This window comes from Cornus florida, unplaced genomic scaffold, assembly GCF_030987335.1.
Source record: "Cornus florida cultivar Cherokee Brave unplaced genomic scaffold, ASM3098733v1 CherokeeBrave_3.0.0_Hap2_Chr01, whole genome shotgun sequence".
NCBI lineage: Eukaryota > Viridiplantae > Streptophyta > Magnoliopsida > Cornales > Cornaceae > Cornus > Cornus florida.
Window position 1 is genome coordinate 29,353,113 of NW_026775571.1, and position 133,462 is coordinate 29,486,574.

The following is a 133,462-nucleotide window of genomic DNA, read 5'->3' on the forward strand; positions in this document are numbered from 1 at the left end:
ATTGCATTGTAGATGGTTTTGAGGAGACGGTTGGGTGTTAAACATTCTGTGTTTTATGCTTATTTTTGTTTTGAGGAATCTGTCGGAATGGTATTGCCATATAGAGATTCTTTTCTAATGGCAAGTAGTGGCTATTGTGGGAGGTATCGAGAGTAATGTTTATTCTTTTGTTATAATGGTGTCACAGGAGGAATTTCTTGGTAGTGACTTGGTGATCTGGTGAGATAAGTGGTTTGAGTTGTCATTCAAGGATGATGGTAGTAGAGGCGTTAGGCGTGATGTTTAGTGTTGATGAGCAAAATGGTTTGGGGTATAGTCAGAGGGTGGATTGGAGAGTATGAGTTGTTGTTGTGTGTTATCGGGTAGGTGATGGGATTGTGCGCCAGTTGAGGCGATTGTAGTCAGCTTAGTCTTTAGAGCCAGAGAGGATGATGTTACCTGATAGACACCTTTTTCTTTTGACAAATCAGTTGGTTGTTATGACTGAGGTCATGAGTCGGGTGTACACGGTGATCGAGGCAGTATCGTCCGGGATGGTAGTGATGGAACGGGTGGTAAAGTGTCATTTTATGGCATAGGGGTTGTCATTTGGGAGTGATGGGATGCGGTGTCCGATGGGTTGTAATCGTTTCTAGTGTTGGTATGTTGTAAGCATTGGTGCTCTTATTCGATGGTTGTGTGTTGAGCTATACCCTAGTACTCAAATGGGTAGTATGGATCTGACTTGATTTGGTTAGCATGAGTATCACGGTGTATCGTATTCGAGGTTTCCGTGTTGATAGTATATGACGGTCCGCTGGTGGTGAAATCGCCTAGGTTTGAGTTCGTAGTTCTGTACTGGTGTCCGGTTGGTTCTTTTCCTTACGTTTGGGGAGTTCAGTTCATCTCGGGTGAGATTGGGTCTCCACGGTTAGACAATTGTTGTATAGCGTGTGACAATGTGTCGGGTGCATTCAGGTGTGAATCGTCAGTCTCATGTGAGAGCGGGGTTCGTTACCCTTTCTGTTTGTTCTAGTCCTAGCAAGGACGTCGTTTGTCGTAAGTCTTGTTCTCCATTTAGGAGTTGTGCGCGTCCGTAGGTGGACGAACATGTATGTGGTTAGTTATGTTATTAGAGTTCATCGGAAAAAGGTTTGGTTGATTTGGTCGACTCACTCCCACGAAGAAAGATAAAGTCAGGAGATAAAGTCATTGTTTTTTTTTAATGCTGTTTGTTTTGATAGTGGTTTTCACGGCACGAGCTGCCGAGTAAGGGTTGTGTTTCCGGTATCTGGTACTATTGGTGATGGCTAGGAGTGTATTGTGAGTTGTAAGCTTGAAGATGGTTAGGTGTTATGATAGGAGTCACGTACTCAGATGTTTTTATTGATGTTTGATTTGAGCAGTGTCTTGAATACAAATGTTAGTATTGTATGAGTGTTAAGTAACTAAAAAGTGATTATGGGATTCCGTTGAAGAATAGTAGGAATGATTGACTTTAGTTTTGTGGTTTCAGGCATAAGATAGTCGTATTGTATGTTTTAAAGAAGTAAGAATTGAACCGAATGATGTTATGGAGTTATCTACCTAGTATGGGTGTTATGAAATTATTAGAGAGTTTTTTACGTCGGTTGATGATTGTGACGTTTAGTGCTGTGTTATTTCTAGCTTGTTAGGGGTTGTGTGATTAAAGTATGATTGGGATTTTTAGAGTAAGTGTGTGACTGTATAGCCGTTGTGGTTACGTAGAACAATGGATTGATAGTGAGTGAATCTCATGATTGTTTTGTGGACTGTGTTAGATTGTATTTGAGGTTTAGACCTGAGAACAGGAACAACGTCTGTGCTGAGATCGGATCAATGATGAGAATGGCCTGGCCAACCATTTCTCTTGAATCAATCCCTCTTTAGCACGATGTCGAGTCAAATGTCAATGATTGTTTTGACTTATTAGTGACAGTGAGAGCACGGTATTGCACGTTCTGTCGGTGTGGCAGTGTGGATTCAGGTGGCTTGTTTCGGGTGATGAGGCGTGTTAGGTAGGACCAAGTGTCCGATAAATGGTTGTGGTACGATTATTGATTATTGAATATCTTATTTTGAGGATTTGTGTCCTGTGTATAGGATGGTACGCTTTACTGATTAAGTGACTCATGATTATGTAGTTGTTGGGAGATCTATTGTTTAGTCATCTTAAAGTTGTTTAGTATAATGATTGCTGAATAGTGCAGTTGGTAGTCGTTTGTACGGATATATGATGGTGTAGCTATGCGGTAGATAACGAGGGTTTGGTCTATCAGAGATATATAGATTAGAGTTGAGCTTGATTATGAGATGGACTGGGTTCTTTGTCTGGAGTTTTGTGTGTCCTTTTAGGGAGGAGTTGAGATTGGATATTGTCATGTTCAGTGGTCTACTGACCGTTTTTCTTTCTGGCTTCGGAGTCTTGCGTAGCAGTGTAGAGTTGACCGATGTCCGTTGAAAGTTGGATGTAGGGCCTAATTGGTCTCGTGTTCTGATGTCGTGAGTAATGAGTACCCTCATAGGGTGGTGAGCATTGCATTTTTGTAGCAGTGGTGTGTGATTGCCTATTGACGTCCAGTGTCAAAAGTAATAAGGTTGTTGAGCTCTTAGTTTTGCGGTTTTGTGAGGTGTTTCTCAGAAAGGTGTGTGGTTGTTGGCCCCCTTCCTTAAGGAGGGTAGATTTCGAGGACAAAATCTCTTTAAGGAGGGTAGAATATAATGATCTCGATTTTTTTTTCTATTTTTTTCATTTTCCATTTTCTAGGATTTTTTTTTATTATTATTTTTCGGAGTGATTTCCATCTTGTCTCGTTTTACGTATCGAACATCGTGGGGTGTGCCGGGTGTGTTTAAGAGTTGGTTGGGGCATTTTCTTGAATTCAGGACTCTTGAAAATGCATTGGTTACCATTTTGGCTTTTTTCCATTTTTTCGGGCCAGAAGGTCATAGGTGGGACCCATTACCAGAGTCATTGAGCATGGAGATTTTAATACGGGTTCATTGCATTTCATCCATTATTAATTGATACATTTTTATGTGGTAGCATGTTTAATTTAGTGGCTGTAATGTGATTAATTCTTATATATATATATAAGTTATAATACTAAAAGATATTTTTATAAAGTGAGGGGGGTCAACCATTATTACATAAATTATCAAATGACTTTAAGTCATTACAGAATCACAATCTCTTCTCTCAGCTCGTCACTTTTGATGTGTCTCTCGTAATCGTACGATATCGTGTAGGATATAGCTCTACGCAAAGAGGATGTCGAACCCACAGAGAGATGTGATTTGTATTAGCCTTTAAATTAGTTTCATGGTTTACAGAAAACTTGGTTGTAGAGTTTGTTGGTTGTCACTATCTAACAGACTTGCATTAAGCAAAATATTAAATTAAAACAAATTAAACTAAAGTGAATAATCAGAGAGAGAAAGATCTTAGGGCTTTGACTTCACCACAATCGTTGTACTATGGTCAATTGAATCAACTCTGGGATTTTAACCAATTCTATTTTCAAATGAACTGAACTCAATAACATTCGTTCAGTTCAGAGTTTAAATAAAGATGTTTTACGAATTTAGCTAACTATAACCTATCTGCAGTTAGCGTAGACTATCCACCTACCTACTCTACCTACTTTAACTACTGTATGAATGAACTACCTTTCCTAAGCATAGATTATGAAAACATTCTTTTGCAAAATACATTAGAACACCATTATATGACCTCTATCCTTGTGTCCGGCAGGGCTCCGCCAGATACCGTACAACAAGATAGGTTGAGAATAAAATATAAATTATTATATCTAAGACAAGGTTATAACAATTTATAGTCTACTAATGCATGAAAAACCACTTGAGTTATCTCAAGTGCTCATAGTCATATAATCAAGAAAACATTGTATATTAAAATAAACCCAGAGTCAAAACAATCAAACTATAATATAACGTTGGGTTACATCAATGCCCTAAGAAAGGGATTAGCTACTTATGACAAAGTTGGATAGCATCTATGTTGAGTTCATCTCATTCGTTACAGACGACACCTCTCTTCTCAGGATCTGCACTTTCAAGGTTGTAAAAACCCTAAAAGCCACCACACCTTCAGCCTTTTGAATAACAGCGTAAAAGAGATTGAAATTTTGGACCTCTTCTATCAAGGCTTACGCCTTCTTTTATAGAAGACAATATGTATTTGGTGGGCTTTCAGGTCTTCTGGCCCAACTGGGATGAGATACGGCGGCTAAAGAAAGGAATCCGCATTTTTTAGTTTGACATGTCATGCATTGCTCGAGCTTCAGGAATGGATGCTCGAGCTTTAGGACTTATGCTCGAGCTTCGGGAACAAATGCTCGAGCATTACTAGATGGATGCTCGAGCTTCAGTGAATGGTGATCGATCACTACATTAACACTTAGCCAATTTTGTTGGACTATTTTTTCGAAGCGTCTCTTTCCTTTAACATTACTCGATCTAAGCTTCTTGGGCTCGAGCACTAGGTACTGATGCTCGAGCATCTGGGGCTCATTGCTCGAGCTTCAAGGGATGATGTTTGATCCTTTGTTGATAGTTCTCAATCATAGAAGTGATGCACGAGACCTGGAGCATAGCCTTCTCATTTAAAATCAACCCATTAATTTCCGACGCCACATGCTCGAGCTTCAAGGTCAAGGCTCAAGCACCTTTGGTTAAATCTCGAGCACCCTTGCAGTATTGCTCGAGCAACTTTGCAGTAAGGCTCGAGCATCAAGGTACTGATGCTCGAGCATTTGGCCTTGTTGACTTTACTTCTTTTCTTTGTTATAATACTCGATCCTCAACACTTGGACTCGAGCTTTAAGGCTTCAATTGCTTCAAACTTCACCAATCTAACTCTCAGCTTGCTCTGAATGATCGGCAATGACTCGGTAAGCTTCGATATCAGCATAAAATCCCAGTTTTGACCATTTATCTGGGAAAATACCTGAAACACACATTAAGCATAAATTAGTCTAACAATGGATAGAAGTATCACTTTAGGCCCTAACATATACGTACTTAGGAGCTCGAATATGCATATATTTAGCGCTCATCAACTTTCCATTCTCTCCCACTGGTTTTTTTTTTTTTTTTTCTCCACTATTATAAGCTTTGATCTACATTAAATCATTGAGATTTTGGATTTGCCACTTAAGGCAAAGTTGACGAGTGTGTCGAGGCCGACGATTTGATCGTAGCCAATCTCCATGTGGCCACTAATTGGGAATTCAAAAATTGGGCATTCAAAAATTGGGCATTTTTAGGGCTTTTTCACCAATTTGAGGAATAGGTGTTCTAATTTGCAATCTCTTATATTTTTTGTGAATTAATTCCCTATAATTGAAGTATAGCATGCTAGATTGTAAATTTTTCCTGAGAAATTACCATAATGCTAGATATATGATGTGTATCTCTATGTGTGTTATGTGTAAATAATATATGTGTGTATGATTTGTTGATTGGATATGGAAAGCATGCCTTTGTGATTTTGTCCTTATTTAATATGTGTAATTGTCGAAATTTTATTGATTTAAAGCATGCTATAAATTCACGAGAAAATTCTTATTTAGTATGAAATGTCGTTACGGTTTGATGATGTGAAAATTATGGTAAATTGTGAAGCATGAAGCAATTATGCATCCATTGGGAAAGAAAAAGGGAAAAATGTTTTTTTTAATAACCAATGAAATTGTTTTAGGGAAACGTTTTCGAAAGTGTTTGTGAAAAATCGGATACCTAGGAGGCGTCTAGTGGTCCGTGGTGTTAGTGTGGTCTAGAGGGGAGTTAGAGAGAGACTCTAGTGTGGTTGAGCTATCTAGGTCCAGACGACGTCATGGAGGTGCCATGTGGTCGGGAAAAGCTAGCCAACCCTCCCTTCATGATGCCTTGGAGATACCTTGGGTCGGATCGCACTAATGGTTTGGAAGTTAAAATGGTATTGTTTCGGAAGTGGGGAGCGACATTGCATAGCATGGCATTGCATTGACATACATTGTATATTTGGTGGTTATACGACTTGCGTATGTATTTGTTGATTATTATCGTTACTTTACTTGTTTTTCCCGAAGCATGATCCCATCTACTTCTACTCTATTCCTTATGTGGATTCATGGAGTCATAAGACACTTCCTATTGAGTTTATGCTCACCCCATCATTTTAACATTTCTTAGGTCACGGGAAAAAGTGGCGGACAATATTCCTCTACAGGTTTTGATGGGTTAATGGACTGTTTTGACATATTTTGTAGCTATGATCTCATTTTATTTTAATTATTATTATTATTATTTATAAACCCTGCGATGACACATATATTATGTATTGACATAGGAAAGGACGGTAACGTCTTTAGTTGACCTCAGGTTCGACTAAGGACCAGGTTAGCGATTCGGACCCTCGGGTTCGGGTCGTTACAACCAACAACGTAGACCAAAGCCGTGAAAAGATGCAAGAAATCTAAGCAATACCCATTTGACAACAACACATGAGTAGCAAAACCCATCAATGAGAAGGACCTACCATGCGAAAACTCACCAATAGAATTGGAATTACTGAGCTATGAAAGAAGCGAAAAATAAGGATGAAAAGGGTTGATTCTGACCCACAAAAATTTCACTGTAAAGGAGAACAAGGTGAAATAGAAAATAGGGCAATTACGTCTTTTTATTATATTTGGTATTTTATAATAAATATGATTTTAATATTTAGGAGTAATTTTTTCTTTTCAGAAGATTTTAGGCCTTGTTTGGATAGACTTTCATACCGGGGTGTCTTTGTCGCAAAATAGGCTAAGTTTCATCTGTGTATCCTTTTGACAAACCTTAGGGGGTGTTGCTGTACTTTACCCAAAACAAAAACAAAAACAAAAACTTTTTGCTTTTGTGCTTTCTAACAACTGTTGCATGCAGTTTGTTGACCTAAATCAAAAGTAAAAATTAACTTAGGTGTGATCATGCCACCTAACGTCTACGTTCCAAATGAATCTATAGGATCATTCCTAATTTACATTTGAACAGTACAACATGAATGTACTTGACAACATCAAAAGCTTATAATGATTCATTAAAATCATAAAACAAGAATGTACTTAACAACATTAAAAGCTCACAATGATTTATTAAAAATCATAAACATGAATGTACTTAACAACATTAAAATGATTTATTAAAATTATAAAACATGGATGTACTTAACAACATCAAAATGATTTATTAAAATCATAAAATATGGATGCACTTATCAACATCAAAATTGCCAATAGCCAAAACCACAAGTCACAATATAAACATGATTGCTAACTTGGAATTAAATGCGAAAACAAATAATGGAAGACTTGGACATCTAAACTCGGAATTCTGCTGAGACCCAATGGTTATTCCGGGCATTAACCCGTGGTCATACCACCCCTAGTGCGCACTATCTCGATTAGGGAGAACTCATACCTCCCGCACTAGAGCCAAACTCTAGCCATGTCACAACAACAATGTCCCAAGAGATTCCAACATATATATATATATATATATCAAGTTCAAAACTTATATATATAGATAATATGGCATAACAACCACCTTCCATGCACAAGTATTTTGAAACCACACAAACCATGTCTTAGAGTTTCAATTCTAAAATGGCATATATAATGTCAATTACAAGTGCGCAATTCATTACACAAGGAAACAATATATTCCATAAAGAAAGCATGTTCTCATGAATATAAATATAACAACAATGTTATACAATGCTCAAAACACAACTATGTGAATACACAAGAAGTCCAAATCCATGATTTATATATAGAAACAACTTCTAAAACGCAAATAGAACCATGGAGCCAATAGATAGAATTTTATTAAACAAGATAATTAAATTCTTTAGATTTCAAATATATTCCAAATAACCTCAATTTAATCTATGTTAAACAACATAGCATGCTCATTACATATATCAAGTCAAAAGTACAAAAAGAGCAAGATACCCTCATATAGAATTTAATTAATTCAATTTTAATTAAATCTCTAGATTTCATAAGTTATTCAAATGATCCCAAATTAATATATAACAAGCACCAAACCATGGTCATACCATATATCAAGTCCAAAATGGAATACAAGCAAAACACATTTACTAGAATTTAAATCAAATTAAATTTATTTAATCTCTAGATTTGAAAACTCATCTAAATCATTCCAAATTAATATATATCAAAGATCAACTCATTCCCATGCCATTTACCAAGTTTAAAATGATTTACATGCAAGCTATGATAAATCATAATTTCTCAAATTAACAAAAGTCATGCATACAACTTATATAAGCATCAATAACATGCAAGAAACAAGAATATAACCCTATGACATCCCCTACCTCACTAGAGAAGTGTCTCTCTAGAATCCAAGGCAAGATCAACACAAAATGACAAACCCTTCAAAGGTTATGAAGAGGAAGATGAGAGGAAACTTTTGCCTCCCAAGGTTAATGGTCTAAGGTGAGTGGAAGACCCTTAAAAATCAAGGTCAAGGCTTAAGGCTTCAAGCTCCATCCATGGAGGCTAGGGTTTTTGGTGAGGAATGAAATGAAATAATGAAATGAAATGTGAGTGGAGAAATTAGAAATCCTCTACTCCCCATGTGATCTTACACCATGGTCAATACACACAAGTCTTGGTCAATTGCACAAAAACCCTTCCTTAAAACCATAAACTCAAAGTGGCCCAAAAATAATTGCAAGACTAAATTTGGTGCCTACACTTGTCACACATCCAAGGCTCCATCCTAGGCTTAATCTCAAACCTACACTTGTCAACCATCCAAGCCAACAAGTGCACCAATCCTAGGCCAACAAGTGGGTGAATCTCCACCCTCCACATGTCCTCATCCAAGGCCTCAAAGTGTTTCCACACAAATGTCAACAAGTGGACCAATGAGAGAGTGACACTTGTCACACTTTTCGGAAATTGCAAAAAGGTCCTTTTTGAAAATATCTTCCAAATTAAATTGCAAAATGGTCCCTAAGACGAAAAATAATTACTTTACAGTAATTACACAAAAACCCCAAAAGTTTAGAATATTACAAAAAGGTTATGCATCCATACCCTTTACAAGAAAAGTAAATACTTAGCATGCTTTTCTACAAAAGTAAAAATACACATAGCAAGGAATTTAAATATCATAGATGCATGCGAAACCGAAATCAAATCCAAACACGAAAGGTGAGGTTATGCCAACAAAGTGACAACCGAGAAAAAGACGAAAAGTGTCACAAAAGTGAAAATGTGAAAATGACTCGGTCCTTAAAGAAAGTCGTCAATCCAAGGAAAAGAGTCTCAGAAACCATTCTCGAGTACTCAAGATGACACTAAGAGACGAGAAACCGAACTCAGAAAGAAAAAGATCAACGAAAAAATATATATATATATATCCGTAAAAATCCGGGTCATTACAACCTTCCCACCTTAAAGGGATTTCGTCCCCGAAATCCAGCCCAAACAAAACAAAAGGCGAAACCAGGATAACTACGGAGTACATCTCCGAGTACCCCACACAACACGCCGCACCAGCGACCTCAAAGCTGAAAGGAACACACAAACCAGTGTCATTTGCACCCACATGCTCATGACAAGACAATTTCTCGAAGGAAAAGTGACCACATGGCCACACGACGAATCGGAACTCATACACAGAACCCAAGGTGAGACAAAGGAATGGAAAACAACAAATGTGACCATCCCTCCTGCTGAACCATCAAACCGATCCAAAAACAGCCACCAAAAGAACTCTAAAGTAACCACGCATCCAATCGGGGTACAGAACAAACACAACGTGGCAGTACGAATAGTGACCAAAACCCACCCACGACGTACTCAAATGTATGGTAGCAATGACAGTACCTAATGCCCGCCCACGTTTACTCGTCAGTAAGGTAGCATCGACAGTAACTAGCACTCGCCCACAACACACAACTTTGTACGGTAGCATGACAGTATAAGGCACTAGTTCATAACCTGCCCCCTACTAGATCTACCCATGAAACCTCTCGATACAAATGACATCAATGTCAAAATGATCATTGCCAAAGGCACTACGGAGACCAACATTTTGTGAGAGTTGAGATATGGTCCAAATACGTCTGGCCAGACCATCCTGGCCAATCCCAAAACTCTGACAACAATGCCATAGGTACCGCTATGCTTAAGGCCTTAAATCCTCAACACAACAAAACCAACAACTCTAATGTCTCAAAATGCTACTACCAACAACATCAATCGAGAATCTAAAGCCTGAGAAACAAATCAAAACTTCCAGAGATCAAAACGAACCTCACCATAAGGCATTTCATCAAAAAGCCTACATTTCTCCCTGAAATAGATCAACTACATGACCGATCACCATGATCAAACATCAGATCCACATCCCTATCATGGATAACTAAATCCTCAAAATACAAGTCCACCAAGTGGCACACACATCAAAATGCCAACAACCAAGGTCACAAAATGAATCTCTCAAAACCGTGCTTGGCAACACCAAGCTAAATCAAAATTCCTCAATTTCAATCCAAGAACAATCACTCGAACTACGATTCCTCAAAACTACGCCTAGTCATAATTAGGACGAGAAAACTCCACAAACAACCCATATCAGACTACGATCCTCCAAAACACCTCCTAAGAGTCAACCACATCCAGGTCTCCAAAACCAAAACAAGTCTGCAAAAGACATTCTCAAAAGAGCATCGAGCTCACCTCACGAATCAAACAAATCCTCAATGATATGGACACAAGTCCCCGTAAAATGATCTCACATCAATCAACTCACTCTGAGCACCCCAACTCCGTCAACAACCACGGCAAAAACTCCCCAAGGGAAGATACGAAAGAAAGGGAGCCACTGGTCCCCAAAAAGGACAACACCATGACTCCATCTCTGAAATGGAAGACAACAAGGTCAAAGACTTCACCCCCTATATGGAAGTAAGTCGACCAAAATCCCATCAAATCCTCACCAAGGACTCAAAACAATGTTAGTGGTCCTCACCGGCCAACCAACCCCAAAACAGTGCACAATGCAACGAAGAGAAGAGACTCACTCCTTGTGAAGTCCCTTACTCGAACCAAGAAGAGAGAAGAAACCCTATCCTCCCACAAGTGTCGATATGACAACCACGAAAATAAAGCATCCTTCCCACCTTAGGGAAGTGGACAGCTCAAAACAAAACAAATGTGACAACTCATCTGCAAGGAATTTCACAGCGAAACCCTTACGGAAACCCACATACACTCCACGTGCAACCGAGGGAAAACAAAAGGGAAAACTAACCCTGAAAATCATGCATATGACAAGGAATGCAACTACTAGAAGGAAAATCTACTCACATAGATAAAAATCAAAGGTACATGCAACACGTCTCCACATAAGCACAAAAGCATATCACTAAAGCACAATAACAATATGGCGTCTCTAATCATATAAAAAAGGCATGCTAATACCACACGACAAGAAGACAAATGTGGATAGACCTCCACCTACTCATGCATCACAATATCATAGTCAAACTACTAACATGGTAGTAAATGAAACTGTAGAAGATAAAAATGATGCAACAATGAACCCTATAGACATCATGTCCTAGAGTGTCTAGGTAAAAGGAAGGACAAATCCTAGCCATAAACTGACCCCAAAACCAGTGCGATAACATCCTGTCTCAAAACAAATGTGAGCCCTTACCACAATGGTAAGACTCTAACAATCCATCTCTGAATCTAAAGGTGACACTATAAGTGACACTAATAATGCAATGCTCTCTCTCTCTCTACCTGAAACATCCATCAATCGACTTGATCCCAAAAGCGTCATCACGCAAGGAGAACTCAAAGAAAATGGCAACTATAGCCATACCAGCAACAACCAAATCAATCACTACGACTGATCCCCAAGACAACCGTCATCATCATCGATCAAAAGGACAACGCCTATCAAAATAAAACCAACACTGATTCCATCTGAACTGCACTTGTAGCAAGCCAGTACGGTAGCATGACAGTGCCATGCACCCGCCCATAACGTACCCGCCCACGAAAAACGCAAGTTCCAGAGGAATCTTCCAAGAGGTCCATAACCTCATAATGGCCCAAAACTAACAAATCCAGCACTACGGCAATGCCAAATGACTCACCTCACAAGAGCCTAAAACAAAAGGTGACCATCCACCTACCTCAAAACCAATACTAGGTCGACAACAATATACACTACCATGAGACTGTGACTACAATCACCATCAACCTCAACTCGTGCCTCAATGACCAATCTCGTGTCATGCCAAATATGCAGCACAGTTATGCATATACAATTCTAATCTAGCATACGTCACATGTCATGCCCTTTACATTAGAATTTAAAACAAGCTAAACAAATAGCATACCACATATAGCACGTAAGCACATAAACATGTTATCAAACCAAAACATGTTATCATGAAGCATACAACACATAGAGCCTGGCAACAAAAGCATGATATGCACCCAAAACCCGTCGTCCAAGGTATTCAAACCAAGGAGCTCTGATACCACTTGTGACGGCCCAAGTTTTGTAAACCCAGTGCGTCAGTGATGACCAAAAGATGACCCGATAATGGATTCGAAATGCGGAAGCGAAAGGTAAAACAACGGTCTCTAGAGATACAATGCGTCTCTAAGACACCAATGTGATCCTCAATGAGGTCACGGAACCCAAAGGAAACAAATGCAGAAGTGTCATTTCAAAAACGGACAAAAAGAACCTAGGGGCAAAATGTCATTTTGCAAAAAAGTGGATTCAAGTGCTATCGAGCACACCGCTGGAAAGACAATAAAAAATTAATCATAATGGACTCAAGAATTTCATCATTTAGAGTCCGGACGAAGGAGAAAGATCAAAAACAAAAATGATGTCGTGGCGGCCTGACGAGTACAACCCACCACTGCTGCAACTGAGAGTAAAAACGGGCATCAAAACGGACTTTTTTGGAACCCCGCATGAGGACAGAAACAAAAAAAATGCATTGTAGAATGCCCAGAATGCCCCCAAGAAAATCAGGTCAAGAGGAAAAAAAATAATCCGAGCTACTGCCCAAGTTTTGGAAATAGGGCTTCGGGAGGTTTTTAAATTTCCTAAATTGAAAATGCAATCTTAAAATACACCCACAAGACCTCCGGAAGTTTCGGATCGATCGTGACGATTTTCAAAAAAAAGTCGATGAATAGTACCAACTACATTTGTACTAAAAATTTGCAAAACCTGGCAGCAAGGATTTTCTGAAAAAATATGGATTTTTGAGGGCCAAGATGATGTTTTATGAAAAAACACAAAAAAAAAAAACCCCCTCAAAATCAAGTTTTCTACGTGACTCGTGAGAAAAAATGAAAAAAACTCATTTTGAAGTGCCCAAAATGCCCCTGTAACAGAATAGGGTCAAACAAACAAAAAAAATATGCAACTTTAGGTTTTTGTTTCATCAAGGAAGGTATTGTTTGCCAAAGTGAGCATGCAAGTGTATGTAATATGATAAAGTAGATGTGCTACAATGGCCTATGGCCTCATTACAATACATTTACAACATTTGACATGTCAAACCTCCAAGTTAGAAAAATTACATTTCATCGACAAATCATGAACATGCTAACACTTGCATGTGAACAAGAATGCTTCTAAAGAAGCTCAACTCAGCAAATCACCCAAGCAATTGCAATCTCCAATCTTGTATCCTGTACCTGAAATATGCCCCAGTATTGTAGGGGTGAGTAACATAAAGCTACTCGTAGGAAATGACCATGCATCGACCTACGTTTGCATGATTTAATTATTGTAATTCATTCCACCTAGTGTCTATGTCAATGTGAGACTCAGGGAGCATCCTAAGCTACCTAAGATCATTTCTAGCATAAATCACATTATTCATGCAATTCAAACAACATACAAGCATGTTATTCAAAACAACAAACATAGATTCTCAAAGTCATCAATTTGAAATCTAAAGAACGAAAACGACATAAGTGATCATGCCACCTAACGTCTATGTTCCAAATGAATCTATAGGATCATTCCTAATTTACATTTGAACAATACAACATGAATGTACTTGACAACATCAAAAGCTTATAATGATTCATTAAAATCATAAAACAAGAATGTACTTAACAACATTAAAAGCTCACAATGATTTATTAAAAATCATAAACATGAATGTACTTAACAACATTAAAATGATTTATTAAAATTATAAAACATGGATGTATTTAACAACATCAAAATGATTTATTAAAATCATAAAACATGGATGTACTTATCAACATCAAAATCGCCAATAGCCAAAACCACAAGTCACAATATAAACATGATTGCTAACTTGGAATTGAATGCGAAAACAAATAATGGAAGACTTGGACATCTAAACTCGAAATTCTGCCGAGACTCAATGGTTATTCCGGGCATTAACCCGTGGTCATACCACCCCTAGTGCCCACTATCTCAATTGGGGAGAACTCATACCTCCCGCACTAGAGCCAAAATCTAGCCATACCCCAACAACAATGTCCCAAGAGATTCCAAAATATATATATATCAAGTTCAAAACTTATATATATAGATAATATGGTATAACAACCACCTTCCATGCACAAGTACTTTGAAACCACACAAACCATGTCTTAGAGTTTCAATTCTAAAATGGCATATATAATGTCAATTACAAGTGCGCAATTCATTACACAAGGAAACAATATATTCCATAAAGAAAGCATGTTCTCATGAATATAAATATAACAACAATGTTATCCAATGCTCAAAACACAACTATGTGAATACATAAGAAGTCCAAATCTATGATTTATATATAGAAACAACTTCTAAAACGTAAATAGATCCATAGAGCCAATAGATAGAATTTAATTAAACAAGATAATTAAATTCTCTAGATTTCAAATCTATTCCAAATAACCTCAATTTAATCTATGTTAAACAATATAGCATGCTCATTACATATATCAAGTCAAAAGTACAAAAAGAGCAAGATACCCTCATATAGAATTTAATTAATTCAATTTTAATTAAATCTCTAGATTTCATAAGTTATTCAAATGATCCCAAATTAATATATAACAAGCACAAAACCATGGTCATACCATATATCAAGTCCAAAATGGAATACAAGCAAAACACATTTACTAGAATTTAAATCAAATTAAATTCATTTAATCTCTAGATTTGAAAACTCATCTAAATCATTCCAAATTAATATATATCAAAGATTAACTCATTCCCATGCCATTTACCAAGTTTAAAATGATTTACATGCAAGCTATGATAAATCATAATTTCTCAAATTAACAAAAGTCATGCATACAACTTATATAAGCATCAATAGCATGCAAGAAACAAGAATATAACCCTATGACATCCCCTACCTCACTAGAGAAGTGTCTCTCTAGAATCCAAGGCAAGATCAACACAAAATGGCAAACCCTAAAAAGGTTATGAAGAGGAAGATGAAAGGAAACTTTTGTCTCCCAAGGTTAATGGTCTAAGGTGAGTAAAAGACCTTTAAAAATCAAGGTCAAGGCTTAAGGCTTCAAGCTCCATCCATGGAGGCTAGGGTTTTTGGTAAGGAAGGAAATGAAATAATGAAATGAAATGTGAGTGGAGAAATTAGAAATTCTCCACTCACCATGTGATCTTACGCTATGGTCAACACACACAAGTCTTGGTCAATTACACAAAAACCCTTCCTTAAAACCATAATCCCAAAGTGGCCCAAAAATAATTGCAAGACTAAATTTGGTGCCTACACTTGTCACACATCCAAGGCTCCATCCTAGGCTTAATCTCAAACCTACACTTGTCAACCATCCAAGCCAACAAGTGCACCAATCCTAGGCCAACAAGTGGGTGAATCTCCACCCTCCACATGTCCTCATCCAAGGCCTCAAAGTGTTTCCACACAAATGTCAACAAGTGGACCAATGAGAGAGTGACACTTGTCACACTTTCCGGAAATTGCAAAAAGGTCCTTTTTGAAAATATCTTCCAAATTAAATTGCAAAATGATCCCTAAGACGAAAAATAATTACTTTACAGTAATTACATAAAAACTCCAAAAGTTTAGAATATTACAAAAAGGTTATGCATCCATACCCTTTACAAGAAAAGTAAACACTTAGCATGCTTTTCTACAAAAGTAAAAATACACATAGCAAGGAATTTAAATATCATGGATGCATGCGAAACCAAAATCAAATCCGAACATGAAAGGTGAGGTTATGCCAACAAAGTGACAACCGAGAAAAAGACGAAAAGTGAAAAGTGTCACAAAAGTGAAAAATTGAAAATGACTCGGTCCTTAAAGGAAGTCGTAAATCCAAGGAAAAGAGTCTCAGAAACCATTCCCGAGTACTCAAGATGACACTAAGTGACGAGAAACCGAACTCAGAAAGGAAAAGATCAACGGAAAAAAAAATATCCGTAAAAATCCGGATCATTACAGGTGAACTGGTGACGGCTTCTTTTAACATAATGATTTTTTTTTTTTTGTTACAAATCTAGTTACGGTTAAAAAATAATAATAATAAAGTTAAAAAATAAAATTCGGGTTGGGATCGGGTTAAAATAGTTCTAACCCGTGGCCAACCCGAATTGGGCCCCGGTTGAGAATTTCCAACCAAAGCTTCTAAAATTGTGAGCCTAACCCAACCCAACCCAGGTTGAGAATTTTTGGGGTGGGCTCGGGTTGGGCTGGGCTAACCCGCCCAACTTGCACCCCTAGTCATTTCTAGCAACATTTTGTATAGGGTAAATTACACGGACCTCCTAAAGTTTGTCATAATTATAGAGACTTCCTTTATAGTTTTGGAATTATTCGGACTTTTTCTGAAAATGAGACTAATTTATACGAACCTTTCTTCTATAATGGTGAACACAAGTCAACGATGAATTTTCTCATAATACCCTTCATTGTAGTTAGAGACGTTTTGATCCTTAAAAAACAAGAAAATTACAAAAATATATCATACTACCTAGGGGTGCACAAAAATTTAGTCAAACCAAAAATCCAAACCGGACCAAACCATACTGGGTAGTTTGGTTAGGTTTGCTAATGGTTTGGTTAAGTCATGGTTTTAAATTTGTGAAACCGTAAAGATACGATTTGGTCACGGTTTGAGATTCTTTACAACTGAACTAGACTGAACCGATCCTTTAAATTTCTTGAACCGATCCTTAGGTGATCTGTTCAAGAAATTTGAAATTTTAACTGGTCTACAAGTTAGTCCACAGAAGAGTAGTATTACCTTCTCTAGAGTGGTGAGGAGAAAGCAGTCTATATTGAGAATTTTGAATTGCTCTGAAGATCACTTCCCCATTAAATACTTGGGGCTACCTCTGTGTTCATCTGGTCTAAAGAGAGCAAACTGTCAAGGTTTAATTGATAAGGTTTCTAACAGGATCAATTGCTGGTGCACTAAATTGTTGTCAGTTGCTGGTAAGGTGGAGCTCATTCGATCAACTGTGACCCCTATTTTCTTGTATTGGTGTAGCATCTATAATATTCCAGTTTCAATGATTAATCAGTTGCAGAAAATGTGCAGAAATTTCATGTGGGGCAACACTGAACATTCAAAGAAATTACATCTTATGAGTTGGGATTTGATTACTAGGGAAAAAACTGAAGGAGGCTTTGGTTTGAGAAAACTTATGGATATTTAGGATGCTTCTAAAGTTGTTTTAGCCTGGGATTTTTTTACTAGCAAAGATAGGTTGTGGGTGGCATGGTTTAAGAATAAATACATTCCTCACTCAACTTATTGGACTGCCATTCCTAAAGTCACACATTCTGTTATTTGGAAATCTTGTTGGAGAAGAGAGATATCATGTTGAACCATATTAGTTTCTGTATTGGAACTAGCTCAGTTTTTTTCTTTTCAAGACCGCTGGTCTAATGGTTTAACAGTTGCTCAGAGATTTTTTCATAGAGTGCTAAGGTCCCTAAATGTTTCTCGAACAGCTGTTTTGAACAGCTTAATGAGGAATGGTGTTTAGGATTTGAACAGATTGCAAGGCCAAGATTTATATCAGTTTAGAGAATTTCTTGGATTTGTGGTAATACATACTGATATGGATAAAATTCTATGGGATAAAGGCAAGTTTTCTTTTAAGAAAGTTTGGTTGGCTATAAAGATTCAATCAGCTAAAGTGGACTGGTATCAATTTTGCTGGGGAAAAGCTAGACCTCAATGGTCCATTATTACAATTTTTGTTTTACTTAATAAAGTACCATCTATAGTGAATCTTCAAAAAAGGAAACTCTGTTTGGTGGCTAGATGTACTCTCTGTCATAGTGCCTTGGATACTACGGATCACTTGTTTATTGGATGTTGTTTCTCACAGAAATTCTGGAGATGGTTAGGTGAGTTGTTGTAGTGGAATATGCAACAGTTTGATTCTATTGTGTCACTGGAGGACTTATTCCACTGGTATAAAGATCTCAATACTGCGGGCTATCATAAAACTTTATTTGTTGCTGCTTTGTGGGGTATCTGGCATGAAATAAATGCAAGATTGCTTGGATCTTCTACAAATCTTGAAGTTGTTGCAAGAGTCTTTTGCTGGTGGATATACACAATATCTCAATTTTAGATTTTATGCTTTAGATTCTTTTTGATTTAATGTGCTTGGGTAGTAGAGAATTATTCATTACTTTCCTAGTTTTACTTTACATACATAGTTGGGTTTTGCAGTAACTACTGTTAAAGGACAGCTCCATGAAGGAGTTGCAAGGACAGGACGATGCACACAAGGGGAACTTCTTTGTGGTGGCTGGTGAGAAACGCTGAATGTTGTACATGCGAGCCCTTAGAATTGTATATTTTAATACCTTATTAATGTTTATTTCATGTTACTTATGTTATTTTCTTAATTTTTAGTATTTTCAGTTAATCTCCAGAAATTCAGTCAATTCCGTTGTTTGTAGGGTATTTGAGTTCAATCAATGGATAGAGATGGAGACCACGAGAGCTAGAGTATTCAAGGTGACCCAATGGTCAAGATCATTCAAGGAAAATTTTAGAATACTTTTCAAGGAGTTTCCAGCAAGCTAAATTCGCTTTTTGGTCATTATATGCAGAAAAGATGATTTCCTAGTCCAATAAGGAAACAACTTGAGCAAAAAATTCTGAACTTTCTTTAGTGTTTTGGGCATAACTTTTTACCCGAAACTCCAAATTGGTCAAACTAAGTGGCTCTAGAAAGAAGACTTGAAGCCCATTGTTTTTGTGTTTAATAATAGTTTCCAGATTCGTACCCTAAATAGGTCAAAATAAAGGTTCAAACTGACAAAAATATAGAAGCCTGTTTGGGTTTCTTTCCTTTGCTGGACCTTTTCTATTTCCTTTCTTTAGAAGGAAAGCCTACAACATATGGATATAAAAGGTAGATTACAGAGGATACAAAAGAGACCTTGTGGCTGCTTTTAGGGTATTGAAGATTGAAGAAGAAGACCTTAAGGAGTTTTTGGTGGTTCATGGAAATGGTTTCTACAACATCAATGAAGACATCCTCCCTCTCCATGAGTAGTTAAACTTCATCTTAGGATTGATGTAACCCGAATCCGAATAATATGGTTTGATTGTTCTTTAACTTTGGGGATTTTTATTAGTTATGTATTTTGATTGCATGATTAAAAGCAATTGACTTAAGATTTCTAAGTAATTGGAGTTTTAATTAATAAACTTGGTTTTTGATGAAATTAATGTCTTGTTTTAGAATTGATTTTTCCTTAATCAAATCCAAACTATTCTTATTGCTTGAGATTAGCGGCTAAAGGCTTCTCATAAAAATTTGAATAGTGATCATGCAATGGTGCTTAAATTGTTTTATGAATGAATGTTTTGATGATCTATGTCTAGGGAAGACGAGTTGTACTACACCTAAGATTAGAGTAGTTAGGTAGACAATTCATGCCAACCAAAGATAGGTTATGGTTTAACATGAATTCATGATTTATCTTCTTAAAATTGGATTAAATAGAATGTTAATTCATTTAATTCTTGATCATTCATGAATATTGAAATCCCTTTATGTTGCGTTTGGTGTGCAGGAATTGAATGAAATGCAAGTGGGAATAGAATGAAATGCAAGTGGGAATAGAATGAGATGCTAGTGGGAATTTTACTGTTTGGTTGTAAATATTAAATGTCTAAGAATGGAATGATAATAACCATTCTAGTATTTGGTTGGACCAATTCTAGATTTAAAATGGAATAAATTTCAAATTAAGTTCTCCAAAATATCCCTGATGTAAAAAATAAATTAAATTAACAAAATGACATTCTTTTATAATTTTTTGAAAATAAATGGTGGTAGCGGCGGTGGTGGAGGTGGAAAGCGGTAATGGTGTAGGTGGTGGTGTTGGAAGGTGGCGGTAGTGGCAATGGTGGAAGGTAGCAGTGTTGGTGAAAGGCAGTGGCAAGAGTATTGGTGGTGGTGGTGGAAGGAGATAGTGGTGTAGGTGGCGGTGGTGGAAGCCAATGGAGGTGACTGTGGTGGTGGTGGAAGGCAATGGCGGTGGTAGTGGTGGAAGACGGTAGTGGTGGTGGAAGGCGGTGGCGATGGTGATGGCGGCGGTGGTGGTAGAAGGTGGTGGAAGGCGATGGTGGTGGTGATGGTAGCTGCGGTGGTGGAAGGTGGTGACGATGGTGAAAGGCGGTGGCGGCAATGGTGGTGGAAGGTGGTGGCTGTGGTGAAAGATGGTGGCGGTGGTGGTGGAAGGCGGTAACGGTGGTGAAAAGCGGTGATGGTGGTGGTGGTGGAAGAAGGTGGTGGAAGGCGAAGGCGAAGGCAATGGCGATGGCGGTGGTGAAAGGTGGTGGCGGAAGGCGATGGTGGCGGTGGCGGTGGCGATGGTGGTGGAAGACATCGGTGTTGAAAGGCGGTGGCGCTAGCGGTGGTGGAAGGCGGTGGCTGTGGTCAAAGGCGGTGGCGAAAGGTGGTGAAAGGTGATGGCGATGGTGGTAGCGGTGGTGAAAGGCAGTGGCGGCGGTGATGGTTGGGGCAAAGGAAGGCGGTATCAATGGTGAAATATGGTGGTAATAGTGGAAAGCGATGGGGTGGTGGTGAAAGTCGGTGGCGGTGGTGGAAGGGGTGGTGAAAAGTGGAGGTAGTTGTGGTGGAAAATGGCGGTGATTTTTGGACTTTTAACATAAAGGTTTTTTGGGAACTTGATTTTTTTAAAAAAAATTTACTTAGGAATGAAATGGTGATTCCATTACTATGAATAGATTTTCATTCCAATGGAATGGTCATTCCCACTTTAAATTGCATACCAAACAAAGGAATGGTTGGAATGGACATTCCATTCCTGCACACCTAACACAGCAATTGAATCAATTGACCATATTATGAGTTTCATGGTGAAGTCAAGCCATAAGTTTTTTTTCTCTTGATCTCAATCCTTATTTTCATTGCTTATTTTTATTTTTATGTTATTTAGATATAAACAAACAAACAAATCTTCTCGCTAAATTAAACTAGTAAATACTTGACAATCCAACACAGTCCTTAAGGTTCGACACCCTCAACATCGCCCTATCTTACAAAGATTCGTTCTATTGCGAGTGGTTTTATCATTGATAATACACACATCAGCTAGTGAGGATTGTTCATTATATAGAGAGAGAGACTCTTCGAAACTCATCTATATCCTTTTCTTTTGGAAAAAAAATATAGTTGACGATAATTTTTACCAGACTTCAAAACCAACCTTAAGTGGAAACGTGGACATATCGGGCGGTTTGGCACGTGTTATGTTTTTGTCATTTTATTTTTAGCCTAAACGAAAACAACCATTTTTGTTGTAGGAGTGTTTTGGGTAAAAATCGAAAACACAACATGTTTGGTAACATCTTAGGTTTTCAGTAAGTTCGAAAACAAAATATGTTTGGCAAGTTTGCTTCTTTTTTAAAAATTAAATATATAATCATACAATTATTAGTCTATATCTAATAGTCCATTTTTATATGGTTTCAGATATTTATTTCACAACAATTTTTTTGTATCCATTGAACTGAAATAAAATTAGAATTTTTTTTTTATCCCTCGACACTTGGAATAAAATTAAATGTTCTTATGATTCAAATGTTAAAAACTCTCTGATCATTGGTTTTATATGTTGAGTGTACAAATCCTCAACCAATACTGGAACTTTGAGAACCCTTGAGGTAACAAGTATGAGGCTCGTGATTAGAGTAACTTTTATTTCACTTACCTAAACCATCTCCATTATACATGATTCTTGTAGAGATTTGATAATATTTCCTTTTTGTATTAGTATTATTATGGTGTAAAAAGCCCAATATTTCTTTCGTTTTCTTTGTACTAAAAAATCTTGGCGGGAACGTGGAAGTTAGTGGTTTGACTTCATTGCTTTGAATATTTTAAAACAAAAATAAACCTAATTCATTTCAACTTAATTCAACCACTCATTCAAAAGCCAATTAATTTAATACTAACCTGTCTATAATGAACAATCTAACGAAAGTTACACAACACAGTTTACACATTGTACTATTATTTCAACTGCAATCTATAATAACAAAGCACTGGGCAGCAACATGGTCATGATGGGAAGCACGAGTCACAAGTCCAGTCCACTCCGCTCCAAACAGCAACAATGAACCCATTATAGCATCAAACACATAGAATGCCTCTAAAATAAAAACATAAAATTCAAATTATCAGCCTGCAGAAACTAAACATATGTCGGTAAGCATGCAGAAAATACATTTAGAAAAGAAAAAAAAAAAAGAAAAAAAAGCATGCAGAAAATAAATTTTGCTAACCTTTTTTCAAGCTCAGTTGTAAATTCCAGAAAATGAACCCAAACTCAATCCAATATCACAGTTGTCAGTTGCAGTACACAAACAGCAAGCAAACACATGCACAGAGTATAATGAACAAGGATTGCCAAAATGTCCATAACAGATGATAGTGAGCAATGCAGAACTGTAAAGAATGAAATTTTGGTAACCCTTTCTCATGCTAAGTTGTAAATTTTAGAAAATGACCACAAACTCAATCCAATATCATAGTTGCAGTACACAACAGCAACCAAGCACATGTGCAGAGTATAATGAACATTTGGGTTAAAAGCAATTACAATTGGGTTAATAGCAATTTATACATTTAGACAAATTATCAATCCAAATCTGATTTAATATCTGAAGCATGATTAATCATTCATTATATGTTAACAAATTATGATAAGAATGCATTACCCTAAACCAATAACAAGTTATATGAACTAAATAGCTACACGTATTGCAAGGGTGCATAGAAATCAAATGAGATCAAATTGACATCTACCTCATAAATCAGTGCTGTTAATTATGAGAATGAGACAATCAAATAGAAAAGAGAGAATGTCATTTTACTTCAGAAAAATGTAGATAATAAAGCAGACATAATTCCAAGATCACACATTGTGTTTTTGTAAGTTCAGTTCTACCTTCTAGATTTAAAGTTCACATTCCTCTATAAGAGAGAGAGGAGCATACCATCTATTCTCTCTCACCACCACCCACCAAATGAATAGAAATCAACCGTTGAATAATAAAAGAAGCTAGAAGTAGTTGAAATAAATAGTTGCACGTATCACATGTGTAAGGGTGCACGGAAATCACATGAGATCAAATTGACATCTAATTCATAAGTCAGTGCTGTTAATTATGAGAGAGAGGCAATCAAACAGAAAAGAGAGAGAATGTCATTTTACTTCAGAAAAATGGAGAATAAAGCAGACATTATTCCAAGATCACACTCTGATGTTTTTGCATCTTCAGTGCTACCTTCAAGATTTAAAGTTCACATTCCTCTGTATATTACACTTTCAGAGATAGGAGCATACCATTTATTCTCTCTTTTCCCCTTCATCCACAAACAAAGAGCAAATGGCCAATCATTTAATTGAAGAAATCTGCCAAAGCACTTACAATGTTCTACCTAATAATATCCCACATCAGGTTTTGCAGAAGTATTTCACTATCCCAACTTAGACAGAGGAGTCAAGAGTGACTAAGTGAGACAAAGGCGATAGAGGAAGTGATATAGAGGGTTTGAATCCATTAAACAAATGGGCTAGACCAGTTTTATGATACTTTTACTTTCAATTAATAACACCTGGCATATTAATATCAGCTATAAGAAGAGTACGGTGTCAACAATAACATGTTGGAAAATAACAACTAAACATTCTTCCAATAAAAGAACCTAATTATATGAAAATAATACAACAGTTGCTACAGGATGTCATTTACAACTTGAGATTGTCTTCTATAATTTAGAGTACACTTAACTAATTATTTCATTTTAACAAAATTTGATAAAAATGCATTTCCTCAAACCAATAACATGTTAGAATGGAACAAATACAGCTGCTGAATATTGCGATGAGATCCTCCTTCAAATTGACATCTACCTAAGAACCAGTGCAATTAATTATGCAACGATTAAACAGATAAGAATCAATAAGTCATCATTTAACTTTAGGAACAATCAACATAATAAAGTGGTCATGATGCCAAGATCACACTTTCCTCCACGGTTCCTTCCTCTATAATTACACATTAAAAGAGCAGGAGGAATAAAATAGAGAGCAATACATTGTACTAATCTAATCCAAGCAGGTAAATATAAAGTACCTCACAGGAGCATCCTTCGTAATATAACAAGAATAAGTATACAGCTAGGTGACTCTGGCTCATCTTGCTTTTAGATAGAGTTTCAAATTTAAATCCATGTCAACACTAGCACCTCCTAAATCCATCCAGGTTCCATTGCAATGGATATTCTGGAATTCGGGCAAAAGAATTCAGAAGAATATAGTATAGCTGTACTTTTGGCTGTTGTTACGCAAAAATATGGGCAAAAGAACATGAAATATTACTAGTTTATTATTCATTTAACCATTAAAGGTACAAAGATAATTCAAATTTCATACAAACCCACCCACCCCCCCCCCCCCCCCCCCAAAAAAAAAAAAAATGAAACAAAATCATTTGATACTCATTAATTCGATATATTTGGATGTCAAAGACATCAACTAAAAATTTGAAGATGATGTCTGCTAAAAAGTCCTATTTGGGCTTAGTCAAAAGGTCTATTTTTTGAGTTCTTGGCAACTGTTTTGTCAAGAACTCAAAAAATAGACCTTTTGACTAAGCCCAAATATCAGAAAACAGAACCAAGCAAGCCTGTAGCTGTTAATACCAAAAAGAAAGAAAAAAATGGAAATCTTTTTGACTATATAACTTGTCTTTACGAAAAAAGCACATAATATATATTTTTTTACAAGTGAAAAAGCACATAATATATTATGAAAAACATCCTTAAATCTTCTTTCTTTCCTTCCACCTGCAAACTTTAAAACATTCCCAACTACTGCCCTGGTCCAGCATCAATCCTAATTAGTAACACGATTTTGCATATTAGATATTTAAAACGAGCAGCATGGTCAATTAGGTTTTATAAGTAAAATTGTTCTTCTCATACGCCCATCCCTATAGCATTAATTACTCAATCCCATCATTGTTCCCATACTTAGTAGAATATCTCCTATAAGACAACACCGTTAGACTTCAAGTAGCCAATATACACAAATTTAAAGACAAAGATACCAGGGACTAATTGCCCAGGAAAAAATAATGATAAAGATACCAAGTACTAATTATAAAATGCTGCCAAAATCTAATGACCCACCTTCCCACCTTTTCTCTCCTAAGTTTTTTCTTCAAGTTTCTTAAATCGCCAATTCGAACCCCCTTGACAGGAAGTCATCTTTAAGGGAATCAAATATAACACGTAACAAAGATATAAGGTGACATTATTATACAAAAACAAAGGCAATATAATTCTAGGCTCCAGATTAATTTACTACTAGAGGATGAGGATGAGAATTCAATACCAGCTTTAGCAGTTGCAATGTAATTAGATTAATAATATTTCCACAATCCACAGATAGTACAGCTAACAATTCTAACGGCCAGCAATATGCCTGATCATGTCATTTAAAGGATCAAAAATTACAGTGAGATAATACAGGCAGAGCAAAAAGAACACAAAAGGATTAATTTGGGATTACCTCTCCTTTCTATTCTTCTTGCTCTCACCTTCTCTTGTGCTTGCTGGTTTTTCCATCTCATCCACCATTACTGTGGAGTGGAACTAGACTTCCCACACAAATTAGATCTCCATAGAAAGTCGGCAAACAAGGAATCCTAACATTCTTGATTGCTTTCGTTCTCAAGTCAAACCAGAAAAGCTTTGCATTGTCCCGGTCCAGAAGTACTTCCCCAGCACAAACCCCAACACACACACACTGTAACGAACCTAAACCGAAACCATTTATAAAAAAAAAAAATCAGCATGACCTCTGCTAAAAAAGGTCCTACGCCAATCTGCTTAAATGTATAAAAATGCAATGGCCTCTCTTAAACCTTCAAAATTTATCTAACATGTCCCAGCACACAACGCAAATAATATAAAACATTCTCAAAACAACATCAACAACCTCCTCAAAATAACCCATCATCATTATCATCTCATTCATCCAGAATAAAGGAGCACTTGTCTTATACGTAGTCCCATGCTCACATACTAGAATTTTACTCCAATTACATCTACTTACAGTCCATGAATATAATTACAATAACAAGAGTCCATAAGTCTCCGTACAGAATACAATATACTAAGTTTTACAAAGATAGTGAAACTTAGATACAAAAATAGCAAAATGATCTTCTAATCCAAATTAGGCATGTGGTGGAACGTCATCTGCCACTTCTTTCCCATGTCCTAAAAAAATGTTAAAATACTAGGGTGAGCATAAAGCTCAGTAGGTGGTGCCTAAGACACACCTCTTGTGACCCCGTGAATCCAAATAATGAATAGGGCAATAGCAAGCGGGATCATACCAAGCCGGGGAATACACAAAATTAATTTTCAAATTCAAAGCAAGCAAATGCCGTGCCATGGATGCAATGCCATGTATGTCACTCCCCATTTTCAAAATCATCCATCACTTTTCAAACTGTTAATATAACCCGTCCGTTGGTGACTCCGCAGCGACACGAGAGAAGGATTGGCTACTGTCCCTGACCCTTAGTACCTCCGCGGCGTCATTTGGGGTCCAGCTAGCTCAACCACGCTGGGGTAATTTCCCCAGTTCTCTCTAGGTTATATTAACACCACGGCCCTTTGGTAACTCCGTGGGGACCGGGTTTTCTCAAAAACCATTTTATCAAAATTTCTTCCCAAAAATCCCTTTCACTTTCATTGTAAAACACTTTCCCCTTTTCTTTCATGCCCAATGTTATGGACACATGCCATGTATTTTTCCAATAGTATGAAAATAGAGGAAATTTACACTTCATAATTTAACATGCTTTTTCATAGAAATTTTTAGGAAAATAATAAACACCATGGCACGGAAATTAACATTTAGGCATGCTTCTCACATAATACCGTCAACACATATAAGCATAAACTTTCTATTACAACAATTATATCATTTTCAAGGCAAACAATTTAAATAAGACATGCTTTTCATACTATTTAACAAATACACATATTTACATGCTTCATATACACAATTAAGTCATTCAAGGGACAATCTACTCAAATTAATCATACTTGACAACAATTAAAATAGGAAAAATTCACGAAAGTACAAGAATATGAGAATTAGAGACCCCTACCTCAATCCAAGCAAAAACCCCCAAATTAAATGCCCTAGGTCTCGAAATTCCCAAGTGCACCAAACAAGAAATTGTTCCGATCAGCTTGTAGATCTCGCCGTGAGCTTCAATTTGTCGTAAACGGCACTCAAAAATACCAAGTATTGAAGGAGTAATCAAGAATTGAAGATTGGAAGCCAAAAGAAAAAAGAAAAGTCTAGAATGAGGGGACAGAGAGAGAACAGCGGGAGGGGAAGAAAAGAAGAAAAAAAAATGGAGACCAAGTTGTGGTCTCATGACCACTTAAAAAGGGGCTGTGGGCCCCACCAATTTTCTTTTATTTTTTCTTTTTCTTTTGTTTTCATTTTACACCACATATATGTATACACATTTAACAATTCCACAACCTTATATAACACATTAAATAAAATGTATGTGATGCTAATGGACCCAAATAAAATCCCCGTATGCAACAATTCCGGCAACGGGTCCCACAAGGGACCGTCCGACCCCAAAAACTGAAAAATGCAAAAATGATCACCTTTGCATTTCAAAGAGTTCTGAACTCAATGAAATACTCCAAACAACTCTCGGACATAACTGGCAGGTCCGGCACACTCCGTAGTGTCCAATATGAAAATTTTGAAAAGACGAAAATGCCCTTGCAACAACAAAAATTTTCATAAAAAAATGAAAAATAATGAAAAATGGAAAAATTACACACACCCCAATATTCCTCTTTTACTTGTAAGAGAGATGTTTCGACTTCTATTGATTCTTTTCTTTGGATATAGTCCTTTCTGCACTTCGTGAAAAACAATGGCCCTACTGTTTGTGCCAATTCATCCAGATTCCCAAACTTGAATCTTAATTGCATATTTTAAATTGATTTTATCATTGGCCAAGGCATATCAGAACGCTGCATGGACAAGCGAGAGTTGCTGACAAGTAGGGATAGTCTCCGTCACCTTCAGCAACTCCCGCTAGCTGATGCATCAGCCTCTGGAGGTTTTTGTTTAAAGATGTTCCTTTTGACACCAGTTGAGCCCTCAGCCAAAAGACTCGGAGTTTCTAAAATCTGCAGATCAAAAGTAATACAACATTAACTTAATGCTTACCGTCATGTTAATTAGATATCATAGGAATTGAATTATGATCACAAGAAATGTTGTCACCGAATCAATTTTAGTTGATGGGACATGCACACGTACAAACAGCACACACACGCGCGGGCTACATGCATGCAAGCGCACTTGTCACACGTGCGCGCACACATGCACAGAGAGAGAGAGAGAGAGAGAGAGAGAGAGAGAGAGAGAGAGAGAGAGAGAGGTACTCTTTTCTCATGAGATAAATGATCATGAAATTGCATAAACGAGAAAGATCTTTTATGCCACTACCATTGGCTACATACTTCAAAGCATCTAAAAAAATATCATGCAACAGATAACAACCTTAGTTGCAATAAGTAGGTAAGAATAAATGCTACTGGAAATGCCAGGTAAGACAACAGAGTAGCAGTGATACCAACCCAACAGGGCGAAAGAGGGAATAATGGGAGGTAGCAACTTGTCCAAAACACAATTAAAAAAAATAAAAGAAAAGAAAAGGTACAATGTATTTTCTCTTAAAGAAAATATATAATCAATAACTGATAACATAAAGTTACAAGAAATCTCGTTTCTTTGACAGGAGAAGCTGGCTCACACCCAACATCTCTATATGAGTATATGTCTTAAAGGTCATCCCAATTTACAGTTTTTTCCCCTTATTTTTTTATTTTTGGTAAAATTTATAGAGGATGAAAACATGGAAAGATGTTAAATTACTAAAACAACTTATCGTAATGTTTATTATATATAGCTAAATGGATCACTTCATGTTATTTGATAGAGAAAAAGAGTGCTCCAAGTATACCTAGAAACAGAAAGGTTACACTCATCATATTGTCCATGCCGGCAATCAAATAATGCATGCCAAGATACTCCTATAGGACTCTCACAGACCTCATGGTAAATATCGTCAACATCACCCATGCCTTTCTCGCAAATGAATGGAGTCAGCCACATGAATTCTCTTTTTACATTCTTTCCAATTATAATCATTTCTCCTCTAATATTTATTTTTTAAAAAATTATTTTTAATTACTTCATCCCATGCCTCTTTGTCACTTCCATTCTGGACATTTCCACTACTTGAATGCATTGTTCTTGTTTCATTTTCAGCGTCCAACACTAGGGTCTATACAATATAGCTGACCTAATAACCATCCTCCTGGGTAAATGTAACTTCACTAATATGCAGACATTTTCCACATACATGAATTTCATAGGTCTTTAACACAATTTTACTTATTTCAGCATAATTATATTGAATAAATGAGTACTTTATAATTCAATATGGCACCACCATCCCCCCTACCATGACCTTTTTTAATCCATGTCTTGGAAACATGGAAATTGGCCCCAGTTATATACTGAGGTAACACTGTAACAAATATTTGTGAAACCATTTTTGTTCCGAATACTACATTACAAATTTCAGGTCTCTTATAAATTCGTGTGGCATTTGCCAAAATTTTCATGTTTACCTTAAAGGCCTAGTGACAAAAAAAAAAAAAAGAATATAAATCCCACAAAGTAAGTTGACAGGACATCACATGCGTATCAATATGGATCCAATGAATCCAAACAACAAATAATTTAGTGAGTGATTAATAATAAAATGCTTTAAACCCATTCTTTTTCTTTTTCCTTTTTAAAGGATAAAAGAAATGATTAGACCGAGGCTTGCGTGGCGAGGGCATAGTGACCATGGGGTAGAAGCCTTCTTCCGTTAGCACCTAATAGTAATATAATGACCTCTGCTTGTAATCCTTAACTAACAATACGTGGGTCATTTGGTCAATTCCTTGTTCTCTCTCATACTCCAACTTACATCAATTCGCCATTTTGGTGAATGCAAGTGGACCCAACATTTCACTTAACGAAAAAGAAAAATGTTTGGGGCTATTTGAAATAAAGTTACTATCCTTGGAGTTTAACCCACTTACATGGATCCAAACCCGTACCTCAAGTCATGGCCAAAACAAGGCAACATGAACAGAGGGACACTTGATGATCATATAATAAACAAACCTGGGAAAAGATGCTAGCATATTTGCATACCTTCAGAACAAGTTCCTCAAAGCATTGCTCCACATTGGCCCGAGTTTTTGCACTACATTCAATGAAAAGGCATCCACATTCCCTAGCAAAGTCAACACCCTCTCTTTTGGTGACGACCCTTTCACTCTCCTGAGAAAGACAAATTAAGATGTAGGCATTAACCTTAATATGGCACAAGCATCATCATATTATCCAACAATGTCGCATTTTATAATTTGCTTAAATTTACAAAAAGAAAATGTCACATTTAATAAATTTATAACACAGAAAACTCTGAACCCAATCTCTAGCACATGAGTAATTCAACTGTGCAAAAACTGTTGGAAAAAACTTCTTGTAGCACCCAAGGGGTAAAGATAAAAGAGCTCTAGATGCAAATTTCTAAAAGCCATACCTTATCAACTTTGTTGCCAACAAGCATCCTGATGCAATCCTGATTTGTTGAGTACAAGTCAATTTCTTTAGCCCATACATCAGATAGATTCGTAAATGTTTCTCGTCGTGTTACATCATAAACTGTACCAATTTCCAAAAGTAATTGGTTAGGTTTACACAATAACTTGGGATTTAAAACTTTGAGAGGAAGTGGAAGCTTCTAATAAGAGGAATTAGGACAAACCACAGGCAGAAACCAGCTGAAATAAATATTATTTAGTTAAGAAAAATGTTTGAGGATTATACCAATAAAATGTAGAAATAAAAGTGCACAGTACAAATAAAATTGCAAGAGCACAACATCAAACTTCAACAAAAATACAGGAATTCTAAGAAATGGAAGTCATCTAATACCAAGAATTTGCCAGAAAGGAGATTGGTGCCAATTAAAACCTACACCAATGATTTTTTTCTTTTTCTTTTTCCCACTACAATAAGTATCACATAACTCACATTCCATGGATTAGAATCAACAAACTGCCAGAACAAGTTTTATTCTGAGAAATTATCTCCTGTGTTGCAATAGAATACACTCCTTGTTCTAAATGCTACCACAGTAGTCATTATATTCATTCTTAAATCATTTAATTATACCGAAGCAAAAGTACGATTTACCTATCTGATAGATCCATTCACATCCTAGTATTATAAAAAGTAAAATGAAAATCAGACGTAAATACAAAAAATCATGGCCACACAAGGTACCAGGAAAATTGCACCTTACTAATTGCTCGTAATAAGGATAAACTGATGAATAGACAAACTTAAAATATGTTACCATTGTCTCTTTCTCAAAATGGATTCTGTAAACAAATAGAAAAGTTTAAGCAGCAATACACTTTCGAGTTCCGTAAGGCAGAAAATAAATCATCAGGATGAAGTTGGCAAGCAGAAAGGGTTCAGGTTATATATGATAAACTATGGAGGGTTACATATCACACCATATAATTAAGACCTGAAGCGACAAATGCATATTTCTATATTCTGATGGACTGAATTGAAAACGTGAACAAATGCCCTAACTCTTCAGACACAATCACTGTCCTGTAAACTACCTAAAAATTCACAGAAAGGACAATTTAGTTCATTTTGGTCATAGCTTCCTGAATCTTGTACAGAGATGATTTATTAAATGAGAGCATCCTCCATTTTCAGAATTAAGAAGGCAATGACCGAATACCTAGTATATGAAATGGGTATTAAAAGGAAAATAAATCCATGTATGATGCGATTCTTTCAACCAATCATGACAGATCAAGGTTTATGATCAAACAACTTGAGGAATTTCATATATCAATACAACATTGAAGGCACAAATATTAAATCAAATTGCCAGAGAAAATAAATCAACCGGGACAAATGCAGAAGAAAGAAAATAAATTGCCATTATTATTCCTAGAGCTCATCTGTAATATGAACTAGTTAATGTCCTGAATCTTTCCTGTCCAGCTGCACAATAAAAAGTGAGAACAACATTGTCATATGTCAAGCAAATTTAACTATGGAGAGTTCTGGACACTGCCAGATTCAACTCTTTCATGGGGATTCATGTTAAATGTAACCTAAAGAAAAAGTGGTGGTAATATTCCGTCCTAAACAAACATAAACCCTTTTGCCCTTACTTATGCTTTGAATTCACCAATATTCCCTTGGACGAGTACTCAACTTAACTTACCTAACTTTAAAAACATAAACAAAAACTAAACTCAAACATTCCGAACATCCTTAAGGATGGTACTCAGAGCTTTTGGCGCTTCTAAATTAGTAATCCAACCATCTGATATCTTTCTCATATTTGCATCTTCTACTGTAATCCATAGGATTTACTCCCTACAATGATAATAAATTAGACGATTTAAGGATCTTTAGGATCTTTACTTATATTCCCTTATGCTTCACTGTCTTCCTACTACCAGTCAAACCAAGGGTCTATATGTGCAATAGCAGCGGAAACCATTTAATGAGTTATGAGTTATGACCCACAAGCATGTATGTGTACTTGGAAAAGATCATAATATCAATCGTAAAAAAAGGAAAATTTTGCAAGGAATTAGAATATAAAAATACCAGGATTTGCAAAGAAACAGAACTGCCAAACCATAATATCACATTTTTATGCAAATCCATTAAACTTTTGACAAAGCAGTAAGCAATTAAAGATCTTGTGTTTCGCAGAAATAGATTTCTGAAATCAATATTACTCATGGGATGAATGTCTTGGGGATCAACCTTATAGCATAAATCAAGAAAGAAAGAAGATTTTGCAGGGAATATAACTTCTAGATTCTCTAAGGTAAAGAAGGATTAAGAGCTTGAAAATTTACTCAAACACAGTTCAAAAAGATATGACCAAATTCAGGAAAAAAAAAAAAAAAAGAAAAGAAAAGAAAGAAAGATATGTCCACACATGCAGCTGGTTGAAGTGCCCAGACCATATACAATCACATAATGCAATTATAGATTTTGTGTTTCTTTAACCTCAAAATAGATTTCTGAATTCAGTAATTTTACATTAGAGGAATGACTTGGGAACAAACTTTTAAGTATTAATTATAAAAAGGGCTGGGCATAAAAAAAATTCTAATTTCTGGAAGGAAAAGAATGATTAAGAACATAAAAACTCGAAAATAAAAATCAGAAAGATTTTTAAAACTTAAACTGCACAAATAAAATTGACAAAGATAATGTCCACACATGCAGCTGGTGAAAGAATGCCAGCTTGAATGGTTTTCTACAAGAAAACAGGTGGCAGAAGATTGAAGAATGAAGGAGATCAAAGTCCCTTAACCTATCTTTGTTTGAAAGGAAAAATAAAACCTTGTAAAGCTTGTTGAGGAACAAAAAGAGAGAGATACTGTTTAAGGTTCCATTTATCTTGATCAAAACTCTAAGAAGTTTTACTTATCAAAAAAAAAAAAAAAACTCTAAGAAGTTTGGGGGAAATTAAATACACCTCAATTGGCTTCGAAAGTATACTTGTTAGACTAAAGCCTAATTTGTTTGAAAAGGAAGAATCTCTGAAGAAATATTTTCCATCAAACAAACACAGCGCAAGTTGGGATGTATACAGTGGATAAGACTGTCACCAGGTTTCTCTGGGAAAGTAACAAATGATGGGGTGAAAAAATAAAAGAGAAGTAAGAATAAGATGAGAAAAAGAAAAAAAATTATATCCCATATGGCAAAATGTGCTTGGAATTGTTATCAGTTTAAAAGATCAACTCTTCCTATATATAGGCTTCTTGACTGCTGAAATCTACCTACGTAAGGGTTCCTAATAGTCAAACAATGTATACTGTGATTACAAGTGCCTTGGAGGATCAAGAACTCAGCCACCAGCTCCAGGAATCTGTATGCACACAAGTTCCCAGAAAATCCAGTGGAAATAATTTTCACAAGTCAGCCTAACAGTGACTAATTCACTGAAGATGCAACTTCCATTACAAGCAGTATTATCATTTTTATAAGTAAGTTTTCTTTAAAGACACTCAAAAAGGGGAGCGCGTCCGGAGAACAAAACATTTTAAATCACTTTTGCTAATTCTATTCATGTCCTATTTGCCCCTCCTCTCCCTCTTCTGCACCTTCGACTTGTGTGAACTCACACATCCTCAAACAAATTGCCAAGACATCTAACTGCTAGATTTACTAAACATATACTAAAACAAAACAAACTATAATGAGACCAAGAATGCATGGTCCTCAATTATTACCATTCCCACAGGTCATATCCTATATGTTATTATAGTTCTTTAATTCTTTTTTTAGATAATTTTAATGACAGTTAATTATCATTATATTCACGTGTACTGGGTGAACTCAGATGCACGTGGTTTTGACATTTCATTATCTGAGCAGATGACAGTATGTAGTAACCTCAATTACTTTAGCATGAACACTAACTTTTAATATCATTTGATCGCTCATAAATGCATGAACAGTCTCAAATGGTTGATATCATTATCAAAGACTGAATTTGGATAATATCAATGCAGACATCCCTAGCTACACTAAACGGATCCTGCCACTGGTGCAGAAAGTATAGAAAATCAAAATAAATGCCTAAAAACTGTGGAAGAAATCCTGAACAAAGAATAAACATATGATTCTCCATTTTTAAGTATTTTTCTTTCATTTTTTATTATTATGGAGATAGAGTAGATCACAAACACAAGGAGCATTACTTAATTGTATCCCAAATTGCAAGCTTCAACTTTTACCCCCCAATAGTAACATGTTTTACCTTAAAATCCACACCTGCAGAAAGTCAGAGAAAATAATCAGTCCAATCATGACATCAAAGAAACCGCTATAACGGACATGAGAAACAACGGTCACATATCAGCTGCATATATCAGTTTTATTGTATAAACTGTAAGAAAAAGTGATATTCTATCCACATGATCTTAAATGAAGTCTATAATGGGATCACACAAAAAAAAAAATTCATGTCTCTTTTTTGACATGCACACCTGATCTGGACTAGCTTAGGGCAAGTCTACTCACACAAACTTACAGGTAACATTTATAAATTTCAAACAAATTATTGTGGAAACGGCATAAGGAGAACATATATCTTGAGAAATAAACATGCTAATAGGAACAATGTTGTAATTTCAATCATTTCAAAAAATAATAGCTATAGTTCACAGTTCTCTCACAGCTCTCAGTTGTCTTTGATATCAACACCCAGGTCATGGCATCAGAGCCATGATCCAACCAGACACTATATTGCTACCAGGTGATTATTCTTCCTCATTTTACCTTTGTTCTTCTTCCCCTCAATCCTTTTCCTTCAATGTTATTGAAAGACCAGAAGAATGACTTGAGAAAGGTGGCAGCCCGTGCGAGTGTAAGGATGCCTGTACACCTGTCCATACAGTGCAGGGACATCAATGCTTATGGCCTGGTTGGCTTCAATTTACCGTGGGGTGTACTAGTTTGTTGTGGTTGTGTAGTTTTAATGCAACTTCTATGCTAAAACCCTAGTTTGAGCATTCACTTTTCTGATTATTGAAGCTTCTGGTTGCTGTTTATTTTGTGTGTCCAAAATGGCATTTTGCTGCTGAAGTGAGTTTTTTCATGGTTAGATAGTGCTACTTCATTATTGTGATTATTGAGAGTTGATTTTCAAAAAAATTGAGTCTTATTCCATGTCAAAATTAATATCGCTTAGATGGTACTTTTCGATGTTCTTCGTCTGAGTTTTGATGTTCATTACAGATGGTTGTTTGCCAGATGGTCATAATTTTGTTAGCTGTTAGGTAGCATTTTAGAGTATAAATAAGTTGTTTTAGCATTTTAATGCGACTTTCCATTGAGAATAGTTGGCCGTAACATATTAAAATGTTTTCCATGAAGAACGTGTCTATGGTTTATGATGATATGTTTCTTCTTTTTTAGTAACGTGACAAGCCTCTGGGTGATGCTTTCAAGTGATCTGCATGTGCAGTTGCTTCAAATTCTAGTAGATACTTTATCTTCTTCAGACTGTTCAGGGAGAAAAACTCAGCCTTGGTAATCCAGAGAGTCGGTAAGGTTCCTTCAAAGGCCATGATAATTGCAATCAGGGTTAATATGGGTCATAAAACTTTTCATTTCGGGATAACGATTTTGATCGTGGTGGAGATCATAGTCCAGGCTTCAAACAGACACATAATCACAAGTGAAATAGATATACTTGTTATGAAGTAGAGTTGTACATCGACTAAGTGCTATTGAAATTATTAGCATGTCATGGGCTTGAAATGAGATAGATCATGTTATATACTCCTTGAGGCTAGTACATTTCAAAAGCAGGATGTGAGGTCATAGGATTGTAAATCAATTCATGCTGAGAACATCGGGGAACTGTTTTCATTTTGAAGCTTGTGAATGGTGGAACCTGGGAAAGGTCTTGTGTTTAAGCTTCTAGTTATGTGAAAGAATAAGAAGCAGCGTGGTCACTGGGTCTACTGCTGAAACTGAATATAAACATGGCTCGTATTGTTTGCAAAATGATGTTGATGGAGTCTTCATTTTACAACACGGGATTTACAATTCATAAACTTATGAAATGTGATACTCAAGCTAGTTCATTCATCACTAATCATGCATTTCGTGAAACGACAAAGCATATAAAGGTTCTGTAGAGATATGGTGATGAAGAAACAAGTTACATTATGCATGTCAAGCATGAGAGATAGATAGTTAGCTGATGTATTTACTAAGGCTTTAGATCAATTCTCTACAATACGCCACAAGATGGATATGAGTGGATATCTATACTCGAGCTTGAAGGAGAACCTGGAAATATAATAATATTATAGATATAATATTGTATTTTCATTCATTTTAAGTAAAAATGTAAATATAGAAGCTAATCCAATCTAGGGTGGGGTCCAAATTTTGTTTTTTCTCCTAGCTGTCTATTATTCTACAATATATCAATATTTAGACCAATATTCATAAATAAATAGTTATGCAATATCCAAAAAGGGCGCAATAATATTGTGAATATGCTCAATATTCATCAGGGCACTAATTTTGCAAATTCCAGATTTTTCAAGAATGTGACCCTTAAGGTGCCATGAACCAACCAACTCTCTTTTCTTATGAAATAAACAACTTTTCCCATTCCCATAGCCCATCGGAGGAAAAATATGACAAAATAAGTTTTGCCTGCAATTAAATTAGATAAGATGTAAGTGATATATAGTTAAGATCGCAGCAGTGGCAGAGTGTGGGTTGCACAAACTGTTCATAACCAATACTCATGCCAATGTTGCGGACACAACAACGAAAATATGATGTGTGTGAGAACATTTAATTCCACTGGAGTTATTAGGGAGCACTGTATTTCAACTATCAATAAGGAAAGAAAACCCTAAAGACAACCAGCTGAAGCACTACTAAATGCATTAATTCATTGTCAACATAGGCATGATTCTTGCTTATCAAAAAAGAAACATAGGCATGATTCTCAGCAAGGGAAACAATTTTGAACACAAGAAATGGTGTACCGCGCAGATATAGGAAATGATTGGTTATACAAGCCAATTGCTTCAATATGAAACTGCTTCAACCAAACCACAGTGCATATTAATACAATCGACAAATCCCATTTAACTACATCAACATTGGTTTGTAATTTGCATAGAAATATGTCAGAATGCATGGCTATTACCACAAAGCTTCCGAGCTGCAGCAGATCGTCATGAATGGTAGACACCGCGACATCGAATGAGATCAGACAAGTCCGTGAGATGTTCCAAGATCAAGTTCAGCAATTCTTCTGGGAAGTGGGAGGGCCAAAAAAAACTGTGCTTCAGATTTTACTGAACACTTCACCTTTAGGTGACTGATCAATTTTTTAAAAATTAAAGAAGATATTTTAGGCATTATCTTCTTGGGTGAGATCGAGAGACTACAATGCCTACGAAGTTGGAGGCAGCAGCGGTTATTAGGGTTAGGGTTTGAGAGGGGGAAGAGACAGATGAAGAATATGTACCCTTTTATAAAGAGATGATATAAGAATTAGATTCGTGATTCACGCGGTAACTTACACTGCTTGGAATGGTGGGGGGATTTGATGAGATTTTAAAGTTGGAATTATTATTCTTCATTATTCTTAGAAAATAGTTATTCCGTTAAAATCATTTCACATTCCAACAAAAGGAATAATCACACCAAACCAAACTAGTCCTTAGGTCATGTGTTGAAATGAGTTAATAGAATCAAATGAAGTGATAATGGAATGTTTTGTTTCCATCTTTTAATTTGGTAACTTAGTTTAAAGTTAGAGCGATGATTATTGTTCATTCTCCGATAATGATAATTCCTACTAATTTATTTCACTTCCCAACCGAAGGAATGACCATTCTATTTTCACTTTAAAAGAATAATAATAATAAATAAATAAAATATTTAATGAAATGTCGACTACATATATATATATATATATATATATTTATATACATATTTATATATATTTTACAAAAATATGATGTTTTTCTGTGCAACCAAACATTCCATTCTTATTCCATTCCTATTCCATTCTTTGATTTATTCCATTCCCACTTTATTTCATTCAACCACACCAAACTAGCTCTAAGAGAATATATTTGGGTAAAGTTCAAAAAAATTCCCTCAATTATGTCTCAATTTGTAAATATTCTCCCTGAACTATGTTTTGTATATAAAACCTCATAAACTATCACATTTAGTTGCAAAATGCCCCATTGTCTTACCTATTTTTCATTAAATGATCATAATACCATTTCTTATTAAATTACACATGATACATTTTTCTTGTTAAAATAAATTATGGAAAAAATTCATACTAATTTGATGAAATATTCTCCATTAAATTTACATAAGTTTGCCTTTAATTTGTTAAATTAATTATTTAAATAAAAATCATAAATAGAAAAATTTGAAACAATTTAAGTAATTTATTGATTTTCATGAATATATTGCATTAAAAAGAAGATATTTTTTTTATTTACTTAATTTATTAATTTTTTAAAGTGAGTGTAATAAGCTTTATTATAATAAATTAATCATTTTATAAAATGATCGCTACAAATTTATTTATTTTTTTCCATTTTTATAATTAATTGATACTAATTATAAAATTAAGGTAAATGGTATAATTAATATTTTTTTCCATTTATTTATTCATCAGGGCCATCACTACTTTTGCAAATTCCATATTTTTCAAGAATGTGACCCTTAAGGTGCCATGAACTAACTCTCTTTTCTTATGAAGTAAACTACTTTTCCCATTCCCATAGCCCATCGGAGGAAAAATATGACAAAATAAGTTTTATCTGCAATTAAATTAGATAAGATGTAAGTGATAAATAGTTAAGATCGCAGCAGTGGCAGAGTGTGGGTTGCACAAACTGTTCATAACCAATACTCATGCCAATGTTGCGGACACAACAACGAAAATATGATGTGTGTGAGAACATTTAATTCCACTGGAGTTATTAGGGAGCACTGTATTTCAACTATCAATAAGGAAAGAAAACCCTAAAGACAACCAGCTGAAGCACTACTAAATGCATTAATTCATTGTCAACATAGGCATGATTCTTGCTTATCAAAAAAGAAACATAGGCATGATTCTCAGCAAGGGAAACAATTTTGAACACAAGAAATGGTGTACCGCGCAGATATAGGAAATGATTGGTTATACAAGCCAATTGCTTCAATATGAAACTGCTTCAACCAAACCACAGTGCATATTAATACAATCGACAAATCCCATTTAACTACATCAACATTGGTTTGTAATTTGCATAGAAATATGTCAGAATGCATGGCTATTACCACAAAGCTTCCGAGCTGCAGCAGATCGTCATGAATGGTAGACACCGCGACATCGAATGAGATCAGACAAGTCCGTGAGATGTTCCAAGATCAAGTTCAGCAATTCTTCTGGGAAGTGGGAGGGCCAAAAAAAACTGTGCTTCAGATTTTACTGAACACTTCACCTTTAGGTGACTGATCAATTTTTTTAAAAACTAAAGAAGATATTTTAGGCATTATCTTCTTGGGTGAGATCGAGAGACTACAATGCCTACAAAGTTGGAGGCAGCAGCGGTTATTAGGGTTAGGGTTTGAGAGGGGGAAGAGACAGATGAAGAATATGTACCCTTTTATAAAGAGATGATATAAGAATTAGATTCGTGATTCACGCGGTAACTTACACTGCTTGGAATGGTGGGGGGAATTTGATGAGATTTGGAATTCAAACAAAAGTGGAATGAGAATGGTTTTTTTATTATTATTGTGTTTGGTGTTAATTTTAAAGTTGGAATTACCATTCTTCATTATTTTTGGAAAATAGTTATTCCATTAAAATCATTTCACATTCCAACAAAAGGAATAACCACACCAAACCAAACTAGTCCTTAGGTCATGTTTGAAATGAGTGAATAGAATCAAATGAAGTGATAATGGAATGTTTTGTTTCCATCCTTTAATTTGGTAACTTAGTTTAAAGTTAGAGCGATGATTCTTGTTCATTCTCCGATAATGATAATTCCTAGTAATTTATTTCACTTCCCAACCGAAGGAATGACCATTCTATTTTCACTTTAAAAGAATAATAATAATAAATAAATAAATAAATAAAATATTTAATGAAATGTCGACTACATATATATATATACATAGTTATATATATTTTACAAAAATATGATGCTTTTCTGTGCAACCAAACATTCCATTCTTATTCCATTCCTATTCCATTCTTTGATTTATTCCATTTCCATTTTATTTCATTCAACCACACCAAACTAGCTCTAAGAGAATATATTTGGGTAAAGTGCAAAAAATTCCCTCAATTATGTCTCAATTTGTAAATATTCTCCCTCAACTATGTTTTGTACATAAAACCTCATAAACTATCACATTTAGTTGCAAAATGCCCCATTGTCTTACCTATTTTTCATTAAATGATCATAATACCCTTTCTTATTAAATTACACATGATACATTTTTCTTGTTAAAATAAATTATGGAAAAAATTCATACTAATTTGATGAAATATTCTCCATTAAATTTACATAAGTTTGCCTTTAATTTGTTAAATTAATTATTTAAATAAAAATCATAAATAGAAAATTTTGAAACAATTTAAGTAATTTATTGATTTTCATGAATATATTGCATTAAAAAGAAGATATTTTTTTATTTACTTAATTTATTAATTTTTTAAAGTGAGTGTAATAAGCTTTATTATAATAAATTAATCATTTTATAAAATGATCGCTACAAATTTATTTATTTTTTTCCATTTTTATAATTAATTGATACAAATTATAAAATTAAGGTAAATGGTATAATTAATATTTAAATAAGGGAAAATGTAATAAAAAAACAATTTAATAAGAAATGATAAATTTAATAACAAAGGGTAAAATAGTCTTTTGTGATTGGTTTATCCTTAATTGCAACAAATCAATAGTTTAAGGGGCAATCTTTAGTTCAGAGGGGTTAATTGCAAAAAACCAATAATTTAGAGATTTTTTTGCACTTTACCCAATATATTTTTAAAATGGAAATGAATTTTTAATGGGATTTGAAATCTCATAATTAAATTCCTTGTTTTATAGTAGTTCCTTAATATGTGATTGCAACCAGGGACGGATGCATGTTCAAGGGTGTGGGGACAATTGCCCCCATTGAATTTTTTTTTTTTTAATATTTTACCCTTATAATTTAATCATTTTCAATAATATACATATAAAATATTACATTTGCCCCCACTAAAATTACTAGAAAAATGCACTATTGCCCCCACAAAATTCATTTTTGCCCCCACTTACCTTACATCCTGCCTCTGTCCCTGATTGCAACTGGTTTATAACTATAGACTATAGTTCATTCATTTCTTAGGATAATTTTAAATTTTAACAAAAAATTTTTTATTATAATTATTAAATATTTTACTATTTTTAATTTTTTTTTTACAAATTTTATTCTAGATTTGTTCAAAAAGTTTTGCATATATTATTTTTCTTAAAAGAATATATATCAGGACAAATTTGACTCTAATGCACGAGGAGTTTGGAAAAACATTTATATTTATTGAAATGGGTTAGGAAAAAGAATGTGTTTAGCCGGCCGAACCCGCCCCAATGACATTCAGTTAGCGATTGAGTAAATCCTATGTTTGTGCTGGAAAAATTGGCATACTCTGTTTGAGTAGGAGCAATTAAAGAAAATGTGGTCATGCTCTTCATCTTCGATCTCTAAAGCATAACGAAAATTCATGCCTGAAATACTATATTTTTGGTCTTTAGATTATTAGTGCATGCTAAAGTGATGCTTGTTCGTGTCTCCAACGAATTCCTCTTTGTTCTTCTGCTTCGCAAATTGTTTGGGAGATAATTGTACATTACCATTATGCAAGCCAAGTGCAAATACAGAATATAAAAAGCTTATATATTCACCAAAAATATATTATGGGTGCTTTAAGAGCTCGACAGACTCTGATACAATTCTAAAAATAAAAAAACTTTTTCATACATCCACTCCTTTCCGTTCTTAGTGTCTCTTTCATCAAGATTTATAACTTCCTCCTCGTCACTTGCCAAGCTTTAATTCTTGAAGCATATCAGGATCTGCAGAAACAAACGTACTAATCAATTATGATATAAAGCATGAATGAGAAAGAGATTTTAGAGCGAAAAGGTAAGACAAATAACTTCCTCCTCCGCAATAGTCCAGCTAGTACAAGCCCTTCGAATTTTACTAGATAAAACAAAACTAGTTTTTGGGGTTGTTTGAAAAATTATGGTAGTTTGGACTTTAGAGTTGGAAGCTTTTTGCATTTTGTGTATATTTGTAATGTTCTACCCATTTTATATTATTCATTTTTCCATACTTTTGGCGAGCTTAATGTAGTTTGTTTCTCCTTAATCATGTATACTTTTAGTAATAGTCTAATAAAAATAAATAAGATAAATTGTATTAAATTAAATATAAGATAATACTTGGGTAGTGTTTTGCTTTAACCAAAAATTATTTCAAAATCCAAGCCAAGCCCATTGGAAGAGACACACTCCATCATGCCAGGCCAGCTAGACATTAGGCAACTTAGACGGTCATCAATAGAAAGGTCCTAAAAATATTTATTTCTTTATATTACAAACTTCCAAAAACAATTTTATTTTCGTCTATTATTAGACTCAATCCAATAAAAATGGCCACAAAATTTTATATTTTCTTACATTATTACCTCTCTAAAAATTTAATAGTGAGCCAAAAAACAAAAAGTTTACATTCTTATCTCTAACTATATATATATATCTATATATATATATATATATATATATATATATATATATATATATATTTTTTCACTCTATTGTTTTTTTATTTTATTTTTATATTGCATTTAATTGTTGTTGTGAGAATTGGTGAACCTTCTCATATTCTCTTTAATATATGAATCTTTTTTATTTTTATTTTTGCCCCCTTATTTTTTACATAGAGAAAAATAAAGTAATGAGAATGTAGATAATATAAGGCAATTCAATCAACCTAAAAATCTTGTAAAATTAATTTATTCTTATAAATAGTTTACCAAGCTATTTCTTTAATTCATTGTATAGGTTTGAGCAATTTAAAACATATGATTTATTTTTATAATTAAAAGAACAAAAATACCTAAAATGAAAGGAGTTTTTCAAAATTAAAGTTGATAAAATCATATCCAACTTAACTATGCCACAAGAAAGATTAAATGAATTGACTATATTATCTATTAAGAAAGATACTTAAACTTGAATATAAAAATCTAATTAGTAAATATTATTAAATATTTTTTATATTAGGCATGCTAAGATATCTGAGTTGAATTTCTTTAATATCTTTGATACAATGATTGCTTATTTTATCCTCAAATATTTCTAATATAATCTGTCCTAATAAATATGTTAATGTGATCAGAAGAACTAAAACAAAAATTGAAATTGAGAATTTACCTTTGAAAAAAACAACACACAAAAAATTATAAGATAAAGGTGCACAATACCTATGGTGCCGGTTGAAACCATCCACAATATGGACTATCCGTGTACAGGCTATATATATTTAGTGGACGAACCATCCGATCTCCCAAGTCATACAACCCAAAATCACAGCTACCTGAGTTCCAATGTGCAAAGAGATCATCAACGAAAAAGATAGTGTTCTTCCTGAAATAGAAGGAGTTAAGGCTATATCCAGGATAGTGGGAGACAAGTTTAGAGTCGTGATGGGACAAGAAGAGGGCTTGATCACCCAAGCTATTCACCTCTTCCCATTTACCATTCCTCCAATCCAACTTGAAAATCTCGAACGACTTGGTTTTCATTTCCCCTGTTTGAAGGTGAAACCTCCTCACAACCATCATCAGAGACGAAGAAGACGGGGACTCAACCAGGTATCTATGTGGTGTCGTACCACCAATATCAACCGACACCACTTCCTCCTCGTAAGAATTATCTTCAATGTCGAACAATAGCCGTCGAACCACACCATGATTATCAGCTGCATAGAAGTGACCCTGGTAGAAAATGGCTTCAACCGGTCTTCTTGTGTTGTTTGAATTATTAAAAGTAAAGAGAGGCGACCACTTTTTGTGTCGTAGTACGTAAAAAGCCACCGAGTTTGAGCAAAGATTGTAGGCAAAAATGATACAATTGGGATCCGCAGCAGTGCATGAAGTGACGAATCTAAGCTGTCCATTCATACACAGTCGCCGTGGAGGTTCCCGAAGCTTGACTAGCATTCTTGAATGCGGATTGAAAAGATACAGTGGTGTTGTTTCAACAAGATCTGGTTCCGGATAAGAAAATTGGGAGACTGTAATTTGAGTACCGGTTGTTATATCAGTACCTGATAATATCAGGTGTCCCTTATATATAGTATCAATACGGGTTCGGAGTATAAGCACTAGTAGCCAACCACGGTAAGACGAGATGCATGGGGTTGAACCAAAACAAAGCGAAGGATTTTTGGGATATCAACCTCAAATCTCTTGGATTTTCTTTTAGGTAAGCAAAAAACTCTATTCCAATCTCTATCCCAATCTCTTGATAAGATGAGAGTTTGAAAAGCAAATATGAGTAGGAATGGAGGGAGAGCATGATTATTATTACCACAAATCATCCGAGCTGCAGCAGATCGCCACCAACGGCAGACGCCGCGACATCGGTTGAGATCGGACAAGTCCCGGAGATGGTCCAAGATCAAATCCAGCAATTCTTCCGGGAGGTCGGAGGGCCAACAAAACGGTGGTTGGGTTACCGAACAAGCCATTTGGTCTCTGAGCAATCCAAAGTACGCTTCTTTAGCCGTTGGATACCTAGCAATTACGTTAGATGAATAACCGATCGCCGTTAGCCTTCTTGGGCTTTGGGATTTTGGTGGTCGGGTTTGAGGAAGAGGCCGTGGAATGAAGATATATCGGAGGAGTGGTGGGTTATTATATATATATATAGGGTTAGGTTTCCTTTTCAAATTAGGGTTAGGGTTCGAGAGAAGTCATATTTCTAAAAGGGAAATTCACCAATCCAATCCAGGATATAAGTGTCTAACGACCGTTAACAGTTTACAACACAAAATTTGACGCCCCTCTCTCTCTCTCTCTCTCGCTCTCTAAAGTCCGATTTAGAAGCAAGACACTCTCTCTCTAACTTTGGCAAAGTGCTTACCTCAAGCCGATAGAGATAATTGCTGAGAAAAACAGATTTGATTAATTAATTAATATTGAACAAAAGCAACACCAACAGCTCCGTTCCATTGAACCTTCCTCTTCATTTTCTTCGACTCTAAGATCCCTTTTCCTGATCTTCAATTCTTGTATTGGGTTTTCTTTTTTCGTTTCTAAATTTTGGTTTTTTTTTTTTTTGCTTCATATCGATGCTTTTACGCAGATATATGTTGTTCCTGTTTATTTGCAATTTCGTTTTGGTAGGGACAATTGTCTGGATAATGTGATGATGATGTTTGATTTTTTTGGATTTTGTGTTGGACGGAGGTGGATTGTGGTGGCTGATCCGTCAGTTAAAATGCCCCCTCAATATAGGGGAGGGGGGTTTTCCTTGCTATCTCACAAGGAAAATTTCTTGCAAGTGAGTAATAGGCAAGGGTTTTTTTTTTTTTTCAATTCGCCTTAAAAAATAATGTACTGAAGACACAATACATATATATCCTTTTCTGCATTCTCTATATATTTTAATTATTATTAGATATTTCTTTCAAATTTAACCTTAATAAAAAAAAGATATCAAATCAAAATACAATTATAAATTATTGATGTTTAATCAAACACATTCAGATAAGCCTAGTAATACCAATAGTAGTGAGTGGACATAGTCTGAAACCATTGATCAAATGGAATAAAAGTTTCTGCTCACTTCAAAAAAATATAGATCACTCCTCATACTTACTTCTGTTCTTCTTTGTTTTCCTTGAGTCGTTCTGAATAAAACTTCTCAATGCCCTGGCAGTAGGGTAAAGATACTTGAATTCCCAAAACCAGCGGCAATCTCAATAGGAACACTGTATTCCATGAACAAAAAATAAATTAAAAATAGCAAAACAAAGAGAGAATAACCTTATATCAAGCTTGGTCCGTAACAATATTTTTGTTAAATCTATAGAATTTTATTACTCTCTGTGGTCCAATTATTAATATAATATGTGCATATAATTTGTAGTCATATATAGCATTACCTTCAAGATGATTTTCTAATTGCAAAAAAGGTTAATCATTTCCTTTGAATGTTAATTAAAGAAAAGTTGTGTGGTTCAAGCACCATATACCTAAGCAGAGTCTCATACTTTGGCTTGCTGTGAGGGGAAGACTATACACATTGGATGCCAAACCAGTTCTCCACAAGCACTACACAAACAGCTGCGACCTATGTAATTCAGATTGGGAATCCATGGATCACTTATTCTTCAAATGTGAGTACACTTCACACATCTGGAGATTTGTTCAAGAGGTGGCAGGGTTCTACATTGGGCCAGACAACTGGACTGACTTGGTACAATGGTGTGCTTCTCATTCGAGCTCACCAGACTTCTTAATCCATAAGCTACTTTGGGCTGCTGCTGTGTATTTTATTTGGACGGAAAGAAATGCAAGACCTTTTAAGAACCAATCAACCTCTTCCCACAATATTATAGCTCAAGTCAAAAGCTGTGTTAGAGCAAGACTAGCAACAACCAAGCTAAAGAAACAGCTCTGACTTGAAGAAGATTTCATCTCTCTCACAACTGCAATTACTTTTTCAGTAGGGCTGTTCCACAGTTTGTGGGCAAACTTTGCTAATATCCTGAAACATGATAGGTGAGACTAAAGTCTGAAGTTTACAGGGATGGAGTGGCCTCAAACAAAAGTTGGAGGCTTATATTGGTTGATGGGTAGTGAAATTGGAGGCCTACCTTAGATCCTGTGCACAAAAATGGCTACTGGTTTGACATTCTCAGACTAACACCATTGGTGTAATCCACAAAGTGGAATTTGGAGTCAGGATTGGAGGTCCTGTTTGGTGCTTGGGTGCAACCTGGTGTCCAATGATCACTGTGAAGACATCGTTGTGTCCTTTTAGAGTTATTCAGAAGGTGGAATTTGGAGTCCAAGATTAGAAGTTTTGTTTGGTGCTTCTTTGCAAGCTGGTGTCCAATGATCATTGTGATCAATGTGAAGACATTGTTGTGTCCTTTTGAGTTATATTGTCCTTAAGTTAAGGACTTATGTTTGTATGGTTGTATTTTGTTTATCCCCTTAATAGGCTCCATGTACATTCTTCCTATTCTATACACAAGCTTACCTTTTAAGAAAAGAAAAAAAGGTGATCAGAATATTCGATATATACATTAAAAGGAAAGAAACAAAACAAGAACATGCTAAAGAAAGCCAGACAAAGTGTAAAGTTGCACCACAATGAACACATCATCAAGTAAAACCAGCACTAACATGGCAATGAATTATAGAACCAGAGTAGTCCTTGGAATTTAACCACAAACTCTTACAATTCTTTAGTTACCGGCAAGTTAATTATGTGCATGGACATGGCATGACCAACACAAGTATGAACTTTCCTACTCAATTTCAACATATAGTCCCACAGTCCACAACCATTTATGGTACTCTTGATGCGTGGACGTGGCATGACCAACATCTATCAAGTTTAGAGAATGTGAATGTGATCATATATAATAACTAACAATGTGATCATAATAACTGTTAGAATGTTTCATATATATATATATATATATATATAGATAGATGTTGGGCCATTATGTAATTACATATAGTTGATAGGCCCTATTGTTATTACGTTAATCTTGTATACTTATATAAGCCAACATAGGCTTATTAGGTTAGTAGTATGATATATGTGATACAACTTTCTCTCTCTCTCTCTCTCTAAATCATGGTATCAGAGTAGTACGAACCAAAGGGAACTTAAGATTATAGTTGTGATTGCATCTACAAATCGAGATCGAAGGGTTTGACAGTCGTTCAGTTCAGAGCCCCCGGAGGATCGAAGCTGTGGTTGAGTTCAGCGTCCGTCATTTTCAGATCTGAAGCCTTTCGTTTTGTCAGCCGAGGCTTCCTTGGCTGTCGCAAGTTGCAGAGGTTCCATCATCGCGATCCATCTCCGCTCGGTTATTAGATCGCTACTTGTGTTGGGTTGCCGTCACCGCTGCAAGGGCTAGGGTGTGTACTAGCCTTTGATTTTCTATTGCGAATCTCGGGTGCGGAAATTTCTTATCGGTGGCAGTGTTCTGGTTCTCGCCGGCGCTGATTGTGAAGGAGAAGGGAGGTGTTTGGCTGCAGGAGTGAAGCTATTCCAACCCTGGTTTACTAAACTGGGGATAGCTATTCCAACCCTGGTTTACTAAACCTGAGATAGCTAAGATCCGGCCCGTTTTCCAAATCTGACCTGTTTTCCTAGGTTCGGCCAGAATACAGATTCTGCATTTTTTTTTCTCTCTTCTTCTCTATTTTTGCTGGGTTCACCATGGCATCCAGTTCAGATTTACTTTCTTTCACCTCCAATCTTCATTCTCCCATGACTTCAGTTAAACTCAATGGGAAGAATTACATACTGTGGGCTAAATCAGTTGCAATTTTTCTCAAAGGTAGAGGTCTTAGTACTCATCTGACTAAAGATAAACCCAAGGCCACTAATGCTTCTTTTGATACATGGGAAAAGGAAGATGCTCAGATCATCTCAGTGATGTTAAACAATATTGAATCCCAAATCAGTTCAACCTTACTTTATTTAGACACTGCCAAGGAGATATGGGACAGATTGCAGCAATTGTATTCTGGGACAGGTAATATCACTCGTGTTTATGAGCTCTGTAAGCAGTATTTCAGTCTTGAACAAGGTAATCACAGTCTAGAAGAGTATTATTCCAAAGTTATGGGAGTCTGTGAGGAACTGAATATGTATCAGCCCATTACTGCTGATGTTCGTAGTATGCAACAACAACGTGCGGACTTTAATGTTGTCCGTTTTCTTACTGGTTTGTCATCTGTCTATGAGTCTTTTCGTGCACAGATTATGGGCAGTCCCACACTTCCATCTCTTGCTGAAGTGTTTTCTCGACTTCAGCGTGCTACACTTGCCAGTGACACCTCAACTTTGAATACTGGACAGAATGGTGAGCGTTCAGCATTGGTAGTTTTAAAGGGTGACCATAGTGCTTACCGTGGCGGTCGTAGGGGACGCTCCACACGTGGTGGTCGTGATTCACGAGGAGGACGTGGCCTTGGCAGGGAATTTCAAAAATTCACTCATTGTGGCCTTTCTAATCATATTGTGAATTTTTGTTGGGATCTTCATGGCAAACCATCTAGTTATGCAAATCAAGTTTCCTCTTCTCCAACTGATGTTACTTCTGGATCTCACAATGTAGCTGAATCGGATACAGTCCCAGTTCCACGTGATGAGTATACTCAGTTTTTGTCTTATAAGCAAGCATCTAATTCATCTTCCACGGCTACATTTGCCCAGTCAGGTACTGCACACACTTCTATTGTCTTCCACTCGCAGTCCTTGGATCATAGACACTGGGGCATCCGATCATATGACTGGATGTTCTTCTCTTCTATCTGATTTTAATTTTGTACCTTCCTCTCAAAGTGTCACTCTTGCTAATCGTTCGTCCACTACGGTTTCAGGTTTGGGGACAACTCAACTTAATGATTACTTGTCTCTTTCGTCTGTTTTATATGTTCCTCAGTTTCCCTTTAATTTAATGTCTATCAATAAGCTTACTAAATCTTTCCAGTGCTCTATTACATTTTATCCTACTTCTTGTGTGTTTCAGGATCTCAAGACGAAGAAGACGATTGGTACGGGACATGAAGCTGGTGGCTTATATTACTTTGATTCGGAACCTTATCCTGTGGCTCTTCAGTCTTCTCTGTCTCCATTTCAGTGGCACTGTCGTCTTGGTCATCCGTCACTTCAAGTCTTGAAGCGTCAAGTTCCTAGTCTTAGTCATTTGAAATTCTTGTCATGTGAAGTTTGTCAATTTAGTAAGCACCATCGTGGGTCTTTCAAGTCTAGGGTTAATAATCGTGTCTCTAATCCTTTTCATTTGGTTCATTCAGATGTATGGGGTCCAATAAAACATTCTTCAATCAATAAATTTCATTATTTTGTGACATTTGTGGATGATTATTCTCGCCTGACTTGGTTGTTTCTAATGAAAGATCCGAGTTATTTTTAGTTTTTCAAAAATTTAGAAAAGAAATCAAAACTCAGTTTGGATGGCCAATTCGTATTCTCCGTTCTGATAATACTAAGGAATATTCTTCAACCCCTTTTGATACATATCTTAGTGATAAAAGCATTATTCATCAAAATTCATGTGTTTATACTTCTCAACAAAATGGGGTCGCAGAACGTAAGAATCGACATCTTTTAAAGGTAACCCGTGCTCTTTTGTTTTATATGCGTCTGCCTAAACGGTTTTGGGGTGATGCTGTTCTTACTGCCTGTCATCTTATTAACCGTATGCCATCATCTATATTATATGGCAAATCTCCATATTCTATTTTATTTCCTGACTCTCCCTTGTTTTCTCTTACTCCTAGAGTTTTTGGATGTGTATGTTATGTCCACAATCTTGGTCCTGGTTTTGATAAACTAGACCCCCGTGCCACAAAGTGTGTATTTCTTGGCTACTCTCGTTCTCATAAAGGTTATCGATGCTATAGTCCTGTTTCCCAATAGTACTTTATTAGCGTGGATGTAACCTTTTCTGAGACCATCCCATATTTTTCAGATCCTGATTCACTTCTTGATATCACTCCTGAGTCGCCTCTTCCTGTGGTTTCTCTTCCCTCACAATCTCTTCAACCTAGATCTCCTTCGCCTGCCCCGTTACAGGTATACAGCTTTGTCTTTCTCTCCCTCTCTCTCTCTCTCTCTACCATGATTTAGAACAACAACTAACACAAAAGTCATAAGATTAAATCTTAAATAGATGAGATACGCAATACATCAAATTGTACCTATACTGTGTGTTGAAACCATCGACAATGTGGAAGACTCATGTGCTCAGTTGAAAGATTTAGTGGTTGAATCTTCATATTTCCCAAGTCATACAAACCAAAATCCTTTTGATCTGCCGAGACAAGCTTAGAATCATCCAAGTCAAACACCTTTTCCCATGTACCATTGCTCCAGTCCAACTTGAAAATATCAAAGAAGCTGGTTTTATTTGTTAAAAGGTGAAACCTCCTCACAACCATCATCACATCATCACCAGAAGAAGAGGACGACTCAACCAAGTATCTATCTGGAGTACTACCACCAACATCCTCCAATACCACCTCCTCCTCAAAAGAATTACAGTCAATATCGAAACATCGAAGCACGCCAAGATCATCAACTATGGTAGAAGATGGCTTCAATAGGTATGTTTTCCGACGTAAAGAGAGGCGACCACTTTCTGTCCAGTAGTCCATAAAAGGCCACCAAGCATGTGCGAAGCTTGTATGTAAAGATGATGCAATTGGGATCAGAAGCAGTGCATGATGTGATGAATCTAAGTTGTCCACTTAAACACAGTGGACTTGGAGGTTCTCGAAGCTTGACTAGGGTTCTTGAAAAGATACAGTGGACTTGTTTTAGCAATATTAGTTTGATACAGAAAGCCACGAGTCCATGACCACTTTTTCTTCCGCAGCCAATTCTACTCTCCAATTTGGAGCTTTATACAGGGAAGAGGCGGATTTCACATTCGGCCTTCTAATTGGGCTGAACTTGTAAATTGGACTTCTCGCCATTGGCGCCAGAAGAGCTTGTCAAATCAAGTCACAATCTTAGCCTTTGCAGCAACCATCTATCACTTATGGCAAGAGAGAAAATTGGATCGTCTCAGAACATTGTCCTGCATCGAATCTCCACGTCAATTCAGGGACGACTTCAATCTCGGAGTGTGCCAGAAGCTGTTCTTGCCTTGAGAGTATGGGAGGAAGATAACTCCTGTCACTACAGACCTCCGCCGAGACCACCTGACTGAACCATCAATGATCGCCGCTGACTTCTATCCTCTCAGCTTTGTGGTGGAGGATTGATAGTTCTCCTCGGCCTCACAATAGATGTATAGGCTTAGGGTTTATGGTTCATAGTTAACCCGATTTTGTATGGCTTTGGCTGCACTTCGGCCTAAGCTAAAGTTTGTAAATATTGTTATCATATATATAGAATTTGCTTAACATTCCAATATATATATATATATATATCAGTTTAAGAAGAAAATGGGGACAATGTAATTTTACTACTGGCTTTATGATCACCTTCTATCAATGACGTAACAAATTGCTTATACGCAGTACTGGGAAGGGCTTCCAGATCCAGTTGAAGCAATAGTAGCCATCCACGGTAAGACGAGATGCAAGGGCTTGAACCAAAATGAAACATTTTTGGGAGATCAAAATGAAACTCCTTCTTGGTGGTTTTGGTATCTACGACTAGTACTCTTTTCGCATAATATTTCGATAAGATGAAGTGTAGGTGCAAAATTTCGATCAACTAAAAATAGGTAAAAGAAAAATACAACTCACTCAAAGAGAAAAGCAAATAACAACAATTACTCAGAGAAAAGCGTATATTGCTCGATGGCCCTTATTAGAGGTCTAGGTCTCTATTTATATACAAAAAGGTGGTAGAATTATGATAGGACTCGTCTTGTTTGTCCTCCAATTCATTCCATATACAACATTCTTTACAAATAGAGTTCTTGCCTTTTTATAATTGTTTCCATGGCAAACTTTCCTTGCACAGAATTTTCCTTTTTTGTTGAATCCTTTGTCTAACAGGATGGGCCAGAAGTCCAACATTAGTGACCTTGGATTGCTGGCGTCTTTATCCGGGCTTGAATAGGGCTGGGCTTTTGCAACCCATCAAGTAAATAAAAATAAAGCTTCCATCATGGCCACATGGACGACTTTTATTGGAGGGGGATTTTTCCCTCTACACTTTGCTCCCAATTCCCTCTTTAATTGGACTACGGCTCCTAATTAAAAGGAAATTGAAGTTGTACGGTTGCCAATTTTACAAAAGGTGGTTCGAGGAGTGTCTATTGCGATTTTGGCCAAAGAGCTTCCTCAAAACTTGCTTTTGCCCTTGCTGTGTTCCTTGCATACTTACTGCATTCGTTGCTTCATAGTGGCACCAGGTTAGTTCCTCACTTGTTTCTTTGATTTCATACCATGAGTACTTCACCCGTTCACAACCATATAGAAATTGTAGACTCTGAGTCCACACCTTCGTCTTCCCCTATTCTCATTAAGGTTCCTCCCCCTAGGGTTTCTGACTATAATACTCCTAATTTTAAAAGGATAGTCTTGGTATTTTAATTAATCATTTTATTTCATTTTTATTTACTTATTTGGATATTTGCCTATTTGTGTAATTGTTTAAGTATTTAATTGCACTATTTGTTTTATTAATATATGCTTATATGGATTATTTGTTTTGTTTTTATTAATTGTTTAATTAGGTTATGAGGTTAATTTAATTTTAAATTTTAATAATGTTAAATTAGGGTTTTATATTCTTTTAGGTAATCATGTTGTGGGTTATGGCCGACTAGTTATATTTTTTTTTAGTTTTTCCATCTCTTATTATGATTAGAATTAGGGTAAAGTTTTGGCCTATAAATATACTTGTATAAGTCTGCCAAGGGTTTTAAAACCCTTATCACGTAACAGTGGAGGCGACGAGATACAGAGAGGTCTGAGAGAAAACAGAGAGAGGGAAACTTAGGGTTTAGCTAAGGCTAAGGCTAAGCCAAGGAGAGAACGAAAGGGTGTTACTCGTGGGTTGAACCAAGGGGCAACAGGGGAGTTAGAGCAGTGAAGGATTGCCGGAAAAGTTAAGAAGATGACGTTAAGATTTCAAAACTGAAATCAGAGGCAAGTTTTATGCATGGCTACGTAGTCTCCAGGAACTAAATGGAGATTAAAATTGATTGAGTATGCATGTTATTTTAGACTTTAAATTATCTTGTGTGTTGATAAATTTAAATTGATTTATCGTATAACTTGTTTCATATTTTGTTTTAAAGTTTTTGTAACAATGCGTACTAGGTTTTATGATTTTTTTTTTTTTTTGGATGATTTGGGACATAGTCAGACATCTAGGTACCTGAACTAAGAGTTTCAGAGGGGTTTTAACATCGTCGGAGACGAAGACGATGACAGGAAACAGGGACAGAGCCGGCTCCCAAGGGGATGGAGCTGGCTCCCTATTTTTCTTTGGCCGTGGCTCTCTGTGATAGAGAGAGCCGGCTCCCCAAGTCACAGAGCCGGCTCCAAGGGTAGGGGATCCGCCTCTCGTTGGTACAGAGCTGGCTCTCAACTTTTGAGAGCAAGCTCTCTTGTTTTGGTCCTTCTAGAAGTTGTTCTGAGCACTGTTTAGGATATTAGGGGTTTCCGAACTATTTTGAGATTAATAATAAGGGTTCTAAATATTATTTCATGTTATATTAAACCCCATATTGCATAATTTATATCTATATGCTAATGGATTGAACAGTATGAAAGTTAAATAATTTCCGCATGCTGTTAACGGATATAAGGAATTTAATTGCTTAATTTTATTTTAGCAATTTAACGGACTGTAACATGATTTTTAAACCTTATTTTGGAAGCATAATAGGGTCATATACTTATCAGACTTTATTTATATTCATTATGGATATTATTCTGGACTTTAATTGATGAACCATTAAATTCTGTTCTGTCAATTATGGATATTATTCTGGATTTTAATTGATGAACCATTATATTATGTTCTGTAAATTACATAGATGTTATTCTGGATTTTAATTGATGAACCATTAAATTTTGTTCTGTCAATTACATGGATGTTATGGATTGTATGCACCGGAATGGGACAGTGGCATACTAGGGACGGATTAGTTCAAAATACTAAGTCCTATCTACTCTGGAATAAGGGAATGGATTATAAAATTAAATCCTACTTATATTTAAGTCAGATCAGCTGAACAAGTTGAATGACTAACTGGATTACTTGCTACTTATATTTAAGTCAGATCGACTAAAGAAGTTGAATGACTAACTAGATTTTTTATGGATAAATAGGATAGGATTTTTATATATATGATTATGGTACCACGATATGAGCTTGAGTCTCAGGAACGATGGTTAGGGAGCATATATGCATTGGGATGCATAACTGGCTATGATGGTAGAGGTATACCCTGTTAGGTCTAGGTACTCATGCCTACCACAGGTGCGTTTTGCATGTTGCCTTCTATTCAGGTTAAGACCCCATTTGTAGTCCAGTGAGAGTCCCTTAGTGTGGATATATATATATATATATATATATATATATATATATATATGGACTAGATAGATATTGTTAAGTTATCTAGGATGTATCTGCGTATCGGGTCTCTGTTTGGATTGCAGTTAGAATAGAACTTGTTCGTGGGCCTAACCCATTATTATTTTTCAAGTATCGGATGGTTCCAGTCTTAGAGCTTGTTCATGCTGAGCAGAGATGGTCACTCATTCTTCCGATGACGTAGTATTTCTCTTCATGGTTTAGCTTTAGATTTTATTTTAGTTATTCGCTTTTCAGTTTGGGATTTTATTAGGGGCCCACTAGATGGATTCCCGAGTTGTTTAAATATCGGAGGTTTTGAGATTATTGGATTTTAATTATTTAATTTTAAATGATTTTTAATTTAGAATTCTTTCAGCTTTATTATTTATTCATTAAATTCTGTTGTATTCTGTATTCATTTACATACTTAATTGTTTGGTATCCCTCGAATCTGTGCTCGGACTTGATCACCCGTGGCTCTAGAATCGAGGGGTATCACAGTTGGTATCAGAGCACTCTAGGTTCAAGTGTCTCTAGGGTTAATTCGTATTAAGACTTCCGCATAGCGTATTCTCTTGTTTAGAGCTTTAAGATTAGGATTCGTTATATTCTTATACGGTCCATTTAGAATCGTACTGACGTTTGTCTTTCTATGTTAACAGTATGGTTAACGCTAGAAGAGGACAAAACATGCAAGGAAATAAGCGGCAAACGAGAGCGGCACGTAGGCAGCAAAATCGCTTACAACGTCAGCTAATGGAAGAAGAGCAGCAAATGCCAGGGTTTCAAGATAATGATGATCAGTTTCACGAAGAGCAGGAGGAAGTTCAGCAGACTCAGGATCAGGGAAGAATTCCAGAGTATCCTCCTCATCTCAATGACCTCATTGGTTGGACTATAGAAGCAGGGGTAACAGCTGCACTTCGGAATCAACCACAGGTTCAGCAGGCACCTATACCAGCACCAGTGGTTCCGACTGATCCTTGGGAAAAGGCTAGGAGTTCTTTCACAAAGGGGAGCCCACCTGAGTTTTCAAGCTCCACCGATGCGAAAGCTGCTCATCAGTGGAAGAAGGATATCGAGCAAAATTTTCGAATGGTTCAGTGCACGGAGGTTCAGAAGCAGATGCTTACTACCTTCAAGCTGGTCGGAGATACACTACACTGGTGGGAGTCAATTACCACCGCAGATGAGAGGACTTCATTGACTTATGATCAGTTCAGTGCCCGCTTCAATGAGAAGTACTTTCTATATGCAGTCAGGACAACAATGAAGATAGAGTTCCTTATTCTACAGCAGGAGAACATGACAGTGGCAGAGTATGAGCAGCAGTTCACACGCTTATCTCTTTTTGCTCCAGAGGAGGTGGATACAGAGAGAAAGAAACGTAATAGTTTCGTTAAGGGACTTATGTGGTCTATTAAGCGAGCTATTACAGGTAGTCCAGCCTACACTACATATGCTTAGGTGGTAGACACCGCTTTACAGCAGTATCAGTTGATCGTGGACTTTAGACAGGCTAGGGGTGAGAAGTGGGGTGATAGAGACTCTGTTAATCAGTCAGCTGAGAAAGGGAATGGCAATGGACACCGACAAAATGATAAGAGTAAATTCCAAGGACAACAGTCATGGAAGAAGCACAGGGGTGGTTCAGATGCCCACAGGGATGGGGCACCTATTCAAAGGCAGTAGAATAGGGGACCACAGGCAGGACAGGGTCAGCCACAGGCTAACCGACAGAGGAGGCCATTTAGCACTTAATAGGATAATTGCTACACTTGTGGAGAGTTTGGTTATACTTCCAGGCGGTATCCTAAAGCTGGACAGGAACAGGGACAGCATAGGCAGCAGGGACAGAGGGCACCAATACCTTTACCCACTCCACAGATTCCACGGATTCAGGGATAGACATATCTAGCTTTACCAGCACCGCCGCAGCCTCAGGGACAGGCACCGCAGCAGTTGCATTGTGGCAGGGTGTACAACCCTATGCCACAGGATATTCAGGCACCTCAGACTGTTGAGGGTATGTTTCTTATTCATGGTTCACAAGGTCGTGTTTTATTTGATACGGATGCTACTCATTCATTTGTATCTAAATCTTTTGTTGCATTATCTGGGATGACGGCACGAGTATGCGATAGACCTCACGGTATATCTACACCTTTAGGCAATACTGCCATTTTGCATGAGAGTGATGGGCCTGTGACACTAAATATTGGTAGACTCAGATTTCTAGCCAATCTATTGGTCTTGGACATGCACACTTTTGATGTGATACTTGGGATGGATTGGTTATCTCATTACCATGCCCAAGTTAATTGTTATGATAGGTCTATTGTTTTCACCATACCTAGTCAGGATATGTACGTCGTCGATATGCCACGTTCTAACGGGGTTGCTAGCACTTATTTGTTCAAATTAGCAGCATGCAGAAACTAAACATAAAATTCAAATTAGTAGCATGCAGAAACAAAACATATGTTGGTAAGCATGCAGAAAATACATTTTAGAAAAGAGAAAAAAAAAAAAAAGCATGCAGAAAATAAATTTTGCTAACCTTTTTTCAAGCTCAGTTGTAAATTCCATAAAATGAACCCAAACTCAATCCAATATCACAGTTGCAGTACACAACAGCAAGCAAACACATGCACAGAGTATAATGAACAAGGATTGCCAAAATGTCCATAACAGATGATAGTGAGCAATGCAGAACTGTAAAGAATGAAATTTTGGTAACCCTTTCTCATGCTAAGTTGTAAATTTTAGAAAATGACCACAAACTCAATCCAATATCATAGTTGTAGTACACAACAGCAACCAAGCACATGTGCAGAGTATAATGAACATTTGGGTTAAAAGCAATTACAATCGGGTTAATAGCAATTTATACATTTAGACAAATTATCAATCCAAATCTGATTTAAAATCTGAAGCATGATTAATCATTCATTATATGTTAACAAATTATGATAAGAATGCATTACCCTAAACCAATAACAAGTTATATGAACTAAATAGCTACACATATTGCAAGGGTGCATAGAAATCAAATGAGATCAAATTGACATCTACCTCATAAATCAGTGCTGTTAATTATGAGAAATAGAAAAGAGAGAATGTCATTTTACTTCAGAAAAATGGAGATAATAAAGCAGACATAATTCCAAGATCACACATTGTGTTTTTGTATGTTCAGTTCTACCTTCTAGATTTAAAGTTCACATTCCTCTATAAGAGAGAGAGGAGCATACCATCTATTCTCTATCACCACCACCCACCAAATGAATAGAAATCAACCGTTGAATAATAAAAGAAGCTAGAAGTAGTTGAAATAAATAGTTGCACGTATCACACGTGTAAGGGTGCACGGAAATCACATGAGATCAAATTGACATCTAATTCATAAGTCAGTGCTGTTAATTATGAGAGAGAGGCAATCAAACAGAAAAGAGAGAGAATGTCATTTTACTTCAGAAAAATGGAGAATAAAGCAGACATTATTCCAAGATCACACTCTGATGTTTTTGTATCTTCAGTGCTACCTTCAAGATTTAAAGTTCACATTCCTCTGTATATTACACTTTAAGAGATAGGAGCATACCATTTATTCTCTCTTTTCCCCTTCATCCACAAACAAAGAGCAAATGGCCAATCATTTAATTGAAGAAATCTGCCAAAGCACTTACAATGTTCTACCTAATAATATCCCACATCAGGTTTTGCAGAAGTATTTCACTATCCCAACTTAGACAGAGGAGTCAAGAGTGACTAAGTGAGACAAAGGCGATAGAGGAAGTGATATAGAGGGTTTGAATCCATTAAACAAATGGGCTAGACCAGTTTTATGATACTTTTACTTTCACTTAATAACACCTGGCATATTAATAACAGCTATAAGAAGAGTATGGTGTCAACAATAACATGTTGGAAAATAACAACTAAACATTCTTCCAATAAAAGAACCTAATTATATGAAAATAATACAACAGTTGCTACAGGATGTCATTTACAACTTGAGATTGTCTTCTATAATTTAGAGTACACTTAACTAATTATTTCATTTTAACAAAATTTGATAAAAATGCATTTCCTCAAACCAATAACATGTTAGAATGGAACAAATACAGCTGCTGAATATTGCGATGAGATCCTCCTTCAAATTGACATCTACCTAAGAACCAGTGCAATTAATTATGCAACGATTAAACAGATAAGAATCAATAAGTCATCATTTAACTTTAGGAACAATCAACATAATAAAGTGGTCATGATGCCAAGATCACACTTTCCTCCAAGGTTCCTTCCTCTATAATTACACATTAAAAGAGCAGGAGGAATGAAATAGAGAGCAATACATTGTACTAATCTAATCCAAGCAGGTAAATATTGTTCAGATTCATGAGAGAGAGAGAGAGAGAGAGAGAGAGAGAGAAATCTGTGTATATTGTATATATTCCCTTCAGCCCAAATGAGGCTTATATAAAGGACAAAGGGTTATACCCTAATTACACAATATTGCTTAATTACACAATAATCCTAACTACTATGGGTAATTACATAATGACCCAAATAAACATTCTAACACTCTCCCTCAAGCTGGAGAATATATATCAAATAATCCCAGCTTGGAATAGATAGTCCTTAACCGGTTATGACCCAGTGATTTGGTAAATATATCAACTAGTTGATCTTCAGACTTCACAAATAGAGTAGAGATGCTCCCACTTAATATTTTTTCCCGAATGAAGTGACAATCAACCTCAATATGTTTGGTCCTCTCATGAAACACAGGATTTGATGCAATGTGAACAGCTGCTTGCCTGCTTGGTTATCACAGAACAATGGAGTAGGAGCTTCAACTGTCAACCCAAGTTCTTTTATAAAATGCTGTATCCATGTCAACTCATTAGTGGTATGGGCCATTGCCCTATACTCAGCTTCAGCATTAGATCGAGCTACCACCGTTTGCTTTTTACTTTTCCACGTAACAAGATTTCCTTCTACAAATGTACAGTAGCCTGTAGTAGATCTCCTATCTGAAGGAGAACCAGCCCAGTCAGCATCTGTAAAACCTTCCACCCTGAGATGACCATTTGATTTGTATAGGAACCCAAAACCTAGACCTTGCTTGAAATATCGGATAATCCGAAGAACAGCAATCCAATGTGGCATTCTAGGAGCTCCCATGAACTGACTTACAACACTAACTGCATATGAAATATCAGGTCAAGTGATAGTGAGATAAATTAATTTCCCAACAAGGCGACGAAATCTGCCTGGGTCATTAAATAGATCACCCTCATCAGACACAAGTTTTGTATTTGAATCCGTAGGAGCATCAACTAGACGACCACCTAACATACCCGTTTCTTCTAGCAAGTCCAGCACATATTTTTGTTGAGATAAACTTATACCCTCCTTGGATCTAGCAACTTCAATACCCAAGAAGTACCTAAGTTTACCCAAGTCTTTAGTGTGAAATCGATTTTGCAGAAACAACTTCAACTTAGCAATGCCTGCAGAATCATCACCTGTGATCACAATATCATCTACATACACCACAAGAAAAATGAAGCCAGCTTTAGTGCGAGGTGAAATACCGAATGATCGGTCTGGCATCTGTTAAGACCAAATTCTAATGCCGCCTCAGAGAATTTTCCAAACCAAGCCCATGGAGATTGTTTCAATCCATACAGGACCTTTTTAAGGCGACAAACAGTGTGACGATATTCCCCTGAGCAACAAACCCAGGTGGTTGCTCCATATAAACTTCTTCAACCAAGTCACCATGTAAGAAGGCATTGACATCCAATTGAAACAACGGCCAGTTACAGTTGGCAGTAATGGAAATAAGAACCTGAATAGAAGAAAGCTTAGCAACAGGGGAAAAAGTCTCATCATAATCAACACCATAAGTCTGAGTGTACCCCTTTGCCACGAGACGAGCCTTCAACCGCTCAATAGACCCATCGTGAAGGTATTTAACTGTGTAGACCCACTTACAACCAACCGTTTTGGAACCCGGAGGTAAGGGAACAAGATCCCATGTTCCATTACGGTGAAGGGCATCCATTTCATCTACCATGGCTTGTCGCCAACTCAAATCAGAGAGAGCATCCTGCAAAGTCTTGGGAACAAAAGTAGCAGATACTTTGGATAAAAAACAAGAGAAAGAGGATGAAATATGACGGTAGGAGACAAAGTTAGAAATGGGATGTGCAGTTACACACGACCGAATACCTTTACGGAGAGCAATAGGCAAATCATCATGTAAAGGCGTTGGATCCAAAGACTCTGAAGGAGATGGAGGGAGCGAAGTGGGCCGTCGAGGTTGTCGAGTATAAACCTGCAATGGGACAGCAGAGCGAGGAGGTGCGGAAGCAGGAAACTGAGATGAAACCGTTGACATAGGTGGCTCAGAAGTAATATCGAGAGGAGTAGTAGAATCAGAGAAAATATGGGGGAGACTCAGAAAATGTGACATCAGCACTAGTGAAATAGCATTGAAAATGAGGACTGTAACAACGATAGCCTTCTGAGTGCGAGAATACCCAAGAAAAACACACTTAGTGGCACGAGGGTCGAGTTTATCAAGACCGGGTCCAAGGTTATGGACATAACACAAACATCCAAAGACCCGCGGAGTCAGATTAAACAATACGGAGTAGGGAAATAGAACAGAATGAGGAGATTTACCTTTTAACACTAATAAGGGCATTCGATTAATAAGATGACATGCCGTAAGAACAGCATCACTCCAAAATCGTTTGGGAACATGCATATGAAATAAAAGGGCACCACAGACTTCCAAGAGATGACAATTTTTCCGTTCAGCTACTCCGTTTTGTTGCGGAGTATAAGTACAAGATGATTGATGAATGATGCCTTTAGCATGAAAATAAGACTCAAAAGGGTCCGAGAAATATTCTTTGGCATTGTCAGAACGTAAAACTTTAATGGAACACCAAAATTGAGTTTTTATTTCTTTGCGAAATATTTGAAAAATAGAAAACAATTCAGAACGATTTTTCATTAAAAACAACCAAGTCATCCGAGAATAATCATCCACAAAAGTCCCAAAATAACGAAATCCATTAATAGAAATATGTTTTATTGGTCCCATACATCTGAATGAACTAATTGAAAAGGACTAGCAACACGATTATTAGCTCTCGGTTTAAAAGATACACGACAATGCTTACTAAGTTGACATGTTTCACAAGACATGGACTCAATATGACTAAGACCGAGGACTTGACGCTGCAAAACTGATAGTGATGGGTGGCCGAGACGACAGTGCCACCGAAAAGAAGACAAAGATGATTGAAGAGCTATGGGAGATGGTGCAAGATCGAAGTAATACAAGCCACCTATTTCATGTCCCGTACTAATCCTCTTCTTCGTCTTGAGATCCTGAAAAAGACAACATGTGGGATAAAATGTAACGGAACAGTTAAGAGATTTAGTAATTTTACTAATGGACAACAAATTAAAAGGGAATTGAAGAACATATAACACAGAGGAAAGGGACATAGAAAAGGTAAGATGAATAGTCCCCAAACCCAAAACTTTAGTTGATGATCCATTAGCAAGAGTAACACTTTGAGAGGAAGGAACAGACTGAAAATCAGATAAGAGATGAGAACTACCAGTCATGTGATCGAATGCGCTAGAGTCAAGAATCCAGGGACTCTGACTAGAGGACAAAAGACATGTAGGGGCACTACCTGATTGGCCAAGGACCCCATGGAAGATGAGGTGGAAGGCCGTTGTTGAGACAGAAACTGAGCATACTCATCGCGGGGAATCGTGACCATAGCAATCTCAATAGCCACATGTGGAGCAGTGGGTGTGGTAGAGAGAGAAGAATTCCATCATTAGAAGTCACTTGATGTGCATAGGAAGAAGGTGGCGGTTTCCCATGAAGATCCCAACAGTAATTGACAGTGTGATTAGTAAGACCGCAGTGAGTGCAAAGTTTTGAGTCTCTGCCTTTGCCTCGACCACGGCCACGGCCACGACCACGAGTAAAACGACCACCACCGCCACGAGAAGACTGAAAGCCACCCGGGTTCACAACTAAGGCAGAACGGTCACTGCTAGGAGGAGCAGTGACACCACTTGACGCACCCCCTGAAGTGTCACTAGATAAAGTGGCACACTGGAGTCTGGATAACATATCAGGTAGAGAGGGAAGTGTAGGGCTACCCAAAATCTGTGCATGAACAGGTTCATACTCTTGTGGCAAGCCTGTGAGAACCCGAACAACATTAAAATCCTCACGTTGTTGTTGCATGCTTTTCACATCAGAGGTGATGGGTTGATACAAGTTCATTTCTTCACAAAGTCCCATCGCCCGTGAGAGGTATTCTTCTAAACTGTGAGTCCCTTGCTGGAGATCAAAAAATTGTCTACACACCTCATAAATTCTGGTTATATTACCAGTACCAGAATATAACTGTTGGAGTCGGGTCCATATCTCCTTGGTAGTGTCCAGATATAACAAGTTGGAGCTAATATGAAGTTCAATACAATTCAGCATTAAGGAGATGATCTGAGCATCCCTTTGTTCCCATGAACTGAAATCGGCATCACTGCTTTTGGGCTTATCCTGAACCAAATGAGTGCCAAAGCCTTTGGCCTTCAGGAAAATGGCTACTGACTTGGCCCATAAAATGTAATTTTTGCCATTAAGCTTGACTTAAGTCATGGGAGGATTGAAGGAGGTAGAAGATAACAGGTCAGAACTGGAAGCCATGGAAAAGGTAAAAAAAAAAAAACGAACCTGGAAAAAATTGCAAAATCGGCAACCGAGTCGGATCTGGGTATCGGGTATTCGGGTTGGATCTCGGCAACCGGGGCTAGATCAAAACCAGGTCTTTGCTATTCCGGTTTTAGTAAACCAGGGTTGGAATAGCATAACCGTGTAACCAAACACGGCTGTTCTTCTTCACAACACCACCGACAGACTCCGGCAAGCACGCAGCAGCGACGGCAATAATCAGCGACACCACACCGAATCAAAACCTCTGCAACTTCCGACCAAGAGAAAAGACGAATCGATGAAGCCTCACCTCTGCAACTAACGACGGTAGATGTCGGCGAGCTTGCTGACGACCAAAGCGGCAACAACACAAGCGGCCAAAGGGCCTTCAGATCTGACGGCGACAACGGAGGCTTCAGATCTGACGAAGACGACGACGAATGATGTTCTCAACTTGCCAGCGACAAGAACTTCCGGCAAAGACACCAACAACACACACGCGATTCTGATCGCGATTCCAATCTCATACAAGAGCAACACAATTGTCGTTTTCCACACCCATGAATCTATATAGCTCTGATACCATATTCGGATTCATGAGAGAGAGAGAGAGAGAGAGAGAGAGAGAGAGAGAGAGAGAGAGAGAAATCTGTGTATATTGTATATATTCTCTTCAGCCCAAATGAAGCTTATATAAAGGACAATGGGTTATACCCTAATTACACAATATTGCTTAATTACACAATAATCCTAACTACTATTGGTAATTACATAATGACCCAAACAAACATTCTAACAAATATAAAGTACCTCACAGGAGCATCCTTTGTAATATAACAAGAATAAGTATACAGCTACGTGACTCTGGCTCATCTTGCTTTTAGATAGAGTTTCAAATTTAAATCCATGTCAACACTAGCACCTCCTAAATCCATCCAGGTTCCATTGCAATGGATATTCTGGAATTCGGGCAAAAGAACTCAGAAGAATATAGTATAGCTGTACTTTTGGCCGTAGTTACACAAAAATATGGGCAAAAGAATATGAAATATTACTAGTTTATTATTCATTTAACCATTAAAGGTACAAAGATAATTCAAATTTCATACAAAACCAAAAAAAAAAAAGCAAAATGAAACAAAATCATTTGATATTCATAAATTCGATATATTTGGACGTCAAAGACATCAACTAAAAATTTGAAGGTCCTATTGGGTGAAGTCAAAAGGTCTATTTTTTGAGTTCTTGACAACAGTTTTCAGAAAACAGAACCAAGCAAGACCATAGCTGTTAATACCAAAAAGGAAAAAAAAATGGAAATCTTTTTGACTATATAACTTGTCTTTACGAAAAAAGCACATAATATATATTTTTTTACAAGTGAAAAAGCACATAATATATTATGAAAAACATCCTTAAATCTTCTTTCTTTCCTTCCACCTGCAAACTTTATAACATTCCCAACTACTGCCCTGGTCCAGCATCAATCCTAATTAGTAACACGATTTTGCATATTAGATATTTAAGACGAGCAACATGGTCAATTAGGTTTTATAAGTAAAATTGTTCTTCTCATATGCCCATCCCTATAGCATTAATTACTCAATCCCATCATTGTTCCTATACTTGGTAGAATATCTCCTATAAGACAGAACACCATTAGACTTCAAGTAACCAATATACACAAATTTAAAGACAAAGATACCAGGAACTAATTCCCATCGACAAGCCATAGTGGTGGACTGTTATCACCTTGATAACGGGAGACTTACTTGGGATGTTCAGTTCGGGAGGCACTTTCAGGATTGGGAAATAGAGGATGTTTCTCGTTTTTTGGAGCTTCTGTATAGCCAGGAGATCACTTTTGGGGAGTCGGATTTTTGGTTCTGGGTTCCTAACTCGTAGGGTCGTTTCGAGGTTAGATCTTTTTTCAGGTGCCTTTCGGTTGTTCCTGGAGACCCCTTCCCCTGGAAGGCTATTTGGCGATCTAAGGCTCCCCTCAAGGTTGCCTTTTTTGCTTGGACTTCTGTTTTGGGTAAGATTTTAACCCAGGATAATTTAAGGAAGAGAAACAAGGTGGTGGTCAATCATTGTTATATGTGCTTGAGTGATGAGGAAACAGTTGATCACCTTCTCTTACATTGCAACATGGCCAGAGCCTGTTGGGATTTGATGCTTGGTTTATTTGGGGTCAATTAGGTTATGCCTTGTTATGCTAGAGGGTTGATTGAGGCTTGGAGAGGCATCTCTGTTGGGGCTCTTATTCGAGATGCTTGGAGGGCTACGCCTCTTTGTATTTGGTGGTGTATTTGGCTTGAGAGAAATAGAAGATATTTTGATGGACAAAAGAAATCTATTTCTATTCTCAAGTTTTCTATTATTTCTACTCTTTTTTGTTGGGTTTCAGGGAGAGATTCTAGATCTACGGAGGAGATCATTGTTTTTTTGGCCTCTTTGAAGGTCTAAGGTGCCCTTTGGCCCTTGTGTTTCTTGTTTCCTTGGGTTACGCTCCCCTTTTGAGCGTTTTCTATAAAATTTTACTTATCAAAAAAAAAAAAATGCTGCCAAATCTAATGACCCACCTTCCCACCTTTTCTCTCCTAAGTTTTATCTTCAAGTTTCTTAAATCGCCAATTCGAACCCCCTTGACAGGAAGTCATCTTTAAGGGAATCAAATATAACACGTAACAAAGATATAAGGTGACATTATTATACAAAAACAAAGGCAATATAATTCTAGGCTCCAGATTAATTTACTACTAGAGGATGAGAATTCAATACCAGCTTTAGCAGTTGCAATGTAATTAGATTAATAATATTTCCACAATCCACAGATAGTACAGCTAACAATTCTAACGGCCAGCAATATGTCTGATCATGTCATTTAAAGCATCAAAAATTACAGTGAGATAATACAGGCAGAGCAAAAAGAACACAAAAGGATTAATTTGGGATTACCTCTCCTTTCTATTCTTCTTGCTCTCACCTTCTCTTGTGCTTGCTGGTTTTTCCATCTCATCCACCATTACTGTGGAGTGGAACTAGACTTCCCACACAAATTAGATCTCCATAGAAAGTCGGCAAACAAGGAATCCTAACATTCTTGACTGTTTTCGTTCTCAAGTCAAACCAGAAAAGCTTTGCATTGTCCCGGTCCAGAAGTACTTCCCCAACACAAACCCCAACACACACACACACCCCAATATTCCTCTTTTACTTGTAAGAGAGAGATGTTTCAACTACTATTGATTCTTTTCTTTGGGTATAGTCCTTTATGCATTTCGTGAAAAACAATGGCCCTACTGTTTGTGCCAATTCATCCAGATTCCCAAACTTGAATCTTGATTGCATATTTTAAATTGATTTTATCATTGGCCAAGGCATATCAGAACGCTGCATGGACAAGCGAGAGTTGCTGACAAGTAAGGGATAGTCTCCGTCACCTTCAGCAACACCCGCTAGCTGATGCATCAGCCTCTGGAGGTTTTTGTTTAAAGATGTTCCTTTTGACCAGTTGAGCCCTCAGCCAAAAGACTTGGAGTTTCTAAAATCTGCAGATCAAAAGTGATACAACATTAACTTAATGATTACCGTCATGTTAATTAGATATCATAGGAATTGAATTATGATCACAAGAAATGTTGTCACCGAATCAATTTTAGTTGATGGGACATGCACACGTACACACACCACACACGCGCGGGCTACATGCATGCAAGCGCACTTGTCACACGTGCGTGCACACATGCACAGAGAGAGAAAGAGAGAGAGAGGTACTCTTTTCTCATGAGATAAATGATCATGAAATTGCAAAAACGAGAAAGATTTCTTATGCCACTACCACTGGCTACATACTTCAAAGCATCTAAAAAAATATCATGCGACAGATAACAACCTTAGTTGCTGTTCAAACTGATAAGAGAGAGAGAGAGAGAGATCATGGCTACTGCAGCTGTATATTTCATATATTGTCACTTAACCTAATAAGCCTATGTAGACTTATATAAAGGATACAAAGTTAACTAAATAACACAAGGGCCTACTAACTAAATGTAATTACATAATGACCCAACATCTATATATATATATATATATATATATATATATATATATATAACATTCTAACACTCCCCCTCAAGCTGGAGAATATATATCAAATAATCCCAGCTTGGAACAGATAGTTCTTAACCGGTTATGACCCAATGCCTTGGTAAACATATCAGCTAATTGATCTTCAAATTTCACGAATGGAGTAGAGATGCTCCCACATAATATTCTTTTCTCGAATGAAGTGACAATCAACTTCAATATGTTTGGTCCTCTCATGAAACACAGGATTTGATGCAATGTGAACTGCTGATTGATTATCACAGAACAGTGGAGTAGGAGCTTCAACTGTCAACCCAAGTTATTTTAGAAAATGTTGTATCCATGTCAACTCACTAGTGGTATGAGCCATTGCCCTATACTCAGTTTCAGCACTAGACCAAGCTACCACCGTTTGCTTTTTACTTCGCCATGTAACAAGATTTCCTCCTACAAATGTGCAATAGCCTGTAGTAGATCTCCTGTCTGAAGAAGAACCAGCCCAGTTGGCATCTGTAAAACCTTCCACCCTAAGATGACCATTTGATTTATATAGTAACCCAAAACCTGGAGCTCGCTTGAGATATCGGATAATCCGAAGAACAACAATCCAATGTGGAATTCTAGGGGCTCCCATGAACCGACTTACAACACTAACTGCAAATGAAATATCAAGTCGAGTGATAGTTAGATAAATTAATTTCCTAACAAGACGACGAAATCTGCCTGGGTCATTAAATAGATCACCCTCATCAGACACAAGTTTTATATTTGAATCCATAGAAGCATCAACCGGACGACCACCCAACATACCTGTTTCTTCTAACAAGTCCAACACATATTTTCGTTGGGATAAACTTATACCCTTCTTAGATCTAGCAACTTCAATACCCAAGAAATACCTAAGTTTACCCAAGTCTTTAGTGTGGAATCGATATTGTAGAAACAACTTCAACTTAGCAATGCATTCAGAATCATCACATGTGATCACAATATCATCAACATAAGGCACAAGAAATATGAAGCCAGCTTTAGTGCGCTGGTGAAATACCGAATGGTCGGTCTGACATCTGTTAAGACCAAATTGTAATGCCGCCTCAAAAAATTTTCCAAACCAAGCCCGTGGAGACTATTTCAATCCATACAGGGCCTTTTTAAGGCGACAAACAGTATGAAGATACTCCCCTTAAGCAACAAACCCAAGTGGTTGCTCCATATAAACCTCTTCTGCCAAGTCACCATACAAAAAGGCATTTTTAACATCTAACTGAAATAGAGGCCAATGCCTATTAGCAGCAAGAGAAATCAAAACACGAATAGATGAAATCTTAGCAACAGGGGCAGACGTCTCATCATAGTCAATACCATAAGTCTGGGTATAACCTTTGGCAACAAGACGTGCTTTTAAACGCGCAACGGACCCATCTGGAAGATACTTCACAGTATATACCCAGCGACAACCAATAGGTTTGGCACCTGGAGGTAATGGAACAAGATTCCATGTGCCATTTTGATGCAAAGCATCCATTTCATCTTGCATTGCTTTCCTCCAGCCCGAATCAAACAAAGCATCCTGCACAATCTTAGGAACAAATGTAATAGACAACTAAGAGGAAAAACATGAGAAGGATGGCGATAAGGAATTATAAGAGACATAATGAGCAATGGGATGATTAGTGACACACGAGCGAATACCTTTACAAAGTGCAATAGGCAAGGAATAAGACACAGTGGATGGTGTTGGATCCAAAGACTCTGGAAACGATGGAGGTGGCACGACAGCAGATGGCTTTGGTCTTCGAGTGTATACCTGAAACGGGACAGGCGAAGGAGATCGAGGTTGAAGAGACAGTGAAGGAAGAGAAACCGCAGGAAGAGGCGACTCAGGAGTGATATCAAGAAGTGAATCAGGATCTAAAAAATATGAGATGGACTCACAAAAGGTTACATCTGCGTTAATAAAGTACTGTTGAGAAACAGGACTATAGCAGCGATAACCTTTATGAGAACGAGAGTAGCCAAGAAATACACACTTTGTGGCACGGGGGTCTAGTTTATCAAAACCAGGACCAAGATTGTGGACATAACATACACAGCCAAAAACTCTAGGAGTAAGAGAAAACAAGGGAGAATCAGGAAATAAAATAGAATATGGAGATTTGCCATCTAATACAGAGGATGGCATACGGTTAATAAGATCAGGCAATAAGAACAGTATCACCCCAAAACCGTTTAGGCAGACGCATATGAAACAAAAGAGCACGGGTTACCTCTAAAAGGTGTCGATTCTTACGTTCGGCAACTCCGTTTTGTTGAGGAGTATAAACACATGAATTTTGATGAATAATTCCTTTATCACTAAGATATGTATCAAAGGGGGTTGAAGAATATTCCTTAGCATTATCAGAACGTAGAATACGAATTGGGCATCCAAACTGAGTTTTGATTTCTTTTCGAAATTTTTGAAAAATTAAAAATAACTCAGAACGATCTTTCATTAGAAACAAACAAGTCGGGCAAGAATAATCATCCACAAATATCACAAAATAATGAAATTTATTGATTGAAGAATGTTTTATTGGACCCCATACATCTGAATGAACCAAATGAAAAGGACTAGAGACACGATTATATACCCTAGACTTGAAAGACACACAATGGTGCTTACTAAGTTGACAAACTTCACATGACAAAAATTTCAAATGACTAAGACTAGGAACTTAACGCTTCAAAACTTGAAGTGACGAATGACCAAGCCAACAGTGCCACTGGAATGGAGACAAAGAAGACTGAAGAGCCACAGGATAAGGTTCCAAATCAAAGTAATATAAGCCACCAGCTTCATGTCCCGTACCAATCATCTTCTTCATCTTGAGATCCTGAAACACACAAGAAGTAGGATAAAATGTAACAGAACACTGGAGAGATTTAGTAAGCTTTCTGATAAACATTAAATTAAAGAGAAACTGAGGAACATATAAAACAGACGAAAGAGACAAGGAATCACTAAGTTGAGTTGACCCCAAACCTGAAACCATAGTGGACGAACCATTAGCAAGAGTGACACTTTGAGAGGAAGGTACAGAATTAAAATTAGATAGAAGAGAAGAATATCCAGTCATATGATCGGATGCTCCAGTGTTTATGATCCAAGGACTGCGAGTGGAAGACAATAGACGTGTGTGCAGTACCTGACTGGGCAAAGATAGCCGTGGAAGATGAATTAGATGCTTGCTTATGAGACAAAAACTGAGTATACTCATCACGTGGAACAGGGACTGTATCTGATTCAGCTACATTGTGAGATCCAGAAGCAACATCATTCGGAGAGGAGGAAACTTGATGTGCATAACTAGATGGTTTGCCGTGAAGGTCCCAACAAAAATTCACAGTATGATTAGAAAGGCCACAATGAGTGCATTTTCGTGATTCCCTACCACGGCCACGTCCTCCCCGTGAATCACGACCACCACGTGGGAGCGTCCCCCACGACCGCCACGGTTAGCACTATGGTCACCCTTTGAAACTACCAATGCTGAACGCTCACCACTCTGCCCAATATTCGAAGTTGAGGTATCACTAGCAAATGTAGCATGCTGAAGTCGAGAAAACACTTCAGCAAGAGATGGAAGTGTGGGACTGCCCATAATCTGTGCACGAAAAGACTCATAGACTGATGACAAACCAGTAAGAAAACGGACAACATTAAAGTCTTCAGGTTGTTGTTGCATACTACGAACATCAGCGGTAATGGGCTGATACATATTCAGCTCCTCATAAACTCCCAGAACTTTGGAATAATACTCTTCTATACTGTGATTACCTTGTTCAAGACTGAAGTACTGCTTACAAAGCTCATAAACACGAGTGATATTACCTGTCCCAGAATACAATTGCTACAATCTGTCCCATATCTCCTTGGCAGTGTCCAAATAGAGTAAGGTTGAACTGATTTGAGGTTCAATACTGTTTAACATCATAGAGATGATCTAAGCATCTTCCTTTTCCCATGTATCAAAAGAAGCATCAGTGGCCTTGAGTTTACCTCTACCCTTGAGAAAAATTGCAACAGATTTAGCCCACAGTATGTAACTCTTCCCATAGAGCTTAACTGAAGTCATGGGAGAATGAAGATCGGATGTGGAAGAAAGCAAATCTGAACTGGGCGCCATGGTGAACCCAGCAAAAACAGAGAAGAAAAAAAAAATGCAAAATATGTATTCTGGCCGAACCTGAAAAGTGGGCCGGATCTGATTAAACGGGCCGAATCTGGTCAAACAGGTCAGATTTGGTCAAACGGTCCGGATTTGGGCTATCCCCGTTTTAGTAAACCAGGGTTGGAATAGCTATCCCAGGTTTAGTAAAGCAGGGTTGGAATAGCTTCACTCCTGCAGCTAAACACCACCCTTCTCCTTCACAATCAGCGCCGGAGAGAACCAGAACTCTGCCACCGACAAGAAATTCCAGCACCCGAGATTTGCAATGGAAAAACAAGGCTAGTACACACCCTAGCCCTTGCAGCGGTGACGGCAAACCAACACAAGCAGCGATCTAACAACCGAGCGGAGATGGATCGCGATGATGGAACCTCTGCAACTTGCGACAGCCAAGGAAGCCTCGGCCAACAAAACGAAAGGCTTCAGATCTGAGAACGACAGACAAGAAGCGTTGAACACAACGACAGCTTCAAACCTCCGGCTCTGAACAGAACGGCGGCCAAATCTTCAGCGAAGAACAGAATCGGCTTCGATCTTGATTTCGATTTGTAGAAGAACAACCCAGATGCAATCACAACTACAATCTTAGGTTCCCATTGTTTCGTACCGCTCTGATACCATGTTCAAACTGATGAGAGAGAGAGAGAGAGAGAGAGAGATCATGGCTACTGCAGTTGTTTATTTCATATATTATCACTTAACCTAATAAGCCTATGTAGACTTATATAAAGGATACAAGGTTAACTAAATAACACAAGGGCCTACTAACTAAATGTAATTACATAATGACCTAACATCTATATATATATATATATAACATTCTAACAAATAAGTAGGTAAGAATAAATGCTAGTGGAAATGCCAGGTAAGACAACAGAGTAGCAGTGATACCAACCCAACAGGGCGAAAGAGGGAATAATGGGAGGTGTCAACTTGTCCAAAACACAATTTAAAAAAAATAAAATAAAAGAAAAGGTACAATGTATTTTCTCTCTTAAAGAAAATATAATCAATAACTGACAACATAAAGTTACAAGAAATCTCGTTTCTTTGATAGGAGAAGCTGGCTCACACCCAATATCACTATATGAGTATATGTCTTAAGGTCATCCCAATTTACAGTTTTTTCCCCTTATTTTTTTTTATTTTTGGTAAACTTTATAGAGGATGAAAACATGCAAATATGTTAAATTACTAAAACAACTTATCGTAATGTTTATTATATACAGCTAAATGGATCACTTCATGTTATTTGATAGAGAAAAAGAATGCTCCAAGTATACCTAGAAACAGAAAGGTTACACTCATCATATTGTCCATGCCGGCAATCAAATAATGCATGCCAAGATACTCCTATAGGACTCTCATAGACCTCATGGTAAATATCGTCAACATCACCCATACCTTTCTCGCAAATGAATGGAGCCAGCCACATGAATTCTCTTTTTCCATTCTTTCCTATTATAATCATTTCTCCTCTAATATTTATTTATTTTTAAATTATTTTTAATTACTTCATCCCATGCCTCTTTGTCACTTCCATTCTGGACATTTCCACTACTTGAATGCATTATTCTTGTTTCATTTTCAACGTCCAACACCAGGGTCTATACAATATAGCTAACCTAATAACCATCCTCCTGGGTAAATGTAACTTCACTAATACGCAGACATTTTCCACATACATGAATTTCATAGGGTCTTTAACACAATTTTACTTATTTCAGCATAGTTATCTTGAATAAATAATGCACTTTATAATTCAATATGGCACCACCATCCCCCCTACCATGACCTTTTTTAATCCATGTCTTGGAAACATGGAAATTGGCCCGAGTTTTATACTGAGGTAACACTGTAACAAATATTTGTGAAACCATTTTTGTTCCGAATACTACATTACAAATTTCAGGTCTCTTATAAATTCGTGTGGCATTTGCCAAAATTTTCATGTTTACCTTAAAGGCCTAGTGACAAAAAAAAGAATATAAATCCCGCAAAGTAAGTTGACAGGACATCACATGCGTATCAATATGGATCCAATTAATCCAAACAACAAATAATTTAGTGAGTGATTAATAATAAAATGCTTTGAACCCATTCTTTTTCTTTTTCCTTTTTAAAGGATAAAAGAAATGATTAGACCGAGGCTTGCGTGGCGGGGGCATAGTGACCATGGGGTAGAAGCCTTCTTCCTTTAGCACCTAATAGTAATAATGACCTCTGCTTGTAATCCTTAACTTACAATACATGGGTCATTTGGTCAATTCCTTGTTCTCTCTCATACTCCAACTTACATCAATTTGCCATTTTGGTGAATGCAAGTGGACCCAACATTTCACTTACAGAAAAAGAAAAATGTTTGGAGCTATTTGAAATAATGTTACTATCCTTGGAGTTTAACCCACTTACATGGATCCAAACCCGTACCTCAAGTCATGGCCAAAACAAGGCAACATGAACAGAGGGACACTTGATGATCATATAATAAACAAACCTGGGAAAAGATGCTAGCATATTTGCATACCTTCAGAACAAGTTCCTCAAAGCATTGCTCCACATTGGCCCGAGTTTTTGCACTACATTCGATGAAAAGGCATCCACATTCCCTAGCAAAGTCAACACCCTCTCTTTTGGTGACAACCCTTTCACTCTCCTGAGAAAGACAAATTAAGATGTAGGCATTAACCTTAATATGGCACAAGCATCATCATATTATCCAACAATGTCACATTTTATAATTTGCTTAAATCTACAAAAAGAAAATGTCACATTTTATAGTTTATAACACAGAAAACTCTGAACCCAATCTCTAGCAGATGAGTAATTCAACTGTGCAAAAACTGTTGGAAAAAACTTCTTGTAGCACCCAAGGGGTAAAGATAAAAGAGCTCTAGATGCAAATTTCTAAAAGCCATACCTTATCAACTTTGTTGCCAACAAGCATCCTGATGCGATCCTGATTTGTTGAGTACAAGTCAATTTCTTTAGCCCATACATCAGATAGATTCGTAAATGTTTCTCGTCGTGTTACATCATAAACTGTACCAATTTCCAAAAGTAATTGGTTAGGTTTACACAATAACTTGGGATTTAAAACTTCGAGATGAAGTGGAAGCTTCTAATAAGAAGAATTAGGACAAACCACAGGCAGAAACCAGCTGAAATAAATATTATTTAAAATTCAGGAATTCTAAGAAATGGAAGTCATCTAGTACCAAGAATTTGCCAGAAAGGAGATTGGTGCCAATTAAAACCTACACCAATGATTTTTTTTCTTTTTCTTTTTCCCACTACAATAAGTATCACATAACTCACATTCCATGGATTAGAATCAACAAACTGCCAGAACAAGTTTTATTCTGAGAAATTATCTCCTGTGTTGCAATAGAATACACTCCTTGTTCTAAATGCTACCACAGTAGTCATTATATTCATTCTTAAATCATTTAATTATACGCCGAAGCAAAAGTACGATTTACCTATCTGATAGATCCATTCACATCCTAGTATTACCACTTAATAAAGCAGAAATCTTCATGAAGGTTAAATATAAAAAGTAAAATGAAAATCAGACGTAAATACAAAAAATCATGGCCACACAAGGTACCAGGAAAATTGCACCTTACTAATCGCTCGTAATAAGGATAAACTGATGAATAGACAAACTTAAAATATGTTACCATCGTCTCTTTCTCAAAATGGATTCTGTAAACAAATAGAAAAGTTTCAGCAGCAATACACTTTCGAGTTCCGTAAGGCAGAAAATAAATCATCGGGATGAAGTTGGCAAGCAGAAAGGGTTCAGGTTATATATGATAAACTATGGAGGGTTACATATCACACCATATAATTAAGACCTGAAGCGACAAATGCATATTTCTATATTCTGATGGACTGAATTGAAAACGTGAACAAATGCCCTAACTCTTCAGACACAATCACTGTCCTGTAAACTGCCTAAAAATTCACAGAAAGGACAATTTAGTTCATTTTGGTCATAGCTTCCTGAATCTTGTACAGAGATGATTTATTAAATGAGAGCATCCTCCATTTTCAGAATTAAGAAGGCAATGAACGAATACCTAGTATATGCAATGGGTATTAAAAGGAAAATAAATCCATGTATGATGCGATTCTTTCAACCAATCATGACAGATCAAGGTTTATGATCAAACAACTTGAGGAATTTCATATATCAATACAACATTGAAGGCACAAATATTAAATCAAATTGCCAGAGAAAATAAATAAACAGGGACAAATGCAGAAGAAAGAAAATAACTTGCCCATTATTATTCCTAGAGCTCATCTGTAATATGAACTAGTTAATGTCCTGAATCTTTCCTGTCCAGCTGCACAATAAAAAGTGAGAACAACATTGTCATATGTCAAGCAAATTTAACTATGGAGAGTTCTGGACACTGCCGGATTCAACTCTTTCATGGGGATTCATGTTAAATGTAACCTAAAGAAAAAGTGGTGGTAATATTCCGTCCTAAACAAACATAAACCCTTTTGCCCTTACTTAAGATTTGAATTCACCAATATTCCCTTGGACGAGTACTCAACTTAACTTACCTAACTTTAAAAACATAAACAAAAACTAAACTCAAACATTCCGAACATTCTTAAGGATGGTACTCGGAGCTTTTGGCGCTTCTAAATTAGTAATCCAACCATTTGATCTCTTTCTCATATTTGCATCTTCTACTGTAATCCATAGGATTTACTCCCTACAATGATAATAAATTAGACGATTTAACGATCTTTAGGATCTTTACTTATATTCCCTTATGCTTCACAGTCTTCCTACTACAAGTCAAACCAAGGGTCTATATGCGCAATAGCAGCGGAAACCATTTAATGAGTTATGAGTTATGACCCACAAGCATGTATGTGTACTTGGAAAAGATCATAATATCAATCATAAAAAAAGGAAAATTTTGCAAGGAATTAGAATATAAAAATACCAGGATTTGCAAAGAAACAGAACTGCCAAACCATAATATCACATTTTTATGCAAATCCATTAAACTTTTGACAAAGCAGTAAGCAATTAAAGATCTTGTGTTTCTTTAACCGCAGAAATAGATTTCTGAAATCAATATTACTCATGGGATGAATGTCTTGGGGATCAACCTTATAGCATAAATCAAGAAAGAAAGAAGATTTTGCAGGGAATATAACTTCCACATTCTGTAAGGTAAAGAAGGATTAAGAGCTTGAAAATTTACTCAAACACAGTTCAAAAAGATATGACCAAATTCAGGAGAAAAAAAAAAAGAAAAGAAAAGAAAGAAAGATATGTCCACACATGCAGCTGGTTGAAGTGCCCAGACCATATACAATCACATAATGCAATTATAGATTTTGTGTTTCTTTAACCTCAAAATAGATTTCTGAATTCAGTAATTTTACATTAGAAGAATGACTTGGGAACAAACTTTTAAGTATTAATTATAAAAAGGGCTGGGCATAAAAAAAATTCTAATTTCTGGAAGGAAAAGAATGATTAAGAACATAAAAACTCGAAAATAAAAATCAGAAAGATTTTTAAAACTTAAACTGCACAAATAAAATTGACAAAGATAATGTCCACACATGCAGCTGGTGAGAGAACGCCTGCTTGAATGGTTTTCTACAAGAAAACAGGTGGCAGAAGATTGAAGAATGAAGGAGATCAAAGTCCCTTTACCTATCTTTGTTTGAAAGGAAAAATAAAACCTTGTAAAGCTTGTTGAGGAACAAAAAGAGAGAGATACTGTTTAAGGTTCCATTTATCTTGATCAAAACTCTAAGAAGTTTTACTTATCAAAAAAAAAAAAAACACTCTAAGAAGTTTGGGGGAAATTAAATACACCTCAATTGGCTTCGAAAGTATACTTGTTAGACTAAAGCCTAATTTGTTTTGAACAGGAAGAATCTCTGAAGAAACATTTTCCATCAAACAAACACAGCGCAAGTTGGGATGTATACAGAGGATAAGACTGTCACCAGGTTTCTCTGGGAAAGTAACAAATGATGGGGTGAAAAAATAAAAGAGAAGTAAGAATAAGATGAGAAAAAGAAAAAAAATTATATCCCATATGGCAAAAATGTGCTTGGAATTGTTATCAGTTTAAAAGATCAACTCTTCCTATATATATGCTTCTTGACTGCTGAAATCTACCTACATAAGGGTACCTAATAGTCAAACAACGTATACTGTGATTACAAGTGCCTTGGAGGATCAAGAACTCAGCCACCAGCTCCAGGAATCTGTATGCACACAAGTTCCCAGAAAATCCAGTGGAAATAATTTTCACAAGTGAGCCTAACAGTGACTAATTCACTGAAGATGCAACTTCCATTACAAGCAGTATTATCATTTTTATAAGTAAGTTTTCTTTAAAGACACTCAAAAAGGGGAGCGCGTCCGGAGAACAAAACATTTTAAATCTCTTTTGCTAATTCTATTCATGTCCTATTTGCCCCTCCTCTCCCTCTTCTGCACCTTCGACTTGTGTGAACTCACACATCCTCAAACAAATTGCCAAGACATCTAACTGCTAGATTTACTAAACATATACTAAAACAAAACAAACTATAATGAGACCAAGAATGCATGGTCCTCAATTATTACCATTCCCACAGGTCATATCCTATATGTTATGATAGTTCTTTAATTCTTTTTTTAGATAATTTTAATGACAGTTAATTATCATTATATTCACGTGTACTGGGTGAACTCAGATGCACGTGGTTTTGACATTTCATTATCTGAGCAGATGACAGTATGTAGTAACCTCAATTACTTTAGCATGAACACTAACTTCTAATATCATTTGATCGCTCATAAATGCATGAACAGTCTCAAATGGTTGATATCATTATCAAAGACTGAATTTGGATAATATCAATGCAGACATCCCTAGCTACACTAAACGGATCCTGCCACTGGTGCAGAAAGTATAGAAAATCAAAATAAATGCCTAAAAACTGTGGAAGAAATCCTGAACAAAGAATAAACATATGATACTCCATTTTTAAGTATTTTTCTTTCATTTTTTATTATTATGGAGATAGAGTAGATCACAAACACAAGGAGCATTACCTGCATCCCAAATTGCAAGCTTCAACTTTTACCCCCCAATAGTAACATGTTTTACCTTAAAATCCACACCTGCAGAAAGTCAGAGAAAATAATCAGTCCAATCATGACATCAAAGAAACCGCTATAACGGACATGAGAAACAACGGTCACATATCAGCTGCATATATCAACTTTATTGTATAAACTGTAAGAAAAAGTGATATTCTATCCACATGATCTTAAATGAAGTTTTTAATGGGATCACAAAAAAAAAAAAAAAAAAAAAAATTCATGTCTCTTTTTTGACATGCACACCTGATCTGGACTAGCTTAGGGCAAGTCTACTCACACAAACTTACAGGTAACATTTATAAATTTCAAACAAATTATTGTGGAAACGGCATAAGGAGAACATATTTCTTGAGAAATAAACATGCTAATAGGAACAATATTGTAATTTCAATCATTTCAAATAATAATAGCTATAGTTCACAGTTCTCTCACAGCTCTCAGTTGCCTTTGATATCAACACCCAGGTCATGGCATCAGAGCCATGATCCAACCAGACACTATATTGCTACCAGGTGATTATTCTTCCTCATTTTACCTTTGTTCTTCTTCCCCTCAATCCTTTTCCTTCAATGTTATTGAAAGACCAGAAGAATGACTTGAGAAAGGTGGCAGCCCGTGCGAGTGTAAGGATGCCTGTACACCTGTCCATACAGTGCAGGGACATCAATGCTTATGGCCTGTTTGGCTTCAATTTACCGTGGGGTGTACTAGTTTGTTGTGGTTGTGTAGTTTTAATGCAACTTCTATGCTAAAACCCTAGTTTGAGCATTCACTTTTCTAATTATTGAAGCTTCTGGTTGCTGTTTATTTTGTATGTCCAAAATGGCATTTTGCTGCTGAAGTGAGTTTTTTCTTGGTTAGATAGTGCTACTTCATTATTGTGATTATTGAGAGTTGATTTTCAAAAAAATTGAGTCTTATTCCATGTCAAAATTAATATCGCTCAGATGGTACTTTTCGATGTTCTTCGTTTGAGTTTTGATGTTCATTACAGATGGTTGTTTGCCAGATGGTCATAATTTTGTAAGCTGTTAGGTAGCATTTTAGAGTATAAATAAGTTGTTTTAGCATTTTAATGCGACTTGCCATTGAGAATAGTTGGCCGTAACATATTAAAATGTTTTCCATGAAGAACGTGTCTATGGTTTATGATGATATGTTTCTTCTTTTTTAGCAACGTGACAAGCCTCTGGGTGATGCTTTCAAGTGATCTGCATGTGCAGTTGCTTCAAATTCTAGTAGATACTTTATCTTCTTCAGACTGTTCAGGGAGAAAAACTCAGCCTTGGTTAATCCAGAGAGTCGGTAAGGTTCCTTCAAAGGCCATGATAATTGCAATCAGGGTTAATATGGGTCATAAAACTTTTCATTTCGGGATAACGATTTTGATCGTGGTGGAGATCATAGTCCAGGCTTCAAACAGACACATAATCACAAGTGAAATAGATATACTTGTTATGAAGTAGAGTTGTATATCGACTAAGTGCTATTGAAATTATTAGCATGTCATGGGCTTGAAATGAGATAGATCATGTTATATACTCCTTGAGGCTAGTACATTTCAAAAGCAGGATGTGAGGTCATAGGATTGTAAATCAATTCATGCTGAGAACATCGGGGAACTGTTTTCATTTTGAAGCTTGTGAATGGAACCTGGGAAAGGTCTTGTGTTTAAGCTTCTAGTTATGTGAAAGAATAAGAAGCAGCGTGGTCACTGGGTCTACTGCTGAAACTGAATATAAACATGGCTCGTATTGTTTGCAAAATGACGTTGATGGAGTCTTCATTTTACAACATGGGATTTACAATTCATAAACTTATGAAATGCATTTCGTGAAACGACAAAGCATATAAAGGTTCATCATGGTTTCTGCAGAGATATGGTGATGAAGAAACAAGTTACATTATGCATGTCAAGCATGAGAGATAGATAGTTAGCTGATGTATTTACTAAGGCTTTAGATCAATTCTCTACAATACGCCACAAGATGGATATGAGTGGATATCTATACTCGAGCTTGAAGGAGAACCTGGAAATATAATAATATTATAGATATAATATTGTATTTTCATTCATTTTAAGAAAAAATGTAAATATAGAAGCTAATCCAATCTAGGGTGGGTCCAAATTTTGTTTTTTCTCCTAGCTGTCTATTATTCTACAATATATCAATATTCAGACCAATATTTATAAATAAATGGCTATGCAATATCCAAAAAGGGAGCAATAATATTGTGAATATGCTCAATATTCATCAGGGCCATCACTACTTTTGCAAATTCCATATTTTTCAAGAATGTGACCCTTAAGGTGCCATGAACCAACTCTCTTTTCTTATGAAGTAAACTACTTTTCCCATTCCCATAGCCCATCGGAGGAAAAATATGACAAAATAAGTTTTATCTGCAATTAAATTAGATAAGATGTAAGTGATAAATAGTTAAGATCACAGCAGTGGCAGCGTGTGGGTTGCACAAACTGTTCATAACCAATACTCATGCCAATGTTGCGGACACAACAACAAAAATATGATGTGTGTGAGAACATTTAATTCCACTGGAGTTATGAGGGAGCACTGTATTTCAACTATCAATAACGAAAGAAAACCCTAAAGACAACGCCTGAAGCAGTACTAAATGCATTAATTCATTATCAACATAGGCATGATTCGTACTTATCAAAAAATAAACATAGGCATGATTCTCAGCAAGGGAAACAATTTTGAACACAAGAAATGGTGTACTATGCAGATATAGGAAATGATTGGTTATACAAGCCCATTACTTCAATATGAAACTGCTTCAACCAAACCACAGTGCATTTTAATACAATCAACAAATCCCATTTAACTACATCAACATTGGTTTGCAATTTGCATAGAAACATGTCAGAATGCATGGCTATTACCACAAAGCTTCCGAGCTGCAGCAGATCCCCATGAATGGCAGACACCGCGATCGAATGAGATCAGACAAGTCCGTGAGATGTTCCAAGATCAAGTCCAGCAATTCTTCTGGGAAGTGGGAGGGCCAAAAAAAACTGTGCTTCAGATTTTACTGAACACTTCACCTTTAGGTGACTGATCAATTTTTTTAAAACTAAAGAAGATATTATAGGCATTCTCTTCTTGGGTGCGATCGAGAGACTCCAATGCCTTCAAAGTTGGAGGCAGCAGCGGTTGTTAGGGTTAGGGTTTGAGAGGGGGGAAGTGACAGACGAAAAATATGCACCGTTTTATAAAGAGATGATATAAGAATAAGATTCGTGATTCACGTTACACTCTGTTTGGAATGGCGGTGGGATTTGATGAGACTTGGAATTCAAAATGGAACTAAGAGGAATATATTTTTAAAATGGAAATGAATTTTTAATGGGATTTGAAATCTCATAATTAAATTCCTTGTTTTATAGTAGTTTCTTAATATGTAATCGCAACTGGTTTATAAAACACTCTCTCTCACTTACCTGGTTCATGAAGCGTCCCGCCCTTATTTTATTAACTATAGACTATAGTTTCATTTATTTCTTAGTATAATTTTAAATTTTAACAAAAATTTTATTATTATAATTATTAAATATTTTACTATTTTTTACTTTTTTTACAAAATTTATTCTAGATTTGGCCAAAAAGTTTGCATATATTATTTTTCTTAAAAGAATATAAATCTGGACAAATTTGACTCTAAACATTTCTATTTATTGAAATGAGTTAGGAAAAAGAATGTCTATAGCCGTCCCAACCCACCCAATGACATCCAGTTAGCAATCGAGTAAATCCCATGTTTAAGTAGGAGCAATTAAAGAAAATGTGGTCATGCTCTTCATCTCCGATCTCTAAAGCATAACGAGAATTCATGCCTGAAATACTATATTTTTGGTCTTTAGATTATTAGTGCAGGCTAAAGAGATGCTCGTTCGCGTCTCCAACGAATTCCTCTTTGTTCGTCTACTTTGCAAATTGTTTGGGAGATAATTGTACATTACCATTATGAAAGCCAAATGCAAATACAGAACATATAAAGCTTTATATATTCCCCAAAAATATATTATGGGTGCTTTAAGAGCTCGATAGACTCTGATACAATTCTAAAAATAAAAAAATAAAATAAAAAAACTTCCTCGTCACTTGCCAAGCTTTAATTCTTGAAGCAAATCAGGATCTGCAGAAACAAACGTACTGAATGATCAATTATGATATAAAGCAGGAATGAGAAAGAGATTTTGGAGAGAAAAGGAAAGACAAGTAACTTCCTCCTCTAGTACAAATAAGATAAATTATATTAAATTAAATATATGATAATACTTAGGTAGTGTATTTCTTTATCCAAAAATTATTTCAAAATTCAAGCCAAGCCCATAGGAAGAGACACACTCCATCATGCCAGGCCAGCTAGACCATTAGGCGACTTGGGCGGTCGCCCAAAGGCCCAGTCAAAAGAAAGATCCTAAAAATATTTATTTCTTTATATTACAAACTTCTCCGAAACAATTTTATTTTCGTCTATTATTAGACTCAATCCAATAAAAATTGCCACAAAATTTTATATTTTCTTACATTATTACCTCTCTAAAAATTTAATAGTGAGCCAAAAAACAAAAAGTTAATTTACATTCTTATCTCTAACTATTATTATTATTTTTTTTTCACTCTCTTGTTTTCTTTTTTTCCTTGCATTTAATTGTTGTTGTGAGAATTGGTGAACCTTTTCATATTCTCTTTAATTCTCTTTAATTTATGAAAGGAGTTTTTCAAAATTAAAGTTGATAAAATCATATCCAACTTAACTATGCCACAAGAAAGATTAAATGAATTAACTATATTATCTATTAAAAAAGATACTTAAACTTGAATATAAGAATCTAATTAGTAAATATTAGGGAGTACTAAATATTTTTTATATTAGGCATGCTAAGATATCTGAGTTGAATTTCTTTAATATCTTTGATACAATGATTGCTTATTTTATCCTCATATATTTCTAATATAATCTGTCCTAATATATATGTTAATGTGATCAGAACAACTAAAACAAAAATTGAAATTGAGAATTTACCTTTGAAAAAAACAATAAAGGTGCACAATACCTATAGTGCCGGTTGAAACCATCCACAATGTGGAAGCTGCATAAACTGGCGACATATATTTAGCGGACGAACCGACCGATTTCCCAAGTCATACAACCCGAAATCAAAGTTACCTGAGTTCCAATGTGCAAAGAGATCATCAACGAAAAAGACACTGTTCTTCCTGAAATAGAAGGAGTTAAGGCTATATCCAGGATAGTGGGAGACAAGTTGAGAATCGTGATGGGACAAGAAGAGGGCTTGATCACCCAAGCTATTCACCTCTTCCCATTTACCATTCCTCCAATCCAACTTGAAAATCTCAAACGACTTGGTTGCCCTTGTTTGAAGGTGAAACCTCCTCACAACCATCATCAGAGAAGAAGAAGAAGAAGAAGAAGACGGGGACTCAACCAGGTATCTATGTGGAGTCCTACCACCAATATCAACGGATACCACTTCCTCCTCGTAAGAATTATCTTCAATGTCGAACAATAGCCGTCGAACCACACCATGATTATCAGCTGCATAGAAGTGACCCTGGTAGAAAATGGCTTCAACAGGTCTTCTTGTGTTGTTTGAATTATTAAAAGTAAAGAGAGGCGACCACTTTTTGTGTCGTAGTACGTAAAAAGCCACCGAGTTTGAGCAAAGATTGTAGGCAAAAATGATACAATTGGGATCCGCAGCAGTGCATGAAGTGACGAATCTAAGCTGTCCATTCATACACAGTCGCCGTGGAGGTTCTCGAAGCTTGACTAGCATTCTTGAATACGGATTGAAAAGATACAGTGGTGTTGTTTCAACAAGATCAGGTTCCGGGGAAGAAAATTGGGAGACTGTAAATTGAGTACCGGTTGTCATATCAGTACCTGAGCAGTCCACATGTTTCTTATATATAGTATCAATACGGGTTCGGAGTATAAGCACTAGTAGCCAACCACGGTAAGATGAGATGCATGGGGTTGAACCAAAACAATGACGAAGTATTTTTGGGATATCAACCTCCTTGATGGTTTCTCTTTCAGGTGCGCATAAAACTCTATTCCATTCTCTTGATAAGATGAGGGTTTCTAAAGTAAATATGACTAGGAATGGAGGGAGTGCATGATTATTATTACCACAAATCATCCGAGCTGCAGCAGATCGCCACCAACGGCAGACGCCGCGACATCGGTTGAGATCGGACAAGTCCCGGAGATGGTCCAAGATCAAATCCAGCAATTCTTCCGGGAGGTCGGAGGGCCAACAAAACGGTGGTTGGGTTACCGAACAAGCCCTTAGGTCTCTCACCAATCCAATGTACGGTTCTTTAGCCATTGGATACCTAGCAATTACTTTAGATGGGCTTAGGGATTTTGGTGGTTGGGTTTGAGGAAGAGGCTGTGGAATGAAAATATTTCGGAGGCGCGGTGGGTTATTATATATATATAGGGTTAAGTTTCCTTTTCAAATTAGGGTTAGGTTTCCTTTTCAAATTAGGGTTAGGGTATCTAAAAGGGAAATTCACGAATCCAATCCAGGATACAAGTGTCGAACGACCGTTACAGTTTACAACACAAAATTTGACGCCCCTCTCTATCTCTAAAGTCTAATTTAGAATCAAGACACTCTCTCTCTAAAGTCTAATTTAGAATCAAGACACTCTCTCTCTAACTTTGGCAAAGTGCTTACCTCAAGCCGAGACAGAAGGACGTGCGCGCACAGCAGTTAGAGATAATTGCTGAGAAAAACAGATTTGATTAATTGATTAATATTGAACAAAAGTAACACCAACAGCTCCGTTCCATTGAACCTTCCTCTTCATTTTCTTCAACTCTAAGATCAACTTCAATTCTTGTATTGGGTTTTCTTTTTTCCTTTCTAAATTTTTTTTTTTTTTTTGGCTTCATATCGATGCTTTTACGCAGATATATATTGTTCCTGTTTATTTGCGGCTAATGCTATGATGATGTTTGATTTTTTTGGATTTTGTGTTGGACGGAGGTGGATTGTGGTGGCCAATCCGTCAGTTAAAATGCCCCTCAATATAGGGGGAGGGGGGTTTTCCTTGCTAGAAATATTCGCAATGAAAAATTCTTGCAAGTGAGTAATAGTCAAGGTTTTTTTTTTTTCTCAATTCGCCCTAAAAATATAATGTACTGAAAACACACAATACATATATATCCTTTTCTGCATTCTCTATATATTTCAATTATTATTAGATATCTCTTTCAAATTTAACCTTAATAAAAATATATATATATATATTAACTGCTTATTGAATTAAAGAGAGATAATAGTGATCCATTATTTAATTTATGTTCCTATTTGGGTTATTTATTAAATCAATTGTCTAATTTTTCACGTCAACATAGAAACTTCAACACGATTTCAATCCTGAAATAAAGAAAACTGCAATTGAATGCCCTCTATAACATTGTGTTCCATGGTATCTAGAAAATCTGAACATTGTTTAGCAGCCACATAATAGATTATATCCATCTCAGTCCACCATTTGCTTCAATCATAATCATAACTTGCTTTCATACCTGCCAACATACACGCGCGCAGCCAAAGCCAGAGCTCTATCCCAAAAGCGGTCATGTATTTTGGGACAGAGGAAGTATAAATCAATTGTCTATTTGTGTGATATAGACTTGTATGTATATATGATGGGCTAAATTATTATATGTGAATTATGGTAATGAGCAAGCATTTTCTTGCTAACAATTGATGTTTAATCAAACACATTCAAATCAGCCTAGTAATAGCAATACCTGTGAATGGACATAGTCTGAAACCATTGATCAAATGGAATGAAAGTTTCTGCTCACTTCAAAAAAATATAGATCACTCCTCATACTTACTTCTGTTCTTCTTTGTTTTCCTTGAGTCGTTCTGAATAAAACTTCTCAATGCCCTGGCAGTAGGGTAAAGATACTTGAATTCCCAAAACCAGCGGCAATCTCAATAGGAACACTGTATTCCATGAACAAAAAATAAATTAAAAATAGCAAAACAAAGAGAGAATAACCTTATATCAAGCTTCGTCCGTAACAATTTTTTTGTTAAATCTATAGAATTTTATTACTCTCTGTGGTCCAATTATTAATATAATATGTGCATATAATTTGTAGTCATATATAGCATTACCTTCAAGATGATTTTCTAATTGCAAAAAAGGTATAATCATTTCCTTTGAATGTTAATTAAAGGGAAAATGTATGGTTACAGTGCATGCTGTCCATTTCCTTTTCTATACACCCCATACTGAGAGAAATAATTAATAACATAAATTGAAAAAAATTCCAGAGTAGCTGTATAAAAGTCATTCGAATCACATCATAGCTATCAGTTGAAGGAACAACATCAATTCAGCAAACTGTTTTAAAAAAAATGAACCCTATGGATATTTCTTAACAAAGCAAATAACAGGGAGCTGAGCAATACATAAGCCCAGAGCTTAAAGCTTAAGCTTCAGCAATATTAGGGACAAAGCAAAGCAAATAACAACATCTAGCAAGTTTATAATTATTTACACGCACGTGTTGATTTGTATTACATGCTGGCCGGTTTTATATTCTCAGTTCACAAAGGTGAAGGATCGATACATAACAATTAAAGAATAAATCAAATGTGGGCACCCAGCAGTCAATATTATGTGTAACATGAATCGTTGTAAAGGCTTTAATTGGTACTGAATTCTCTCTTCTATTTAGGCTAGAACCAGCAATAAAATAAATGTTCCTATTGTTGTACTAAAGGTGATCAGAATAATTTGAATGGCTACCTAGTCCTACCAAAGAGTTCACAATGGCACACACATTTAAATACTTCACCCCTCCCTCCCCAATCTTCCCTTGGCACAAAGGTGTGTGGTTCAAGCACCATATACCTAAGCATAGTCTCATACTTTGGCTTGCTGTGAGCGGAAGACTATACACATTGGATGCCAAACCAGTTCTCCACAAGCACTACACAAACAGCTGCTACCTATGTAATTCAGATTGGGAATCCATGAATCACTTATTCTTCAAATGTGAGTACACTTCACACATCTGGAGATTTGTTCAAGAGGTGGCAGGGTTCTAAATTGGGCCAGATAACTGGACTGACTTGGTACAATGGTGTGCTTCTCATTCGAGCTCACCAGACTTCTTAATCCATAAGCTACTTTGGGCTGCTGCTGTGTATTTTATTTGGATGGAAAGGAATGCAAGAGCCTTTAAGAACCAATCAAGTCAAAAGCTGTGTTAGAGCAAGACTAGCAACATTCAAGCTAAAAAACAGCTCTGACTTGAAGAAGATTTCATCTCTCTCACAACTGCAATTACTTTTTCAGCAGGGCTGTTCCACAGCTTGTGGGCAAACTTCGCTAATATCCTGAAACATGATAGGTGAGACTAAAGTCTGAAGTTTACAGGGATGGAGTGGCCTCACACACTGCTCTTGTGGATGGGTAAAAAAGTTGGAGGCTTATATTGGTTGATGGGTAGTGAAATTGGAGGCCTAACTTAGATCCTGTGCACAAAAATGGCTACTGGTTTGACATTCTCAGACTAACACCATTGGTGTAATCCACAAAGTGGAATTTGGAGTCAGGATTGGAGGTCCTGTTTGGTGCTTGGGTGCAACCTGGTGTCCAATGATCACTGTGAAGACATCGTTGTGTCCTTTTGGAGTTATTCAGAAGGTGGAATTTGGAGTCCAAGATTAGAAGTTTTGTTTGGTGCTTCTTTGCAAGCTGGTGTCCAATGATCATTGTGATCACTGTGAAGACATTGTTGTGTCCTTTTGAGTTATATTGTCCTTAAGTTAAGGGCTTATGTTTGTATAGTTGTATTTTGTTTATCCCCTTAATAGGCTCCATGTACATTCTTCCTATTCTATACACAAGCTTACCTTTTAAGAAAAGAAAAAAAGGTGATCAGAATATTCAATATATACATTAAAAGGAAAGAAACAAAACAAGAACATGCTAAAGAAAGCCAGACAAAGAGTAAAGTTGAACCACAATGAACACATCATCAAGGAAAACCAGCACTAACATGGCAATGAATTATAGAACCAGAGTAGTCCTTGGAATTTAACCACAAACTCTTACAATTCTTTAGTTACCAGCAAGTTAATTATGTGCTTGGACATGGCATGACCAACACAAGTATGAACTTTCCTACTCAATTTCAACATATAGTCCCACAGTCCACAATCATTTATGGTACTCTTGATGCGTGGACGTGGCATGACCAACATCTAGCAAGTTTAGAGAATGTGAATGTGATCATATATAATAGCTAACAATGTGATCATAATAACTAACACAAAAGTCATAAGATTAAATCTTAAATAGATGAGATACGCAATACATCAAATTGTACCTATACTGTGTGTTGAAACCATCAACAACGTGGAAGACTCATGTGCTCAGTTGAAAGATTTAGTGGTTGAATCTTCATATTTCCCAAGTCATACAACCCAAAATCCTTTTGATCTGCCGAGACAAGCTTAGAATCACCCAAGTCAAACACCTCTTCCCATGTACCATTGCTCCAGTCCAACTTGAAAATCTCAAAGAAGCAGGTTTTATTTGTTAAAAGGTGAAACCTCCTCACAACCACCATCACCAGCGGAAGAAGAAGAGGACGACTCAACCAAGTATCTATGTGGAGTACTACCATCAACATCCTCCGATACCACCTCCTCTTCAAAAGAATTACAGTCAATATCGAACAAGAGACGTCGAAGCACACCAAGATCATCAACTATGGTAGAAGATGGCTTCAACAGGTATGTTTTCCGACATAAAGAGAGGCGACCACTTTCTGTCCAGTAGTCCATAAAAGGCCACCAAGCATGTGAGAAGATTGTATGCAAAGGTGATGCAATTGGGATCAGAAGCAGTGCATGATGTGATGAATCTAAGTTGTCCACTTAAACACAGTGGACTTGGAGGTTCTCGAAGCTTGACTAGGGTTCTTGAAAAGATTCAGTGGACTTGTTTTAGCAATATCAGTTTGATACAGAAAGCCATGACCACCATTTCTTTGGCAGCCAATTCTACTCCCCAATTTGGAGCTTTATACAGGGAAGAGGTGGATTTCACATTCGGCCTTCTAATTGGGCTGAACTTGTAAATTGGACTTCTCACCATCGGCGCCAGAAGAGCTTCTCGAATCAAGTCACAATCTTAGCCTTTGCAGCAACCATCTATCACTTATGGCAAGAGAGAAAAATTGGATTGTCTCAGAACACTGTCCTGCATCGAATCTCTACGTCAATTCGGGGACGACTTCAATCTCGGAGTGTGCCAGAAGCTGTTCTTGCCTTGAGAGTATGGGAGGAAGATGACTCCTGTCACTACAGACCTCTGCCGAGACCACCTGACTGAACCATCAATGATCGCCGTTGACTTCTATCCTCTCAGCTTTGTGGTGGAGGATTGATAGTTCTCCTCGGCCTCACAATAGATGTATGGGCTTAGGGTTTGTGGTTCATAGTTAACCCGGTTTTGTATGGCTTTGGCTGCACTTCGGCCCAAGCTGAAGTTTGTAAATATTGTTACCATATATATATAATTTGCTTAACATTCCAAAACAAAAAATATATATATATATATATCAGTTTAAGAAGAAAATGGGGGCAATGTAATTTTACTACTGGCTTTATGATCACCTTCTATCATTGATGGGACAAATTGCTTATGACTGTGTTTGGGGGAGCTTCCTGTTGTGAAAAGTCCTTTCACTATAATGGGCTTTCAAGAATCACTTATAGGAAGAAATTTAGAAATAAAAAAGGCGTTTGGTAAACCTTACTTTTGCAAACTTCTACAAAAGTGATTTTACTGACACGATATGTGTTTGGTTGCAAAGTCACCAAAGTCCTTCTACTATTAAATAACTACAAATTTACAATAATATCCTTACATAATATTTTTCTACATCCTATTTGACACAAATATTGAATCATATCAACAACAGTTTAGTAATTCAAAAAAAAAAAAAAAAATTGTAATTAACATAAAATTATAATGAACAATTAGATAGAACACTTCTACCACTAAAAATGGATAATCGATATGTTAAATATTATTTAAAGAAGACGACAAATTTTCATTTATATATAAAGTAAACATGATCAATAATTTAAATACTAATTTCAAATAAACAATAATTATTCAAAATAAATAAATTAAAACTTTAGAATCAATCCTCAGACATAAACAAACTAAGGAACAATTTATCTAGTTGATTGCCATATTGAATTAGCAATCCCATCACGTATAATGCTCATCTCTTGTTGTTGGTCCACCGTTCCACTAGATTCCGATAAAGTAGCACGCGTGTACATATCATCGTTGTCACTGGCATAACCTTCATCATCATCATATCGTCGAAATTCGGCATCCGCTATTACTTCTTGTCGTATATAATTGTGTAATGCCATTGATGCAATCACAATTAACCTTTGTGTTGGGAATGGAAAAGGAGCCATATGTTTTAAAATTGCCCACCGAGCCTTCCAAACTCCAAAACAACGTTCAATTATATTTCTAAGAGATGAGTGAGCATAATTAAACAGTTCTCTAACTCCTCTTGGTTGGCGATTTCTTTGAAATTCTTGTAAATGATAACGTACTCCTTTATATGGTGCTAAATATCCTGGCATGTTAGCATACCCAGCATCAACAACATAATATTTACTTACAAAAAGAAAAAGAAAAATATATAAAAAAAAGTTACATAAAAAACTATAAAAAAGAAAAAAAAAAAATATTATACGAACCACTTGGAGGTTTGGGAAAGTTCAAATTTGGCCTACTAAGAGCTTCATTAAGTATACGAGAATCATGAGCCGATCCCTCCCATCCAGCCCAAACAAATGTGCATTTCATATCAAATGAGCAAGCAGCCATCACATTTTGTGTGCAATCTCCTTTACGTCCATGATATGCAAGTTGTTGATCGACTGGAATCACTGCATCAATATGTGTTCCATCGATTGCACCAATGCAACCCTACAAAAAAGATTGTTATGAAGTTAACAATGAAATAATGATAAAATATAATAATATAATCAATTATGAAAGAAGTACATAAATTACCTTAAAATGAGGCCAATATTTAGGATTGTTGCGTATATGAATAGGGATATCATCAAACGAAGGAGGCACGATAATTGACATTGAGAATGTTACTAGGGCTTTCAGAACTGTATTAAAATGCCTACTAATAGTCTCACCAGAGTGTTGAAATCGTTCTTGTAGCATCCTATTTCTTTCATTATGCTCCACAGAAATTTCACGACTATCTTTTAATAGATCCCTTCATTTGAGCTCTTGACAAAGCCGTAAAAATACATGTTTTTCCATGCGAAATAACTCATGACAACGCTTATGATGTCCAGCTAATACTTCCATTACAAATTGACGTCCTGTATAATTCGAATTTCTATATGGTTCTTTCACAATATAGGTGGTGTGGTAATTAGTTGAAACACAAACTGCAACACCCAGCAATGCATCTGCCACCATTTCATCAAATTCGTCATCAGATTGAAAATTGTCGTCTGAAGTCATGCTTAACTGTCACAATGAACGTCCTTCATCAAAATCTATACAATAAACAAATTATAAATAACAAATAATATATAAGAACATGTATCACACATTTAGAAAGTCTAAAATAGAGCATTTCCATTAATAAATAAAAATAAAAATAACAACCTCAAATAACCACTCCAGTATCTTAAAACTATCAATTTCTATTAAAATAAATAAAAATAAATAAATAATGATAAAAATTGCATAATGGTAATTTTGAAACTAAATACTAATTTTTAAAAAAATAAAAAACTATGGATGGGATGTCTTAGAAGCCATGTGTCGATTTTGAAGCCAACTAAGACGTAAATCATGCTCTCCGAGTGCCACAAATAGCTCTCGTAGTTCTTTTTGTAAGAACAAAGTGTCGCAACCAAACATGTAAAGATCTCCTCCTTTTGGTATTTTTGTCATTTGGTTCAACAAGTCTATGCACTCCTTGATTGTGTTTCTTCCGCCAGCACGGTTAGAATTTGCTGCCCTTGATTCAACTGCATTGCATATTCTCTCAAGCATGTTGTTCATATTAGTTGCCGGAGTCACTTTTCGGCGTTTCTCAATTGGCGGAATGAAATCCTCTGATTTTTTACGTGTACCATCATTCTCCCTAACACCACCAGTTTCTTGATTATTATCATATTCCCTATGTTCTTCTTCATTATGAAATATAGTATCTACGTCCATTTCTTCTTGAGTATCCTGTGTATCTTGCTCAATTGGACAAGGTCCAGCATTATCTTCTGGTAAAGTTCCTTGTGAAGGTCCATAAGCCGAATTACCTGTTGTTATCCCATCTTTAAATAGAGCTGTTAATTGGTAAGAGTGTTCAATTCCCTTCTCACGAAACTTAGCTGCATCTGGATTGACCTGTTAACAAAATAATTTTTATCATAACTTATAATTACAAAATAGTGCATGCATATTCATATAATTAAAAAAAGAAAAAAAGAAAAAGAAGAGGTATATACTTGCAAGTAATTAACCCACCAATCGTCACTAGCCACGACTGTATCTTTTTCATAATCCCATCCAAGCCCAGTCTCTTCCCTTTTCAGTTTATACCATATCTTCCACTCACTCTTTGTACTATCCCAATGATTTTTCATCTGTTTTTTGTCATATTTTTTTCCAGTTCTCCTTTGAAAGTTTTGCAGTATATAATTCCATCATTCCTTACTAAGGACAGTCCCTTTTTTATTTCCCTTTAACATTTGATCATAGCATAATTGTACAAAAATACTATGCAACTCATTATTCCAAATTGTTTTTCCATTTTTTTCACTCTTTTGACTTTGCATTGATAACCCACCTGTTTCATTATTTGCCATCTATAACATAATGTAACAAATTAGCTTGGACAATCAAAATGCATGGTACAACATGCATGTTTGTGAGCAAGTTAGGCACCGGAATAAGCTACAAACATGTAATGCATGATACATCTATAAATACATAGATGAATACATAAAAATAAAAAGAATTAAAGTTGCCCCCATTTCCTATGTCCTCATTATAAGAGTTCATTTCATACCATAAAATCAATAATCTATAAAGAATTAAAATAACCTCAACTTCAATAAAACAACAAATTAAAAGCGAAGAAGTGTCAATCTTTGAACTATTTATTGGTGCAGATTTATCAATATTTAATCACCTTGTTATTTATAAAGTTTGTCCACAACAAATTTTTTTTTTTTTTTTTAAATGGAGGAATTTTTTAATATAAAAATGGTTCAATAAATACAGGGGAGAATAGGGCATACCTCGTACGAGAGACGAAGAAGGCAAAGGAAAAATCAACATTAAGGTTTCCCTTACCAAAAGGCAAAACACATTGACAACCAATAGAAACACCAACAAAAAACCACACAGCCCACACTAGGCACATATACACCAAACACTAAAGACACAGTACAGAGAAAACAACAACAAAAATGAACAGAATGATTCCTATCCTTTAGCTAGAAGGAAGTAGATCACAGCATGATAGCTTTCCCAAACTGTCCATGACATCACAAAGAGATTGAACCAAAACCTTGTCTCATGGCCCAATGATGATAAATAGAGACATGTGCCAAATTCTACAACTTTGAAATTAGAAAAACCATAAAGTGCTATAGATCAATATATAAACACCTTAACAAAAACCCAATGATGATAACTAGCAAGAAAGAGGAGATAATATGTGATCATACACCTTCACAACATCAAATTGACCAAAAAGTTCATGTCTTGAATATAGAAGGAAGATAACATATTCAGTAACAATGAGAATAATTTTGCAGAAGAAACAAATTGTGCTATGATGCACTTAAAAAATCATGTCTAACCTGAGTCCGAGTTTTGCAACTTCTGAATCCAGAATTTGCAGAAATTGAAAGAGCTACGAAAGATTGAAAGGGAGACAGATAATATATATAGCAATAGTATTTAGAGAATTGGAAATTTTGTTAAATAGGAATGTTAGTCCTAAATTTTCTCTCGGAATTTTTTTTGCCTGCCTATTCCAAACGAAATTTTTTTGTATGAATTTTTTTTGCCAGCTGATTTTTTTTTGCCTCCATACGAAATTTTTTTGTAGGAATTTTTTTGGCCCGCGTATTCCATAGGAATTTTTTTTCTGCGTATTCCATAGGAATTTTAAAACTTTCCATAGGAGACGAAACATACCAAAACTCTTCATTGGTCAAAGAAATTCTAGAGATTGATAAAGGTGAACTTACATAAACGATGATTCGATAATGGATTCTAGGGCAGTGGCAAATTGGGAATGGAGAATTTGATGAAAAATACTATGATTAGGAGTGTAGCAACACTCAAATTCATCTTCAAAATCCTAAATACATAATATTCTCCAGCAAAAATCCAAACACTTGTGGGCTGAGTAACTATGCGGAACTCCGGCGAGAAAGGAGAGCACGCTTCATGCGAATTTTCTTTTTCCTGTTAGTTCGTCATCTCCCCTAGTAGACATAGATTTCTCTTGTAATAAAATTGAGAACGAAGGTTAATTTGGAAAAAAATTATAATTTATAAGGTCAAAATCAATAATATTTATCACTTAAAACCCTCCTTGCTTCCCGAGAAGTGAATTTGAGAAGCCTCATTTTGTTGCTTCGGTAGAATGGACTTTTGAAAAGTTGGGCTTCATAAGGAAGCCCGTTTAAAAATATTTACCAAACACTCAATTTTTTTGTAGAATTCCTTCCTGGGCTTAAAAGCCCATTTTGGAGCCTCCAGAAGCCACGCCAAACACAACCTATATACAGTACTGGGAAGGGCTTCCAGATCCAGTTGAAGCAATAGTAGCCATCCACGGTAAGACGAGATGCAAGGGCTTGAACCAAAATGAAACATTTTTGGGAGATCAAAATGAAACTCCTTCTTAGTGGTTTTGGTATCTGAGATTAGTACTCTTTTCGTATAATATTTCGATAAGATGAAGGTTTTAAGATCACTTAGGAGTAATAATGGAGGAACCTTCCAATCACCACGATTGGTAGACACCGCGACATCGTATGAGATCAGACAAGTGTTTGCACAATTTGCGGCTCTTGAGAAGTGCGGGTGTGCCAGAGTCCTCGACCTGAACTCAGGGTATGAGCCGAACCATATTCCCCATGTTAAATTAGTCCTGAAAATTGGTTAGGCGACTGTGAGGAGGCGGGGAAAACACCTCCTACTGGGTTAGCATTGCCTTGGTAACAAGGACTTAAATTTTTCTCAAATGGTTAATGAAGATGATGCGAAGAGTAAAATGAATGAGAAAATAATGGTGGCAAATTAAATGAATACATCTTCTTGTTAAAACAAAGTGATATTTCATTAGCATCTAATGAAAATACAAAGTACAAACTAGAATGTAACATAAACTAGAGCATGGGAAACAAAAGTGGAAACATTGATAATCAACTAATACTAAAGAGTAAGACAACGACTATGATAAGTTTACATGAAAGCTGATAAACTAAATAGAAGATGAGTTATAAAACTACACTATGAACTATTGCTAGGAGAAAATAAAAAAGGCCAGTGGCCTAAAGGAGATAAGAAAGAGAAGCATAATGTTGGTTTTTTGGAGTCCTCTTGCTTATAGCCTTGGTTGGATATTTATAATGAATTTCTCTCCAAAGCACCAACCATGTTACCATTGCTTGATGTGTGTCACGTCATCACCTTGCTCATTCTTCACCCTTAGATAAGGAAACTATGAAAGTGTATTGCCCAAGATTTTGGACTTTCCTTACATTGCACACTAACATTGGTTAAACTAAAAGCTCACTTTTCAACTTTACCCAATTCTTGTAATATCATCATTTGATAACTATGTAACATATGGGTGTTTCAAGATGATAGGGAGTTTCACCAAAATAGAACTAAAAGGTCACCCTTTCATTGTTGTTGGCCCAAAAATGCAAAAAATAATATGTATATGAATGTGGGTTAAATTTGGGTGTTAACAACAAGTCCGGGAGATACTCCAAGGTCAAGTCCATCAATTCTTCCAGGAGGTCGGAGGGCCAAGAAAACTGTGGTTCAGGTACTGAACAAACCCTTAGGTCATTGAGCAATTCTTTTAAACCCGAGGATGGTTGTTTAGCCATTGAATACCTAGCAATTACATAGGGCGAAGAGGCAGATGAAGAACTGATCGCCATTATCTTCTAGGTGAGATCGAGTGACTACGCCTTCAAAGTGCTTTGTTGCAGGCAGCAGCCGCGGCGGGAGGGGAAGAGTAGTGGGTTATTAGGGTTAGGGTTCGAGAGGGGAAGAGAGATGAAGAATATGTCCTATGTCATCGGTTTTTGTTATCATTGATGTGTGGATTAGAACACTTTAAGAAATAAATTGTTTTTGAGTCTTGTTGGGCCCTATCCACTCTATTGGGCCGAGCAATGGGATTAGGGCTAACATTTGATTTATTTTGCTGTGGAGAGAGGGGAAGAGGGGAAGAGGAGAAGAGAGGCAGATGATCGTGACTTAGAAGGAAAGGGAAAAAAATGGGAAAAAACAGTTAAGGAAAAAATAAAAAGAAAAAAGATTTAACCCATGAAAAATGAGTAACATCCATCTTTAAAATTGTTATAATTATATTGGGCCACATCGGTTGGTAGGATTAGGGATGGCAACGGGGGCAGGTTCAGGGCTGGCCCTAAGATTGTAAAAATCTCGAGAGGCCCTAGGCGAACTTTAATGTGAGGCCCTTTATACATAAAGTTTCACACGCACAACAATAAATGTCAATTTTTTGAATCCTTAGAAAAAATTTCAAAGTTTAGCATCTCATGGAGGACCTCTTTCAACTAATAAATCTCTCATTTATTTTATCGATATTTTTTCAATTTCCTGGATCATTAATGTTCAAAGGAAGATTATCATTCTCATTCATATATTCTTCATTTACCAAATCTTCAAGTTCATTCACATTTTCTTCATTTTGATTCTCATTCCTATCTTCATTCATTAAATCTCTATGTTTGATGAGCACTGAAAAGTGCGCATTTAAACCCGTTAAGCTTAAGCATTCCAGTACCTTTATCTATCTTACCTTGCCGTTTTAGACTTATTACGTGTTATTTATATTTTCAGGGACTAATCCCAAAAGTTAGCTAACTCAGCCAAATAAGAGCTTAATTGAAGCAATTCTGAGATAAACCAAAGGAGGGAGCAAAGTGGAGAAAGAAAGGAGCAAAAAGGAATCAAGTTGTGCAGCTGAAAAGTTCGATCGATCCAACTTAGAGTTCGATCGATCGAACATCTATGATCGATCACAGTACTTCTCGATAGATCTAACCTTGGCCTTTGCTGAAATTCCAAGTTCGATCGATCGAACATCACCTTCAATCGATCGAACCCTATTTTGTCCTATTCAAATGATTGATCTTATCCACAGCTGTACGCCTACCAATCACTTTTGTCTTTTTCCCCATAAATATCTTGAAAATATCCCAGCCTTATCATTATCCGGAGGAGTCAGACCACTTCGATCGATCCAAGATGCAGTTCGATCGATCGAACCCATTTTCGATCGATCCAAGTTAAGGTTCGATCGATCGAACTTCCTCCAGCGAGAAAAAGTTAAAGTCCAGCTCATTTATTCCGTCCTTCATCCAATCATTGGAGAATATACCTTGCACGACCACAGCTCATCATGGGGTGTATTTGACCTACCTATATAAGGAATATGATACACTTTTTGGAAAAAGAAGTCTCTTGTCACACACTGAAAATCATCTTGGAGGCTATTCTTGGAGAGGAAGAAGGGAGGAAGCTAGAGCAACCATTGGAGGAGATCTTCACCAACAAGGAGCAGCCATGGAGTTAGCCCTTGAGGGTTGGATCATCACTACCATGAGTGGCTAGACATCCTCTTGGGGCTAGAGTTAGCCCCAAGCATGCTTTCTATACTCTAATCTTGTGTATTATTGAGGGATTAGTGTTGTATGATACATCTTGATATTTATGTATATATAAATCTTGATTATTTCATGGTTTGTATGGTTTAATGCTTCCAATTGACCATTCTATTCTATCCATATATCTATGTATGCTAGAGTAGGATATTCATGTGCTTATCCCTAGATTTAGTGTATTTGATGCATGTCTATGTGTATTAATGCTATAGATCTAGAGATTATCAAGATGATATGCTTAATGAATGCTATTTTGGTTCATTTGATGGTTTATGCCTATTCTTGATGGTTTGTGCCTCTCCCCTAGTCTAGATAGCTTTATTTTCATGCTAGTAGTGTAAATTTAGTGTAGTGGTAGTGTAATGTTAGAGGGGAGGACAATCTACTCTTGATGTTTGATGTTCCATGCTTGTGAGTCCAAATGGTATATTCCTCTAATATTGTGTTGTATGTGGATTGTGAGCTTAATGACTAGTTATGATATGTTGTATCTTTCACATGTGTTTAGATAATTTATTCCTCTCCCAATAGATATTTTGTACCTCTCACATGATGTTTAGATAATGCATGTTTAACTAAATCATCCTTATGGATTGCTTGGACTATGAGCTTAATGAAAGGTTCAATGACTTGAATTGTTATTTTGTTATCTTCACATGATGTTTAGACAATATATTCCTCTACCAATAGATGTATTGTGGCCTCACACATGTTGATTGAGACAATTTGCACTTGTTGAGTCACCCTTACCAATTGAATGTCTTTTACACACACAACATTGTTGCAACACATGCATTTCCCTCATTAGTCACTTGATTATGGTTTGGAATAGTATTGTTTGATGGTGATCTCTACACCCCAAGACCTTTCCTTCTTACTTACTCTTTATCTTATTGCATTGCTTTATTATAGTTTAGCTCATTTAGTATAATCAACCAACCAATCAATTGTGTGATCACTCGACCTACTAACCCTAATTACCATAGTTTCATAATTCGATACACCATCAAATCCCTTGGGACGATCCCTACTCGCCCTATCTATATTTTATATAGAGAAAGGTAGTAGTGGCTTTCTATAAATGTAAAACTTGGCCACCTCCTAAATTCACAACTCTTCAAGCTTGACTTGGTATCGCGACCCTTGTAAACGAGGACCCGGTTAGTTTTTGGCGCCGTTGCCGGGGATTTTAAATTGGCAATGTCGAATTGTGAAATTCAATTAGGATTAGTACTCTTTTGATCGTGTCTTTACTTTCTTTTTATTTTCTGTTTTTGATTGCTTATTAAGTTTGTTCTTCATTGACTGGTGCATTGAGCAAGGAGCTAGCAAAGTAATTCCAAGCTAAGGAGCAAAGCAAAACAAAGGAAAAATGCTTAAAATGAAAAATTGTTAAGTAAAATTGCTAAGCTAAGCTTTTAATTTTGGAGTTGAAGTGCTAAAGGACTATTGTGAGACCTTCTTACTCAATCTCCTTAGATAAATCGAGGGCCCACGTGGAGGCATTTATTTGACATACATTGCATTTGAAAATTGTGGTTGTGAAGTTTAATTGCATTGTTGAGAAAATTGCTTATTCGTGTTGCATTGTGCATGCATGGTCGTCGTTCATTGAGACCTACTCTTGTCCCTCTTGATTTGCATTTAGAATCCACTATTAGGAATCCCAGGGGAAGAGGAAGTTCACATAGAACCAATCTACCAATGGACGCTCTCAATGATGATCATGTTGAAGACCTTGGTCACACAGACCAACAAGGCATCTTTCATCCTAATGTGCAAAATGATAATATGCAAGTTCCATTAGGCATGCCTAGGCCATACATTCATCAACCTCCTCAACAACAAGGCCAAATTCCAATGGGAATTCCAAAGCCAATGTATGCACCACAACCCCCCATCATTAATCAAGCTCAATATAACCAAGGTGTCCATGTTGCACCTCAAGTTGCTAATCCACCACTCGCATTGAGAGATCACTATGTGCCTAATGAGTATAATGCACCCACATGCATTCAATTGCCACCATTTAGAGCACACCATTATGAGATTAAAGCACAAACTATCCAAATGCTACCTAACTTTCATGGACTTCCTAGTGAAGAACCTTACAAGCATTTGGATGAGTTTCTTGAAGTTTGTTTTACCGTTCGATACACGGACATGCCGGAAGAAGTTTTAAGGCTGAAACTTTTTCCATTCATCCTTAAAGATAAGGCGAAGTATTGGTTTAACAACCTTAGGCCTTTTTCTATAACTTCTTGGGCAGAAATGCAACAAGAATTTTTGAAAAAGTACTATCTGGTTTCTAAGACCAATGCTATGAGAACCGCCATTAGAGAATTCACACATGGGGAGGGAGAAACTTTCCACGAGGCATGGGAACGCTTCAATGAATTGCTTAGGAAGTGTCCTCACTATGACATGCCTAAATGGAAATTGGTCCAATTCTTCTTTGAAAGCTTATCGGACAATTATAAAGGCATGGTTAATGCTTCAATGGGAGGTTCTTATATAGACCGGCAAGAGGAAGACGTGTGGCGTCTTTATAAGAGCATGAGTGAAAACTTTTTGCATAGAACATTGTCATCTAGGAATGGTAGAAATTCTCAAGGTAGGAAGAGTGTTGGCTTGCATCAAGTTGACCACTCGAATGATATAACCGCCGAGATGAAGTCTTTATCTCAAAAGATTGATCAATTGATCAATCAAAACTTGGCGAATCAAGTGTCTTCCTTTCCTAACCATTCTCCTAGAGCTCAAAATGAATTATGTATGACTTGTTCTAGTGTTCTTCATTCTACTTCTAATTGTCCTCATGGACAAATTCAAAATGAACCCATTGAGCAAGTTAATGCAACATTTGTGAACCAAGGGAACAATCCTTATGGTAACCATTACAATCCCGGTTGGAGGAATCATCCTAATTTTTCTTGGAAAAACCAAGGGGAGGGCTCAAACTCTTCCCAAGGCGATTTTCAAGGGAAATACATTCCACCTCCACTTCAAAACCAAGGATCCCAAGGTTCAAGACCATATAACTCACAAGGAAATCAATTTGCTAGTTCTCATTTTCCTAACCAATCATATTCTCAAGGAAATTCTAGAGGTTCCGCTTTTGAGGAAAATGTTTTAAATGCTTTGGGCACTCTAGAAGCAAATACTCAATTGTTGAATTCTCATTCTCAATCAATTGCCAAGCTAGAAACCCAAGTAGGGCAAATAGCTGAAACACTTAATGCTAGAGAGAAGGGAAAGATGCACATGAATGCCCAAATCAAACAACAATGTGTTGTAGAAACCAAATCTTCATTGGAAGGGCATAATGTTGAGCATGTCAATGCGGTAACAACCTTGAGAAGTGGTAGGGTAGTAGACAATCAAGTTAGAATGCCTAATGAAGAGAGTGAACCGGTACAACCTTAAGTTGTCACCCGTCCCGTTCCACACACTATTCCTCCTTCATTGCATGTGCATGATCTTGAGAATGAGAAGCCCTCAAATTGTGAGTTGAAAGATGATTTCCAAAGAGATTCATTGAAAACAGTGTTGAAAAATGTGTTTGAGAAAAGTTCTTTGAAAAATGTTATTCATGATTCTTCTTTGAAAAGTGATTTGAAATCCAATGAATTGAACAAGTCCAATGCTGAAAATTCTTTGAAAGAAAATGCTGAAAGAGTTTTTGAAAAAGCTCTATTTCCGGACGCCTTGAAAGGGTCCATTTCAAAAGAAAGGCAAAAGACTAAGAACAATGAGATAATGGATATGTTTAGGCAAGTCACAGTCAATCTTCCACTTTTGGATGCAATTAAGCAAATTCCGGCTTATGCCAAATTCTTGAAGGACTTATGCACCCAAAAGCGGAAGAACAAGAGCCAAACATCAAAGAAAGTGGTCTTAACTGAACAAGTGAGTTCCATTCTACAACACAACACTTTGCCAAAGTTTAAGGACCCCGGTGCACTTACAACATCTTGTGTCATTGGTGAACATGTCATCAACCGGGCACTTCTTGACTTAGGGGCTAGTGTTAACCTTCTTCCCTATTCGGTTTATGTCAAATTGGGCCTAAGTGAATTGAAACCGACGTTGGTGGTTTTACAACTTGCCGACCGATCCATTAAGAAGCCTAGGGGGATAATTGAGGATATGTTGATTAAGATTGATAAGTTCTTCTTCCCGGTTGACTTTGTCGTCATTGACACGGAACCGGTGCCCAATCCAAAGAACCAAATTCCGGTTATCCTTGGCCGTCCTTTCTTGGCAACCTCAAATGCCAACATAAATTGTAGAACGGGGATAATGAAGATTTCTTTTGGGCACATGAGAGTGAAGTTGAACATCTTTAAACCCACACCCAATCCATTTGACAAATATGAGGAAGAGGTTAATGTGGTAGAGGAATATCATGATCTTGCTTGTGAAAGGAATGAGCTTTTGTGCATGAACAATGTTTCAAAGCCTTCATCTTCATCTTCAGCATTGCATGCAAGAAAAGTGATTTCGAACTCTTGTTGTGAAAGGGCGTGGAAGCCCAAGGAAAGTTTTGACAAGGAACTCAAGACGTCTTTTGAGTTTACCCCAACAAGTTCTTCTAAGAACCATTTGTTAGGAGTGACTCGAAACATCTCTCATCCCAAAAAGGAGGGGATGCATTGCAAGATCTTTGATCCGGGTTAAAAGAACCCTAGGTCTTGCTAGAGACGCTAAAGACTAGCACCGAAACTCGCAGGATGTCAAAACCCTATTCCTCCCTCATTTCTATCTTGCATTTTGATTCTTGCGAAGTCTAGATACTGTTTTTGTGGTTCATATACATTGGAAGGAACTGAGTAAGGGATTGCATGAGCATTCAAGTCATTTTGAGCATTTAGGCATAATTTCGATCGATCCAAGTTTTGGTTCGATTGATCGAACATTGGTTCGATCGATCCAACTATAGACTTGATCGATCCAGCTCTCATTTTGCACCCAACACTTAGAAAAATTTTGGACCTGCATCCAAATTCCAAAATGCATGCTCTCGGGATCTCCAAATTTTCAAAAGTTCGATCGATCGTAAACCATTTCGATCGATCGAATTACCTTTCGATCGATCCAACATGTGGTTCGATCGATCATGAGTCCCAACACTTAGAAAAAATTTCAGGCCTCATCCATTTTTCAAAAATGCATGCTCTCGGGACTTTTCAAAATTTTTCATGTTCGATCGATCGAATTCCAAGTTCGATCGATCCAAGGTTCCAACACGTGTCAACTCTTAAGCCCTTAAACTTGTACATTCTTTATCCTCTTCGATCGATCGAAATTTGCATCTCATTAATTTAATTTCCTTTGATTTTTCAAAATTCAAAATTCAAAAAAAAAAAAAAAAAAAAAAAAAAAACAAGAAAAATCTTTGCATTCCTTATTTTCTTACATTTCTATTTACTTGCCTTTTTATTTTTATTTGTGTACATATTTGTTTTATCTAAAAAAATAAAAAATAAAAAAAAAATGAGACGATTTTTCAAAGAAGCATTCCGTCTTACTAGAGACGTTAAACTTAGCACCCATTTTGCATATTTCTTACATTTTTCATTTTTCTTTGCATGTTTTCACATATATATTAAAAAAAAAATATATGAAAAACAAAAAGTAAGAAAATTTTGTATATACTTGCATTATACATGTTCCTTTTCATTTCTTGCATTGCACATATTGTTTTTCATTTCTTACATTGAACAAATTATTTCATTACATTTTGCCTTATTTAATTTTCTTTTTGTATTTTGTTCATGCATTTTATTCTTTGTTTTTCTTGCATTTTGTATATACTTGCTTTTATTAAATGAAAAATATAAAAAGATTCATCATTGTGCCCTTATGCATAGTCATACATACTTTATGCTTTAGTTAGGGCTTGATCTTATATCTCTCTTGCATCATGTGTTACATTGGCTTAGAATGCTTGATTTGATTATTATTATCCCATTTGATATTTGATGTGAGTTTGCTAGCGTGATTATTCAAGTAGGTTGTTGATTCCAAGTTTGGGGGAGACGTCTTTCGAATTGGATCATGACCGGGCTTCATATCTACACCACCACGGTATACTCTTTCCACTTTTTTTTTTTCCATGGTTCTCATTGTACATTGAGGACAATGTGCGGTTTAAGTTTGGGGGTAAGGTGTCTTGTTGCATTCTACTTAAGATTTGAGCTTTAAATGCATGATTGAGATTTGAGATTGATGTTAGCTATGATTTTGATCTTTTGAGGACTATATTGCTTAAAATTTAAAAATTGCTTGACTTGAGAGTCCAATACTCCTTGTATGCCTTGAGGATGCCATTTAGGAGTAAATTTTTCAAAAGATTGATATCTTGCTTGCATTTGTGGTCCACATCATCCTGAATTTGTGATTGTTTTGAGATTCATTCTAGGATTCTACACTAGCACCGGCGCACGCTAGCATTCAATTGTGGGGTACATGCTTTGTTGATTATTGAATTGGTTATATCCCAATTGGGCTAGTAGTGCATTGAAAGCTTTCATTCTTGATAAAGGTGGATAACAACCCCTTTTCATTGAGTAGCCGGGATTCTTGCCTCATTAAGTAGTGAACTTCTCGCGCCGAAAGGTGGAGGGCCCAAACTCTAGGTTAATAATTGATTTCAAAAAAAAAAAAAAAAAAAAAAAAGAAGAAGAAGAAGTTGCAAAAGCAATAAAAGTGAGGACTTCTCCCAAAAGGCGAGAAGTGGGAAATGATTAGATGGTTGTTGTCTTGATTTGTAACCTAGTTGATTTAAGTTTGTAAGTCCGTAGGGGTGTCTTAACACTTAATGTCCTAAAGCCAGCTGGTTTGGGAGTCATTGACCTAACGCCGCTACATGAATCTTCTAGAAAACTTAAGAGATCAACACATTGCACAATATTTCCATCTTTGATCCTCAATAAATAAATAAAAAAGAAAAAGAAAAAAGAAAAAAGAAAAAAGAAAAAAGAAGAAGAAAATGAGTGAAAAGAATAAGCGCACCTAGAATAATAAAGCTTTAATAAAAGGTCCACTCTCTTATCTTGATGATCGGTACTAGATTTGTGTGCTAGTTTGAGGGTAAGGATGTGATTACTTCTCTAGTTGGCTAAGATAGCAACACACTTGATGCCGGACCTCTCACATGGATTCTAGACTTGTTTCGATTTTCATGATCATTTTCTTGATATGTGGAGGACTATACTTGCTTGCTTGATATTGAAATTTTGGGAGATTGCTTAGAAACGGTTGAAAAATTGCATACTTGAGGTAGTTTTCTCCCAATGCTTGTTTGCAATATTGGTGCCTCTTTTGAAAGAATGAGCTTAATGTTTGTGGGTACCATTTCTGGAAACCCTCACGAGACTTTACTCGTCCACTAGGGGTAACCTAGGGGTTTAAAAGGCTTGTTGCATATGCTAAATGCAATCGTGTTCCCTACGAAAATGGTGTTATCATTTTACTTGCTTTCCAGTTTATACTTGTATAGTTGTTTATTTCATTCATTTACTTCTTAGTTCATTGCTAGGGACTAGCAATATTTAAGTTTGGGGGTGTGATGAGCACTGAAAAGTGCGCATTTAAACCCATTAAGCTTAAGCATTCTAGTACCTTTATCTATCTTACCTTGCCGTTTTAGACTTATTACGTGTTATTTATATTTTCAGGCACTAATCCCAAAATTTAGCTAACTCAGCCAAATAAGAGCTTAATTGAAGTAATCCTGAGATAAACCAAAGGAGGGAGCAAAGTGGAGAAAGAAAGGAGCAAAAAGGAATCAAGTTGTGCAGCTGAAAAGTTCGATCGATCCAACTTAGAGTTCGATCGATCGAACATCTATGATCGATCACAGTACTTCTCGATAGATCCAACCTTGGCCTTTGCTGAAATTCCAAGTTCGATAGATCGAACATCACCTTTGATCGATCGAACCCTATTTTGTCCTATTCAAATGATTGATCTTATCCACAGCTGTACGCCTACCAACCACTTTTGTCTTTTTCCCCATAAATATCTTGAAAATATCCCAGCCTTGTCATTATCCGGAGGAGTCAGACCATTTCGATCGATCCAAGATGCAGTTCGATCGATCGAACCCATTTTCGATCGATCCAAGTTAAGGTTCGATCGATCGAACTTCCTCCAGCAAGAAAAAGTTAAAGTCCAGCTCATTTATTCCGTCCTTCATCCAATCATTGGAGAATATGCCTTGCACGACCATAGCTCATCATGGGGTGTATTTGACCTACCTATATAAGGAATATGATACACTTTTTGGTAAAAGAAGTCTCTTGTCACACATTGAAAATCATCTTGGAGGCTATTCTTAGAGAGGAAGAAGGGAGGAAGCTAAAGCAACCATTGGAGGAGATCTTCACCAACAAGGAGCAGCCATGGAGTTAGCCCTTGAGGGTTGAATCATCACTACCATGAGTGGCTAGACATCCTCTTGGGGCTAGAGTTAGCCCCAAGCATACTTTCTATACTCTAATCTTGTGTATTATTGAGGGATTAGTGTTGTATGATACATCTTGATATTCATGTATATATAAATCTTGATTACTTCATGGTTTGTATGGTTTAATGCTTCCAATTGACTATTCTATTCTATCCATATGTCTATGTATGCTAGAGTAGGATATTCATGTGCTTATCCCTAGATTTAGTGTATTTGATGCATGTCTATGTATATTGATGCTATAGATCTAGAGATTATCAAGATGATATGCTTAATGAATGTTATTTTGGTTCATTTGATGGTTTATGCCTATTCTTGATGGTTTGTGCCTCTCCCCTAATCTAGATAGCTTTATTTTCATGCTAGTAGTGTAGATTTAGTGTAGTGGTAGTGTAATGTTAGAGGGGAGGACAATCTACTCTTGATGTTTGATGTTCCATGCTTGTGAGTCCAAATGGTATATTCCTCTAATATTGTGTTGTATGTGGATTGTGAGCTTAATGACTAGTTATGATATGTTGTATCTTTCACATGTGTTTAGATAATTTATTCCTCTCCCAATAGATATTTTGTACCTCTCACATGATGTTTAGATAATGCATGTTTAACTAAATCATCCTTATGGATTGCTTGAACTATGAGCTTAATGAAAGGTTCAATGACTTGAATTGTTATTTTGTTATCTTCACATGATGTTTAGACAATATATTCCTCTACCAATAGATGTATTGTGGCCTCACACATGTTGATTGAGACAATTTGCACTTGTTGAGTCACCCTTACCAATTGAATGTCTTTTACACACACAACATTGTTGCAACACATTCATTTCCCTCATTAGTCACTTGATTATGGTTTGGAATAGTATTGTTTGGTGGTGATCTCTACACCCCAAGACCTTTCCTTCTTACTTACTCTTTATCTTATTGCATTGCTTTATTATAGTTTAGCTCATTTAGTATAATCAACCAACCAATCAATTGTGTGATCACTCGACCTACTAACCCTAATTACCATAGTTTCACAATTCGATACACCATCAAATCCCTTGGGACGATCCCTACTCGCCCTATCTATATTTTATATAGAGAAAGGTAGTAGTGGCTTTCTATAAATGTAAAACTTGGCCACCTCCTAAATTCACAACTTTCAAGCTTTGTTGGTTGTGGCGACTCCAACAAGGAAACCAACAATGTTCATTAAGATTTTCTTCATTCCTATGTTCTTCATTCACTAAATTTTCAACTAAACTCTCTGTTTGTGCATTGTTCCTAAAAAGCTTATGAATAGCGTCTTTTTGAGATTGAATCAATTTTTCTTCTCTCTTCGTTTCTTTTTTCTTTTTTCATGCCCAGATTCAAATTTTCTTGTACACATAAATGACAACCAAAAAAAAAAAAAAAAACAATAGAAATAGAAGTTATAGAATTAAAAAATATATATATTTGTTTTGCTGAAATAAAAAGTAGATTACCTCAAAATGCAATGCAATGCAATAAATATGACACTATAATACTTTTTACTATAATCAGTCTCTTCACACTAACACTCAAATCAAGCTCCTCCAAGTTGCTCAAAACACAAAAGTCTACAAAAAATGAAAATTTTGTTGTTTATATATTAATAAATTTTGTTACTTTATATTGTACTTTGTTTCATATACAATTGGGTGCCCATATTAATTGACAGATTTATGCTTTATGCGGTTAACATCCAATTTATTATTAGCATGAAAAAAATTAGAATAAATATATATATATATATATATATATTGAATAATTGAATAAATGACTTACCAGTCTGAAGTGATGAAAGCACTCTAAAAGATGGTAGAGCCGTAGGATGCTGTAATTGTAAAAATTATAATCCACGATAAGGGCCTTCAGCTTGTTCAAGACTCAAGTTCAACCCAACTTTACCAATTAGTCTTTCAAATCCTGCAAAGGGAGATCCTGTTTCAGTCATTATCTTCACAAATATTTATAACTAAAATTCATTAAAAAAAAATTATATAAAAAAGATCATAAAAAATTTCACCAAATAGGATTTAGTTTGTAGAATAAGAATTACAGAACTTAATTAATTGATTTAGAAAGAAAAAAAAAATTAAAACAAAACCCATACATACAAGTCAGCAGTTGCAGAGAGAGAGGGGGGCAAGCTCGAGAGTTGAGAGACAGCGGGCCAGCGGCTGAAGCTTGCGAATGGCGAACCCGAACTGGAACAGCGGGCGATGGAAACTGAAGGATATGGGTTTTGGTTTTTTGAACAATCTGAAATGATATGCCGCTATGGGTTTTGATATAGGTAATAGGTTTTGAAAATTTGATTCTTGCAGACAGATAGATAAACTGAAGTATATAGGTTTTGAACTTCTGTTTCTTGTAGATTTTGTAGTTTGCAATTGCAGAGACAGGGAGAAGGCAAGTTCAGAGTTGAGAACGAGAATAGAGATGAGGCGATTGGGGAGGCTGAAATGATTTGCCCTAAAAAAAATTTTATTTTTTTCTAGTGACCCATTATCCATGGGCCTATAAATTTTGAGGCCCATAAATTTTGAGGCCCTAGGCAACCGCCTTGGTCACGTTGGGTCAGGGCCGGCCCTGGGCAAGTTTGGAGCGGATTTACCTAAATTTATTCTTGCCCCATTTAATTATTGGCAAGTTCATGCCCGTCATGTGCTTTGCGACGGGTTGGATTTTCATATCCATCCCCGTCCCTTGGGGGAATGTGGTTGTCATTATAGCAAACTTTATCGGGTGTTATTGTAATTAACCCTATAAAATACATATATACATACATACATATATATATATATATATATATATATATATATATATATATATAGCAATACAAATATATAAATTGATATGGGAGAGAGAGGGCACAGAGGGACGAAATGGGTTGCATTTGGTATAAAGAGGGTCAAAAGTTTATATAAGAGTAGAGGGTATAACGGTCATCATGAAGGGTAATTTTGAAATTAATGGTTATAGTTGAATCACCGGAAAGTGGATTCCGATGTTTAGAGGGGGGCAAATGGCTTTCACTCGCAGAACTATTATGAGTGATTTGCTCACTTTTATTGTCTAGGGGTATTTCGCATGTTTGCCTTCTTATAATTCGGTTCTTGTGTTGTACTGTCTTTGTGGATGTGTGAAGATTGTGGACCTTCAAATGCACTATAAAGCAGAGGATGAAGTGGGTCTTCTTGCATAACCAACAGTTGTTAGATATTGGTCCTGAATATTGTTTGGTTTCTTTGGGCTTTGTTTGTTGTTTTGGGTTTTGCTAGTTTTAGTTTACCCAACCTTTTGTAGTGTTTTATTATTCTCGAGTATGTCCCTTTGTTACTGTACAAAATTTCTTTACAAAAAAAAATAATAATAATAAATGTATTGCTATTTTCAAATAATATATATGTGTGTGTGTGATGGTAAGGCAGAAATTAGAATTCATATTTTAAAAAAGTACTCTAGTTAACCTCCAATTTCTTATTCTACGGGTACTATTACACACATAAAGTATATTAGAGAAGTTTTGACTCTTATTGTTTTTTGGATCTTGTAGCTCACGACTTAAGCACAAAATGAATCAATTCAAGAGTGACGGATACATAAAGCATAGAATGACGGTATCTTTGGTGACATGGCACAAGCCAACTATCTTTGAGCATATGGTCCTCAATTTTAATCATTTAATCCATTTTAAGGTGTTAATTACCAATTTTTCATATCCACAACACAAGTGTATATACGTGTTCTCAAGAACGTGATATGCCCAGCTCAACTTATGACAAAAAATTATTAAAAAGTCTTGACCATTGACACGTGATGAATCAGTTCAATTCAGACTTTTCGATTGAAAAAATGATTCTATATTTATACATTCTAAAACAATATTTTCATTAGTTTTCATTATACTACTCCACCAAATATGAATTAATGATGCGAACCTTCTAATAATTTTTTAAAAATTACAACCATGGTTGGAGAAAGATCAAAGGCTCAAAGAAAGCTTTAAGTCGTGGATGAGTCGTGGAAGTTACAATCGCCAATCTGACCACTGCATGAATTAAGGAAGCTTGTGGTGCAAGTACTTAATGTCATTAATGGCGGGCTTGGAAGGTTAGAAGAAATTTGATTTTAATTGCCGTAACCTGCTTTGCGAAAGCTAGGCACACAACGCAATGCGTGCACGTTAGAAAATGACCGTGGCATTTTCCCAAAAAGACCAGCAAAAAGGTTGAGAGAGAAAAGACTCTTTAATTTTTGCAGCTTCACTAGGGGTTTGTTTAATCTCAAGCTCAATACAAGAAATCTCAGCCACGTCGAGGATTGCTACTCATGGTCATAAAATAAGTTGCAAAAGTAGAAATAATATATATATATATATATGTATATATATATATATTTTTAAGATTTTGAAATGGAAATGAAAAATACTTTTAATTTTTTAAGTAGCAAGGAAAAGTAATTAATATTATCCTTTTTAAAAGTTTGTTCTATATATATGTCTGATGATCAAAACAATTTTAACAAAATGATAAAGTAGTCCAGTTGACATTTAAAAGAAGGGTTAATTCAGATTTGGCCAGATATAAATATCAAAATAATTATCACTTACGTTCAAAAGTTTGGTCCGTTTTTCACTAATATACCAAAAATAACTTTTAAGATATGTCAACCTACCTTTTACATGTAAAAAGACATTGTTATCCCTTTTGACTTTGTATTGATTTAGTAAAGGATTGTTTGATGTATAAAATGACTTTGTACTCCTATTCGATTCATATTAAGTGACCAAAATATCCATTGAAATATATGTGTGTATATATATAATTTTACAAGAAATTCAACAAAATCCATAAAATAAATAAGTAAAACCCAAAAAATAGATTGCTTAATTTTTCGCGCGCGCGCGCGCACACACACACACACACACATATATATTAAATGAGGGTGTTGGTATTGTTGGATAATCAATGGGGGTAATTTTGTCCTTATACAATAATTATGATGTTAAAAATGTCATTTCACATCCATTTTGACGGTTGTTTGGCTGTTTTTTTTAGGGGCGTGCCAGAGTCTTTCGACCCAAGGGGTTGGATAGACAAACTATCCTTGGTGCTGACCGAATATGAAATCGGCCCTTAGTGAATCAGGCGACTGCTGGAAGGCAAGGATGACTCCTTCCTTCAGGTTCTTTAACGCCTCAATAAAGAGGACTTTCAGCACTATATATAGAATGGATGAAGGGAGTAAAACAAATTACACGAGTATTCATATATTCTAAGAGACTTAGAAAATAAAAGTAGAGGGAACTAATTGTAATACCCCTAATTTTAAAAGGCTATTTCTGGTATTTAATTTATGATTTTATTACATTTTTTTTTATTTGATTTAATTACCTGATAAAATTGTTATGAATTAATTGTAATATTTGTTTTAAATTGAATTATTTATTTAATTGTGTTTTAGTTTAATTACTTGTATTTTTATTTGTTTAAATTAAATTGCAGTTTAATTAAGTTAAAGGATTTATGTGTGTTTAGCCGACATAGGTTAAAACTTAGGTTTTTTGGGTCGACTAAGGGTTTCATTAGGGCTCTAATTATACAAGGATTAGGGTTGGAGTATTGAGCCTATAAATATATTCTTTATGTGGGTTTAGGGTTTTAGAAAACAAAACACATAAACTCTTTTCACGTTACAGAGGGATACAGAGAGTTGTAAGGGCAGAGAAACAGAGAGGGAGTTTGAGTAATTTACAGAGAGGCTTAAGGTGGAAGGAGTGAAGTGCTTCTGGGTTGAACCAAGAGCACCGGAGGAGTGGAACGATAGTCTAGGACGTTGTCGGAAACTTTAGAGACGGTGGATTACAGTTTCAAAATCTGAAACTACAGGCAAGTCTCTGTTCTTCTCTCTCCCGTTAATTCGTGTTCTATGCATGCCTAGTTAAGACTCCAGGGATTAATCAAAGATTAAAATAGATGAAATGAATTATATGATTCATCTAATATGCATGTTTAAATCAGTTTTTTAGTTCCATTGAATTAATTTGTTTTAGTGTTGCTTAAAAGTGCTAACTGAAATCTTGTTGCGGATTGTTTTTAAATCTTGTGTTAAATTCTTGTTGTGATTATATATTTATGTTTGAGGATTGGTCTGAGACATTAAACGAACCCTTGAATATGCAATTAACACAGTATTGAATTTTACCAAATTAATCTGTTGTGGGTTGCTTAAAATTTTAGACTACGGTTCTGTGATCGTTGCTTCTAAACCTATGTTCCGTGCATGCTATCATTGAATATCAGTGGTTAAATATGTACCTAGGACTGAGATTGAACCTAGAATAAGTATTAAAACATATTACAGAGGCTCTGTAATCACCAGAATTGGAAAAGACGAAGCTGGAACGGACAACAGCTGCTAAGGGAGGGAGAACAGGCTCCCAAAACCCTTAGAGCCGGCGTCCAAAAAAAGTTGGAGCCGGCTCTAAGTGATTTAGAGTAGGCTCCAAATGGTTTTGAGCAGGCTCAAAGTTTTTAAAGAGCCTGCTCCATCTTAAAACGCACATAATTGAGTTTTAGGGACTTTTTGGCTGAAATTGGATTTTCTAAAATTATTTAAAGGCTACTGGATGTTGTAATTTAATTTTTAAGACTTGTAAAAATGTTAGGAAGCATGATTACAAGTAGGAATTAAGAACGGAATTAATCTAAGATTAAACAGAGAACCCGTGGGTGGATGATTTGAAAATTAATTTCTATTGTCTACTATTTTTGGAATTTTATTTCCCTGCATGAATTGGATTTATAAATCATGTTTTGAAGCTGTGTTATAAGCATACTGTTGTATAGTTATATGTATGCTTAGTTGGGATCAACTGGTGTTAAAATCTGTTTTACATTGCATCAGTTATGGTACTGTTTGGAGAGGTAGATTGTGTAATTCTACTTTATCAATTTAACAGACTGTAATTGGGATTCTAAATCTTATATTGAGTGCATAAGTTGGTTATATACATGTTAAACTATATTTATGCTAATTCTGGAGTATGGTTGATAAATACTTATTACTATTTTTGTTAACTGTGTTAACTAGAGGATTGTATGTACCGGTATGGGACGGTGACATACTAGGTATGGACTAGTTCAAATACTAAGTCCTACCTAAATTTGGATTAAGGTATGGATTAATTATAAAGGTTAAGTCCATCACCTACTTGTGTCATATCAATTGAGAATTGAATGACCGACTATGGTTTCAGGATGGATTTGTTATACATATATCAGACCACTACACAGATGGATGGTATTTTGTATTAAGAGGAGTACGGACTTTATATATATATTATATGGTGCCTTGGTATGAGCTTGAGTCTCATGACCATGGTTAGGGGGCGTATATTGCCTAGGACGGATAACTGGACATAAGTGTTGTTCCCTTGTAGGTCTAGGTACTCATGCCCACCTTCGGGTGCGTATTCGCATGCTGCCTTCTATTCAGGCTGAGACAGACCTACTGGACTAGCGAGCGTCCTATAGTGTGTACTATATATACATATATGGACTACTCTAGATATTGTTGAGTCTTTCTAGGATGTATCTGCGTATCGGATTCCTGTTTGGATTGTAGTAGATCAGGACTTGCATGTGGGCCTGACCCACTCTTATATTTTTCAGGTACTCGTCAGTTCCAGGGTTAGAGTTTGATCGTGCAGAGCAGATACAGACTTCTATTCTACCGACGAAGTAGGACTTCTTTCTAGATATTAGATTTGGATTTTATCTTCAGTTTTACTTCCATGCATTTTGGGATTTTATTAGGGGTCCACTAGAGATGGATTCCCGAGTTGTTAATTGATTGGAAGTTTTGGAGTTGGATTTTATATTATTATTTATGAGGATTTTCATTAGAATTCATTCCAGCTTTTATTACTTATATCTTATTCTTCCATCTTGTATTCTGTGTTCAATTACATATTAATTGTTTGATATCCCTCGGATTTGGGCCTGGGCCTGATCAACCCGTGTCTCGGATCCGAGGGGTATCACACTAATGCCAAGCGTCGACTTTTATTTCATAAGTAAAATTCTTATACAAAGTACAAGAATTGGAATTCTAACACTAGAGACTACTCCTATGAACAGAAGTAAAATACAATTAAAGAACTGTATGAAATTGCAGAGAATGAAAAATATCGATAAAGAAAATACTACATTGTAAGAAAATGCGTTGTGTTCGTCGGGGACCTTTTGCACAGAGCCATCCAGCGTTATTTATAGAAGATTCCATCAGCGGTTGAAAACAGTTGCACCCCTTTTGAATTCAAACTTTTGGTTTAATTCAAACTTGTCTGAAACTTATCCAAAGTTTTGTCTCTACGTGGGAAAAACTCAACTGCAACTCCTTTTTTGCCTTTTTGTCTTAAACTTATCCAAAATGAACGTATTTTTGGACGTGGCTTTAAATCAGGGAATTGTTGATTTTAGACTCCAATTTTGAATAAGAGTCCTATTAGTGACACGCTACTTGAAATAATCCTCTGTCAGCCCATATATAAAAATCGATATCAATTAATTAAAAATTAATTGAATAGTGCAAATAGCCACGTGGCCCAATAAAAAATAAAATTTATTTTATGGTGCAAACAATGCCCCCTCCCCCCCCCCCCCCTCGCGCGCGCGTGCGCGCAGCTCTTTAAAATAAGGGCAGACCGAAATTTTAAAGAGTTGAACTGATGGATCATAATTTAAATCAGTCATTCTTATTCGGCCATTTGCGTAACTAAGCAGTCCCTACATATTCTGACAATTTTCGATTGCTTTTTCGATCAGCACCTTATTGCCGTCAGTCCCTTTTTTTATTTTGCTTATCAGCAATCTTTCAGCCACATCCTAACTACGGCACATTCACCATACAATCATTTTGAGCACTTAATCGATTGAGGTGCTGATCAAACCTTACCACCAACATGATAAGTAAGTGTTCTAGGTGCATGATTGAATTATGTAGAGGCTGATTGTGTTTAACCCCTGGGTAATTTCCAATCTCAGCACTAAATTGTTGACATTTGCAACCAAAACGTGCATATTTGGCTATCAATCAACCACTCATAATTTAAATCGGTCACAATAACCGATTCTTCTTTGGTTCCCCAAGTGGTTGAACAACCTAATGGGTCCTCCAGGATCGAATGGAAATTCTTTCGGCCTCTTGGGGTTTCTTAGGACCGAACGAGTTGCCCCCCAAGGCCAAGTAAGCCTTGGTTCAAAATTATATTATTTTTCAGCCTCTTTTGGTATCCTTTTGGTTATTGAATTCAATACTTGAACACCATTAACCCTTTCCAGAGAATTTTTCAACGCTCAACATATGTAACGCTTGATTTTTATCAATTCTGCAGTGTCAACTTTAATGCCACTTTCAGCCTTTGTCAAATAATTCTCATAAGTAGGATCTTTGACATAATTATTATTCGACGCCTCTGTCACATGAATTTCATATTTTGGGTCCCTATAATAGGTACCCCTAGAGGCATTCCTTTTATCTTGTTCTTTTTTCGGGACCTTTTCATATCTTGTAGCACTAGAGGCTAGTTGGAACAAATCCCGAAATTGCATTCCCTCAAATTTCCTTTGTAATTCAAAGTCTAAACCATTCAAGGCTAGACTCACATATTCTATTTCTGGAAGGGTTACTTGGCATTTATTTCTCGCACTTTTTAACCTTCCAATAAAGGCTTCGGCCGTTTCTCCAGGCATTTGGGATAGCCTAGATAAATCAGCCATCGACACCTTTGGTTTGGTCTTATAAAATTGGGTATGAAATATTTCTTCCAATTGTTGCCAAGTATAGACCGAATTTATCAGTAAATTTATATACCAATAAAATGAGATCCCTTTAAGGGAATTAGCAAATAACCTTAATTTTAAGAATTCAGTCACTCCAGCCTCACCACATTAAATGGTAAACTGACCAATATGTTCTATAGTCGAAGTGGAGTCTTCTCCTGAAAAGGTAACGAAATTGGGAACTTTATAGCCTCTTGGAAAAGCATATCGGTCTATATAACCCGGATATGGCTTTCTATATGTAAGGAGACCAACTCTTCTTGAGGATGGTCCATAAGTTTCTTGAATTAAATTAGCCAATTGATCTCTATCAACCCTAAGAGGTTAATGGTTTGGCTGTTGTGTTTGAGGCTGATACATATAAGGTGCCAGAGGCACATACAACACCTGAGGCTGAGGCACATTCGGCGCCTGAGGCTGAGGCACATACGATGCCTGAGGCTAAGGCATATACGACGCCTGAGGCTGAGGTGCTAGAAAATTAAAACCAGCATTAAAATTATCTCGCCCCTCTTGGGGCTGACATACCTGCGGTTGGTGTTGATAAATCGGATTAAATGGTGGCCAATTCACATTCTGATTGGCCCCTCCGATTAGTTGATACTCCGCTGGTGTTTGATGTTACGGCTGATTAGCCTGCGATTGATACTACCCATGCAACGACTACAGAACGGGTTGAAACCCTTGCCGCTGTTGTTGGTAGTAAGTTTGTTGAACCCTAACAGGCGCTAGAACTTATTGATGTGCATTTAGCAACTCTTCATTTGTATTTGTCCATCTCATAACATGATTAAATCTTGTTGACAAAATGGCCAGTGAATCATTTAAATTTGCTAATGTATTTTGTATTGGCTTGATTGTATTAAGGAAATTACGGTTAGTAATCTCCACACTTTTCATCAAATTTTTAACTCTTTCAGCCAATATTTTATCCCTCGGGCGTTGATTCACTCTGAGTTCAACCTCTTTTTCTTGATGAAAAGGCTATTGATAAAGCAAAATTTGATATTGTAAATTGATAATCACTATGAATCAAAATGTTTAAAATTTCAACGCATCTGCTTTTTAGCAGCTCTGATTTTCAACATTTCAGCACTTCTGATTTTCAACACTTCCGGGGAAGTCCCACCGGGTGTGCCAAATTGTTTGGCTGTTTTTTTTAGGGGCGTGCCAGAATCTTTCGACCCAAGGGGTTGGATAGCCAAACTATCCTTGGTGCTGACCGAATATGAAATCGGTCCTTAGTGAATCAAGCGACTGCTGGAAGGCAAGGATGACCCCTTCCTTCAGGTTCTTCAACGCCTTAATAAAGAGGACTTTCAGCACTATATGTAGAATGGATGAAGGGAGTAAAACAAATTACACGAGCATTCATCTATTCTAAGAGACTTAGAAAATAAAAGTAGAGGGGACTAATGCCAAGCGTCGACTTTTATTTCATAAGTAAAATTCTTATACAAAGTACAAGAATTGGAATTCTAACACTAGAGGCTACTCCTATGAACAGAAGTAAAATACAATTAAAGAACTGTATGAAATTGCAGAGAATGAAAAACATCGATAAAGAAAATACTACATTGTAAGAAAATGCGTTGTGTTAGTCGGGGACCTTTTGCACAGAGCCATCCAGCATTATTTATAGAAGATTCCATCAGCGGTTGAAAACAGTTGCATCCCTTTTGAATTCAAACTCTTTGTTTAATTCAAACTTGTCTGAAACTTATCCAAAGTTTTGTCTCTACGCGGGAAAAACTCAACTGCAACTCCTTTTTTGCCTTTTGTCTTAAACTTATCCAAAATGAACGTGTTTTTGGACGTGGCTTTAAATCAGGGAATTGTTGATTTTAGACTCCAATTTTGAATAAGAGTCCTATTAGTGACACGCTACTTGAAATAATCCTCTGTCAGCCCATATATAAAAATCATATATCAATTAATTAAAAATTAATTAAATAGTGAAAATAGCCACGTGGCCCAATAAAAAATAAAATTTATTTTATGGTGCAAACAACGGTGTATGTCTTGAAAATGTAATTTGGAGTGTGAGTTCTAATAATTTTCAAAAAGTATTTCAACGTGATATTTGATGTTAGTGTAATTAATCCTAGAAACTAAGGTCGCTAAACTTGCAAAAAGAAAAAATGATTTTTTTTTTTTGAGTAATGATACGGCAACCGAATTTAATCACCAATTAAGACCCGAAATTGCCACATCACTCACTCATTCATTAAATGGAAAATTCTACCATTTTAAAAAGACTACTTTACCCTCAAAATATCATCCAAACCCTTCCACATTTTCTCTCTCAAATAATTATCCAGTCTTTGTGTTCAAAATGGCTCTCTCTCTCTCTTTCTCTTTCTCCCTCTCTCTCTCTCTCTCTCTCTCTCTCTCTCTCTCTCTCTATATATATATATATATATATATATATATTTATCAACCACAACCCCATCGTCTCATCAATAAGTATGCAATTCCCCTCCATAATCTACAATCTTTAGTTAATCCGATTGGGTCAAGCGATGAACAAGGAAGGCTATATAATCATCCAACATTCAATTTAACAATTCACTAGAAAAATTAATGGTGACCCATCAAACCAGCAAATAAATCATAATTTTTCTTCTCTCTTCTCTCTTCGATTCTGACTCCCTCTCTCTTCAATTTCGCATCTCTCACATATATGCCCTAATCTCTAACTTCATTAGGCTTTGTGAAGGAAAATGGCTTTACTCATCTATGTCATGGTGTACTGTTGATTTGGGTCTTCTTTGAATAAAGAAGACAATAGAAATGAATAAATAATTTGAAAAGTTTGATGGGTCATTGAGAAGGAACAAATTTGAAAGTCTTTTAGGGAGAGATTTGAAGCTAAGGGATTGTGGCTGTGGAGGGGTGGGGGTAACACAGAGATGGTGGCAGTGGAGGTGGAGAGGCAAGTAGGACGGTGACAAATATGGAGGAATTTTGAGAGAAAAATAAAGATGGGTTTGGATGAAATAAGGAAGGGTTTGGATGATTATTTGAGAGAGAGAAAACGTGGAAGGGTTGGGATGATTTTTTGAGGATAACGTAGTCTTTTTAAAATGGTAGAATTTTCCATTTAATGAATAAGTGAGTGACGTGGCAATTTTGGGTCTTATTCGGTGATTAAATTCGGTTGTCGTATTATTACTCTCTTTTTTTAGTTAAACGAACAATGAAAAATTATTAGTCTTAGTTGGAATTATTTGTAGAACAAAAAAGATATTTATTTATTTATTGTTCTTACATATTTGTAAAAAATAAAGTCATTATCTAATAGAGTAAGTAATTAATCTCATTAGATTTATCAAACTTGTAGAAATACTAAATTATACTATTATTATTTTGGAAAAGTAAGATTGATTTAACTTTTCATCTAGAACATTGTTCCTCGCTTCATGGACTCTCCTAGAAGAATATATATCTATACTATTATTAAATATGCAAAGTGTTTCAGTATTTCAGTATTTATTTATTAATTGATATAAATTCTATAAAACTCAAAATTACCTAATAAAATTAAAATTAATTCAAATTAACAAAATATAAAAAGAGTTTAATTCAAATTAAAAAGTCCCACATTGGTTTTAAGTAAAAAGGATTACTTGAAAGCCTCTTATAAAACTATAGAACTAAAGAAATAATAATCACACCTTCTCAGTCTTTTGGCTAAGATCAAGTGTAGTACTAAATTTTTTTGGGTCGGCCTTTTAGCTAACCTTTCTTGGTCTTTTGGCTAAGATCAAGTGTAGTACTACTTTCTCGGCCTTTGTGCAAAGAGTTTCATTATTTATTTATTAATTGATATAAATTCTATAAAACTCAAAATTACCTAATAAAATTCAAATAATTGAAATTAACAAAATATAAAAAAAGTGTAATTCACAATAAAGAGCTCTCATTAATTATTATATCCCACAATATAAATTCTATAAAACTCAAAATTACCTAATAATGCGCTTCAGGAATCTTGTCTCCTACAGGTAAATTTAGTCTGAAGCATGCTTATAATGCGCTTCTGCCTCCTGCCCCTTTGTCTAATTGGACCACCATTATATGGTTTTCCAAACACATTCCAAGACATGCCTTTGTCACTTGGCTTGCTCTACATACCAGACTTTATACTAAAGACAGGTTCTTCACAGGTCGAGGGGAGATTCTACCTTATGTCTTCTATGTATGAGTGAGAATGAGACTCATGAGCATTTGTTCTTAAGTGCAGCTTCTCATCATTTATTTGGGATATGGTTCAACATACTTGTGGTTTCTACTGTGGTGAGCGTAACCTTACATTCATTGCCAGATGGATTAACAATGTATGGAGTGATAAGTGTACTGTTATGGATGCGATAACAGCTAGGCTATGCTTTGCTGCTGCTATTTATTTCATTTGGAAAGAAAGAAACAAGCATGCCTATGCTGGTAAATCTTCATCTCTTCATGCTGTTTGGAAGCTCATGGAAGATAGCATTTGTAATCATCTTCTCTTCCTGAGATTTAAAGACTCCAGGACCTCTCGGAGGGTGGCTGCTGATTGGAGACTGCCGAGTGTGGTCATTGATAGCAATAGTGCTACTGAGTGAGCTCTGCGTCTTGTTTGTGTTCCTGTGTTTTGGTTCCTCTATCTTCTTGTATGGAGGTTCCTTTTGCCTTTGGGCTTTTGTTTGGGCCTTAGTGTCATTATAGTGTTGTTTGTTTTTGGGCTGCCCTTTTTTGTGCAGCCTTGTATTGTTTTCCTCTTCTTTGACTAAATTGTTTGATTTACCCAAAAAAAAAATTACCTAATAAAATTAAAATTAATTCAAATTAACAAAATATAAAAAGAGTTTCTCAGCTTTTGTGCAAAGAGTTTCAGTATTTATTTATTAATTGATATAAATTCTATAAAACTCAAAATTACCTAATAAAATTCAAATTAACAAAATATAAAAAAAAGTTTAATTCAAATTACAAAGTCCCACATTGGTTTTAAGTAAAAAGGATTACATGAAAGCCTCTTATAAAACTATAGAGTTAAAGAAATAATAATCATACCTTCTCGACCTTTGGCTAAGATCAAGTGTAGTACTAAATTTTGCAGTATACTACTACTCACAAAAAATATAATAAATTCAAATTATAATATACTACTCACACAAAATATAATAACAGTAATTACCTAATAAAATTCAAATTAACAAATTATATTATATTACTCTCATTAATTATTATATCACACGATTGTAGCTGGAAGGGATTCAAAATCTAAACCAAACCCAAATGGACCAAATAATTCTTTCCACACTTGAGAAAAAACATATTTAAATTAAGTACCATATTTGATCTAAACATTTCAGAATAGCTTTAGAGTTATTGTTGAAAATTCAATCTATAATCAATTGTGCTTGACCAAATGGTCTATATATTAAATTATTTGTCAATTTTTATATTTTTTATTTAATAAAATCCTTGATGTAAATGAGTCGTGAGTTTATTGCTGTAAGCTATACTAAAAATGATATCTTAGAAAGCAAAATTAATACATCAACCGACAGAGACCAACCAATATGCAATAACCAACCAAGCAGGAAAAGTTTAATTCAAATTACAAAGTCCCACATTGGTTTTAAGTAAAATGGATTACATGAAAGCCTCTTATAACACTATAGAACTAAAGAAATAATAATCATACCTTCTCGACTTTTTAGCTAAGATCAAGTGTAGTATTAAATTTTTTTGGATCGGCCTTTTGGCTAACCTTAATAAATAGTTTCAGTATTTATTTATTTATATAAAAAATTATTTATTAAATGTGCAAAGAGTTTCAGTATTTATTTATTTATATAAAAAAATATTTATTAATTGATAAGAAAAGAGTTTTTATAAAATATATATATATATATCTACATAAGCTCTACCAAAGAGTTTCAATATTTATTTATTTATATAAAAAATATTTATTAATTGATATAAAAAGAGTTTTTATCTATATTATTATTAAATGTGCAAAGAGTTTCAGTATTTAAGCATCTATTTATATAAAAATATATTTATTAATTGATATGAAAAGTGTTTTTTTTAAAAAAAAAAACTCTATCAAACTACAAAATCTATCTAATAAAATTTAAATTAACCTATTTATCTATTTATTATTATGAATTTTTTAATAAAAGAAAATCTAATTAGACAAGAATTATTAATATAAAAAATATTTATTAATTGATATATAAAATAAAATAATTTTTCTAAAACTCTACCACAACTTAACTTTTATTATGAGTTTTTTAATAAAATTAAATCTAATTAGACAAGGATATATTTAAAGAAAATAAAATATTAAATGTGCAAAAAATTTCAGTATTTCATTATTTTTTTATTTATATAAAAAATATTTATTAATTTATACGAAGAGAGTTTTTATAAAATAAAAAAAAATAAATGAAAAAAAAAACTCTATAAAACTCTAGAATCTACCTAATAATATTCAAATTAACCTATTTATCTACTTATTGTTATGAATTTTTTAATAAAAGTAAATCTAAAGTTTCAGTATTTATTTCTTCATTTAAAAAATATTTATTAAATGTGTAAAGAGTTTTAGTATTTTCGTATTTATCTATTTATATAAAAAATATATATTTATTAATTTATATGAAAAAAAGTTTTTATAAAAAAAAAAAAAAACTCTATAAAACTCTAAAATCTATCTAATAAAATTAAAATTAACCTATTTATTATTATGAATTTTTTAAAGTAAAATACAGAAGCTCTGCCAAGACGTTTAAGTATTTATTTATTTATATAAAAAAATATTTATTAATTGATATAATTTTTTTTTTTTATCTATACTATTATTAAATGTGTAAAGAGTTTAAGTATTTAAGAATCTATTTATATAAAAAAGTATTTATTAATTGATATGAAAAGAGTTTTGATAAAAAAAAAAAAAAAAAGAGTGTCTATCAAACTCTAAAATCTATCTAATAAAATTTAAATTAACCTATTTATCTATTTATTATAATGTATTTTTTAATAAAATAAAATCTAATTAGACAAGAATTATTAATATATAAAATATTTATTAATTAATATATAAAATAAAATAATTTTTCTAAAACTCTACCACAAATTAACTTTTAGACAAAGATATATTTATAGAAAATAAAATAATTTCTATAAATTCTATCACAAATTACATATTTTATTTTCAATAAAACTCTATCACACTAGATAAAGATATAATATTTAAAGAGTTTCTATAAAATTCTAACACAAATTACCTATTTATATATTTATTAAGAGTTTGTTAATAAAAGGAAATCTAATTAGACAAGTATTATTAATATAAAAAATTATTTATTAATTGATCTAAAAAGAGGTTTTAAAAGAGTTTCTATAAAATTCTAACACAAATTACCTATTTAACTATTTATTATGAGTTTTTTAATAAAAGAAAAACTAATTATACAAGAATTATTAATATAAAAAATATTTATTAATTGATATAAAAAGAGTTTTTAAAAGAGTTTCTATTAAAATCTAAAACAAATTACCTATTTATTTATTTATTATAAGTTTTTTAATAAAAGAAAATCTAATTAGACTAGAATTATTAATGTAAAAAATATTTTTTAATTGATATAAAAAATAAAATAGTTTTTTTAAAACTTTACCACAAATTACCTTTTATTCTCTATAAATTACCTAAAAAAATAAATCACAATAAAATACTTATTAATTGATATAAAAAGAATAGTTATTTTTTATGAATAATTATCACAATATAACCGGTCCGGTCCAGTTATGATTATGTCATTATTAGGAGAGGACACATGTTATCATCCTATTAATCGAAGAAGCCTATAAATAGAGGTATGGAGGAAGGGGTAAAAAAAATTGAAAATTCTAGAAATTCAGAATTTCAGAGAGAAATTCAGAGGGGGCATAAACCCATAATTACAAAACTCTGTCAAAGAGTTTCGGTATTTATTTATTTATATAAAAAAATATTTATTAATAATATAAAAATAATTTTTATCTATAAAATACAGAAGCTCTGCCAAAAAAGAGTTTTATTATTAAATGTGCAAAGGGTTTCAATATTTTAGAAATTATTTATTTATATAAAAAATATTTATTAATTGATATGAAAAGAGTTTTTATAATAATAAAAAAAAAACTCTAAAATCTATCTAATAAAATTCAAATTAACCTATTTATCTATTTATTATTATGAATTTTTAAATAAAATAAAATCTAATTTGACAAGAATTATCAATATAAAAATATTTATTAATTGATATATAAAATAAAATAATTTTTTTTTCTAAAACTCTACCGCAAATTAGCTTTTATTATGAGTTTCTTAATAAAATTAAATCTAATTAGACAAGGATATATTTAAATAAAATAAAATAATTTCTATTAAACTCTATCACAAATTTAAAAATGGTGTCTGCAGGAATTCGCGAGGCTAAGCTAATTTCCACCTCCTCCTCTATCAACTCCACCACCTCCAATGGCTCGCCGGCAACCACTGCCTGGTTTGCCCGGTGCCAAAATAAGTCGTGTTTCCCAAAGAATGGTGCCTGTTGCCATTTCGAATCTGCAGGCACCTTGGGGGGAAGACAATCCTTCTTGCTTAACTCTTGTTTCTTGCTAACCATATTGGCAGTCCCACAGATCGAACAAACACGAACAAAAATTGTAAGTTTTTACAAAGCTTTCTCGTCGCCGGCGATGATGGAAGTAACAACGGGCACGATAACTTTTAGTTATCTCTTTGCACAAATGACCCTTCACAACGTCGTTGCACTCTTTTAAAATAGCCCTTTCACCTCGGGAGCCTCCAAAATTGAAGAGGCAACAGACGTTGCATTAATGGTTGAAGGTGGCCTTTTAAGCTCGCGTCTTTCCACTCCCCTCGAAGCAATAAATTCCCTAGCCACCTAGTCTTATACGTGCACCAATTCACTATGAATCGTCACACGTGCAGGGGAACAAAATGTGGGTGTCACCTATTAAAAGCTGACATGGCATGTTGACAAGTTAACACGATCCCAACCAAATCCCCCGTGGCGATTTGAAAAGTCAAAAGCCTTAAGAGACCAACTCTCGAGCATATTAAGCCCTGGTGTCGCTCCAGGCTCATCAAGCCTCGAGAAGTTAACCCTCGAGCACTCTAAGCCCTGGCATCGCTCCAGGCCCATCAAGCCTCAAGAGTCTAACCTTGAGCACTCTAAGCCTTCGTGTAGCTCCAGGCCCATCAAGCCTCGAGGAGTTAACCCTCGAGCACTCTAAGCCCTGGCATCGCTCCAGGCCCATCAAGCCTCGAGAAGCTAACCCTCGAGCACTCTAAGCCCTGGTATCGCTTCAGGCCCATCAAGCCTCGAGAAGCTAACCCTCGAGCACTCTAAAGCCCTGGCATCGCTCCAAGCCCATCAAGCCTCAAGAAGCTAACCCTCGAGCACTCTAAAGCCCTGGCATCGCTCCAGGCCCATCAAGCCTCGAGAAGCTAACCCTCGAACATCCTAAGCCATAGCCTCGAGCTAGGCCCATCAAGCCTCGAAGGACCAATCCTCGAGCACTCTAAGCCTTGGTATCATGTCAAGTAACACCATCGAGCCCTAAGAGGCTCACTGGCAAAATTCGCACATAATGCGAAGAGAAGATAGGACCCTCGCAGCTATGAAGAATCTGAAATTGGGAAACTTAGGAGGATCTTGGATTGGTGAATGAGAAGTTAAGAGGTGCCTTCGCTCCTAGCAAGGCCCAATTAGCAAGATGATGGGATTATACACATTGTGATAGCAAACCTTAAAATCACATTTAATGCTGTGTCAGGTTTATCAACCGGCGGCCAAGTAACATTTAATGCCCTTGATTAAGGGAGAAATGACATGGCAATGTAATGCAAGGCTCGATGAGAGGATTAGGCTCTTCAGACTCTTAAACCCCCAGGATTACCCATAAAATCCGGATTGGGGGTGATGCATGTGAGAAACCATGCATGAAAGAGACCATTGGATAATGACCAATGGGATCCGGGCCTATAAATAGCATTGTCTTATGAAAGAATAAACTAACCAGGAGAAGAGGAAGCTGTCATAATGTACTGCATGATTGCCTTACCCCCATCTTAATCTTGGTGATTGGTCTTCTTCTCCTCCTTCTCCTACTCTAAGCATCTATTCTGTTTCCTATACATTTGTATCTTTGATATCACCATTATATTATTGTTTATTATTTGATTAAGAAAAGACCCAGGATGTAAATGTTTGTTTGATCGATTATGTGTATACTGTATATATATATATATACACACACACGATGGTATTTGGTAGTGAAATTGTCCTGACAATTATCTTTATTTTTGAATTATATATTTATAAAATTTCACTTTTGCCCTTACTAAATTACTAAAAAAATTTCACTATTACTTCTCTTACATAATTTTCTGAGTTGGTCATACTAATAAATGTGAATAAAAAAAGTCACAGCACATCAACCTTATCACAATTATAAACAAATTACAAACATATATATATATATATATATATATAATGGTTTTGATCCCGTTTTGATCATGCGCTAAACAGGCGAGGTTACGCTGCAACATCACAAAGAGCTGTGTTGGCTGAGGGAGGGTCCATCAGAGGAATGGTGGGAAAGGTGGAAGGGACGGCTGCGATTAAAGAGAAATCTGCATGGGTTCCAGATCCAATCACTGGATACTATTAGCCCACTGATCGTGCGGTCAAGATTGACGCGGTGGAGCCTCGAGAGATGCTATTGAATCACAAAGTAGTAAAACCACAATGAGTAAAAAGTGAGAGTGGATGGGTCAATTGTCTTACTAGATGGATGTGAATATATATATATATATATATATATATATATATATATTTGAATTAGGTAATTGGGTGGTTCCTCTTTTGTATACGGAGTAATAGATTGTATTGTGTTTACGATTTTTAAAAGGTACTAACCCACGTTACAATTATCATCACTTGGGACTCAGCGTTCTCATTAACGATTCTCACGCTCATTTTTGGTTCAGGCTTAGAGGAGAAGATATTCGGTGGTGCGCCGGACCATCACAATCGTCTATACCTACACGAGCACAACACGAACCATTGTGATATGTTGGGTGCGCCAAGCACACTAAGTATAATCTCCTATTAGAGAACACCCATTCAATTATTCTTTTTTTTAACTTATCAAAGAAGAGGTTAAAAATATAAAAGAAACCAATAAACGAAACACGATAGAAAAATAATTTTTTTGACCCGTTTTTGCTTGTGGGTCATGGACCCTAGTTAGTAATTTCTTATATTCGGATATGTAAGGGTGTTGTTTGGAGTCAGGCTGGTCCTAAGATTTTCACAATTTTGAGAGGTTTTAGGCGAATTTTCAAATATGAGGCCCTAAACAAGCTTTTAAATGTGAGCCCTTTTATACATAATGTTTCACACGGACAAAATTTTTATAAAAGTGCGAAATTTTCATTAAAATGAGACTATGAACACATAAAAATAAGAAAAATTATGAGTTAGTCTTACTTTTACATTCTAATAGCATATGAGTCCTAAAAAATGTTTTATGAGACTATGAAGTTCTACTTTTCATACAAATTTCCAACAAACTTTTATACCTAATACAATTTCTTTCCTACCCTTTTCGGTCTTGATTAAAAAAGAATGGAAATAATACACTTTATTCATAAATGTATTCAATGAAAAGTTTTTCATTGCACTTCAACACTCTGGAGTATTTACTAAAAGTGTATTTGAAATTCTTTATTAAATGTTTTAGGATTCTTTATTTTGGTACAATTAATTTTGTTATAACTAAAGTTATTAGTTACAAAATATTGGAAGTAAAAAGGGCAAAAAAAAAAAAAATGTATGTGACCTTATTTGGAAATATTCTTCAAAAGTATAACTTTTTTTTTGTCTTTGCCAATATTTCATAGGACTTATTTATCTTTAAAACTTATAAGTAAGACTAATTAGTAATTTTTTCTAAAATATATTAATATTGAAAATACACAAAACAAAATCCTCATGAGAATCATAAGTAAAAAACTTTTTTGTGGCAGAGAGGAGAGGAGAGGAGAGGAGAGGAGAAAGAGAATTGATTCATTCTTTTTTGAAAAAAGATTGAATAAAATATTAAATCAATTCTCAAATTTTCGTAAAAAGACTTATTTTCCCTTTTTTCAATTCTTCAATTTAAAAGGGCCAAAAAAGAATGAATCAATTCTTTCTTAATTTGAGACCCTTTCAAATTAGAGGCCCTAGGCGATTGTTTGGGCCGCTTATGCTCAGGGCGTACAATATTGAAGGATACTGAAAATAGTATAAAAAAAGAGTGAAAGACTAAAACTTGTAATATTTGATTTTACACATAGTGAAAATTTTCGCCAGATCTCTATTGTGAATTTTACTGAACTACGTATAAATTTTTGTGTTACTTGTATATGATGTGTTTAATTTTCTATCTTGTTTCGTAATTGTTGTTTGAGTTTGATGTGTTTAATAAAATTTATTTTTCTTTCTTCCTCATTTTCCAACCGCAAGCAAAATATGCTTGGCTCTTTATCATTCTTTGCTATTTTCTACATTTTTATTCATTTCAAATACTCCTTCAATCCAATCAGCGTCTTGTGATAATAATAAATAAATAAAAATCAAGACCCATGTGGTTAATGAGGAGAGAGAGAGAGAGAGAGAGAGAGGAGATAATTATCAAAAATAAAAATGTAATTTCTATTTTTATGCTTTCCAAAATTTTAAAATGTTAACTAATTTTTATATAAAGAGGGCATATTGATAAAAAAATATATATATATATAAAAATCCCCCCCTCCCCCTTTCAACAAAAATATTTTATATAACATTTACTAAAAATAACGGATGGACGATGGGATATAGGATGGGATAGGAAACCTCACACATACACACCCCCGTCAACTCTTCCACTTCCTTCCACGAGGATTTTTAAACTCTTATGCTACGTTGATGTGCATGAATGGAATGAAATGTTCATTCCAATCATTCAGTTATTTGGTGTGCAAGAATGGAATGGAATGACTATTGTAATGGAATATAAATCCATTCCAGGAATGAAAATCCATTCCATTAGTAAACCTATGGAATGGTTCCATTCCATAGTAAGATAAAATATTTGTGTAATATTCCCAATAAACGCTTAATTACATTCCAATAAGGTAAAAATATTTCGCATTCACCAAAAATCTCCAAAAATCTTTCACATTCCATTTTTCATGTTTATCGGCTTCTTTATTAGACGTAAGAATCTTTCATCTTCCCTCTCTTCTGAATATATTCAGAGCTGCCAGTGACAAAAAGTTATAGGACTTTCAACCAAATTGCAGGTATTAATTTCTTTATTTATTTATTTTTAATAAGTAGGTATTAAATCTCTTTTATCTTCTTAGTATATCACTTTTTTATTTTTATTTTTTATTTATATTTATATTTATTTATTTATTTTTTGCATCTTTGTGTTGAAACATTTGTGTAATCATTTGAAACCAAAAGTGGACTTGTTTGACTTTTGGACCCTTAGTCAAGTTCACCGTTCGATGATTGGAGAACCTTACTTGATTAGAATTTTATCAAAACCAGAATTTTCAAAAAATTTACAATAAAAAAAATAAAAAAAAAATATGGTGAGTTGGTTTAGTTATAATTTTTTTATTTTTCTTCCCTCTAATGAAAAAGGGAAAAGACATTCCCTTCCAGATTTAGTGATACTCAACCAAACAAAAAAATAGAAATAATCATTCCATTCCATAACGATTCTCCATTCCATAACGATTCACCGTGTCACACCAAACATTAGAATGGTAATACTCATTCCATTCCATTCCATTCTCATTCTCATTCCATTCCAAGTTTTATTCCATTCCATTCATGCATACCAAATGTAGCCTTAATTTATGTATATATTTTTTAAGTCATAATTAAATTTTTTGTTGGACAAGTATTGTAATTCTTTGAAGTGACTTTTTCTTTGGGGATGATGTATTACTTTTCTATTATAAACCATGAATTTCTCCATTTTTTCGGT

At 35.7% G+C, this 133,462-nt stretch overlaps 4 protein-coding genes across 10 annotated transcripts; all 4 read right to left on the reverse strand.

Annotated features, from left to right (window-relative positions):
- Nucleotides 1-22,519: 22,519 nt before the first annotated feature.
- LOC132294125 (ras-related protein RABC1-like) lies at nucleotides 22,520-38,891 on the reverse strand. 4 transcript variants are annotated; one of them, XM_059791878.1, is made up of 7 exons: nucleotides 38,538-38,891; nucleotides 35,616-35,629; nucleotides 32,757-32,821; nucleotides 31,332-31,453; nucleotides 30,938-31,066; nucleotides 27,792-28,848; nucleotides 26,607-26,889 (listed from the first exon to the last, which is right to left on the reverse strand). In XM_059791878.1, exons 3-6 carry the CDS (start codon nucleotides 32,776-32,778, stop codon nucleotides 28,741-28,743), a joined length of 381 nt encoding a protein of 126 aa, XP_059647861.1. In that variant the 5' UTR covers nucleotides 32,779-32,821; nucleotides 35,616-35,629; nucleotides 38,538-38,891; the 3' UTR covers nucleotides 26,607-26,889; nucleotides 27,792-28,740. The 4 variants fall into 4 exon arrangements, with proteins under 4 accessions (XP_059647877.1, XP_059647861.1, XP_059647852.1 ...); XM_059791869.1 differs by having other exon boundaries at nucleotides 35,557-35,629; XM_059791894.1 differs by lacking the exons at nucleotides 26,607-26,889; nucleotides 27,792-28,848 and adding an exon at nucleotides 22,520-22,747 and having other exon boundaries at nucleotides 35,557-35,629; nucleotides 38,538-38,887.
- Nucleotides 38,892-43,282: 4,391 nt separating this feature from the next.
- On the reverse strand, nucleotides 43,283-84,462 carry LOC132294150 (uncharacterized). 3 transcript variants are annotated; one of them, XR_009477990.1, is made up of 7 exons: nucleotides 83,874-84,462; nucleotides 80,915-80,983; nucleotides 76,739-76,860; nucleotides 76,346-76,474; nucleotides 68,474-69,066; nucleotides 44,904-47,416; nucleotides 43,283-43,488 (listed from the first exon to the last, which is right to left on the reverse strand). XR_009477990.1 is itself a non-coding variant. In XM_059791906.1 (2 exons), exon 1 carries the CDS (start codon nucleotides 45,639-45,641, stop codon nucleotides 44,904-44,906), a length of 738 nt encoding a protein of 245 aa, XP_059647889.1. In that variant the 5' UTR covers nucleotides 45,642-45,871; the 3' UTR covers nucleotides 43,283-43,488. The 3 variants fall into 3 exon arrangements, 1 of the variants encoding a protein (XP_059647889.1); XR_009477989.1 differs by lacking the exons at nucleotides 68,474-69,066; nucleotides 76,346-76,474; nucleotides 76,739-76,860; nucleotides 80,915-80,983; nucleotides 83,874-84,462 and adding an exon at nucleotides 52,401-52,660; XM_059791906.1 differs by lacking the exons at nucleotides 68,474-69,066; nucleotides 76,346-76,474; nucleotides 76,739-76,860; nucleotides 80,915-80,983; nucleotides 83,874-84,462 and having other exon boundaries at nucleotides 44,904-45,871.
- A 462-nt stretch (nucleotides 84,463-84,924) lies between these two features.
- On the reverse strand, nucleotides 84,925-92,578 carry LOC132294163 (uncharacterized). 2 transcript variants are annotated; one of them, XM_059791930.1, is made up of 3 exons: nucleotides 91,391-92,578; nucleotides 86,052-88,991; nucleotides 84,925-85,126 (listed from the first exon to the last, which is right to left on the reverse strand). In XM_059791930.1, exon 2 carries the CDS (start codon nucleotides 87,348-87,350, stop codon nucleotides 86,052-86,054), a length of 1,299 nt encoding a protein of 432 aa, XP_059647913.1. In that variant the 5' UTR covers nucleotides 87,351-88,991; nucleotides 91,391-92,578; the 3' UTR covers nucleotides 84,925-85,126. The 2 variants fall into 2 exon arrangements, with proteins under 2 accessions (XP_059647913.1, XP_059647907.1); XM_059791924.1 differs by having other exon boundaries at nucleotides 86,021-88,991.
- Nucleotides 92,579-94,866: 2,288 nt separating this feature from the next.
- On the reverse strand, nucleotides 94,867-95,720 carry LOC132270314 (L10-interacting MYB domain-containing protein-like). The gene is made up of 2 exons (XM_059771500.1): nucleotides 95,583-95,720; nucleotides 94,867-95,481 (listed from the first exon to the last, which is right to left on the reverse strand). Exons 1-2 carry the CDS (start codon nucleotides 95,718-95,720, stop codon nucleotides 94,867-94,869), a joined length of 753 nt encoding a protein of 250 aa, XP_059627483.1.
- Between the last annotated feature and the right edge of the window lie 37,742 nt (nucleotides 95,721-133,462).

Excerpts from the sequence above, each read along its gene's own strand:
- LOC132294125 (XM_059791878.1), bottom strand. The coding sequence starts at position 32,778 with ATGAGCTCTAGGAATAATAATG. Across the intron at positions 31,454-32,756 it reads GAGCTCTAGGAATAATAATG|TTTATGATGTAACACGACGA; the intron begins GCAATTTATTTT and ends AAATTGGTACAG. Across the intron at positions 31,067-31,331 it reads TTGGCAACAAAGTTGATAAG|GAGAGTGAAAGGGTCGTCAC; the intron begins GTATGGCTTTTA and ends TGTCTTTCTCAG.
- LOC132294150 (XM_059791906.1), bottom strand. The coding sequence starts at position 45,641 with ATGCTAGTCAAGCTTCGGGAACCTCCACGGCGACTGTGTATGAATGGA.
- LOC132294163 (XM_059791930.1), bottom strand. The coding sequence starts at position 87,350 with ATGGCTAAAGAACCGTACATTGGATTGGTGAGAGACCTAAGGGCTTGT.
- LOC132270314 (XM_059771500.1), bottom strand. The coding sequence starts at position 95,720 with ATGAAAAATCATTGGGATAGTACAAAGAGTGAGTGGAAGATATGGTAT. Across the intron at positions 95,482-95,582 it reads GGTGGGTTAATTACTTGCAA|GTCAATCCAGATGCAGCTAA; the intron begins GTATATACCTCT and ends TTTTGTTAACAG.